The sequence below is a fragment of the Lepidochelys kempii genome, chromosome 7, assembly GCF_965140265.1.
Source record: "Lepidochelys kempii isolate rLepKem1 chromosome 7, rLepKem1.hap2, whole genome shotgun sequence".
NCBI lineage: Eukaryota > Metazoa > Chordata > Testudines > Cheloniidae > Lepidochelys > Lepidochelys kempii.
In genome coordinates this window covers 92415822-92560000 of record NC_133262.1, presented here as the reverse complement: position 1 = coordinate 92560000, position 144179 = coordinate 92415822, and the positions used below count along the sequence as shown (strand labels likewise).

Below are 144179 nucleotides of genomic sequence, written 5' to 3'. Positions count from 1 at the left end.
GATCTCCTCCAAAGTCCAATGTAGTCAAAGGAAATTGACCTCAATGGGCTCTGAATCAGGCCTACAGTACATTTTTCTAAGTATACCTATACCATACCATCAAGCAATAGGTGACAGTCTATCGAAGAGATTGCTTGGGATATTACAATGCAACTGTCTAATCTAGAAGTAAACTGTTAAAGAAATACAATTTAAAATAAATGTTAGCATGCACCAAACCAGGGCCTGATCCTGCAAACACTGAATGAAGATGAATAACTCTTGTGTCTGCAGAACCCCCACGCAAAAATGGACTGAAACCTTTTAGATGAACAGTAGCTAACAGAGTGAGATGCAGCCATCTGTGTGATGGGGAAGCAAACAAATGGTGCACGTAACACTTCCATCTCTTAAAAGCATTACTTTCAGAATTAGAAGCATGAGTCATTCAGGCACTTTTTAAAATGTTACCCAATTTAAGAGGATACAATGGTGCACTTTCTCCAGAAAACATCAACCTATTTGGCAAATTCCAGATACATTTGTTGAAATCCAGATCTGCTAGCAAACAATTAGTGCCTAAGAGAGAAGAATTAAATTCACAACAAATAATTCAGCCAGCTCTAGTGAGTTTGGCAAGTTTCTCTCTGGTTCACTGAATCTGTCAGCCTGGGAAGATTATTAAAGGTACGGTGGCCTGTACAGGCTAAAGCTCAAAGGAGATGAAGGCAGAAGGCATGCAGCCTGAACATTGCCATCATGCAATAAGACATTACTACTGGGCATCCAGGTGAGTTAATTGTTATAATCCTTCAGAATTAGCCAGCGATGGGGTGAGGAGGTAGAACAGAAGGATCTCCCCATGCTCCACAGTACCCTATAAACCACAGACTGGTTTATGAATGTTATAATTCTATCCTATCCTATCCTGAAGGATGACCCAACACTCTCACAAATCCTGGGAAACAGGCCAGTCCTTGCCTACAGACAGCCCCCCAACCTGAAGCAAATACTCACCAACAACCACATACCACACAACAGAACCACTAACCCAGGAACCTATCCTTGCAACAAAGCCCGTTGCCAACTGTGCCCACATATCTATTCAGGGGACACCACCACAGGGCCTAATAACATCAGCCACACTATCAGAGGCTCATTCACCTGCACATCCACCAATGTGATATACGCCATAATGTGCCAGCAATGCCCCTCTGCCATGTACATTGGTCAAACTGGACAGTCTCTACATAAAAGAATAAATGGACACAAATCAGATGTCAAGCATTATAACATTCATAATCCAGTCGGAGAACACTTCAATCTCTCTGGTCACGCGATTACAGACATGAAAGTTGCGATATTACAACAAAAAAACTTCAAATCCAGACTCCAGCGAGAGACTGTTGAATTGGAATTCATTTGCAAATTGGATACAATTAACTTAGGCTTGAATAGAGACTGGGAGTGGCTAAGTCATTATGCAAGGTAACCTATTTCCCCTTGTTTTTTCCTAACACCCCCCCCCAGACATTCTTGTTAAACCCTGGATTTGTGCTGGAAATGGCCAAACTTGATTATCATACACATTGTAAGGAGAGTGATCACTTTAGATAAGTTATTGCCAGCAGGACAGTGGGGTGGGGAGGGTATTTTTTCATGCTTTGTGTGTATAAAAGATCTTCTACACTTTCCACAGTATGCATCCGATGAAGTGAGCTGTAGCTCACGAAAGCTTATGCTCAAATAAATTGGTTAGTCTCTAAGGCCACAAGTACTCCTTTTTTTTTTTGCGAATACAGACTAATACGGCTGTTACTCTGAAACCTGTCACGATGGGGCTAGAAAGAGCAGTGTAGATGTTCCGATTTGAGCTGGAGCCTGGGCTCTGAGACCCTCCCCAACTAGCTGGGTATCAGAGCCAGGCTCCAGCCCAATCCCATATGTCTACACTGCTGGGTTTAGCCCCACAGCATGACCCCACAAGCCCAAGTCAGTTGACCTGGGCTCCCTGACTTGCTGCCCCAGGTCTTTTTGGAGGGGGGGCATGGGGGGGCCCCGCAGTGTAGACATAAGAGGTGACACTTTTTTTCCTCCACATGATCCTTACAGATATATTTAAATGTAAATAGTACTTCCTGTAGCACTTTCCATTCCAGGGCCCAGAAGTGTTTTATTAAACATTTAAAAACTTTCCTAAGGCGGTATTAGCAAGATCTGGTATTGGCACTAGAAGATGTTTTCATTTTGTAGCACTTTAAAAAAGAAAAGAACCTTGGAGTTGCATTGTAAAGACAGATCATTCCTCCTTACCTTGCAATTTCAGAAGCGAATCTCTGATCAAGCAACTGGTATATTTAGTGCTGTATTTTTCTGTCACAAAACAGACCTTTTAGACTATCGGCCACTTGTTACTAAGGCTGGCAAGTTGAGTAATTTTTTATTACTAGCTTAAAGGATACGTGGATAATCATGTGACTCTACTGTTTCATTACAAGACATTTCATTACAAGCTGCTGCTCCCTTTTCAGTCTCTGTTCAGTATATTTTCTGGCAATGCCACCTGACATTATGGAGTCGCAAGAATCAATCATTTCTGCAAAACAAAAACACCAAACAAACCAAAACCAAAACCTATTTTTGTATGGCTTGGACACAGGGACATTGCATTTCTAAGAAGGGAAAGGACGGGTGGGTGGGATGAAATAAAGCAGCTTCCAGTAATGTCCTTCCCGAGTAATTAATTTTAATTGGGATTAGTTTCTGCAGGACTCTTTAGAGAAATTAGAGCTAAAATAGTCCTATTGAGCAAATCTAGATTTCTGGAGTTGCACATGTTCGCCTTCTGAAGTGTTTGTTAAGCTGGAGAGACTAAGACACCAAGGCTATAACCCATTTTTTAAAGCTACTGTAGTTGCCAGGAATCATATACTTAGTAAAACTTAATCTGAGTGGGCATTGTTTGAAAAACTGTGCCCCCCTTTTAAAGGCAGGAAGAGTTTGAATTGTAGGTTCTTACTCTGGTTTCTATTGATGTTTGCGCTCTTACTATGCTCCTACTTTCTAATGGTGTGAATAGTACCACTGGCACTACTTCTGTCTTTGATAAAGGTGTCTTTGGTGGCACAGTAACAATTTTATTGTGTAGTCTTCTGTTTTTCAGCTGAAATGACCACTAGTGTGCTCATTTAACCACTGCAGAAATACGCAACAAGACGGTCCCCAGCCAGCACTGTTCACTTGAGTGCAAATAGCTGCAGCAGAGAAGAATATGAGGGAAAATAGAAGGAGAGAGAGGACCCATAGCTCAGGCCCTATCTTTTCCAAGAAAAAGAATAAATGTGTAAGATACATTATGTTTATTGATTTAGCTAATGAACAGTAAGGCCAGTTCTAAAGGGTAAGTACAGCCAACAACAGCAAAAGAAAAGATACAAGTTGTATTAATATATTTGTTAGCCAAGCTGCCTCGCTGTTTTCACCATGGCATCCAGACCTAACCCACATCACTTCTGAACAGGTAAAGCTAATAATGGAAAAGATGAAATGAAAAAAACAGAAGCAAGAGGGTTATCAGTGCCCCATAAATCTGGAAGAGATCAATATGCTGGAAAATATTGTTTTTCAATTGCTCTGTGGCTTTTCACAGAGTCATAGAAGATTAGGGTTGGAAGAGACCTCAGGAGATCATCTAGTCCAACCCCCTGCTCAAAGCAGGTCCAACCCCAACTAAATTTTGCATCCTTACCTTTGCATAGCCGTTACAATTAATTAGATCAGGGACCAGCTAGGGTTAAAATCTGTGTTCATTTTTTTGAAGTCAATAACATTCATTCTGTTGTCATTAAACTAACCACCTCAGCCAAAGACCTGAAATAATAAATCACCATCAACAGTAAAATCATCACAGGACTTGTATTTTGAACATTTCCTCAATCACCATCCTTGAAGTAATATGATACACAAGTCTTGTGGCATCAGGATATAATGATTCATACAGTTTAAGGCCAGAAAGGACCATTAGATCATCTAGTCTGACTTCCTGTATATCACAGGCCATTCAGTTTCATCCTCTGGTCAGCCTCCTCAGGAAACCATAATGCTGCAGCCATGCGACGTTCAGAAGAAAGGATATGCATAGGCTTGTGGAGAAAGGTGATGCCTCTTCACCTTACTCCCATTCTTAGTATTTACTGGGCCAATCTGGCCAGGGGTCAGTGGAGTTGCTTTGGATTTACAGCAGTCACTAAGTGCAGACTTTAGCCTCAGGACTAACAAGGAGGCTGTATTTTCACACAGTATCTTGAAAGAGAATAGAAGACTTTTTCCCTGCAAAGAGGCTGGCCCATTAGTCTTCTATACTTTGGAGACCTCAGACCTACGTGTCCAAATCCGACCGTATTTTATACTCTGCACAATATAATCTAACACTGTGTTATTGGCTGCACACACATAAGAAAATGCTCTTAGTTGCTTCTTTTGTGCTAATTAGAAACATCACTTCTCTGTTCTCTAGCTACCAGGTTCTATCACACCTAATGAAAGGACCTGATACTTTAAAAGAAACAAACCAAAACACTGCACAACTGTGTTAAGTGCCCACTTGGTTAGAACAAAGAAACAGGATTCATGTCAAAAGTAACAAAGAAATAAAACTGTCAGATATGTTGAGCAGCCTTGGTCATATTTTTGGAGGCGAGAGGTACGTGGTATTTCATGGATCGACCAGCGTGCTTGGTTTCTATTAGAGCATCCAGTTCACCGCACTCACCCTGAAGCAAGATTGCTGATTTTTTTTTTTAAACTAAACCCTAAATCTGAGTAACTTCAACAGTACTGATCCCACCATTTCCCTAAGACTATTCCACAGTCCACTTTCCCTATTGCCTGGCAGCATAACAGTCCTTGTTGAGAATTTTTCTTTTTTCATGATACTCAACCTACATTTTCACATTAAATTTCATAAATTACTTTCAATAACTTAGTTCCTCCTTTATCTAATCAAACCAATACTTCCCAGTTTGATGCCCTGCAAATAAATGCAGATGGTGACATTAGCCTTCAGTTGTCACATAGAAACCTAGGCCACTCATACAGCTCTCACTATAAAGTCAGGGCCTATTTATTTTTAGCCTTTCCTCAGTGATCAGCCCCTCTAACCATTTAATAAACATTACAGCCTTCTCTGGAGTCTCACTAATGTGTTAGCCTTTCTGGGAAGGCACAAGTAGGGAGCCTGAAAGCTCTGGTGCTATGTGTGTGCACACATTGGTGAGCACAGAGGAAATGGAACAGGAAGTGACAAGGAGCAGAAGGGCACACACCCATCTTAGGGGGTGGAGTTAAGGTTTCCAATTCTTCAAAACTGATCCTCCTTGTATTGTCAAACACTAGCTACATTGCCTCCCCATCTTCCAACAGCAGGAAGCGCCGGCTGTTTTTGTAATGAAGCCCCAGTTGATCCTGGTTTTCTACATCCATTTTGCTACCATTTTCTTGCTGCTTGCTTCAGGTGGCTTTTTCCCTTACCACTAGATCCTTTATTAACATTAGTCCACTGAGCTGCTGTATGAAACATGCTGAAAAAGTGGTAGGCGAATCCTGCAACAGGTTCTGAGCAAGTATCATCAATAATTATATAGATTTGATTACTTTAGTGGTATTTTTATATCCATGTACAATTCTTGTTTTTTTTTGAGTTTATTTAGAAATAAAGACCAGTTTTTGACCTGAAAATAATGTTATGCAAATCTTTTCCATATATAAACACAGCAAATGCAGTTCAGATCCCATGTTGTTATGTATTTCTAAAGAAGGTGCTCTGTACACTGTCTCTGAGGCAGCATCCAGACTATTTAATGTATTCTTGCTGTTGCTATGGAAATCTCTCCTTTTTGAGTCTGTGTGCAAATGCTGGTCTTATTACTGTGTATAGAGGTGAAAGGTGTGCATGAGTCAAACTATTTGTTGTGTATTATTCTCTCATGACCTCAGTGCCATGGGGGGTGGAGAGGGAATTAGTGCCTATAATGAGAATGCTTATAATAAGGAGCTAGAGGGAGATAGCTAGATATCAATGAGTCAGAAAAGCTCTGGCTAAGAACAAGCAGCAGAATGCATTTTCTGCTTCATCCATAGGAGATTAGTTCTATGACTAGTTAAAGTCATCAGGCTGAGAAATAAAATGTACATAGCAGCAGTTTTGCTCAGAGTGATTTCAAGTGTGTGACATTTGACAAAGTCATGAATACGATAGTATTGGGGGAAGGTCAGGTTTAGCATTAAAACTCTGGCAGCAGATCTACAATCAGCCTTGACTGTAGGCAGCTGAAAGTGATGGTGAGAGAGACCTGTGGCTGCCAGGTTAGCTAAGAAGGAGAACTGTGCCTCTCACATGCATCTGCAGTGGGCCTTACTAAGAGAGTAAAGGCTTGTCTACACTGAAGTTAATTTGGATTAAGGTAGGGTATGATTTAAAGCAGAATAGCTACTCCTGATTAACTCCCCATGTGGATGCTCTTATTTTCCAGAATAACTCTGTGTAGATACGCCCTAAAACACTACACATCTGTCTAGACAGGCATCTCAACTTCACTGTGCATTCAACAGAGGACAGAAGAGAACACAATACTTACATCCTGACAAGCTTCCTAGCATCAGCCATGTTTAGCAAATATTTTAAGCACAGCCTTCTCACAACCTTGATTTTATATTAGACAACAAGTTGGCTAATCAGGTGACACCAAGTAAAATGAAACGTGGTGTTTCATGTTTGCCAATTAGAGACAATGGCCAACTTATACTTAAAGCGGGACACACTCTTTAAGTACAATGCAGCCAGAAACACGGAGCCACCTGCAAACTGTAGACTCACGGAAGTCAATAGATAACTTTGCTGAAGAAGTGACTGAAAGAGAAGGCCCTTGTGAAACCCAGGTTGGGGGGAAAAGCTAGTTAAAGGAAGAATTCTGCATACCCGAGTGATATCTGAATACTTGTACAGCAATTTGACTGTGAAACATAAATGTCCCAAACTGCCACCCCTTAAACACCTAAGCATAAATATTAAATATAAACTTAAATAAAACAGGGCTTCCCTCAGCCACAGCTCAAAATAAAGATACAGCTTACTTCAGCCAAGTCCCACAGAGACTGCTACCACAGCCATCCTCAACTTCACCCCCCTCGCTCCTGCCGCTTTCCCCAAGTGGATCTATACACCCCTCTCATCAGCTGCCTACTGATAAAGAATCTCATCAGCACTCTTGACAGGAACACCTGTTAATCTAGCCATGCTTAACAACAGAGTGCAGGGATGACTGGCTATTTGGGGAGATATTCTAACCCCACTCTCCCACAGTCTGTGTGCAGACTCTTCACCCATACCAGCCCTATTCACATACAGTGGTGTGGTCCAAGTGTCAAATCAGAATCAGACTTTTAGTATATTTTCAGGTCTATCTATTGTGGAAGTATAACATTGTATAAGTATAGCGTTGTATAAGGGGACATGCTGGATACATTGTATATGAAAGGGCATGCCAAAACATGTTACAAAGTATCTGAGGGAGCACATGTAGAGACAGTTAGCTTTTGAAAGGAGAAGCAATTAAGATAGAGCCAGCACGTCTAAGAAGCAGGCATCAGAATGGAAGGTGTGAAGGGCAATTAGTTAAGTTAACTGGAAGCTGTTAAAGGAGATTGTTAAGGGTGGCAGCTAATTGAAGATATGTGACTGGTCTCAGGGATCTCGAAGGGTGGTGACTAATATCTTTTTTCTTCTTTTGTCTGTAACTTCTCTGTAACTTGTTCTCCAAAAACTGTATAAATTAAGAGACACAAGCCCCACTCGGGGGGCTCACTTCTAAATGTATTAGCAGAGCAGCTTTGCTAATAAAACAGAGTGGTCTGATAAATTGTGAGTCTGAGTCAAACTTTGACACTATACATGCATAATTTCACAATAATAGCAACCAAGTATTCAGAAAAATACAAATTAAAGACAATTTTAAATCCCTCTTTGGATATTGAAATAATTGTAAAAAAGGCACAGCTATGAAAAAATACAGCAAGTAAGGGAGTTAAATGACATTTGATTCAAATTATATGAAAAATGCTGGAAATTGCCTTTTTAAATTTACAGTTGACGTTTTCATTACGTATTCTAAGACCCTGTACTTTTAGAACAATGGCAATACTTAATATTTATATAGAATTTTTAATCTGTTGATCTCAGAACAACTAAAGGTGAGTAATTATAATTAGCAACACTTTTTAGATGGGAACAAAGAGGGACAGGGAGCTCACAATTGAAATCCTTAAACCTCACTGAAAACACACAGTTTTGGCACTGACTTCAATGGAGTCAGGATTTCACCCTAAGTGACTTCTCCAAGGCTGTACAAGAAATAAGAAATTAGAAAGCCAAGATTATCTTAGTTAACCCTGATTTGTAGTCCTGGGCTCAGAGAACTAGGCAATATTGTGTCATTATAATAAATTATTGCAACTAACAGTCTGCCCATTTTAAACATCATTGTGACATTTGTGTGTGATAATCAGACTGGGGACAGATTAAACATATGGGTACATTTGTTTGTTTTCCCCTTATGTTTTTGAAAACATTAATTCATAATAGTATTGCAAAATATCTTTGCTGTATTTCTCGCTTATGTGTCATTAGTTAACTATCTGTTTGATAAGAAATCAAATGACTTCAGATATTTACATTTTCAGATGTACAAAAACATATGAATTAAAGGATTTCTTCTATTACCATTCACTGTCTATTTTTGGTAGTAGAGAATGATTAATCCATATAAATAAAATGCAAAAAGGGTGAATTGCTATAACAGACTAACTCATATCGTCATAAAAAAGTTAGATTAATAATTTTATTATCCCATGTTTTTCTTCAAATGCATTAATAAAATATTTTAGATTGTTCAAATATGATTTGTGTACGTGTGTATAAACCTGACCACCTTCCACTCTAAGTGCAAGGTGCATGTCTTCAATCTTTCAGTCTCTAACAAACCAATGGAGTGTGTACTTTAAAAAAAAAATCCAAACCCAAAACCCTACCAAAACAAAAATATTACAGATTGCATACACAATTCAAAGCTAATGTACTCAGTGCTTTTTTTGCCTCTGTCTTCACGAACAAGGTCAGCTCCCAGACTACTGCACTGGGCAGCACAGCATGGGGAGGAGGTGACCAGCCCTCTGTGGAGAAAGAAGTGGTTTGGGACTATTTAGAAAAGCTGGACGTGCACAAATCCATGGGGCCGGATGTGTTGCATCTGAGAGTGCTAAAGGATTTGGCGGATGTGATTGCAGAGCCATTGGCCATTATCTTTGAAAACTCATGGCGATTGGGGGAAGTCCTGGATGACTGGAAAAAGACTAATGTAGTGCCCATCTTTAAAAAAGGGAAGGAGGAGGATCCTGGGAACTACAGGCCAGTCAGCCTCACTTCAGTCCCTGGGAAAAATCATGGAGCATGTCCTCAAGGAATCAATTCTGAAGCACTTAGAGGAGAGGAAAGTGACCAGGAACAGTCAGCATGGATTCACCAAGGGCAAGTCATGCCAGACTAGTCAGGCATGACTAGTCTAATTGCCTTCTATGACGAGATAACTGGTTCTGTGGATGAAGGGAAAGCAGTGAACGTGTTGTTCCTTGACTTTAGCAAAGCTTTTGACACGGTCTCCCACAGTATTCTTGCCAGCAAGTTAAAGAAGTATGGGCTGGATGAATGGACTATAAGGTGGATAGAAAGCTGGCTAGATTGTCAGGCTCAACGGGTAGTGATCAATGGCTCCATGTCTAGTTGGCAGCCAGTATCAAGTGGAGTGCCCCAAGGGTCGGTCCTGGGGCTGGTTTTGTTCAATATCTTCATTAATGATCTGGAGGATGGTGTGGATTGCACCCTCAGCAAGTTTGCAGATGACACTAAACTGGGAAGAGAGGTAGATACGCTGGAGGGTAGGGATAGGATACAGAGGGACCTAGACAAATTGGAGGATTGGGCCAAAAGAAATCTGATGAGGTTCAACAAGGACAAGTGCAGAGTCCTGCACTTAGGATGGAAGAATCCAATGCACCGCTACAGACTAGGGACCGAATGGCTAGGCAGCAGTTCTGCAGAAAAGAACCAAGGGGTTACATTGGACGAGAAGCTAGATATGAGTCAACAGTGTGCCCTTGTTGCCAAGAAGGCCAATGGCATTTTGGGATGTATAAGTAGGGGCATTGCCAGCAGATCGAGGGATGTGATCGTTCCCCTCTAGTCGACATTGGTGAGGCCTCACCTGGAGTACTGTGTCCAGTTTTGGGCCCCACACTACAAGAAGGATGTGGAAAAATTGGAAAGAGACCAGCGGAGGGCAACAAAAATGATTAGTTTCAGAGTAACAGCCGTGTTAGTCTGTATTCACAAAAAGAAAAGGAGTACTTGTGGCACCTTAGAGACTAACCAATTTATTTGAGCATGAGCTTTCGTGAGCTACAGCTCACTTCATCGGATGCATACCATGGTGTCATAAATATAAAGGGAAGGGTAAACCCCTTTGAAATCCCTCCTGGCCAGGGGAAAGCTCCTCTCACCTGTAAAAGGTTAAGAAGCTAAAGGTAACCTCGCTGGCACCTGACCAAAATGACCAATGAGGAGACAAGATACTTTCAAAAGCTGGGAGGAGGGAGAGAAACAAAGGGTCTGTGTGTCTGTCTATAGTCTGTCTTTGTCGGGGATAGACCAGCAATGGAGTCTTAGAACTTTTAGTAAGTAATCTAGCTAGGTATGTGTTAGATTATGATTTCTTTAAATGGCTGAGAAAAGAATTGTGCTAAATAGAATAACTATTTCTGTCTGTGTATCTTTTTTGTAACTTAAGGTTTTGCCTAGAGGGGTTCTCTATGTTTTTGAATCTAATTACCCTGTAAGATATCTACCATCCTGATTTTACAGGGGGGATTTCTTTATTTCTATTTACTTCTATTTTTATTAAAAGTCTTCTTGTAAGAAAACTGAATGCTTTTTCATTGTTCTCAGATCCAAGGGTTTGGGTCTGTGGTCACCTATGCAAATTGGTGAGGCTTTTTATCCAACATTTCCCAGGAAAGGGGGGGTGCAAGTGTTGGGAGGATCGTTCATTGTTCTTAAGGTCCAAGGGTCTGGGTCTGTAGTCACCTAGGCAAATTGGTGAGGCTTTTTACCAAACCTTGTCCAGGAAGTGGGGTGCAAGGTTTTGGGAAGTATTTTGGGGGGAAAGACGCGTCCAAACAGCTCTTCCCCAGTAACCAGTATTAGTTTGGTGGTCGTAGCGGCCAATCCAAGGACGACGGGTGGAATATTTTGTACCTTGGGGAAGTTTTGACCTAAGCTGGTAAAGATAAACTTAGGAGGTTTTTCATGCAGGTCCCCACATCTGTACCCTAGAGTTCAGAGTGGGGGAGGAACCTTGACACATGGAAACTGCAGAAGACATTATATACACAGAGACCATGAAACAATACCTCCTCCCACCCCACTCTCCTGCTGGTAGAATACTCAAATAAATTGGTTAGTCTCTAAGGTGCCAAAAATGATTAGGGGACTGGAACACATGAGTTATGAGGAGAGGCTGATGGAACTGGGGATGTTTAGTCTACGGAAGAGAAGAATGAGGGGGGATTTGATAGCTGCTTTCAACTACCTGAAAGGGGGTTCCAAAGAGGATGGATCTAGACTGTTCTCAGTGGCAGCAGATGACAGAACAAGGAGTAATGGTCTCAAGTTGCAGTGGGGGAGATTTAGGTTAGATATTAGGAAAAACTTTTTCACTAGGAGGGTGGTGAAACACTGGAATGCGTTACCTAGGGAGGTGGTGGAATCTCCTTCCTTAGAAGTTTTTAAGGTCAGGCTTGACAAAGCCCTGGCTGGGATGATTTAATTAGGGATCGGCCCTGCTTTGAGCAGGGGGTTGGACTAGATGACCTCCTGAGGTCCCTTCCAACCCTGATATTCTATGATTCAGTGATTCTATGATTCTGCCCTGGGAGAGAGGATGAGTGAGAGAGAATGAACTACATGTGAGAGATGTCAGTCATGTTGCTTAATGCAATACTGGAGGACACTTAGCCACTACAGAGATGAGGGTGGTATTATAGGCTATAAGAATAGAAACAAAACAAATGCACAGCACGTGTATGTGAATACATCTCTGTGTGTGAATACAATGTATTTCTGTATGCACACATATGAAGTTGTGTGTGTAGGTTTTTTAAAAATGAAGTATTTTTGTTAAAATTATTTGAAATTTAAAAATCTCCTGATATAATCTCTCTTATCTTGGGGTAACTGGGAGGGATGTGACATTTCAGAATGATCATTGAAATGGTCATGATCTGCCCAGAGTTTTCTTTCATTTGAAAAATTGCCTGACTGTCATTGCTCAGTCATCTTCAACATCATTTAGTCGGTGCACTGGAAGAGTACTTAAAAGGAACTGATTGCAGAGAGCTCTGTTTAAAAGACAGTTTTATCAGCCAAGAATAAGGTGAGCAGATGCAATAAAGGCTAGTTCTTTTATTTAGAAATGCTGGTTTGCTTTTATTGTTAGATTTAAAATAAGAATACATTAAACTCTACTCTGTAAAGGTTGTATTTCAGAGCTAATGGAGAAGCTTTCTGCCGTTCTAAATCTCAATGAGTTCAGATGGGCATTTTTATATTATGTTATTTAAAAAACAGCTGCATCCAAGTTTGATAAATAGCATCCTAGTATTCTAATGAATTATTTCACCATTTAATGGGAGTAAGAGACTATGCAAATCGCTCCATTTTTAACTACTGTGAGCAGACATGGAATGAAATATGAATTAAACACAGCTTTCATATAAAAAGTATCTTGTGGTTCATAAGTACCATTTGCAAGATGATACCACATAATTCTGCAGCCCAGTGGATAAATGTCTTTGAAGGAGTACAATTTAGAAAAAATAAATGCATCAAGTACTTTCTAACGTGAGAGTGGGGGGTTGGAGAATACAAGCGTAATAAGAACCTAAGGAGGGTTTTATTCCAGGGGTGACTCAGTACTTTGCAAACTGGACTACAATGTCATGGATTAGAGGTTATGTTCGCTTTGGCTCTCTGGTTAGAGTGGAAGTAAGTGAAATACAGGGGGAGTATAGCTAGAGGAAAAGATGTTGCTTATAAAGAATGTTTTATACAGTAAGTCCCAACAATGTGAAAATCAAAATTCCTTTTACATTTATTGTAGCAGTATTAAGGCTAAGAACACTGTGGGTGGCAGAATTGAAAACTGTCACTGAAAAGGGATTTCATTCTAATTTAGTATGCATCCAATCCATGTATGAAATTCATATCATGCATATACTACACCTTTATTAGAGGGCCTGGGAGAGATTATCTGTGCTCCACTTGCTCTCATGCATCTTTAAATAGGCAGATCAAACAAAAGTTTAGATGCTTAACAACATGCTGTTGAACTCATTAGCCTTTTAGATTCAGTTTGTATCTCCCAAACTGTCTCATTCAAATATCTGCAAATACTCTCCTAAATGTTTTTAGTATCGAGTTCAGATGGCCAATGTTGTTCAGTTTGGTATGAAAGAGTAATTTCTAAAACATTTGATACCCCGCAAGTATAAATAGTTGTCAGGTAATAAATTGGTTTCATTAATTCTCAAAATCGTTTCTGCAATAAAACAAGTTAAACCTCCTAGTTAATGTTCTTATAGATGCAACTTGGCCTCACATTCTGTTAGGATTGTTTCACTATGAAATGAGACATTAGGTAAACACATGAACCTATGTTGGGGGGCAGGGAGAGAGAGCTCAGTGGTTTGAGCATTGGCCTGCTAAACCCAGGGTTGTGAGTTCAATCCTTGAGGGGGCCATTTAGGGATCTGGGGCAAAAATTGGGGATTGGTCCTGCTTTGAGCAAGGGATTGGACTAGATGACCTCCTGAGGTCCCTTCCAAATCTGATATTCTATGAAGGACTTGTACATGTTTAAGAAGAGAAAAGGGCTGGCTCAAATCAATAAGTAATTTAAACATTCACTTACACAGCTGGTGGTATTCTGCTCTTATCATAAGAGGTTGCTCAGATATTAACTTCCACAGGAAAGATTAACAACTACTACCATCCCTCTGTAAGATTTGTCCAAGGGTTTATGTGGCTGAATGTCAGGAGAAAGGTAAATGTGTTTGCCTTATACCAAATTCTAGACTATAACTATAAGGAAGAGAATGATGCTTGTCAACATTTCAGAAACAGGACTCAGTAAATCAACCCAGTTACACAATTAAATAAGTACTGAGGATCATCCTATAAAAACATTAACTGCCCTCACCTCTCACTAACTTAAATACGGATGGGAGGTTGCTCAGCATCTGCCAGGAGTGGCTCAAGTACATTGCAGGACTAGGCCACTTCCTGATCTTATCAACTGCTATTGAAAGGTGCTTGCAAAGTGATTCTTCAAATGCATGCTGATATACAGATTTGCGTGCACAAATACACGCCAGAAAATGTAATCATCAAAAGATCTGACAAAAATTGTCACCGCTTTCACTGGTATTGAGCCAGCCTGGCGGCACTGGAGTAGTAGCACACAAGAACAAGCACACAAGCAGAACAAAGAAAAGGAGTACTTGTGGCACCTTAGAGACTAACCAATTTATTAGAGCATAAGCTTTCGTGAGGTACAGCTCACTTCCTCAGATGCATATCGTGGAAACTGCAGCAGGCTTTATATATACACAGAGAATATGAAACAATACCTACTCCCACCCCACTGTCCTGCTGGTAATAGCTTATCTAAAGTGATCATCAGGTTGGGCCATTTCCAGCACAAATCCAGGTTTTCTCACATCCCCCTCACCCCCATACACACACAAACTCACTCTCCTGCTGGTAATAGCTCATCCAAATGCCATGTACATTGGTCAAACTGGACAGTCTCTACGTAAAAGAATAAATGGACACAAATCAGATGTCAAGAATTATAACATTCATAAACCAGTCGGAGAACACTTCAATCTCTCTGGTCACGCAATCACAGACATGAAGGTCGCTATCTTAAAACAAAAAAACTTCAAATCCAGACTCCAGCGAGAAACTGCTGAATTGGAATTCATTTGCAAATTGGATACTATTAATTTAGGCTTAAATAGAGACTGGGAGTGGCTAAGTCATTATGCAAGGTAGCCTATTTCCCCTTGTTTTTTCCTACCCCCCCCCCCCCCCAGATGTTCTGGTTTAACTTGGATTTAAACTTGAAGAGTGGTCAGTTTGGATGAGCTATTACCAGCAGGAGATTGAGTTTGTGTGTGTATGGGGGTGGGGGGGATGTGAGAAAACCTGGATTTGTGCAGGAAATAGCCCAACTTGATTGTCATGCACATTGTGTAAAGAGTTGTCACTTTGGATGGGCTATCACCAGCAGGAGAGTGAATTTGTGTGGGGGGGGTGGAGGGTGAGAAAACCTGGATTTGTGCTGGAAATGGCCCACCTGATGATCACTTTAGATAAGCTATTACCAGCAGGACAGTGGGGTGGGAGTAGGTATTGTTTCATATTCTCTGTGTATATATAAAGCCTGCTGCAGTTTCCACGATATGCATCTGAGGAAGTGAGCTGTAGCTCACGAAAGCTTATGCTCTAATAAATTGGTTAGTCTCTAAGGTGCCACAAGTACTCCTTTTCTTTTTGCGAATACAGACTAACACGGCTGTTACTCTGAAACAAGCAGAACAAGTACACAAATTCTGATGTGGAATGGAAGCTTTTCTCCTACTGCATTGTTCATTAAACCATTTTATGAATACTATTCAGCTCTTCCCCTGCTAATCTCCTTTGTGGTTGGGTTTATTTTTGTGGCAATAACATGAGTCTTGTAAATAAAAAATAAATCACATGGCCATTTTCTTCATTTCAAACAAATACCTTTAGGGGCTGATCCTGGAAGATGCCAAGGACCCCTGCCCCAGCACATGCAGAATTGGACCCTTAGTTTTATTTTGTACTACCAAGTGAATGAAGCAAGTGAGATTTCATCTTGCTCTATAAGACTTTTAGCACTGTCATAAAATTGGTCCAACAAACTCAGAGCTGAAGAATGACAATTTTGCTGTTTTTAAATGTCCTATCATTCTCCCAATATTGTCCAGTAGTTACTTTGTATGCCCTCTTTAGAATGCTATACATCACATTGTTATGAAATGGAGATGCACCCTGTAGATAGTAGTTTTATGGGCAAAGATCAGTTTCAAGTAAGATTTTCAAATTCTATCCAAATTCCTTCAAAGTCTATCCATGGGAAAGATAATCTGTGCCTTTAAACATGAGAAATATTAAAATCAACTGCAATCAGTTCTACACTATTTAATTAACAGGGTTTTTTTTTTTAATTCCAGCTAAAGACATGACTTCAAACAAAATGTGCCCAAACAAATACTGGTTTATTTCTGAAGATGAACGGGATACTCTTGGGCTAAATTTCTATAAGATCTAGTTTTAATCCAAAGCAATACTTCTGTGAAGGACGTTTCCTGTGCTGGAAGATGGAGATTGACACGTGAAAACATTTTTTCAGATGAGGTTGTGGAATGATACTAAATGGAAAATGACGGTTGCCCCAACTAGACTGATTCAGAGAATGGTGTTCTGGCAAAGTCCAGCGGTTATTTCCTCTTTGTCACAACTACCCCATTATTCTTATTCATATATTTGCTAAACAAAATACCTCACAGAGCTTTGATTTTCCTAATGATACTCAACATCAATACCAAAAACTTTTTCATATTGAAATGTCTTAACAAGTCAGTTCCACAGCTATACACAGGCCCTATGGCCTTTCAACTATGCAGGGATAAAGTATGTATGCAGCTCATGACTGTTTTCAGCAGTTTTAGGTTTCAATGAAGTTTCTTTACAATATGTCAGAATCAGAGTTAGAAATGAAAACAAAAAATGATGACAGTAAGAACATAAGCAAAGCCATACTGGGTCCGACCAATGGTGCATCTAACCTAGTATCCTGTCTTCCGACAGAGGCCAATGCCCAGTGCTTTGGAGGAAATGAACAGAACAGGCAATTATCAAGTGATCCATCCCCTGTCGCCCATTCCCAGCTTCTGGCAATCAGAGGCTAAGGACACCCAGAGCACAGAGGTTACATCCCTGATGATCTTAGCTAGTAGCCATTGGTGGATCTATCTTCCATGAACTTATCTAATTCTTTTTTGAACGCTGTTATAGTTTTGGCTTTCACAGCAATGAGTTCCAAGGTTGACTGTTGTGTGAATAAGTACTTCCTTTTGTTTGTTTTAAACCTGCTGGCTATTAATTTCAGTGGGTGACCCCTGGTTCCTGTGTTATATGAAGGAGTAAATAACACTTCACTTTCTCCATACCAGTTACGATTTCATAAATCTCTGTCATATGCCCTCTTAGTAATCTCTTTTCCAAGCTTAGAAGTCCCAGTCCTTTTAATCTCTCCTCCTATGGAAGCTATTCCATACACTCAATCATTTTTGTTGCCCTTCTCTGTACCTTTTCCAATTCTAATATAACTTTATTGAGCTGGGGTGACGAGAACTGCATGCTGCATTCAAGGTGTGGGCATTCCATAGATTTATATCACAACATTATGATATTTCTGTCTTATCTATCCCTTTCCTAATGGTTCCTAGCCTTTTGTTAGCTTCTTTTGACAGCCACTGTACATTGATTGGATGTTTTCAGAGAACTATCCACAATGACTCCAAGATCTCTTTCTTGAGTGGTAACAGCTAATTTAGATCCCATCATCTTGTAGCATTTTGTATAGTGCACTTCAGCCAGAAACCAATGGCAGCTATTTGTAGTATCTTAGTATTGTATACCTATGAGTAACAAATAGCCATAAGGACATAATTCAGCACCTGCTGCTCAGTAATGGATGTTCTTAGAATACAGAGGTCTGCTTTAGAGTGTTATTCTGACAGTCCAGTATCTCAGCCAATGTGGAGAATTCACAATCGTCCCCCTATGTGAAAGCTGACATTGTACCCAACACACAGCTTTAGCAATTAGACACTTATTATGAATACCCAACAGCTGCAGCTGGGAATAGTTTCAAGTGCAGTGCTTGCATTCTCTGCATATACAGATTACATGGGAGAGTCGGCAGCTGCTTAGGTCAAGTTTATTAGTCATCAGCCAAGGTTCTGTATTCTTCAGACCCCATATATCTTTCCTGGACTTACTGGCTCCATGAACGTACAGCTGCAGAGGCTGCATAGTTTGTGTTGTACTTGCTCTGATGGAGTTAGATGTGGATAGGTAAATGCTATTACTGTTAGTAGGTTCATATGCTTACTTCTTATTGGAGGTTCCTATCATTATTTGACTCTTTTTTTCTCCAGTGAAATTTTATAGATAACAAATGTCTCATTACATTTTCATATCTTTAGGGTGACCAGATCGCAAGTGCAAAAAAGGGGGGGAAGAGCAGTAATAGGGTCCTATATAAGTCAAAGTCCTAATAACAGGACAGTCCCAATTATCAGGACACCTGGTAACCCTATATGTGTTAGATATCTCTTCCCTCCCGGTGCTCGTACCATCTCAGTGGTACAAGGATTGTGCCAATGCCTGAAATTCCATCACTAATTCAGTACTTAACAGGTAATGGTGTTTACATGCCAAGATTGCTGAGAACATCCAGGCTTAGAGCAAACAACACTTAAGGCTTGTCTACACTACCGTTTAAATCAATGCAAGTTACATTGCTTTGGGGTGTGAAAAAAAAAACCCCTCCGAGTGACGTAACTTACAGTGACTTAAAGCAGTGTCTACACTGTGCTACATTGGTGAGAGATGCTCTCCCGCCGATATAGCTTCCACCTCTCATTGAGGTGGAGTCATTACATCTTTGGGAGAGTGCTCTGCCATTGACATAGCGTGTCTTCACCAGATGCACTACATCAATGCAGCTGCATCAATGGAACAGCGCCGATGTAGCGCGGTAGCAAAGACAAGCCCTTCGAGAGTTTTCAGATAATACATTATCCATCACAGAGATATCTGCCTCCCACAGCTAAAAATAATGTTGCACTCTCTCTTCCTTCCCTGGCAGAAAAGAGATGTAGTTTTTTTGCTTAGTTGGTTTGGTACAAATATATTATTATGAAAGTGAGGATCCTGTTGCAGGAGAGCCTGGTCAAAGAGATAGAGTTTGTATTTAGTTCTGTGTGTGGTGAGTTTAGTGGTTATTTTTAGTGCATCTGGCAGAAAGTTCTCTATTCTTGGTCTATTTACTGTGAAAATTCTGTTTGCTGTGGCTAGGAGCCCTCAGTTGACAGTTTACGGTCAGTGGAACGTACCTGTTGTGAATGCCTGTGGTCAGAGACTGAGAGCGAGATGGACTTACAGTTAAGCAGGAGAAATTCCATGGTGGGCTTGGAAATCAGGAAAGCAGCTCTGAATTGGACTCAATGTTCAGTGAGCCTGTGTAGAAAAGAGTGAGTTAGGATGATACATTTCCACTAACCCCTCTTGTTAAATGGAGATTTCTCAGGGATTGAATTTCATTTAGATTAATAAAACTTTTAAATTTTTAGGCATTCCCAAGTCTGTACTTTAACTAAATTATCTAAAATTCAATTAATTCATGTCAAACATTGTACAAGTAATTAATTAAAATTACTTAATGAAGATGTCTCATCTCCCCAGTTACTGATGTCAATAATTTACATCAGTAACAACTCATCATCATCAACCTCAGTCAAAAATTAACTCCATATCATTTCAAGGTCTATTGTTGTGACTTAATTTGAGATGTACGTCACACATCCCTCTGTTAACCTTTTGGGGATGACAAGGAGGCTGAGGGCTGGAGGGAATTGGATTATTTCTAATATTCTTGTATTAGCTAGTGGGTATTTATGTGTACCAAGATGGGATCACAACACCTTTATGTTATATTTTTGCACTGTATATTTTAACTTAGGAGACGGGTGCCGATTATCGGGTAACCTAACTCATCTGCCCAAGAAGGAACCAACACTATGCCTGAGCCTGTTTCAGGCCCTTGCCTAAGGGTACAATTGGTTAAACTCATTAGAAACACTAGAATGAAGCAATTCCCCTGCTCCAAATGGGCTTTAGTCCCCTTTCCCTTACTTCTCTCAGCCAAGGGAGGGAGGACACACCCTTCCCTTAAATCCCCTGCTGGTTCATATGACAGACAGATAGCCCTTAATCCCTCAGCAGGTTAGGAAGTAAATTTTCACGAGGAGTATACCTCTGCAAACCTCCTCCTACAGAGACCATATTCCATAGAATAAAAACAGAGCAGTGTTTCCTGTTCAGAGCTGCTTTGTCTGTAATTGCTTAGGGTGAGTGCACCTTGGGAAGAGAGCAAGTGTATACAGAGAACCCCACTGGTATTGGAAACTATCAGCTGATAGAAGAATGAGCTGAGCAGGTTCCAAAAAGAAGACAGCCTTTATTCTTAAAAGCTGTCAGATGACTACACAATTGCCACGCCATTTATTTTGTGGTATTTTCACTCTGCAGCACTGCACAGTAGCTCATTGCTGATGCTCAGAAAATGCATTTTATTTACATTCCAGCTAAATGAATAAATTGCAATTTAATACAGCTCAGCTGGTGGGAGTCCTGTAGAAAATTCGACAGGAATTTAAAAAATGATATGCAGGGCATGCTACTGATAGATATCTATCTGCGGTGTATCAACGATGTGTTTGCTTCAAGCAAGATCAGAACAAAAGTCATTAGAAAATTACTGTAACTAGTCCTTCTCTATCCTCATCATCATCTAGTTGCACTTTGGTAGGCCCTCAAGGCCTCATCCCAGGGTCAGGTTAAGCACTCTACAAATAGACCAAAATATGGTCTGTCATAAATATAAAGGGAAGGGTAAACCCCTTTGAAATCCCTCCTGGCCAGGGGAAAGCTCCTCTCACCTGTAAAGGGTTAAGAAGCTAAAGGTAACCTCGCTGGCACCTGACCAAAATGACCAATGAGGAGACAAGATACTTTCAAAAGCTGGGAGGAGGGAGAGAAACAAAGGGTTTGTGTGTCTGTCTGTAGTCGTCTTGGCCAGGGACAGAACAGGAATGGAGCCTTAGAACTTTTAGTAAGTAATCTAGCTAGGTATGTGTTAGATTATGATTTCTTTAAATGGCTGAGAAAAGAATTGTGCTGAATAGAATAACTATTTCTGTCTGTGTATCTTTTTTGTAACTTAAGGTTTTGCCTAGAGGGGTTCTCTATGTTTTTGAATCTAATTACCCTGTAAGATATCTACCATCCTGATTTTACAGGGGGGATTTCTTTATTTCTATTTACTTCTATTTTTTATTAAAAGTCTTCTTGTAAAACACTGAATGCTTTTTCATTGTTCTCAGATCCAAGGGTTTGGGTCTGTGGTCACCTATGCAAATTGGTGAGGCTTTTTATCCAACATTTCCCAGGAAAGGGGGAGTGCAAGTGTTGGGAGGATTGTTCATTGTTCTTAAGATCCAAGGGTCTGGGTCTGTAGTCACCTAGGCGAATTGGTGAGGCTTTTTACCAAACCTTGTCCAGGAAGTAGGGTGCAAGGTTTTGGGAAGTATTTTGGGGGGAAGGACGCGTCCAAACAGCTCTTCCCCAGTAACCAGTATTAGTTTGGTGGTGGTAGCGGCCATTCCAAGGATAACGGGGGTAATATTTTGTACCTTGGGGAAGTTTTGACCTAAGCTGGTAAAGATAAACTTAGGAGGTTTTTCATGCAGGTCCCCACATCTGTACCCTAGAGTTCAGAGTGGGGGAGGAACGGTGACATGGTGGCGCAGCGGTGGGATTAACCTGAAATCATTTTGAGATCCAGTTGAGATTTTTTGAACTAGAAATACAGATTTTAAAAAGGAATTTTTAGGAAGTCCAGAAGGCAGCTTTGAAACTGAAAGCAGCTTGGTTTCTCTCTGCTTTGTGGCCAAGCAGAGACAAAAGGGGATTATCTTGTGAATTGCAGGTTTCATTTGCCTGGAGGCAGGGTACTTAACTCCTGCAGGGAAATTCACAGTCTTCCAACCCAGAGGTTTTTTTTTTTTTTTCTTTTCTTCCTAAAAGTAAATAGGGGGTGTGTGCTCTACCCATTTGCCTGGAGACAAAAGTGGCAGGGTTTTTTTTAGGATTTTGATTTTTTTTTTTTTGTTTTACAAGGAGCACAGGTTTGAAAAGAAATTTTTTTTTTTCTTCGTTGGGCTGGGTAAGCAGGTTTCCAAGTAGTTGGAGGTTTTTTGCTTTAATTTGGGCCCAGAGCAGAGACAAGGGAATTGTCTTTTTCTGTAGGCTGACAATCACTATCAGAGAATAGGTATTCTATTCCAGCACAGCAAAATTTTACAGCCAAGTTTTGTTTGTTTATTTCTAAACCTCAGGTGTAAAGTTAGTTAAAAACAGAGAGGTTAGAATGACCAAATCCTCAGCTCGACTACAGCTGGAATTAGCCAAATTTCAGGCTGAGGAAAAACAAAGGGAACATGAAAGACAGATAGAACTCATGCGGCTGGAGAAGGAGGTACAGGAGGCTGCACACAAGAGGGAAATGGAGGCAAGGAAGCATGTGGAGGAGGAGAAGGAAAAAGAGAGGAAGCATGTGGAGGAGGAGAAGGAAAAAGAGAGGAAGCATGTGGAGGAGATGGAGAGGATAAAGGCCCAGCAGAATATACCAACAAACCCTAGCAATCCTTCTCCAGGTACCACTTCCCATCCCAGAAAGTTCCCCACCTACAAGGCAGGTGATGATACTGAGGCCTTCTTAGAAAACTTCGAAAGGGCCTGCCTTGGGTACAGCATCTCTACTGACCAATACATGGTAGAGCTGAGGCCGCAGCTCAGTGGACCCTTAGCTGAGGTGGCAGCTGAAATGCCTAAAGAACACATGAACAAGTATGAACTGTTTAAATCCAAGGCGAGAGTCAGAATGGGGATAACACCCGAGCAGTCTCGTCGGAGGTTCCGAGCCCTAAGGTGGAAACCAGACATGTCATTTACCCGACATGCCTACCACATTGTGAAACATTGGGATGCCTGGATATCAGGAGCAAGTGTTGAATCTCCAGTAAATTTGCCCTTCCTAATGCAAATGGAACAATTCTTAGAGGGTGTTCCTGAGGAAATAGAAAGATACATCCTAGATGGGAAACCCAAAACTGTAATCGAGGCAGGAGAGATTGGAGCCAGATGGGTGGAGGTGGCAGAGAAGAAGAAAACTGGTCGCAGTTGGAGCGGAGACCAGAAGGGACCACCCCAGACCACACCCTATTACCGGGGGCCGCCCAAAGCCCCACCTACCTCCCAAAGAACCCTCCAGACCCCTTATCGTCCCACCACCCCGTTCTCCAGCAACCCTCCTCGTCCCAGTGACCCGTCAGCTGGACGATGTTTTAAGTGTAACGAGCTGGGGCATGTAAAGGCCAACTGCCCCAAGAACCCCAACAGATTACAGTTCATTGCACCGGAATCACACCAGAGGTCCACAGGCCCAGATACCTCCCAGATACCCTTGGAGCGGAGGGAAACTGTGAGTGTGGGCGGGAAGAAGGTCACCGCGTGGAGGGACACCGGAGCACAAGTGTCAGCTATCCATGCTTCCTTAGTGGACCCCAATTTAATCAACCCAGAGATCCAAGTGACGATTCAACCCTTCAAGTCCAACTCTTTCAATTTGCCTACAGCCAAGTTGCCTGTCCAGTACAAGGGCTGGTCAGGAATGTGGACTTTTGCAGTCTATGATGATTATCCCATCCCCATGCTGTTGGGGGAAGACTTGGCCAATCATGTGAAGCAGGCCAAGAGGGTGGGAATGGTCACCCGCAACCAGGCTAAACAAGCCGTGAGGCCTAGCTCTGTTCCGGAAACTTCTATCAGGACCCAGTCAGAGGTGATGGACCTGGACCCCAGGCCAATGTCTGCAACAGCAGTAGTGGATCCAGTCCCAGAGACCCAGACGGAACCAGTCCCAGAACCGGAACCAGCCGAACAACCAACACCAGACCCCGTGTCAGCACTGAATCCAGTACTTGCAACCTCAACACCAGAGGGCCCCACCGAACCTGAACTGGCAGCAGCCGATAACCCTACACAAGAGGCTCAGCCGGAGCCTGAATCCCAACATAGTGCACCAGCGGAGAGCGGTTCACAGTCAACAGAAACAGCTCCATCCCCTATATCGCTTCCAGAGGGACCAAGCCTAGGTCCACAATCCCATGAGGAACTGATGTCTCCAGCATCAAGGGAACAGTTCCAGACCGAACAGGAAGCAGATGAAAGCCTCCAGAGAGTTTGGACGGCGGCACGGAGCAACCCACCGCCTCTCAGCTCTTCTAATCGATCCAGGTTTGTTGTAGAAAGAGGACTTTTATACAAGGAAACTCTTTCTGGGGGACACCAGGAAGACTGGCATCCTCAGAGACAGTTGGTAGTTCCAACTAAATACCGGGCCAAGCTCTTGAGCTTAGCCCATGATCACCCTAGTGGCCATGCTGGGGTGAACAGGACCAAAGACCGTTTGGGGGGGTCATTCCACTGGGAGGGAATGGGCAAGGATGTTTCTACCTATGTCCAGTCTTGTGAGGTGTGCCAAAGAGTGGGAAAACCCCAAGACCAGGTCAAAGCTCCTCTCCAGCCACTCCCCATCATTGAAGTTCCATTTCAGCGAGTAGCTGTGGATATTCTGGGTCCTTTTCCGAAAAAGACACCCAGAGGAAAGCAGTACATACTGACTTTCATGGATTTTGCCACCCGATGGCCGGAAGCAGTAGCTCTAAGCAACACCAGGGCTAAAAGTGTGTGCCAGGCACTAGCAGACATTTTTGCCAGGGTAGGTTGGCCCTCCGACATCCTCACAGATGCAGGGACTAATTTCCTGGCAGGAACTATGAAAAACCTTTGGGAAGCTCATGGGGTAAATCACTTGGTTGCCACTCCTTACCATCATCAAACAAATGGCATGGTGGAGAAGTTTAATGGAACTTTGGGGGCCATGATACGTAAATTCGTAAATGAGCACTCCAATGATTGGGACCTAGTATTGCAGCAGTTGCTCTTTGCCTACAGAGCTGTACCACATCCCAGTTTAGGGTTTTCCCCATTTGAACTTGTATATGGCCGTGAGGTTAAGGGGCCATTGCAGTTGGTGAAGCAGCAATGGGAGGGATTTACACCTTCTCCAGGAACTAACATTCTGGACTTTGTAACCAACCTACAAAACACCCTCCGAACCTCTTTAGCCCTTGCTAGAGAAAACTTACAGGATGCTCAAAAAGAGCAAAAAGCCTGGTATGATAAACATGCCAGAGAGCGTTCCTTCAAAGTAGGAGACCAGGTCATGGTCTTAAAGGCGCTCCAGGCCCATAAAATGGAAGCATCGTGGGAAGGGCCATTCGTGGTCCAGGAGCGCCTGGGAGCTGTTAATTATCTCATAGCATTCCCCACCTCCAACCGAAAGCCTAAGGTGTACCATATTAATTCTCTAAAGCCCTTTTATTCCAGAGAATTAAAGGTTTGTCAGTTTACAGCCCAGGGAGGAGACGACGCTGAGTGGCCTGAAGGTGTTTACTACGAAGGGAAATGTGCTGGTGGTGTGGAAGAGGTGAACCTCTCCATGACCCTTGGGCGTATGCAGCGACAGCAGATCCAGGAGCTGTGCACTAGCTACGCGCCAACGTTCTCAGCCACCCCAGGACTGACTGAACGGGCATACCACTCCATTGACACAGGTAATGCTCACCCAATTAGGGTCCACCCTTACCGGGTGTCTCCTCAAGCTAAAACTGCTATAGAACGGGAGATCCAGGATATGTTACAGATGGGTGTAATCCGCCCCTCTGAAAGTGCATGGGCATCTCCAGTGGTTCTAGTTCCCAAACCAGATGGGGAAATACGTTTTTGCGTGGACTACCGTAAGCTAAATGCTGTAACTCGCCCAGACAACTATCCCATGCCACGCACAGATGAACTATTAGAGAAACTGGGAAGGGCCCAGTTCATCTCTACCTTGGACTTAACCAAGGGGTACTGGCAGGTACCGCTAGATGAATCTGCCAAGGAAAGGTCAGCCTTCATCACACATCTCGGGCTGTATGAATTTAATGTACTCCCTTTCGGGCTGCGAAATGCACCCGCCACTTTCCAAAGACTTGTAGATGGTCTCCTAGCGGGATTAGGAGAATATGCAGTCGCCTACCTTGACGATGTGGCCATATTTTCGGATTCCTGGGCAGACCACCTGGAACATCTACAAAAAGTCCTTGAGCGCATAAGGGAGGCAGGACTAACTGTTAAGGCTAAGAAGTGTCAAATAGGCCTAAACAGAGTGACTTACCTTGGACACCAGGTGGGTCAAGGAACTATCAGCCCCCTACAGGCCAAAGTGGATGCTATCCAAAAGTGGCCTGTCCCAAAGTCAAAGAAACAGGTTCAATCCTTCTTAGGCTTGGCCGGTTATTACAGACGATTTGTACCGCACTACAGCCAAATCGCTGCCCCACTGACAGACCTAACCAAAAAGAAACAGCCAAATGCTGTTCAGTGGACCGGAAGGTGTCAGAAGGCCTTTAACAAGCTTAAAGCGACACTCATGTCTGACCCTGTACTAAGGGCCCCAGACTTTGACAAACCGTTCCTAGTAACCACAGATGCATCCGAGCGTGGTGTGGGAGCAGTTTTAATGCAGAAAGGACCTGATCAAGAATTCCACCCTGTAGTGTTTCTCAGCAAAAAACTGTCTGAGAGGGAAAGCAACTGGTCAGTCACTGAAAAAGAATGTTATGCCATTGTCTACGCTCTGGAAAAGCTACGCCCATATGTTTGGGGACGGCGTTTCCACCTGCAAACCGACCATGCTGCACTAAAGTGGCTTCACACCGTCAAAGAAACTAACAGAAAACTTCTTCGGTGGAGTTTAGCTCTCCAAGATTTTGATTTCGACATCCAACACATCTCAGGAGCTTCTAACAAAGTGGCTGATGCACTCTCCCGTGAAAGTTTCCCAGAATCAACTGGTTAAAATCGTCCTTGAGATGTGGAAAATATTGTTAGTCTTTATGTACTTGGTAGTATATTTAGAGATGCATGTGTCTTATTAACTCTGTTTTCCTAGAGCTCCAGGAAGAAATCCCAGCCAGTGTTTCACCCTAGCTGAGATTTGGGGGGCGTGTCATAAATATAAAGGGAAGGGTAAACCCCTTTGAAATCCCTCCTGGCCAGGGGAAAGCTCCTCTCACCTGTAAAGGGTTAAGAAGCTAAAGGTAACCTCGCTGGCACCTGACCAAAATGACCAATGAGGAGACAAGATACTTTCAAAAGCTGGGAGGAGGGAGAGAAACAAAGGGTTTGTGTGTCTGTCTGTAGTCGTCTTGGCCAGGGACAGAACAGGAATGGAGCCTTAGAACTTTTAGTAAGTAATCTAGCTAGGTATGTGTTAGATTATGATTTCTTTAAATGGCTGAGAAAAGAATTGTGCTGAATAGAATAACTATTTCTGTCTGTGTATCTTTTTTGTAACTTAAGGTTTTGCCTAGAGGGGTTCTCTATGTTTTTGAATCTAATTACCCTGTAAGATATCTACCATCCTGATTTTACAGGGGGGATTTCTTTATTTCTATTTACTTCTATTTTTTATTAAAAGTCTTCTTGTAAAACACTGAATGCTTTTTCATTGTTCTCAGATCCAAGGGTTTGGGTCTGTGGTCACCTATGCAAATTGGTGAGGCTTTTTATCCAACATTTCCCAGGAAAGGGGGAGTGCAAGTGTTGGGAGGATTGTTCATTGTTCTTAAGATCCAAGGGTCTGGGTCTGTAGTCACCTAGGCGAATTGGTGAGGCTTTTTACCAAACCTTGTCCAGGAAGTAGGGTGCAAGGTTTTGGGAAGTATTTTGGGGGGAAGGACGCGTCCAAACAGCTCTTCCCCAGTAACCAGTATTAGTTTGGTGGTGGTAGCGGCCATTCCAAGGATAACGGGGGTAATATTTTGTACCTTGGGGAAGTTTTGACCTAAGCTGGTAAAGATAAGCTTAGGAGGTTTTTCATGCAGGTCCCCACATCTGTACCCTAGAGTTCAGAGTGGGGGAGGAACCTTGACATGGTCTCTGCCCTAAAGGGTTAACAATGTAATCAATGCAATATACAACAAGTGGGTGCAGCAGACATTTTGAAGCAACAAGAGATAGAAGACAAACAAAACAGTAATAAGAACATGCATTTACGTAGGCAAGATCTGCACAGTTTAGACTATTGCTTGAGAAATGGAGGGAAATGCTGAGCAGTTCGACAGGGAGGAGAAAGACCAAGAGAACAGAGTCAAGAAGGCCCAGAAGGGAGGGGGACTAATTATGTCAAAAGCAGCAGGATGAGAAAAGATGGGAGGCCTTCAGACATGGCCAGGAAGTCACTGGTCACCTTAGAGCCATTTCAGTGAAGGGAATGGAAGTTAGAGTGTAGGGGATACGTGAGAAAATTAAAGGAGAGAAAGTGGAGGCTGCCAGAATAGAGAGCTTGGTGCACGAAGCAAAACTGGAGGAAGAAGTGGGTGAACGTTGGCGAGGTAAATGGGGTAAAGGAAGTTGATCAAGACTGGAGATGGAAAAAGAGAAAAAAGGGGACAGTTTGATGGAATGAGGCAGGGGGCCTATAGAAAAAATAGAATATAAATAGAAATTATATCATACTTGATGATAAACTGTAAATTCAGTTGCTTGACCACATGTTGGTTCGTTATGAAATATACTCAAGTGACCAAATAACCAAGGCCAGTAAGGTTTACTGCTATAATCCAATAATAATATAGTACAGGAAAAAGGTTCTATAAGATACCAGTCTCCAGGAAGCCATCTCTTGCAGTGATAGTACACTCACCTTATGCAGAAGGTATGCTCTCAAAGTTACACCCCTAAGGCATCTTTTTATACCCCTACTGTTTAAAAGGTACTGTGCATGTCATCTGAAACGAGATTTAACCAATCAGCTTTCTACCTTGTTTTTCTGGTACCATGGTGTGTACCCTTTCTCTCTCTGTTCTGAGCACATGCATTTCAGGTAGAACAGGGTGTGAAGGCACATCCTAGGTCAGTTCTACCCTAGAACAATCATATTCTTGTCCTCTTCCTTTGGGACATTCCAGGACAGGCCTGTGAGAATAACTCTGTTGCTATGGTAAAGTACTCATCTGTCCTGATCTTGCCAGCTTCCCTATTTGCTCAAGCCAAAACTTACCTCCGTAAATGCAAGTGGTTATGGGATACTTAGTGTAAGTGGCAGGTTTCAGAGTAGCAGCCGTGTTAGTCTGTATCCGCAAAAAGAAAAGGAGTACTTGTGGCACCTTAGAGACTAACCAATTTATTTGAGCATAAGCTTTCGTGAGCTACAGCTCACTTCATCGGATGGATGCAGTGAAAAATACAGTGGGGAGATTTTATATATACAGAGAACATGAAATAATGGGTGTTACCATACACACTGTAAGGAGAGTGATCAGGTAAGGTGAGCTGTTACCAGCAGGAGAGAAAAAAACCCTTTTGTAGTGATAATCAAGGTGGGCCATTTCCAGCAGTTGACAAGAATGTGTGAAGAACAGTGGGGGGGAGGGGGGGCTATCTGCAAGCAAGGACTGGCCCATTTCCCAGGATCTGTGAGAGTGATGTATACATGTAAAATGTATACATTTTAGCCAGCATATATTAGTGTCCTATTTTTCTTTGATTTCTCAGTAGTTGTATGCACACAACAGGACTGAATTAAGTTTGCATGTGCAATCTCAAGTATGGCATTTCCTAACTGTTCAGCACTTAAGAACATTAAAGTAGCAAAGTTAACCATTTTTTTAGATGTAATACAGCATACAATTATACATATAAATACTGTATACAAAAACCTGCTGGTACCAAAGAAATGCCATTATTGCTGACAAAGTTGCCAGCACATGTCCTCCTGCTATTATGAATAGACAATCCAGAGAAACATGCCTCTCCCCGTTCTAAAGGCTCCATTAATATGCAAAACTGAAAAGTTCCTAAGTAAAGAATGAGCACACTGATTTGTGAATGTGTTCAGTAAAATGAAACCAGACCTACAATTTAAGGGGTTGTTCATATGTACTCTAATGTACGTTCACAAATATACGCAATCCCATGGATACTACTGGGGATACATATACATACCACGGGGAAAATACCTCCTCTACAAGTCATTTTGCTGAACGTGGCAAAGCAGGATAGTTCAGGGTGGAATGCCTACAGTAATTTAATAAAAGGGATTAAGGATGTCTGTGACAACTGCTCTCAATAAACTAGTGAGATCAAAGAAAAATAAGACACTTTGATAAGAGATTAACATGTGGGATTAGCATACATACAGCTACAATTAAAAATACATAATAGTTTAACCCCTTAATATCAGAAGTTGGATTTCTGATCCTGTCTCATTGTTGATAGGGGGATGATCCATAAATGACTGCTGGCACGAGGGGATAATGAAAGTATTGTCAACATCTTGATTCTATCATAGCCCACAAACAAACAAACAAACATTGATATTTTTATGCAAGCATTAATAGTTCTCTCATAGAATATTAATCTTTCAATTTTAGAAAATTTCAGAAAGACTACATTAGGATGTAGAGCTCATTTTGTTTCCAAACATTTATTTTGAATGAGAGGCTGCTTTCATTCTCCCAAACAATTTTTGGCAAATAGAGAAAATCGTACTCTTCCTCCCTCAAACTCTTGAATGAAGACAGCATCAATTCCAACTTCAGAGCTGGTTTGCGCTATAAATCCTACAGTGAAATCTGAGCTGGGCAGCTCTGGAGAGGAGTAAAGCATGGATAGAAGTTCTTGGACTACATTTCTCCTCTGCAGATGGTCTGCTTATATTAGAAGCAGTACCACATTTTCACTGTTCAGCAGTCTCAGAAGATTTCTAGTACTTTCTGACTTCAGCTGCATTTTGCTTCCCGTCCCTGCCAAATCCAGGAAATACAGAGCTGTATGTAGAATAAAATAATGAAGCCAAAGACTTTCCATTCTCTAGACTTTCAGGATCAATTTTTGGCAATGGTTTGGATAATTTCTTAGGTTATTCAAGCCAGTTCCCCTATCCTTACTATTAATGGTATTGAGAGAGTCGAAACACTTCTTCCTTCTTACCATGCTGCACAATATGAAAGCAAGAGAGGACACAAAGAAACTAAGAGTCTTTAAACAAAGAACACCAATGGTCTGAGTCAGCACGTCATATCCTACATTCCTGTCCCTTTAGCCTTATGTTTTGTGGACAAAATTGCTAAATATAGATAAAGTAAAATTCACAGTTGCTTTCATTTTTCTGCTCTGGCTTTGTGGCACAACCTCTTCTGCTCGTTGGCCACCTAGTGTTTTCTCCATCCTCTAAGTACCCTGATAGCCAGAATTCTTCCTCCTTCTCTAGTTCACTTGTGTTGTTCTTATTAGTTCAAGCAACAAAGCAGGAAGACCTCAGTTTACTATATTGGCTTATGGCTCACCGAGTTGTGGGCCAAACACTATCCCTCTAGTCCAGGGGTGGGCAAACGTTTTGGCCCTAGGGCCACATCTGGGTATGGAAATTGGAAATGAGCCATGAATGCTCATAAAATTGGGGGTTGGGGTGTCAGAGGGGGTGAGGGCTCTGGCTGGGGGAGCAGACTCTGGGATGGGGCCAGAAATGAGGAGTTCAGGGTGCAGGAGGGGGCTCCGGGTTGGGGCAGAGGGTTGGTGTACAAGAGAGGGTGAGGGTTCCGGCTGGGGGTATGGGCTGTGGGGTGGGGCTGGGGATTAGGGGTGCAGGAGGGTGCTCTGGGCTGGGACCAAAGTGTTCAGAGGGTGGGAGGGGGATCAGGGCTGGGGCACGGGGTTGGGGTGCGGGAGGGGGTCAGGGTTGCAGGCTCCAGGTGGTGCTTACCTCAAGCAGCTCCCGGAAGCAGCAGCATGTCTCCCCTCCAGCTCCTACATGGAGGCGCAGCCAGGTGGCTTGGTGCACTGCCCCGTCTGCAGGTGCCGCCCCTGCAGCTCCCATTGGCCATGGTTCTCAGCCAATGGGAGCTGCTGGGGCAGTGCTTGGGGTGGGCAATGTGTGGAGACCCCTGAATGATGCTATGCGCCAGAGGAGGGACATATCACTGCTTCTGGGAGCCATGTGGAGCCACAGGATGTGCGGAGCCGGGCAAGCCCCTGGCTGCAGTGCTGGAGCGGGGCAAGCCTTGGACCCCGCTCCCCAGCCAACAGGAGTTCCAAGACTGGATTAAAATGTCTGAAGGGCCAGATGTGGCCCCTGGGCCATAGTTTGCCCACCCCTGCTCTATCCCAACCATGCAAAGCTAGAATAAGTAGGATTTGTAACGTAGATGTCAGGGGACTCTCCCCACTCCATCCAGCAGTTTAACAATGAGTGTTTGTGCAGACACTTCTATAGATCATGACCAGCAGTAGTAGTGTAGCACCCATAAGGGAAGCTCAGGGTTAAATTCACTTGTTCTCTGTCCCTTTATGGATTGAAGGTCTGCTGAGGAGGTCGAAGGGATCAGCTCTGGTTCAGCAGCAAAGTTGTGCACACTCTGAAAGGACTGAGTAACAATGCGGCTTTTAAATATTAAGTTTAATACAATTCCAATTTTAAAAAACTGTCCCTGGTCTGGGAGAGTAACAGTACCTGGGGCTCATGTGAGCCTCCCTATGAAGGGAGTTTGGGTCTGTGATTCTGCCTAGAGGTGGATCTGCTTTCTGTCCTGCTCTGTCCTGCCATGTCTCAAACTCCCAACTGCACTGACAGAGAGATGCACTGTGGAGCAAAGTTCCAGTGTGTCAATGAGCCGCCTTGAGTGGTCTGTCCCCCAGGGCCCTCTGCTCAGCAGAACTGTGCTGCTTCCACTAAACACAGGCCATTTTGTGCTCAGAGAGGATGCTGGTGGTCACAGCCCAAGTAGAGGCTTGTGCTTCAGCGCTTTCCCTTTCTAAATTCAAATCCTGCGTCTGTCCTACCCTCAGAACTGAGACACAGGGAATGTTTTCACATTCCTCAGTGCTGGAATTCCACACTTCCTTCTAGTTAAGGAAGGGAGTGGTATGGGGTGGGGCCAGTGCTGTCCTGTAGTCTCCCCTACATTGTCATATTGCAGGGAGGCCTCCCATGTGATTTCTCTCATATAGAATGGAGAGAACATACTTCTTCTGTGGCTTTGTGCCGTGGTGGCAGGAGCAAGCCGGTTTGATTGAAAAGATGTGGAAGGCTATAGAAGAAGCCATTCAGGGCCCAGATGTACCTTTGCTAGATATGGGCAGTGCTGTAGCAGGATCTAATCTAAGAGAGGCAGCATAGAACCTCCTTGTGACTTTTCCAGCTTCTTGTAGTGTACCAGGTGCCTTCAGTAGGGGCCTGAACTGCTCTTCCCCAATCCAGCTTCCTCTGGCCTGAAGGTATGTCTGCAGAGACAAAATAATTGTGTCTGAACCTATCTTGTGTCTTTGCTACCCCTGAAGTAGCAGCTCAGAGTTGCTCCCAGATCAAGTCAGGCAGCTTGCAGGCCTGGAGAAATCAGGTCACTTGCCATTCATCTCCCTCCACCCATCGCTTAGACATTCCCCACACCATTGCCGAAATAAAATTAAATACAGAATGCACACGCCAACATACCAAAAGACAATCCTTTTCAAGCTTTAATGCATTACAAAAGAATGAAGCCACTTCCCCAGGGCTCCAGCAGGCTCCGGGGATGATTTAAAGGGCCCGGGGCGGAAGTGGCGGCCGGAGCCCCGTCCCCGGAGCCCTGCAGCCAGAGCCCTGGGGAAGCGGCGGCGGCAGGGCTCTGTGGATGATTTAAAGGGCCCAGGGCTCTGGCCGCCACTACCTCCCAGGGCCTTTTAAACCATTGCCAGAGCCCCCGGCTGCCGCTGTTACCCCGGGGACCGGGAAGGAGGCACTTGCCGGTACAGGGTGGGCCGGTGCTGGCTCTGACCTCCCCCAGCCCCGCCCCTTCCGCCTGAGCCAGCCCCAGCCCAGCCCCGTACCCGGTAAGTCCCTAGACTTACTTTCACCCCTGAGGTTAATCCAGCACCAGTTTTGCCTCCATTATGAAATTGCAAACAAAAAATGAAGGCTCTTTTAGAAACTTTTCTAAAATTAAACTAAAATTGCATTTTTAAAATATCTTCTCTGCCTCTAACAAGTTGAATAAAAAGATAGTTATTTTTCTCTGTGTTTGTAGTCACAGAAATATTTCTCCTATCCAAAGTGGATGTCATACATAATTGGATGTGAGGTAATTCCAAAGTTACATCAAGGCTTCCTTTGCTATTCCCCTCCCCCCAGTGTTGCTATGACAATCACAAGAGATACCTTTTAAAAATAGCTTGGATGAAAACCCAATACCATCTCACTGCCAATGAAATCTCATCTCAGAGAAAAAAAATAGCTATTCAGAAAGTTTACTAGGAAGTAGATTTGTGCATTTAAATGTTGACATCAATAAATTAAAAGAAACAAGAGTTTAGATATTTGTGTCTAAAAAAAACCAACCCCTAACAACTTGTGTATCTAAGAATATAAAAGAAATATAATATTCCTGGTTTCACTAAGAGAGAGGCTGGTACACTCTGATGTTTTGCTAAGAGTTAAATTCATTGCTCTTTCCAAACACAATATCCCTCTAATCCCCCTTACCTTAGTTTCCTGACGTATAGGCTGTATAACAGTTATATGAATCTAACTGAGGTAGAAATATTGATTATAGGTCTGCAGATGTCAGATGCCAGAACCTCAGCTGCTGGAAATTGGTATAGCTCCATTACACATTTAGGGCAGCTAATGAGAAAGTTCAGCTGAAGAGGTGCTCTGCAGACCATACAGCAAGAGTACAGGAAAACAGTATTGTTGGCTTGTGCTAAGGATTGACAAGTGTAACAGTAGGCAAAAATTTCTTCCTACTCTCCACGGACAACATAACTTTTGCTGTTTGCTTCACTATATCAGTTTGGTAACTTTGATTGCTCCATGTGAATTAGCCAGTTTCATTGTGTTGCAAGAATGGTACATAAGAAAACTCAAGAGCTGAAATGAATTTAAATCCTGAGTTTCAGACATAATACACAATATTTTTACCATCATGATTAAAAAAAAGCCACTCCCAAGCCAACCTTCCAGTCCCTAGAGAGCACTCTTTAAAATCCCATAGTAAGTGATGCAACCACTGACTCATTTCTATTTTAGGTTCTGACAACAAAGGATGGTGTTCTTCAGAGCAAACACCTGTCAGACTATGAGACATCAGCATCTCTTTTATAACAATTGGTCACAACAAATGGGATTTACAGACGTCTTCATCATTAGTTTAATAATTTGCTATTTGTAAATTTTTTAGTTTAAAATATCTGTCCATTCGTAATTTTGAATGGCACAAGCTTTTACTCTTAGTGTAAATACGAGTGTAAATACGATTCCCAATAGCAGTCTTTTACACAACTATATACATGCAGCACTAAATGTGTTTTAACAGCTATTAAGAAAATATATAGAACATGTCTTAGGGTGTTGGCTAAGAATTCTGCTAGCATATATTCACAGCATGTGTCCTCCTGCCATTATTAATGGACAATCCAGAGAAACATGTCTCCCCCCATTCTGAAGGCTCCATTGATATGCAAAACTGAAAAGTTCCTAAGTAAAGAATGAGCACACTGATTTGTGAATGTGTTCAGTAAAATAAAACCAGATCTACACTGTAAGGGGTTGTTCATATGTACACTAATGTACGTACACAAATATATGCAATCCCATGGATATTAATGGGGATACATACACATACCAAGGGGAAACTACATAGCAGCATGTCTCCTTCATGGGCATGAAATGCCAAAGAAATAATTGATTCCTCTCCTTTTTGGGGAAAGAAGTAGTTGATGAGAAAAAGAAGTCCCAAAAGCAAGTTAAGCATAATATATTGTAGTTAAGGTTTATTTTTTTCATGTGTATATGTATTACACATTCACACACACAAAGAAATAAACAAACCTATCTACTTGATAGGTCACTAATCCAGCATGAATGAACCACTTATGGTTTACTGTTCCTAGTTGTATGTGTGTATGTAATCATGCACGCAATTAGGAACATTAAATCATGATTTGTTCACTTATGCTGGATTAGTGCCCTGTTAAGTAAGTAATCAGTTTTCAGTAACTGATTTTTCATACCTATACTTATTTAGTAGTAGCAGATTGACAGTGACAGCCATGCACAATGGCATTCTGAAGTGCACATGGCAACCTCTTAGAAGTCAAGGGCAGAGCAAAGGTATTTAGAATGTAAGATAGTTAAGTGGAGAGATGACAGCATCAAAAACATGATGGTAAACTTCATAGGATGTGGAAATACCTTCTACATTCTATGCAAAAGTTTTCCATACAGTCTGTTTAGTCCTTTTGAACAAAAACAACCTCCCCCACCAAATAAATCCTTTACAATAGGCAACCAACTTCTTGAGTGGTAGTAGGGACTTAGGTATGTAATACAGACACTTCTATATCATGTACAGCTTATTACCCTTTACCCTTTTTAATCACAATCTTACATTTTGCAGACCTTTGCTTTGCCCTTAACCTTTAGCAGGTTGCCATGTATACTTTAGAATTCCATGACACATGTCTACCACTGACTGACTATCTGCTATTATTACCTTAACAGAGATATGACAAATACAGTTGTTGAAAGGTTAGTACTCAGTTACTATTCTAGCAGCAGAGAACAAGCTAATGGGTAGTTATGCTACTCCCTCTTCTTCCACTATCAGGTGATTGTGCTGAGAATTTGGGCTAGATTCTCAGCTGGTGTAAATTAGTGTAGGGCTGTTGAAATCAACAGCCCTACACTAATTTACATCAGGTAAGGATCTAGCCTTACTCTTTTAATTCAATTAAGATTTTACTCTCAGTCAACCTAAATTTCTACATGTCACCCTTTACTACTATCGGAGCACCTTCAACATTAGAATCATAGACTCATAGGACTGGAAGGGACCTCCAGAGGTCATCTAGTCCAGTCCTCTGCACTCAAGGCTGGACTAAGTATTATCTAGACCAGGGATGGGCAAACTACGGCCCAGGGACCACATCCACCCTTCAGACATTTTAATTTGGCCCTTGAGCTCTCACCAGGGAGACTGCTCCAGTGCTCCAGCCGGGGGCTTGCCCCTCTCCGTGTGTGCCATGGTTCCGTGCGGCTCCCAGAAGCACTGGCATATCCCCCATTCAGCTCCTATGCATAGGGGCAGCCAGGGGGCTCTGCACACTCAGCCCGCCGCCGGTCTGGGGTTCTGTCTGCCAGCCCGGGGTTCTGTCCACCCACCCAGCCCAGCCCGCTGCCGGTCTGGGGTTCTGGCCTCCGGCCCCTTGCCAGCCGGGGTCCCAGCCATCAGCCCTGCTCAGCCTGCTGCCAGCCTGGGATACGAGCCGCCGGCCCCGCTCACCTCGCTGCTGGTCTGGGGTTCCAACCGCCAGGCCCCCTGCAAGCCCAGGTCCTGGCCGCCGGCCCCACTTAGCCCGCTGCCAGTCTGGGGTTCCATTGTGGGGCCCCTGTAAATGTAAAATTTATTACTGGCATGGGAAACCTTAAATTAATGAGGACTTGGGCACGCCACTTCTCAAAGGTTGCCGACCACTGCTATAGTGCTTAGGTTTCGTTTTTCGTATCCCTGAGTGATGTAGCTATGTCAATCTAAATTTTAAAGTGTAGTCCAGACCTATGAAACAGTTGGAGAGCCCCTGTTATGGCCCCTTTACAAACAAGGCAAAGCCAAGCCAGAGTTAGTTGCTGTTCTAGATAATGTACAGCAGCAACACAAAAGTATTTTCTGGTTAAAATGCAATATAGAACACAACTATTTTGGAGTGATGTACTAGGAGGTATTAGTGTTTGGGAAGGGAGATGCAGAAAGGCTCTCTAGCAAGTCAAACACTATTTTAGTTCTGGGGCTCACCTTCCCATGTCTCACATTGTTTGAGTAGTAAAGGAACCACCTGATGTCCAGATTCATTTCAGGGAAAGGGAGGGCAGGTATGATGGGGGCTAGTAGACATGTTTAAAAATGTAACTCAAAGTTACTGATGGATAGATATGGGGAGGACAGGGACCTTGAAAGGTCAGTATTATGAATGCAATTTTACTCAACCGCCTAGCCACTCAGGCCCTGATCCAGCAAAGCACTTAAGCCCATGCTCAACTTTAAGCACCTGAGTAGTCCAACTTGTGACTTACATGCTTAAAGTTAAGCACAGGCTTTGCTGGACTGAGGACCTAGGCTTCTGAAAGTGCCAAACCAGGTTTCTCCTTGCATTTGAAAGTTGAAGGTTAACAGATCTTCCTTTCCTAAAGATGCAGGGTCAAATCCTCTGCTGATGTTAATTAGTATAGCCCCACTGTAGTCAGTGCATCTATGCTGGCTTTCAACAGCCGAGGAGCTTGTCCACTTTTTTGTAATAATCTGAAAAGTTGCTTCTGCCCATAACTTGCTCCCCATTTAATATGCATCAGCCAAGTCCACTTGCTAAGTGGATCATTTTTGCACCCATATTCCCTGAGATTCTAAAGGAGAATATTGCTTGAGAAAGCAGCAATTATTTTACTTTTTTGTAGAGTAACAGGTTGTAAGTTATTATTCTCTTTATAATCGGTGACAGCTTCCAGGGAAAATGCAAAGCTGGCTGTTTTTGATGTCTTACACTGACTATAACTTAACATGTCATAGGTCTTTTTAGCACCAGAGACATCTTTCCGTCTTAGTAATCCCTTCAGAGAATTCCTTCCAACATATATAGAAGGGTGGCCTCATGTTAAGAAAAATCTTTTCCTCTAAAATTGTTTACGGTCCAGGAATAGACCACAATGAAAAGAATGGCTTCCCAAAAACCTAAGGGGCTGTCAGTCCACTTATCAGAAAAATATTATTACAAGTGCTGCACATGGGTCACTTACCCTTTCCGGTATCTCCTAGTGGTCTGAAAGTCAGGGGGGTGGGGGAAAAAAGCAATATCAACAGACAGCTGTCCTAGTGGGCACTGGATAGACAGAATGATTAGCATTGCTGAGCTATTTAGTCATTGCCAATGGAATGATGAGCTCATGTTGCATAATGAGTCACATATTCAGTGTGGTTAGACTGTAAGCCTAACCCTCTGCCACAGAACACCCCCACCCTATCCTGACCCCGACACTAGGTCTGGCTAGTTAACACATGTGGAATGAGACTGTACCTACCTCTGAGCTGGCAGCATTAGGCATGTACTTAGATTCCCAGGTTGGAAGATTATCTCACTCAGTCTAAGTTCTCCCAAAGATATATAAGCTAAGCTATCGTGGTGAGTCTCAGCAGAGCTGACCTGAGCACTAGCGGATTTCAATCATAAAGGAATACAACCTACAACCATTGGCAAACATGATGATGCTGAAAGTAGAGGAGCTGGTAGGTATAAGCTACTTTTCATTCACAATTATTGTTATTTCAGGATTTTTCTTGTAACTAATCAGTGGGAGTCTTTATTATTACAGGTACTTAAAGGACAACTATCACTGTGATATTCTGGTACATAATTATACCTATTATATCACATTATGCTTGGAGGAGCTTGTTTTAATTATTCCTTGAGTGTTGAGTTCACCATGTAATGTAACAAAGTAGTTGACTGGGTTTTGTATTGGAAGATGACTCACCAGAAGAAATGGTGTAGCCTGGCATTTGTTGTATACTTTTTACTTTGTTTTTAAGCTTAGTTGCTGCATTTGTATGCAAATCACAAACATTTAAAAGGTGCACTCAGTAAAAGGAGAAAAAGGTCTAGATGTTAATTAGTTCTCAACCAGGGGTACATGTACCGCTTGGGGTAGGCTGAGGTCTTCCAGGGGTACATCAACTCATCTAGATATTTGCCTAGTTTTACAACAAGCTACATAAAAAGCACTAGCGAAATCAGTACAAACTAAAATTTCATACAGACAATGACCTGTTTATAGTACTCAATATACTATACACTGAAGTGTAAGGACAATATTTATATTCCAATTGATTTATTTGATAATTATTTGGTAAAAATGAGAAAATAAGCAATTTTTCAGTAAGTGTGCTGTGACACTTATATTTTTATGTCTGATTTTGTAAGCAAGTAGTTTTTAAGTGAGGTGTAACTTGCATGCAAGACAAATCAGACTCACGAATGGGGTACAGTAGTCTGGAAAGGTTGAGAGTCACTGGTGTAGATTATATAAGCAAGACTGTTTCCTTTGTACTTTTAATGTAATATTGAGAATCACTAACAAAAATTCCTATAAACTGTTTTTCATGGTTTAAGGAGTTTTTTGAAAGATAATTTGTAGTGTTCAGCCTAACATAAACTTGATTTGACCAATAAACTGAGCAAACAGGACAAATGTAGAGGAACACTGGAATGTTGTTAGGAAACTCCTTTTCCTCCCAGAAGAATACTTTAACATAGAATTGCTGTACAGCATAGTTAGTAAATACTGGAGTTAAATTCTTTGGCAAAGTCCCTCCAATTTCTGCACTGCTAAATTCTCCAACAAACCAAATTGTGTGACAGTTTTTGATTGCAAAACCATTCCAGATCATATGCTTTTAGCAAAATAAATCCCAAACAGAAAGGTTAACATACACACTTTGAAAGTACTTTATCAATCATAGGAAACAATTTCAAGGACTGTTCTCATTTGTATTGTGACATAGCAACAACACCTGGTGTGTATAGACTACCTAAAGCTACCATTATCCAGCAACATTGAAGTCAATGGGAACTTTACCATTAACTTCACTGGGTGAGGAGCAGGCTCTTAGCCTATGTATCACACCTGTTTTAACTCTATTGTATGTGTCTGAATTAGATGGCAAGCTCCTGGACACTAGCATATCTTCAGCTATGTCTGCAGCATGCAGACTGTGCTTATAAGTAATAAGGAATGATTTTGCATTGATAGGAAGTTGATCAGGTTGCTTTAATGTGTCTTTCCACCTTGAGCTTCTATGACTCTGATGAACGTTACACAGGATAGAAATTAATGGGAAAACAGAAAGAGATGTTGGCTTTGTCGTCGGACACTTGCTGCAGTAGTACTACTGTTCTCAGAGCAGCAACCAAGGCCCAGCCAGTCAGAAAGGGGATTCAGAACTTCATAATCCATGCTAACTGCTACAGGGCCTGATCCAACATCCACTGACATCAATGGGAGTTTCTTCATTGACTTCTATAGATGTTGGATCAAGCCATTAATGAAATTGCAGCAACCATTGTCATAAAGCCAATCCTGTTGCAGAGTGTGAGTAAGCACTGGGTTCCGACTGTCACACACACACAGTCTAGGGACAGATAGAACACTTACACATAGGTTTTTTTTAACCACTGCAATTGGCTCCTAGCTACTAAGTGTTCCCAGTAGGTGGGTGCTTAAGACATGGTGCTGCAATCACAAAACATTGTGTTCCCTTTTACAGGTGACAGGGAAGAAGAGTGACAGTAAAGAGACTGTAGATTTCCTCCCAGAGGACTTCAAAAATGGAGAGTACGAAACTGCTGTAAGATTAGAGAAACAAGAGGACCTTAAAACACTCCCTAAGCACTCCCTGACCCGAGGAAACCTGACCTATGAAAAGGAGAAAAAGCAACAGGCAGAGGTAAGCGCTTTGATTTTGTGTTCATTTTTATCATCATGTGGCTGCTGTACTGGTGTAGCCCTAAAATGCCACATGATTTTGTTCTAACTAAAATAATTTTATGATGAGCATAAGAAGTAAAAACCTTTGCAGCTCACTTCCCAGTGAGAAAGGAAAGGATCCCATGGTCTTCAGTGGACTTTGCATCAGGCCAGTAATGCTGTCAAGCTGTTTCTAAAGCTCTCTTCATTTGTAATTTCTAACTGAAGAACTAGGAATCTTTTCTGTCCAGAAGGTACCTGCTGCCAGCTGTAGAGTATGTTAAGGAGTAGCATATATGGGAAAAGCTCTCCCATTCATAAACATAACCATTGTCACCATCAGCTAGACAGCCCTTATTCCCCAAACTGGCTCACTTATACCATTCCCTTGCCAAGTGTTAATAGCAAAGTTCTGTACTTTAATCTCCTGTTACTAAGGGCCTTCCTTTCCAGGACACCCTGCGATGTGCTTACTAGCCAGAAAGCCAGTGGCTTTGGATGAGGCCCTCATTGCAGAGCACATCCAAAACAGGAGAAGGTGAAGCTACTTGATTAAAATTCCCCTTAAAATAGACATGAAGTGTCTGTGCACCAAGTCATTTTACATTTTTAGTTATTTAGGGCCAGATTCTAGCCCCTTTACTCTCCTCACGTTGCACTGTAACAGGGCATGCTCTGGTCCCACCCTCAGATGCCCCAGAAACCGCTCAGACTCTCCACCAAGTAGCAACTTCGCATGATTGATTTACATTCCCATACAACAAAATTACATACAGTGCATCCCTCCTTTACCCTTTCCTGCAGGGCCTGGGAAGTATAGAGATCACCCTTTCTTGAGAGCACTACATTCAGATAGTCCTGCTTACTCCTTCTGTAGCCCCTGTACTACCTTCCTGCAACCTTACTCTATCAACAGAGGGATATAATTGGATTATCCAGCCTCCAACCTGATCAGATAATTAGCTTATACCTCCCCAATCAGACTTCTTAAGGCAGCTGGCTGATGCCTAAATGATCAGAGGGCTGGCTCACCTGCTAGCTTGCAGCCCTGTTGAGTAATCCTACTGAAGTCCAGAGGACTACACAATATGGGTAAGAATGGTAGAATCTGGCTCTTTATCAGTTAGTTTTTTAGTCAGTAGGGGCCAATTTCATACTTGTAAGCAGGTATAACTATAGTGACTTCTGCTGCACCTTTTTACACCAGATCTGAATTAGGCCTTAAGCATTTACTGGTGCCTCTTTTTGAGGACAGCAGTGAGCTTTTTAGTAGATTACTGCGGTGTAACAATACTGAATGAAACTACAGGTCAGTATGAACCCTGCATTTATTTAAAGGTGTATTTTCCTTTTGCTATCCATAGTATCAGTACAATCATCACAATTCACAGGTTTCATACATTTACGGTCAGAAGGGACCATTATGATCATCTGTCTGACTTATATTTCACAAGCTGTAGTATGTCACCCAGTGATTACTGCATCTACCACAAGTTGTGGTTGAAAGGTAGAGCCCTGCAAATCTGTGTATATCCGCAAATCGTGGATGGATATGGATCCAAATTATATATCTAGAGCCCTGCAAATCAGAGGGTATCCACTTTATATTTGAGGACTGTACTCCTGGATTGGATGTGGATAGAAATTTTGTATTTGCGTAGGGCTCTATTGAAAGGGCATAACTTTTAGAAAGAGATTCAAATTAACTTAAAGGCTACAAGTGATGGGGTATTAACCACATCCTTTAGTTACTATTCCAGTGGTTAATTATCCCATGTAGTTAAACAGCGGCATCTTATTTCCATTTGAATTTATTTGATTGACAGTGTAAACTGCATTGCCGTGCTGAAAGGAAAGGAGTTTTGCATTCCCTCTGGACTCAGTCTTATCATTTGCTTGTTTCATTCAGCTCAAGAAGAAAAAGCTAGAGGAGAGACCAAAACTTGAAAACTTGCAAGATCTTGAAAAAATTATTCAGCTGAAGAAAAGGAAAAAATGCACAAAATTGAAGGTGCCTGTTTTAAAGGAACCTGAACCAGAAGTTACTGTAAGTTCCATTGTTAGAAAGTGCATTCTTTTATGAAAGACTTATGGAATTTCTGGAGCAGTGTACAGCTGTAACACACGCTTATATTCTGTAAATTTGTCTCCATCAGTCAGAACCAGTGGACGTACCTACATTTTTAAAAGCTGCACTGGAGAATAAATTGCCAGTAATTGAAAGATACCTGTCAGACAAAGGGGATCCAGATGCTTGTGATAAGGTACAACTTTTATTCTTATTACTTCAGAAAGATAGCAGCAAAAGAGATCACGGGGTGTAGTTAGGCAAAATTCCAATTTCCGTTACATTTTGTAGCTTCTCTTATCCTTTTGCAGCATAAAGGAAAGAGAGTTAACTACAGGAAACTACAACTTACTACGTTTTCTTGCTTTAAAGGCACCCCTGGGAACGAACAAGTGTATTTTACCTAGGAAAGTCTGTATATTTATTGGAAACGTGCTGGCAATCAGGAAACCCTGATTTCCTTTGGCAAAAGGCCTTTCAATGCTGCAGGATTCCACGACAATGAGCTATAATACAGAAGGCTTTCTGCACAGTTACCAAAACAGGATTCTTTCATTCTTAAAAAGCACAGCTTTGTTTGGATATCTGACTCTAACACATTCCAAGCTAGGAAGGAACTGTCTGATTCCTTACACTATACCCTGCTTTAAAGTGCATTTGTAACATAGTATGATATGGATGTGGGAATTCAAGAGGTTCAGAAGGTTTTTAATTTGAATGCCACATTGCAGACATTACTCATGCCCTCTAAAATGTGCTGGGTAGGCAGCTGTCATCTAGGAGGTTGCTATTAAAATTTAGTAGATTTAAGGTCTCAAAAGCATACGCACTCAGAAATGAATCAGCATAAAATGTGTGTTTGCTATCATCCCAGGGTACGAGAAGGAAAAGGATTTCACAAATCCCTGTGCCATGTACAGTATTTGACTTATCCCTGTTTTAATTGACAGTACCAACGCACTGCATTGCACAGGGCATGCTCAGAAGGACATCTGACAGTGGTGGAAAAGTTAGTGGAAGCTGGAGCCCAACTTGAGTTCCAAGACATGGTATATACATCTGTTTAAGTTTCTTTGCAAAACCCACTGACCCATACAAGAGACGTCAGAATTACAGGGTCCGTCACAAAGCAATTAGAGCAGCTTTTCAGAGTGTACCCCAAAAACAGGACTATTGAGAAGGAAATATAAGGGAAGGGTGTCTGCCCCTCCTCCTGCACCCTCCCCAAATCGGCTGCTGAAAGATGTGAGGATGAGAAACAGACTGCCCAGCATATCTTCTGTTGCTTATTCACAACAGAGCCTGACAAAAGCCCAAAAGAGTAGCAAACCTGGGATCAGGACACTACTCAAGGCCTGTCACCTCTACAAAGTGGTAGAGATGAAACAGCCTCATCAACTGATCGCAGGTGCACTGCAATACAACCCCAATGCCTGGGCTGGGATTTTAGCCCGGAGCAGAAGAGAGGACACTGCTCTTCTGGAATGCTGTCCCTAAGTGAGGTTGAGTAGCAACAGCATTTGCTGCTGCTTCTCCCCTCCCGACTATTTGCAGGGAACAGAGAAGCCTCACTTAACCTTCCAGTGACTGGAGGTGGGAGTTGTAGAAGGGATGAAGGAACAAGAAGGATTCCCAAGAGGCAGGAGGAAACCTGGGGAGTAGATGGTGAGAGGGACCCCTCCCCATCTGCAGAAGAGCTTGGAAAAGATAATGGTTCTTTACACTGAGCTTTGTTTTTCTTATGTTTTGGAGTCCAAAAGGCAACAAAACAGAGTAAAAAAAAAAAAAATGCTAGACATCAAAAACTGAACACCAGACTTGGCTGCCCAGAGTTAGGTTTCTAAACCCATAGCAGGCACCCAAATATAAGTAGCCTGATTTTTAAAAGTGCTGATCACTCACTGCTCCCGTTGAGTTCACTGAGATTTGTGGGTGCTGGACACTTTTGAAAGGGCAGATCATTCAAAATTAGGGAGGGCCTCCATATAGGCAGCCAGGTTTGAAAATTTTGGACCTCTTGTTTTAAATTACTGTGTAGAAAAATAAATCTGCACTTAGTACAGGTTTAATTTAAGGCATGTTATAATCATCAGGTAACCCATAGCCGGGCCCAGACACCCTCTACTATTGCAGTGTTGCCAGATCCTACTGCCTTTAAGTACAACATGCAATGATTGTGAAGGATGACAAATCAGCAGGGCTAGAGACAGTCGGGCCAAATAAGAAAAAGCTGCTAATAGCTACAGCTCAGTGGTCGCTGACTTGCAGTAATTTGATTTAGGTCAGACTGAATTAAAAATTTTTAAATGAATAAATATTGGTTTTATCACAATTGTTTAATTTGTTGGGTTTTGGTTCAATTATTTTATGGTTGTAGCTTGAATCTACTGCTCTTCACTGGGCATGTCGTGGGGGAAGCCTGGAAGTTCTGAAATTCCTGCTCAACAAAGGAATAAACAGAAACGCCAGAGACAAGGTATGTTCTTATATGGCTTTTTAAGCTGGATGTGAAAAATGGATCGATCCTCAGTTCATTATTTTGGCAGCTGTTCATCATGTACTGGCTCTAAATCAGATTTGATTATTTTTTGTTGATGATTTTCCTGCTCCCTCTGATTGTTTTCTCCCTCCCGTTGACTAGTTGCTCAGTACACCTTTGCACGTAGCTGTGAGGACGGGTCAGTATGAATGTGCTGAGCACCTCATTGCCTGTGAAGCAGAGCTCAATGCCAAAGACAGAGTAAGTAAAATATATAAATTTACTTAACATAGAGGCTAACTCTCAATTACAATCTAGCACTGAGCTGACAATATGCCTTTATAATTCCACCTGATTGTAAAATGACTGTGTCCTTTGTTCAGTCTTGAAAGATGGGTGAGCACAGCAGAATCTAAGCCAGCAATCAATCTTGTTTTGTTTGTTTTAGGAAGGAGATACACCACTTCATGATGCAGTGAGGCTGAATCGTTATAAAATGATTAGACTCCTGATTACGTATGGAGCAAATCTACATATAAGGAACTGTGTAAGTAAGATTAGTACAGAATCTTCCCATCAGAATAGTTTAATAGATCTGCAGGCTAGAAAGAACCATTAGGATGATCTAGTCTGACCTCTTATTTAAGATTAAAGTAGAACGTATTGAAAAATGGTCTGTTTTATGAAAAATTTTCAGTACATTTTTTTAAAAAATCAATTTTTTTATCCAACTCTGATTTAAAATTGTACCCCACCTTAAATCTACCCAAGTGACCTATCTTAAAAAAAAATGCAGAATTATTATTATTTTGTAGCGATTCTTTCTTACAACCTGTTGCACTTTCACTGTATGTTCGTAATATTTTAAACATCACAAACTGAAGTTAACTCTTAACCCCTTAAAAAGAAAGTCAGCTGATGGCTGGTCTTGGCTGTGTCTGGATGAATAGTTCATTAGTAACCTGACCAGCTGGACCTATAAATCAATCAGGGAGAACTCTGGCTAAGCAGAACTTTTAAAGATTAATTTCGGAAGCCCAAAAACTGACCTTTTGCATTTGGTAATTCTGACAGTAGCAGCTATGGAGTAACAGGAAAATGTCTGTAACCAGTTGTTAAAATACTCATCCCTGCTCACAAAATCAGGAAATGTTTTTCCCAAAGCCATGGCAGGCTGGAAAGTGACCTCTATTGCCATCAATCACCAATTTTTGCACTTGGATTTTTCCCAAATTGTTATCTGCCTTGCTGCCCAGGGACTGCACTTTGCTAAGACTGCCAGGCAACTTCCTCAGTCCACTCTATTTAGTCCCTCTGTAACACAGTCACTAATGACCATATTCATCAGCATATGTATGAAGAATGATGAATGGACAATAAGTGCTGAAAGCCAAAAATCTGCTCGCTTAGGCCTTGTCTACAACAAGTTGTACCTGTTTAGCTTAAAGTGTGATTTTTTTTTTTAAAAGCTGTTTAGTTAAACTGTTGCAACCCCCACTTATTTCAGTTTGAGTGATTTATGGTTTAGCTAACCAAATTCCTGATTAATTTAAGCTAAAACAAAATAAACTTTGTGTAACTGAAAAGTTAGATATTTTAACAGATTAAATTTAAAGTGTGCTTTATTATTGATCAGGACGTTTACTAACAGCGTCTGCTCCTGCAACCACTGAAATTAGTGGATATTTGTTAGCCGCTAACTTTGAAAGGAGCAGGAATACTTCTATAGAGCAGGGCAGTGAATACCATGGTGATGAGTTTGTCAGAACTTAGGTGTCATCAAATATAGAAAGACCATACATTAGACATATGTGTCTGACACACAGAACTAGAAGAGAACAGGGACATTAATTTACGTAAGTTTACCAATTGAAATTAAACCTGGTTCCCCTCACTCTTTTTTGAATAGGAAAAGAAAACCCCTATGGATCTTGTTCTTCAGTGGCAGAATGGCACCAAAGAGATATTCAACAGCCTTAAAAAGAACTCCCACAAGAACTCCCATATAAACACATTCTGAAGAGAGAAAAATTACTTGCCTGGAGAAAAGTAGTCTTCTCTTCAACAGTTTAAAGGCACCAACCAACCTCAAGAAAAATTGCACTGAACATGCTATTTTTACTGAAGAAAAAAGTGTAGCCTAGCAGATTATTTGTAGCTGCCTTTGTTGGAATACTCTAGAACAAAGATTCAGAAATATTTAAAAACCATTTGTGTTAAAATTCCATTGATTAAAAGTTGCTCTATTTATTTTATTTTGTTAGTTCAAATGATTATCATTGTTGATCTTTGTCAACAAGTCATGTTACCGTTGTTTTTATACAGAAAGCTAGAGTTACTACTGTGGTAACCTGAATCAGTCGGCAATATTAACACCCCTCCCACCCTTATCTTAGTCAGCAGTCCAAGTGTACTCCTGTCAAGCCTTTCTATAGACCTAATTAGCTAACATGTCATTGTTGCCCTGTCTCTGTTAACTCTCAGTATTAGAGTAAGCTGGTAAAAATGAGTGGCAATATGTGGAAGACAGTAGAAAGCAATGGAAGGTTTACTAAGATGCCAAGTGGAATTAAAGGAACAGGTCAGTAATTGGACTTGTGTTGTTTAGCCATTAATAAAGAAGGCCAAGTCAAACATTAAGTAATTGTTCGGTTGCTGGGTCAAACAATGTTCTGAAGGTAAGAGGACAATCGTGAAGGAGCATGCACCTCTGACAAGCTGGTAAATGCTGATTTAAGGAAAGACAGATGTATATTTGTAAATGTGTACTGCTTTTTATGTACATTTTGTATTTATCTTTATTTAAAATTTAATAAACTGGGTGGCTCTTTTTATTTCCGAGTGTATTTTGCCAGGTGAAATTGTGTGGAGGGAGCACCATGATGCTGCCAGACAGTCCACTGCTTTCCCTTTGTTAGCTAAATGATTAGGTGTAGTTTCTTTCAAAAATTACTCAGCTACCTGGAGCTACCAGCTCTGAAGTACTGTGTTTTCATTATTAAATGCCTTTTTAGCTTCATTTGTATGTGGTTTTTTTTTTTTTTTTTAAGGTTAGACAGATAGTGGTCAATACCAAAGTTAAAAATTCAGTTTTGATTTGAGTTTGAATAGGCATCAGCTCCTCAGCTAAGCAGTAGCTAAAGCAGAGCCAGACAGGATGGGAAGCTTGAACAGCACCAGCCAAGGAAGTGGGGGAGCTGTACTTGCCCATGTTGGGAGAGGAAGAGCAGCTCTCTCTTTGCTTTTAGTAGAGAAAGCAAAACTATATTCTCCCCCGCACTCCCTTAATCTAATCCCTGTGGATGCACCAGGTGGGAGTTCTAGATCTTTTAATGTTACAGTGGACTTTTACACTGCATTTAATTAAAACCACACCAGTGCCGCAGCCACCCAAATGAGAGAACTACTACTGCCCCATTGTGTATTCCTCCCTCCCCCAGTTCAGTCACACTTGAGTCCGCAAACATTAGAAAGAAACTGAATCAAGTCCTTGTGATACATTGCTGCAAATGATGGGGTAGGACAGTCATTTAAAAACAGTTAATTATATTTAGACTTTGGCAGTATGTGTGAATACTGTATTACAAAAGTGTGGCTTTGCATAGGAGTGCGATTATAACCAAATATGACAACAAAAGAACACAGCTGTGATCTACCCACAAAGCATCAATACCTAGAGAATTCTATTAGCAGCCACCTATCTTGATGATGAATGAAACAGATCATCCTCTTCTCGGACAAGTGTTTTCCAAAGTGCCCCCTAATTAATCCAGCCCACTATATGCAAGTACTTACAAAAATCTTTGTAAATGCTGGGACTCACTAATAGGCTCCTCTTTGTTGAGTCATAGTAGATCCCTGTCACTGCCCACCACCCACATACTGCAGCTATGCTGCTTTTCTGTGCACTAGACCAGCTCAGTGTCCATGAGAGCCGAGAATGGAACTTGCTGGAAAAAGGACATGAAATAGGCTCTTTTTATTTTGTCCACATTTATACTTGAGAAATATTTATACAGTCCAGGCCTCAGAGGCTAGTGTGACAGAAAATTAAATTTAAATTAAATGTTGTCTCCCCTACTATTTTAACAGTGCTTGGGAGGGAGGAGATAAAGAACAAATAGTATAGGCTGTTAGCAAGGTTATCTCCAGCATGGAACTGATGTTAAACAAATAGTAAACCAGATTACCATGCTGCTTGTTCCATGTTCACAAACCTCTCTCTATGCATCATTCAACAAGCAATTACTCTCTTGCTCAAAGCAAGTACCTCTCTGGCCATGGCAAGAGAAGGCAGTGCCACTCTCATAGTTAGTAGTCAGCTGGATTTAGTTTCCTCTTTTGTTTCAGCCAGTATATCAGGATCTTGTTTATGATTCATTAAAGGACAAACTAATGTAATGATACCCAGTGACTGACAACAACAGGACACAGGTCAAGCACAAAGTCAAAGAAAGTCAACGGCATCAAGGGCAAAAATTGCATTGTAAACTCAAAAGCTTCTTGTGACTAACACACTCCATTTCTAAAAGTGTTCGTGTATTTTAAAGCAAAAATCCATCCATGGTGCTTAGTCCAATTGTTGAGTTTTACCTTCTGTAAATCTACTGCAAAAGGACCCCTGCAGCATGTTACAAGCTATAATTAGCATTTCTCAGCTTGCTTCCAGCGGTGGCCAAAGGGCTGAAATAGTCATAGTTTGACACACAGCCGGTCCATTGCAGTCTCTTACCCCTCTTTCATATAGTTCACCATCAAAAGAAAAGCCTTAATCAAGACTTGGAAGAGCCCTAAAAACATTTTCCAGGAGGGAGTTGATTATAATCTGCAGGCAGCTGGATTACACACATTGAGGTAGGAACTGGTAACAGAATAGATGCTCTTGCTGGAGAACATAGACCCTAATGCAAGTTTTATTTCTCTAAGGTTACTGCGACAGAGGTTAAGCAGCTGGCATGTTGTGACCTCTGCTTATCGCATTGATCACACTCATCTCACTGTTACCTTAGGCTCTTCTTGTGTGTCTGCTATAATTAGCCGTTGTCTCGTATTATATTTCGATTTTAAGATCTTCTGGGCAGGGACTGTCTTTTAGTTATATCTTTGTATCATGTCTAATATAATGGGCTCAAGCCAGTAGGAGCTATTGTAATACAAGTAACTGACAAGGGATTTCTTTGTAATTCAAAGATGCCAGAATCTCCCTTTCAGCAGACTATCATAATGAAACAAAATTAGACAATGCTATTCTGCACCACGCAACTATTTTTCTTATGCCAGTGGGGGGATTGTGGGTACTGGCTTGCAATGGCAAGGTAAAATATCTGGAAGCTTTCTAAACTTTGATGAAGAGAAGAAGTGGTGATCACGTTTTAGAAGGGCTAATTGTAAAATCATGTCAACGTATAGAAAGATGTATGTAGCTGTAAAATTCACGCTGTAACAGCCAGCACATCCCTTGGCCCACGCTGCTTCCCACAGCCCCCATTGGCCTGCAGCGGCAAACCAGTCCTACATTATCCTTTTGCCATCAGCAGTAAGATCATTCTGCTGGGGTGAAATGTTACAGATTTCAATAACCTTATTCTTGCACAAACATTTTTTTTTTTAATAAAATATTCTTAGCGGAACAAATTAAAATAATGCATCAAAGAATTGTGGGTGGGTAGCATGGGAGGAAAGGACTTTGTGGAAGCTGAGAAGTTGGGTTTGATCCTCATACTTCAGTCTTGGCTTTCTTGCGGACTGGGAGAACACCTTCCTCCTCTGATGTTCGGGGGGTTTTCTTCGTGTACACCACCCCAAACGCAGTCTTTCTGGTTTCTGGAATTTAAAAATGAAAAAAACCAAAGTTTAAAACAGATCAAGTAAAAGTGATATGAATATGTTAACTGCTCATTTCAGTCTGTTTCCATACTTGTGCCTAACAAGTACTTCTCCATCTCCCCCCCACAGATAATGCCAGCACAATGCAATGGATCTGAATTGTATGTTACTAATGCAGTACTTCTCAAATTTGCATTCTGTTGCCTATTTCATATGGGAGGTAACTCCAGATTGCCTCATTCTGCCAATCCCAAATTCCCTCTTTTCATGTGGCATTGCGTCCCCTTTGCTCTCCATAGTAGCAGCCTGTACATTTCATACAGTGATGAAGCATTAAAATGAGAGCACTCAAACACATTAAAAAAGGCAGCAGACACAAAGATGCTCAAACCCAAGAACAACAAGTGCATATTCAAAAGATTAATTATTTCAGTCTCCTAAATTATACCACAGAACTGGGTAACAAGATGCTAACAAGGTCATTTCATCCAGCTTTGCAGAGACTGCTGGATTCCTCCTTCCCAAAGGAAAACCCCAAATTCTCAGATTTTGGAGAACAGATTCCTGTATGTTTCACACAAGGGCCATTGCAAATTGCATTCCACTCACATTCACTGAGTCCCCCAGACACCCAGCTCCTCTTCTTCAGGCATAATTATCTTGACTTTTGGCATCACAAGACCCCACAGGCCATAGGGAATGGAAAAGGAAGCGGGATCACTAATTCAATCCCCACGCCTGCTCATCTGCTCATCCTGATACATGCAAGTGAGTTTACTACCTACCATTCCTCTATTTCTTGGGGATCCTCCTGTGATGTCTCAGAGGAGTTCAGTGGACTTGTTCTGGAACTACTATTGTGGAGAGCACAGTTTCCACACTTCACTCACTTGACATAGAAAGCATGCACACTGAACTTTCCGGCACCATCAGTAGGGAAAGAGCTGAAGGTCTTGTGTACCAGGAGGGTGGGGATGGTTTAAAGTTGGTTATTGGTGCAGCTGTTCCAGTGCAAACCCCAAGTGCAGATGTGCTGCATAGGAATAAGCAATGACTTGCACTGGTCAGTTACAAGGTACATAGTTATCTGCGTAGATAAGACCCAAAACGGGTCACCAATATTAGGCAGGATAATATCTATACATTGTATTTTCTATAGTCTCAATTCCTGAGATTCTGAACGTAGAGAACACAGGAATACTTGCCATAAGATAGACAAGGGGCAAATATGGCTTTCAGATCCTTGTAAGCCCATGATTTAGGAGGCTACAGATAGTAACTGAGGGTAGGAAGTAGCTCCTGAAGGTGACCTGAAAAGGGAGAGAGAAAAGTGGGCTTGTGCCCTGAAGAAGGCTGGAAAGGGTTTGTGCTTTTTTAAAGCAGAAATTAAAAGATAGAAATTCAGGTCTTTGTTTTGCCTGGAGACTACAGCAATGGGAGAACTAATTATATTATGACTTCACAAGAGTCAGGAGACAAAGCTGAATTATAACAGAACAAGGACTTGTTCAGACTGTTTAAAACTCTGTTTTCCTTTGGCTACAATCAATGGACTAATGAACATTTTAGAGAAAAGATGCTTCTGTTAAACATTTGACACCCTGCTTCCCTTCAGCTAAGGCGTGCAATCTCACAGTAGTCACTTGCATGACTCTCCCCTTCCTCTTCCCCCGTCCCAAACAGTCCCCAAGTGATGCCTCAGCAAAACCAGGGAACATCAAATTTGATATACCCAATATTTCTGAAGTTAAAAAAACAAACAAGGAAAAATAAAGATTATCCTGAAAGACTAAAAAGGCCTTTAGGACTTCTTGATATAACAGAAGCAGCTAAAACTGCCAAACCCACTTAAAAATATCTTATAAATTGGACAATTAGTTAAAATACAAAATCAAGTGGATTTGTTTCAGCTTAATACCACAGAGAGAAAAACAGTTTTGCACCGACTTGTAATACTTTTAAGTAGTGGCAGTGTGGCTTTGCATTAATCAATTAGCACCTAGTTACAGCAGTAGGGCATAAATAATCCTTATGCTAATTCTGCTAATTTTACTAGATGCCCAAAAATCCACAATCAAGGAAGAAGGCCATATTGGTTAAAAAACGGTTTTGAAGGAAAGCAAAGGCAGCTACAAAAAAAACCTAATACATAAATGGAAGAACACTGAAGTTGACCGTAACGAATATATAGAAGTTAGAAATTGTAGAAAATTGATAAGGGAGCAAAGGGACACAAGGAAAAAGCCATGGCCAGCAGCGTTAAGGACAATAAGGAAGTTAGATATATTAGGAACAAAAAGAATTCTGTCAATGGTATTGATCCATTAGTAGATGGAAGTGGTAGAATTATCAATAATAATGCAGAAGTGTTAAATAAATATTTCTGTTCTGTATTTGGCGAAATAAACAGATGATACAATGTCATCATATGATAACATACTTTCCATTCCTCTAGTATCTCAGGAGGATGTTAAACAGCATCTACTAAAGTTAACCATTTTTAAATCAGCAGGTCCAGATAACTTGCATCCAAAATTTTAGAAAAGCTGGCTGAGGAGCTCACTGTCCTCTTAATGTTGGTTTTCAATAGTCATGGAACACTGAAGAAGTTCCAGAAGACTGGAAGAAAGCTAATGTTGCCCCAACATGTAAAAAGGGTGAACAGGGTAACCTGGGTAATTATAGGTCTGTCAGACTGACATTGATAATTGATAATGGAGCAGCTGATACAGTACTCAATTCATAAACAACTAAAAGAGGATAATGTAATTAATGCAAATCATCACAGTTTTATGCAAAATAGGTCCTGTCAAACTAACACGATACCTTTTTTTAGGATGATATTTTAAAAGATTACAAGTTTGGTTGATAAAGGTAACAGTGTTGATGTAATATACTTAGACTTCTGTAAGTCATTTGATTTGGTACTGCACAACATTTTGATTTAAAAAGCTAGAAAAATATCAAATTAACATGGCGCACATTAAATGGATTAAAAACTGGCTAACTGACAGGCTTCAAAATATAGCTGTAAATGGGGAATCATAGCTAAAGGGGTGTGTTCCTAGTGTGTTCGCACAGGGATATGTTTTTGGCTCTATACTATTCAACATTTTATTCAATGAATAAAACATTAAATCACCACTGATGAAGTTTGCTGATGACACACAAATTGGGGGAGTGGTAAATAATTAAGAGGTCAGGTCACTAATACAGAGCTATCCGGATCGCCTGTTAAACAGGGTGCAAGTAAACAATGTGTGTTTTAATACAGCTAAAACATAACTGTATACATCTAGGAACAAAATGTAGGCCATTCTTACAGAACGGGGAACACTGTTGCGGGAAGCAATAATGCTGAAAAAGATCTGGGGGTCATGTTTGGTAATGAACTGAACATGAGCTCCCTGTGTGACCTTGTTGCCAAAGGGGCTAATTCAATTCTAAACAGGGGAACCTTGGGTAGGAGTAAAGAGATTATTTTACCTCTGTATTTGGCACTGGAATACTCTCTCTAGTATTCTGATGCCCACAATTTAAGAAGGATGTTGAAAAATTGGAGACATTCAGAGGAGAGCCACGAGAATGACTAAAGGATTAGAAAACATGCCTTATGGTGATAGACTCCAGGAGCTCAATCTATTTAGCTTCACAAAGTGAAGGTTCAGAGGTGACTTGATTACAGTCTGCAAGTACCTACAAGCAGACCAAAAAATGGGATCTTCGGTCTAGCAAAGAAAGTTATAACATGATCCAATAGCCTGAAGATAAAGCTAGACCAATTTTAGACTGGAAATATGGCATAAAATTTTCACACAGAGTAAATAACCATTGAAACAATTTACTAAAGGTCATGGTGGATTCTCTGTCACTGACAATTTTCAAATCAAGATTGGATATTTTTCTACAAGATATCCTCTAGGAGTTATTTTGTATTATAAAAGAGGTCAGACTAAATGATCACAATGGCATGTTCTGGCCTTGGAATCTATGAGTCTAGGGTAGTTTAATTGGTTTAGAACAAGGCTACCACCCAAGTGCTGCACAAAGCATTTATTTAGCTGTGAGGGTTTTGAAATGTGGTTTCATTTACAAGCCCTTAAGGTCGAAGGCAGAATAATAGTCACAACACAGCCACAGTGTTTTAAACTCACCAAGCTATAAAAAGCAACTAGATAAAAGTTTAGGCTTTATTTTCCACTCCTGAAATCTTATTTGTATTCCATGTGAAAAGGCCTTGCAGAAAGGCCAACCGCAGTGTGTCTGAATGGATACACATGTTGTCTTTTGGAAGATGTAACATTTTTCTCCAGAGTATTTGAAAAAGCTCAGCACTTCTGAACAAAATTTCTTGTTCTTTAAAATTCCTTTGCATCCCAAGATTTTAAAAGTGGACATTTAAAAATCGTAATGCATTGTCAAACTTCAAATCAGGATCAGTTCAGGCCTTCACAATAAGTAAAATTTTTTTTTTAAATCTGATTTGGGGGCATCTTACTTTTGAAGTATTAAAAAGCAACGGCATAACACAGGCTTGAGTGTTACCCTCTTCAGCATTTTCATTCTATCTACCTGCACCTAAAGCATTTCAATCTATTCAAAAACACTTTACTTTACAGAAGGATGAAAACTGATACGGGAAGTTATAATGGCACCTACCACCACCACTTGTCAAGTATTCTAGTATCCCCAAGCCATACATGCAATTTTCACCAACATTAACTGGAAAGATACTCGTCTAGTTGTTGGGAAGAAAAAAAAACTCCATGTACAATACATGTATTGCTAGCAGACAGGAAACCTACCTTAAGATAACCTTGCAAAAGAACTGCTCACTCATCCTGGGCAAGCACTTTTTTTGGACAGGTAAAGAAAATATCAGCTTTTTTCAACATCACGGTAAAGGGTGAGCAAGTACACTGTGTGTCAGGGCAATGCAGTTTCAATTTACTACTGTCACTGCAGATTGGCAAGAGGATAGAGGCTCACAGTGAATAGGCTCAGACTTCTACATGAAGTCAAACATGCCATTGACAACAGTTTCAGGTCCCACCTGTTTTGTAGTTAGAGTTCCAGGTCCAGACCCAGTGTGTCTTCTCTACATAGAGCAACTCAATTCTGGTATTAAATTATTTCTATGGTCAAAACTGACCAGTCATTCACACCACTTATTATGGTACACATGGTAGACCTCTCTTACAGTGAAAGAGATTCAAGCCAGAGTAAACAAATTAAAACAAGGAGTTGCTAAGAGGTGATAAGAGTTTTTATTGGGGGAGGAGGGAGGGAGTGGGGAGAGGAATTAGTGGCACGCTGTAAAGTGGCTAACTGGGAAACTAGGATGTTTAAATTGATATATGGCATGTTGTCTTATTCATCTCTATGTGCCAGTGAATGCAGCACATAATACAACTGGAAGATTGTTGATTTCCACCGTAGTAGGTAAGAGCCAAATTGCCTTCTGCCTATTGTTCAATGATGACATATATGAGCATATAAGAATTATAGTAGTTGTATAGATTTCTATGCTGAAAGCACAGTGATACAAGTTCTAATCTTCTAATACCTCAGAACATTGCACCTCTGCTAGTATCATTTCTTACCAACGAGAGAACACTGAGTTTGATTTCACATCATTCATGAAGTGCTCTCACAGCATACTGCAGCAATGAATAAAGTCAATGTAAAATGAAAAGTCACAAAGGGAAGACAGGGGCATCTACAGACATGCATAAAGAGTGTGAATGCAACAGAATCTGCTGTCATTTAAGGCCAAATCTTGATCCTATTGAAGTCATTGGCAAAGTTCCCACTGATCTCAGCCAGTCCAGGATTTGGCCCTTATGAATCAAAATGCTATTTTGCTACATAATGTAATAGACTGATGTGCGGTTTGATTCTATGATCTGTGCTTTCCCAGAGGAGCCCCATAAGTACTATTATAAGTATTCCAAGGCAATCACCACCACTGGCAAGACCCATTCATTTCCTCTTACTCCTTGGGGAAGGCCACTGCACTGAGGGAGAGAAAAGTACATGGAATGGAGAAGAGGCACCTGTGGATCATCACCTAGAGAAAGAAGAATTCCAAGAAGACTCTTCCTTTAAGAGAGGGCCCAGCACCATTTGGAAAATAAGGTGTCAGAGCTGCATTACTAAAAAAAATTATGTAAATTAATGTGAAACAGAAGATAGTTGTGCTATTTACTCACCTCCATGAAGGAGGACTGCTCTGCAGTTGGTAGAAATAGCTGCCTTGGCGTCACTTTCAGACAGGCCAAACAACAAACCTCTGTCACCTTTGTTAAGGAGCTTAGTGTACAAAAAGGAGTGAACAGATTAAGAGGTTCTTTCCCCTGGGGTAGATTTGGTCACTTGACAAGTAACTGGGAACTATCAAAGCTGCAAGTCAGAATGACATCTTGCATAAAGTTACTCAAAGAGTGGTACTATTATATGGATGGCACTTAAAGTATAGAGGATCTGATTCAATGCCTACTGAAGCCAATGGAAGTACTTACATTGTCAACATTCTATTGATTCTACTGTTGGATCAGGCCCTAAGCAAGGCTGAATCAGGCCCTAAGCTGAAGAACCCATTCCCTTTTGAGGACAGAATCTTCAGTCCAGTTGAGTATTCTTCTCCAGACTTGTCCCTGTCCAAACTAGCCTTTCAATGAAGTTAGGAAACCATGTTTATATGCTGTTCCATCGAACCTGGTTTGAAACGTGGTTTGGTAGGGCACTGTGAAGGGGACTAGGAGTTGGCCAGAAAATGGAATTTCCATCCTACAGAGGATTCTGAAGTCTTGCAGGAGGGGGAGAATCCTCCTAATTTGGGAAGAAAAGGAAACTTGGATCTACTTTCTAATCAGACAAAACAAGTTTGGCACTCTCCCATACCCATTCAGAATCCTGATTCAGGAAGGAAATCGTCAACTGGCCTCATGGTATGAAATATAGCAGGTGTACACATACCCATATTCTCCAAGAGTGACAAACTAGAATGCGGAGACTTTACTTTTTTTTGTTTTGTTTTGTTATTGCCAGTTGCAGTATTGTCATTCTCTAGTATTAAAGCGTGAAGCCAAAATCTGTTTCTCAGATCTGACACTGTATTATAAAAGCATTATAGTTTACCTAATCACAAAAGAACCCAAACACTCCTACTGAGGACAAAGCAAATTAGAGTTATTTAACAGTCTTTTTATAGTTGCAATGCTTATGTTGAAAGAGTTCTAGTACAGATAGATTGCACCCTATCTTTTCACAGAAAGGTATTTTTATTTTATTTTATTTTTAAACTTTGTTTTATTCAACACTGCAGCTGGAGACATACTTTAGAAATACAGAAGAGATTTTAGTCTATGAATTTGGTTCTGAAATTAATAATTCAAACAACCTTCCTGCTGCCATGAGTTCTGTTACAATCACTATGTAAGTCACAATTATGTAAGTCACAAATTTTAAAAAGGTCTGGAGGGTGGGGGAGATAAAGGCATAGAAATATTTTTATTGCAATACCAAAATATTTGAAAGTCAACTGCAAGTTTCCTACATTATTCTTAAAGATCAGATTTTACTTGGGAAAGGATACAGATTAGCCACATCATAAGGACCTCGAAGTTCTAATGGCTAAAACAGAAGACACAAGTGAGAATATCTACACACCCCCTCTATTTATTTTAGAGAGTCACAGTTTGCAAAATAAGATTATTTACAGAAACTATCAGCCATTAACTGTTAATTTAAATTTCATATAATTAATTTAATAATTTCCCGAGTTGTTGAAGATGCTAACATGAGAGCAAGACAATTGCTATCACCAAGGGAAAACAGGAAGTGCCCACTTCCACTAGCAGAATTAAGAAAATGCAATAAAATGATACACAAGAAACCAAAATAAAAATTCAAAAGAGTAATTATATTGATGCTTATATTTCTAGCAGAAATTTATTTACATTAAACTTATTTACATTAAAAAAATACTGACTTACCCTTTCAGCTGCACTGGATATAATTATGTTCTAGAGAATAAAGGAGAACAAGCATTAATCTTAGATAAATGTTATTAATAAATTGAAGATTAACATAAACCCAACACTAATACTCCTATGAATATCATTTAAAGTTAAGAGTTAATTCTGTTATCTAGCTAAAGTATCTGCTGCTTTCTGGAACAGGCAAATCCATGAAGATTATAGATCATGGCTCCTTAGAAATAATAAACTAAAACCATCTACCAGCTTTGCAAGTTGCAGAGCTTACTGGGCCAAGAGTCTATACCAAAAAAAAAAAAAGAAAAGAAAAGAAAAGAAAAGAAAATTCCAGCTACCAATACCCTTAATTATGGAACATCTAATCTTTTCTAAAGCCGATGCTTTTAAAATGGTCGATTTTTTTCAGAGCAACCGGTCAGTTACTGCAGATGTAATACTGGGGCAATGCAGGGCATTCACAAAAAACAGTCCTGGTGACTTAAGGTTTGCACAAAAACAGATGTTTATGCATATTGTTAAAGGTATGTAGTGAATTTCTAAATGACAAAAAGCACATCTTATAGATCTAGGCACCTGTACATATGTTAAACTATCGTATCATACCGTATCATATCTTACAAAATACTTTAAATACAGAATCTTACATGTATGTAAAAACAATTAAGTGAAAACATCACTAAACTCCTATTACATAGAACGAGCCCATGCTGCTGGCTGCCACAGGGCAGATTTCTGGCTGAAATAGCTCTATCCTACATTCTTCATTCCTCAGTTTCAGAAGCAGGGCAGAAAGTCTTATATCTGAAGTCTTATATCCCCATGTCCCTCCTATTGATATGTTGCATTCCACCAGGGTAGCCTGTCAATCCTGGTGGAGCCTCACATCTCATGCATAGCAGTGTATCAGACTCCTACCCACCAGTCCTCAGTAGAGAGGAGGAGGAATCGCAGCTTGCTTTCTTCCCTTTCTCCATGAAGATGTGATAGGTAGCACCACCTCCTGAATCTTTCTTCTCAGCCTCCTGTGCCCGCATGCCTCAGCACTGGGCAGGGACTCTCCTCTGGCCTCCCTCCAGCTAAGGGGAGTTATGATGTTGCCACCTCCTGGACTCTGCTGTCTGTTCTCCTGCATAGAGCCTGGAAGACAGGCATTGGCTGCTGCAGCTCAAAGCAGCAGGCTTAATTTTTCCAGCTGACGCAGTCAGCATCGCTGAAACTCAAAAGCACCCTTGAGATCCATACTAAGCAGGTTTAAAGCTGACCTGCAAAGCAAAAAAAAATCTCCTGGGATCTCTCCTGATGTGCGAGGGGAAGTTCCTCTGTGGGTTACTTCTGCTTCTGGCTTCCAGTGCTCTCTGAGCCATAAGGGTCTGCACGTCCTTTCCTGCTCAGCACCTGAAGAAGTCTTGTGCATAATGGAGACAGTGAGGTCGTTCTATGGAAATACAGATACCTCTGAGGTAATCGGAGCTCCTACTTGTACACGCAGTTGCTCTCCTCAAATCCATGCTCCACTCCTTGTGTTGGGAAAGTGGAGGGGCAAGTGAAGCCATGTAGAAGAGCAGCAAATGGGCCATATCCCCCTAACAGGAGTCGTGTGGTATTTAAGTGTCAATGATGTCAGAGTGGGAAGAGTGCTGAGGCCTCACAGCTCAGGCTTTGAGAAGGAATCCCACAGCCCTATTTTCATCTTTAAAATGGTATGAGAGATCTTTAAGGCTAATGCTTTAGAGGTAGGTTTCCATGAGCACCTTATCTAAAGTCATTACAGGCAAGAGTCCTTTGGGGTTCACCATTAAAGGAACTGTGGCAGCTATGCAAAGAACTGGGATGTGTGAGCCCCCGAAACACTCACCCTCTGCCATGGCCTAGGGGTCCCATAGAAGCCTAGTGAAGGAAAGAGGGGAGTTAGCCAGCCAGGGAGATGGGAGAGGAGTGTGGTATTCTTCCTCCCCCCACCACTTTCTTATGAATGCATAGATGCTGATATTGAGGGCAATCAGTATTATCAGTGGTAAGTCAGTGGATTATATTAATGGGTTTTCACTGGCTGACGTCAAGCTAGTGCTTTTAGCCAGTATACTTGTTAATAGGGGTCAAAATGTACTGAAGATTTGATCTGCCCATTGCTGAATTAGTACTATTAGTATTGGGGTGTGTTTTTCGACCCCCGTCAAAACATTTTTAAAAATCCAGCCCTTGGAAGAGTTAGGGGTTTTGTTTTGTGTGTTCAACTCCAAAACACAGAGACAGACTATTTAGCTCATCCCATAGCTGATGTAACTCTGGCTTTTTTCACATCTGTGGGTAAAGGGTTGTAACTAAGAGTACGTCCACACAGCAATTACACACCTGCAACTGGCCTGGGTCAACTGACTTGGGATCGGGCTACGAGGCTGTGAAATTGCTGTGTAGACGTTCAGGCTCAAGCTGGAGCCTGAGGTCTGGGACCCCATGGGTAGGGAGGGTCTGAGAGCCTGGGCTCTAGCCTGAGCCTGAACATCTACACAGCAATTTCACAGCCTTGCAGCCCAAGCCCCATGAGCCTGAGTCAGCTGACCTGAGCCAGACACAGCTGTGCCATGGGTTTTTTTTATTCCAGTGTAGATGGAATGAGTGTAATTATGATGCTCTTTTTTCTTTTCTTTTCTTTGGCAGGCAAAGGCTCAGTCACGTGTTCAGAAATTCCAGCATCAAACTTCCTTGAAACTGCTCAGCCGATGCAACTCCAGAAGAATTTGAACAACTGACTGAGTTAATTTTATTTCGGTTTGAGAACTCACCTTTCCTTTGCAGATCTGCATCAGACTAAGAGCATTTGAAATTGTGTATCTTCTCATTGTGGAGTCTTTGATGGCAGGGGTGTAAAGAAGTTCAAAGTAAATGCCGCGATCTATTGCCTTCACATGAAAGAAAGAAAATAATCAAAAACCAAAAGCAGAGTCACATAACAATCTTACAACTAGTGCCTATTATTGATGACTTCTTCTCTCAGTTCTACCGCTTTATATACAAAACTAACATGCGGCAATTGTTCTGATAGAAACACACTGTAGTCTGAAGGGTTAAAATAAAGACATTGTGTCTGTACGCCATGTAAATGCATTTGAACTTAAGACTGTCAGGTAACTGAGGCTTATTTTAAAAAAAAAGAAAAAAAAAAGAAAAAGCCTCTTCCTCTCTACTTGCCAGACTGTAATAGGCTTTCCAAGACTGCTCAGATAAGAGACATCAGAGTTGATCAGCTGCAAGTGTGGAAGTCTCAAAGCGTGAAAGAAAGAGAACAGTGGGAAGTTTCTTCTCTTCAGAAGGCCAATCATGGCTCGAAAGTCTGAAGACCTGGCTAATCATTAGAGCATTTCATGGACAGACAGGCACTGTAAAAATTGTCAGAACACTCCTTCTGCAGCTTCATAGCTGGCTTTGAAGAGTATCACTTTCCAAAGTTGAGGGTTCTCCCTAGCACCCATCACCACAGTACTCAAGTACTCACTAACAGAGAAGTTATTCCGGGAGAAGAGCGAAGTTAATTAAATCTTCCCCACCCCATTTGACAATTTTTGAAGGACAGTAGGTTGTAGTACAGTTTGTTATTTATTATTTCTATTGTGGTAGTACCTAGGAGCCCCAGCCATGGACCAGGACTTCATTATGCTAGGTGCTACACTATAATGATAAATAATAATTAATAATAAATAGTGTGTAATGAGCATGTCATAAAAACAAATTTTATAGTTCCAAGATCACCGCTTTTATAATTTATACTCAGGTAAAGGAGAAAATCCCTGGAAATATTCATTTTTAGAAGGGGGTTTGCGAGACTTGACATTTTAGTGAAAGGGGTTCACAGGTTGTTAAAGTTTGGGAACCACTGCTCTCGCCCTTCGAATGTGATGCACCGTGGAAAAACGCTACTGCTCACCCTGTTTCCATACTGGGGTGGTGCCATTGATGCAACTCAGGTGCCCACAAGTACATAAACTTCATAACTAGCTCCTTTGGTGGCTGTCTCAGGACAATGACTGCAGTTTGAGGAAGCTTTATACTGGACTACCCTCTAATCTGAGAATTGGGCTCTCTACCTCTAGGCTGAGTCACATTGGTGGGAAAATGCCCATGGGCACCTGTTCTCAGGATAATTACGACATCAGCGTTCAGGGCTTTCAAACTATTGAAAGGAAACATTGTGATTCTGAATTTTTAAAATGGGATGTACAGCAAAGGTATTTTTGTTTGGTTGGTTTTTTTAATTTATTTTTTGTCTGTTTTGAAGTTTGACATAAAATGTAGGTTTCAGAGGAAAAACACTCCCACCAGCCTGGCTGCTGCTGTCTGCAGAGTGGTGAAGTGCATCCCTAGGGCTTGGTGCAGTGTGCTCCATTTGCAACAGAGTGCAACACAGACTGTTGGCATAGAGAGAACTAAGGAAGCTGCCCCAGGGAACTCTGGGATACATTCAGAGGCCTTCTGGGATCTGAGTCAAGCTGGAGTTGCGTGCATACAGGAAAGCAATAGGGCTCTGACCCTAGGTCCCAGCTTAACCTGGGCTTGGACCCAGGGCTGGCTCTTAGGATTTTTGCCACCCCAAGCAAAAAAATGTTTGGCCGCCCCCGCTTTTTTTTTGTGCCTCTCCCGCCCCAACTCCATCCCTTCCCAACCCCTTCCCCAAATCCCTGGCCCTGCCTCCTCCCCCTGGCGTGCCACTTTTCCCCCCCCATGTTGCTTCCTGCGGCTCTCTCCCCCCACCCCCCCCCAGCTCACCTCTGCTCTGCCTGATCCTCTGAACACGCCGCTGCTCCGCTTCTCCCCCCCCCCCCCAGGCGTGGGAGAGGCAGCACTTTCACGGGAGCAGGCGGAGTGGAGGTGAGCGGGGGGTGGGGGAGGAGCACAGGAAGTAACAGGGGGGAGAGGAGATAGAGGAACCGCTCCCCGCTCCAGCTCGCCTCTGCTCCACCACCGCTGCCTCCCGCAAGCGCGCAGCTGCTTGGCTTCTCCTCCCTCCCTCCCAGGCTTGCTACGCCAAACAGCTGTTTCGCACGTGGCAAGCCTGGGAGGGAGCGGGGAGAAGCGGAGCGGCGGCGGCGTGCTCAGGGGAGCAGGCGGAGGCAGAGTGGAGGGGAGCTGGGGCGGCGCGGGCCCATTTCTAGGGGCGGCGTGGGCAGCGCCGGAATGCCGCCCCAAGCACCTGCTTGTTTTGCTGGTGCCTAGAGCCGGCCCTGCTTGGACCCTCCAGTCCTGCAGGGTCCTGGGGTGCTAGGTTTGAGTCCTAGGTTAACACAATTGATGTGTGGACGTAAGGGGAGGTTAGGCTTGGGCCCAGGTTTATATTGGTGTGTAGACATACCCTCAGGGTCCCTGAGCTGTCCAGCTCCCCACATGGAGAACTGCTGGGGCTCTGGGAGCCTCAGAAACATTTTGAGAGGTCAAAACAAAAATGTTGTTTCAGATTTTTTTCCCCCAAACAAGATGCTGAAATTTCTGTTCGGTGAGAAATTTAGAAATTTCATTTTTTGTTCCATATCAGAACAATTTTTTTTGTTATTCCCATGGAACAGGAATTCAAGTTTCCAGACAGCTCTAGCTGTAAATTTTTCAACAACAAGGACTAAAATCTACCCATGGATGCCCACCCATGCCACTGACAAGGAGCTGACACTGGTCCATACTCAAGGAAAGAATCTGACCTAAGAATCCAGACTAAGTTGTGTGGGCAGGATTTTATTTATAAAAGATAGTTTATAAATGGCTGACGCTTTGTTTTTACTCTAACTTCTACCCAGTATCAAATATTCAGCAATTCCATCGGCTGGCACTGATTTCATTTAGTGAAGCACTGCGTTACACAGATGAGACCTCAGTATAGTCATAGTGTAGAAAGGTAAGGAGGGAACACATTTTCAAAGAAAAACCACCCTGTAGTACAAAAGCAGGAAAAGAACCACTCCAGTGAAAAACCTCAGTTGTGTTAATATTAAATACTGAGTTTAGTAGCAGCAAATAATTTAGTTGCAAATTTACCATGTTAACAGGGGGTCTTCGGAAGTAGAATGGCAGCTTTTCTGTTACATTTATGCATATCAGATCCACATCTAGATTTGTGCAAGCGACCTACATCACAAAAACACAAACCGATAAGGCACCTTTAAGTGGGTTACCAGCATTAGACATGCAGACATTTGCTATATCACAGATATGTCAAAGGCATTTCCAGTGTAGTCTATGTTTTAAATCCAAGAGCTGTTCCATGGGGATACCAGCAAGACACTGCAACAGTGCCATGTGGGTGTGTTGGGTTTATTTATTTTTAAAGCACTTAGCCATGTTTAGGACAGCACTTTTTCCATTGAAATAAACAGACAGCTTAGCAGTGGGCATCATCGCTTTGCTCTCAGTTGGCTGTCAGGCACCCCCTTAAAGTGGGTTTAGCAAAGTAGCTCTACCAGACACATTGCTAATACAGCAGAGCCTCCTTTCATCAAACAAACTGCAGAGTAATTCCCCCTCCCTCCCCAAAGTTACTTCTCAAATCCCAGAGGGATGATTCTTGTTTGCTTTTAGGAAAAAGGATTTGGCCGAGGACAGCAGCACTTCAGACACTGCTAAGTGGCTATGGTTTTGGGTGCCCAACTTGGGACCCATTAAAGGAGCCTGATTTTCAGAAAGTGCTCAGTACCACCTTCTTAAGATCTCAAATGGGGTGCCCAAAATCATGACTCACTTTTAAAATCTTGGCTACAGGCTACTAGGGCACATCCCCACAATTTACATTCTCTTTAAAAAGGCAAGAAAAGAGCTAAATGTGGCCAATGAACTGTCTAGAGACAATTAACTCCTCATGAGGGGACCACGTGATTTATATAGTTTCTCCCACAAGACATTAATTGCATACACTGTCTTGTTCACACTATATGTGCATACAACAGTAAAGATGATTATAGGGGACCAGATTTTCTGGTCCATCAAGACCATTTAAAGGCTGGAAGCCATAAATTAGCTGGAGATGGTCAGTGCAGAATTGTGTGTGTGTGTGTGTGTGGGGGGGAAATTCCCCACTGGCAGAAATAGTTTTAGCAGAACCTGAACCAGCCAAAGAGCCCCGCCCCACCCCTTCTCCCCACCACTGTAAGGCAAGTAAGCGTGTTGGGCTTTTCCAGGACAACACAGAGCTCAGCAGTTCCTAATGAGGGAACTGCATGTGGTTCCCTGCAGCATCACTTCTCCACTCTGTCTGAGCACAGCTTGGCTGGAATGGAGAATCTAGCCCACACGTTATCACCAGGTGTGCTGCAAAGCAGAACCCAACTTCCCCCCCATTTTCCGTTTCTCAATGAAGTATAAAGATAGTCTCACAGTTCAAAAGTCACTTTTGTTTTTTTGTTCTAAAATTAGCAGTGTAGGGTCCTCCCTTTGCGCTCTTCACTGAACATCCTGGTAAATTCTTTGGAGGTGCTGAGCCATGTCTCATAAGACCAATAGCAGAGGTGTAGCTCTCCCACATCCCTACCTACTAGTGTTGTGTATCATCATTATTCCAATCCTGCAAGGGGCTTATCAAGGTCCTCCAGGGAAGAGAGATTAGAAACACTAATTTCTAAAATGCTTCAGCAGGCTGTCTTTATACATTATAAAGGAGAAGAGTAAACACTTCTGGTTTTGCTTCCTGGTCCCTTGAAGAAGAGATCTCTGTTAATCAGCTTGTCTCGGGGCACACTCGCCCTGCACTGGATGGGGAAGCATTAACCCTACATTGTGGGGTGAGGAAGCCATGCCTCAACTCTACTGGGCATGCTCCAAATGAACTAGTATAAAAGGGAGAAGCTCAGCTCAGTTGAGCGGACCGCTGGAGAAGGACGCACGCCGTAGGCTCCAGCCAAAGCCCAAGGCTGTGGGAGCTGGAGATGCTGCAACCCAGGCAGACGCCAGGGTACCCAGGGAGGCCTTACAGAGTCTGGAGTCACCGGGGACAGAGCAGATCGGGGAACCTGGAGACAGCGGAGAGGCCCTGGTCGCAGCAGCGGGAACTACGGCAGGAGGCAGCCCAGGGGAATTATATAGTGGCTTGGTTAGTGAACCGGAACCTTGAATCAGCATGTTTTGGTTGGACCCCCCTGCTGACTCAGTGGCACACACTCTTGCCACTACCAGGGCCCTGAGATGGGGCCCGGTGGAGAGGAAGGGCCCTGGGCCCCCAACCCGGGCAGCTACTACCCCACTTTTTTGTGCGTGGCGGCCCCCTTCCCCAACTGAGGCCACTTGGCCTTACTGCCCTGCTAACAGGGGCAAATCTATTGACTTTGGCTGCTCAGCCTTACTGCCCTTCCAACTGGGGATGAATCCATTGACTTTGGCCAGTAGGCCTTACTGCCCTGCTAACAAGGGCGATGCCATTGGTTTTGGCCAGCAAACCTTACTGCCCAGCTGACTGGGGCAAACCTGTTGACTGTGATCACTAGGCCCCACTGCCCAGCAAACAGAGACAAAGCTATTGACCTCAGCCACTGGGCCTTACTGCCCTGCTGACAGGGGTGAATCTGTGAACTTTGCCATTAGGCCTTACTGCCCTGCTAATAGGGGTGAGTATATTGGCTTTGGCCACAGAGACATAAACATGGGCTACTTACACCCTGCCCCTACACCCTAAGGGAGAGGGGGGTACATTCACGTGCACACTGGACGGGGTTACCCCAACCCTGTCACACACCCCCACATTGCTGTAATGCAAGCCTCCAAAGCATGGCTGTTTTACACCATGTACAAATGATTCCTAGATATACTCAGGAGGGCTTCAAGGAATATTGACATTCCAAAATTTAGGCCCCATTTACCCTCCCTTTCAAATCAAGTTTGATAAATAATGTTCAAAATCAGCTGCAGTTCTAGCTTAACAGATATCCAACCAGCTGGCTATACTATCAGACACCCATTTAGCTGGAATGCTGTTTAAACTGAGTTTAAGTATGATTCCTTGATCTGAGTATGGACAGAGCCTTAACCTATTTTTATACCCCTTCCTTATCTATAGTGTAATGCTATCAACTGGAAAGACAGGCAACTCATGGAACATCTACAGGAAATTACAATCATCATCTTGGATCCTCTTAAATTTTTTTTTATATTAAAAAGTCATCCCGGTCATTCCTGTTATCAAGACAGTGACAAAAAGCCAAGGGGTTAGTGAATTTAGTGTGCAAATGTTGACAGTGAGCATGAACAACGCCCTCATTGGGCTTTGAATCATCCCCTTCGTGGGACAACAGCAAGGGCACAGAACTGGGGATGGAAAGACACAAACAAGTGAATGAAAACAAAGGATCAGTCCACACTGCAATAAAACACTCGTGGCTCGCCTGTGTCAGCTGACATGGGATTGCAGAGCTCAGGCTATGAGGCTATAAAACTGCAATGCAGACATTCAAGCTCTGGCTGGTGCCTGGCCTTTGGGACCCAGCCTGAATATCTATACTGCAGTTTTATAGCCCCGCAGCCCAAGTCAGCTGACACAGGTCAGCCACCATGTTTTACTGTAGACATACCCAAAAATACAAAACAGAAGTTCCAGCAGACATGTTGTGGGATGACAGAGAACCAGACTCTCTGCACCTGAGTGGATTAGGAAAACATCTATTCCATGTCACGCATTTGCCGCAACTGGAGGGGGAACTGTTTAAATTCAAGAATACCAGCCTGGACTTCCAGTGTTTAGGTGCTGTCACAAGGAACAAAAAAAGAAAAGCAGAACTAGAGAGAAGAAAGAAGCATGTTTAAAGGGAGAATTCCTAAACTGCCAAGAAAGTTGGAACATTTGCTGAGATCCACTCTACTCCAGTAACTGCTCAGTCTTTGGCTCAACCAGACAACTCACACAGGGTCTGGCTGCCCAAACTTTATAAAGAAAAAAATACATGGAGTCCTACCCACTACAGCTCCAATCATGCACCCTCAAATGGAGGGAACAGCCTCATCTGGTGGACACATTGGTGTTGGCAGTAAAATAAATAATCTATCCCTTGAAATTCCCAAAGACAGAAGGGTTTACTTTGGCAAAGTGATATTTTACTGCTGAAGCCAATAAGATTTAAATGTTGAAGCCTGAAGGAGATGCTTCAAACGAAGATCAGGTAGATGCTAGTGAAGTACTACCTACCTATTAACTTATTTAACAATCAACAGGACATTCAGTCTCTAAAGAATAATGTATTGCACAAATTTCTTGTATAGACTGAACATTCCAGTTCCAGTTGTTTTACATTGTTACCAGTGCCTCCTGGAAAGATCTTGAGCCACCTTAGGATCAAATAAATAGAATCACGGGACTGGAAGGGACCTCGATAGGTCATCCAGTCCAATCTCCTACATTGATGCAGGACTAAGGATTATCTAGACCAGTGGTTTTCAAATTGGGGTACACATACCTGTAGGAGTACGCGAACTCTCATCGGGGGTAAGTGAGAAAAATCCTCTAACAATGGACAACGCATTTTATTTAGTAAGGCTTGGCAATCTAATCAATGTTTAATCGCCATTCAATTAAAACTGAAGCTGCATTGGTGTACATTTCCTTTCTGCTGTGCGACTCACAATCAGAAGTTTTCAAACTGTGGGGCGAGCCCCCCTAGAGGGACAAGGAGGAATGTTCACGGGGGCAGGGCTTGGGGAGGGAGCTTCACCTCACCTCACGGGGCCACCCAGTCTGTCTGGGTTGGGAGTATGTGGGGGTTTGCAACCAAAAATTATAACTCGGGGGGCAGGGGGGGAAAGAGGGGTTTCAGCTCAAAAACTTTGAAAACTGCTAATCCCTCCCCCGCAAGCATTCCTTTGCACCCCCTGGGGGGGAGGGCGCAATACAGTTTGAAAACCTTTAGAAGCTGTTGCTAAATGGAAGGCAGAACCCCTCTCCCCACAACACACACACACGTCACTTCTGCCAATTTCAGATGGGAGCATGTGATAGACTACATTATTTGGAAAGGGGTATGCAGCCTAAATAGTTTGAAAACCACTGATCTGGACCAGCCCACACAGGTATTTGCCTAACCTGTTCTTAAAAACCTCCAATGATGGATGGAGATTCTACAACCTCCGTAGGTAATTGATTTCAGTGTTTAACTACCCTTAAAGTTCGGAAGTTTTTCCTAACCTATATCTCCCTTGTTGCAGATTTCTTCTGGAGGTCATTTGCATCTTTCAAAACCTAAAAACAGAAAGAGGAAGACACTCCAAGGCACCTTAGAAAACTATTCAGAGAGGAACATTAATTTAAAAGAAAAATCAGTCAAATGGGAGTTTTCTTAAACTACAGTTGTTACAAGTAAGATTTAAGATTACCATGGCTGAAAGATATTACAATGAAAGATTTTTTTTTCTGTTTACTTTGTATAGTCAAATTCTGTCAGCTTCCTGTACATATGGGTCTTTCACAAGGCAGAGGAAAACAATTTTTTTTTTTTTTAAAGCAGGGAAGTTTGATGGTTAAACTACAAAAATAGGCAGGAGCATTCAAGGGCAGCTGTAGTAACAGAAAACAGTTTTCAGTCATTTTTTAAATAGACTCCATTCCAAGTTGGCAGACTTCCTTTGAAAGTGAATACTGGCATTGCCATCAAGAGAGTCAGTATGCTAGTTGGTAGCACACCATCTCTCACACGAAAGATCAGTTCACTGTCAACCAGATTAGCAAAAGCAGACGGTTACTTGCTACTCATGCTTGCAATTCCACAGTTAGCAGAGAAGCCTAATGAGTTTTCATCAGTGAATCCACCTGACAATGTTATGTGCGCAAAACATTGACAAATGCGAGGTTGTGTCAGACCATCAGCGAGACTGGGGCACTCAAACCAGCTATGCAAATATCGCACATTTTAACACCTTGTGTATGAGACACAGGGAGGTAGTGAATGTCTACTGCCTGACTAGTTAATCCGGAAACCACCCTCCATTTGATAGTGCTTTAGAACCGATATTCTTCTGGCCGTGGTGTTTGTTCAAGATATATTTACATACAGCAAATACAACAGTACAACTTAGTATGCAGTGTAATGCTCAGTAACCACCGGAGTCTGATTGCACATTAAGTGTATTGCCACAGCAACTGTAAAATGCTTAAAAACATGATGGCCAGAAAATGCAGTTGATTAAGAAGCCGAAACTTCTCCTGTCTGACAGAATGACTCTGAAAAGATATGGTACTGTGAGGGAAAAAATTAATTTCTACTACTAATTATTTGTATTACTGTAGTGCCTAGGAGCCCTCATCACGGACCAGGACCTGACCCTGTTAGGTGCTGTACAAACAAACACAATCCCTGCCTCAGGGAGCTTACAATCTAAGTAGAAAGACAAGAGACAACAGATGGATACATGCAGACAGATGGGGCAGAACAAGGAAACAATGAGCACTGTTGGTCAGCATGATAGGCTGTGGTTTCAGGTCACCAGTGGCCTAAACATTGCCAAGTTTTTTGTAGGCTTCACAGCACAGGTGAGTTTTAAGGGGGGATTTTGAGGAGGGTAATCGGGTGGTTTTGCAGATGTGCTCAGGGAGCTCTTCTCAAGCCTGAGGAGAATGAGGGGAAAACAACCCCACGAAAGTGCTTGTCTGAAAGTTAAACAAAAGGGAGATGGAGGCTGGCATTATGAGCCAATCGGAGGCAGCAGAAAACCTCTTGATACTCAGTGAGAGATGATAGGCAGGGTGAATGTCACCTTACTGGATAAAAGCAGAACAAATTTCTTCTGTCAAGTACAAAAACTGAACCACATTAGGTCATATTCAAACACACAAAACTGCCTTCATAAGTTGACAGGAATAACAATACAAATTTTTAAGGGTATAAAATAGCTGTATTTTGAGTGATAACCAATAGGAGAAGCAAGCCTTATTTAACTGCCACTAAAAGGTTCCTGAATATACACTACAGAGAGACTAAACCACTAAAGGTGAATCTTTCTCAGCAGTATGGTTTGGAGCCCTTTCACGGTGATAGTTTGTAGTGTCCAAAACATCTACTTAAAATATAATAAGATTTCTGTGTAGCAACACATTCAGAGACTGAATCTTCATCATTGTCCTGGGAACAGGGTTAACCTGAAAGTTTATTTTCAACTATCTATTTTGAAAGTATTTTCAACACTAACCTTTGTGATCAAGAAAACTACAAGTTTCCCTTAAATATTTTTCTCCTCTTAAACGTTTTTGCCTGGGTTTACTTCACATCCTGCAGCTTCAGTGCTGCCCTTGACAGCCAGAGGGAAAACTGCACACAAATACTTTATAAGAAAATCCATGGTTTTGCAAGAGCAAAGCTTTCTCCTCCTACATTTGGTAAAAGCCAGTCTCAATGCCAAGGGTGATTTTTTTTTTAAAATGGAAACATTTGATTTAGGAAAATACATTCTACATGTGCAGAGACTATAGAAGAAAAGCTGTGTCTTGCCCTACCCTCCTCCACCCGTATTTTTTTTAAAAAAAAAAACCGAAATGATTGGCTGCTATTTCCATATGGCTTTTCAGTAACAGATCTCAGACTTTTTTTTTGCGGGAGATAGGTCAGTGAGTCACCCTCAAAACCCCCACTGCTCAAACATTTAAATCCTACATTCCTTCGGTCGTCACAAAGCATCATTTCAACAGAGTTCCAAAACAATTCTTACTAAGCCAAAGAGCTAATGAGCTGAGGAAGGTGTTCAAATTTGGGAAGGCAAATTGTTTGAGACAAACTTTCTAAACACTAACAGCTTAACATGGGTAATGGATGCTTTTCTCACACTGCAACTTGGTGTGCTTTTTCTGCCTTGCACTCTATCAAGTTTGAGATGAAATGCAAGCAGAACACTCGTCTAATCCAACCCAAAGCACTGAACATTATTCCAGCATTGACAGTTACGATCACAAATGGATTCTCAGATGCTTCGAGAGAGGATATATATATATATATATTTAATACTTACATGAAACAGTTTCTCTGTCTTTGGAAACACTGCTATGATGTCATACAATCTTATATTTGTAGATGTTGATCTCTGACACAAAAAGAAAAAAAAATCACACTAATTTATGGAAGATGCTAAAGGTATGTACCATGAAAATTGCTAGAACAACTACTAATAGAAGAAGAAGAAACGCTTCTCCAGTTGTGAGTTGTAAAACCAAACCACTCCTATTAAGGCTCTATTAGCAGTCCTATCTGCTGACAGTGTTTCAACATGGCCATTATTTTGGCGCTCATTCTACACAATAAGTAAAGCACTAGCAACCGTTCGCCTTGTCAGCCATACATGTCCTACTTTATCACGTACATTTTCTAAGTCCTCCCCTTGCCCAAGTTATTAGAATACCCAGCAAAACTCTCTGGGGCCTCGTGCGGGGGGGAGGAGGGGGAGACAGTTATGCTGGAGTTCAAGTTTAAACAGAATTGAACGAATGCAATATCGGCTCTATTGTCATATTTTAAAATCTGAACTCAAGTTCTAGAGATGGGGGGATGATTTCATGTTTTAACACTTCTTTCCCCACCTTATCACAGGGCTTGGTAACAGCACTTTACTTGAAGCCTTCAGGCCCAGGAATCAAGGGACTGGGCATGGGAACAGAACTCCAATTTCTCATAGCAGCATTAGTAAACCACCAGTGCAGAGCACATCCCAGTTTTATAAAGTGAAATCTTCAGAGAGTGATGCGATCCCAAGGAGACATTATAGGTCAGCAAATTAGTGTAGTATTTTTTGTGAAATCCATAAAATTTCAAAAATAACATTTTACTATGAAGAGAAAATACAACTTACAAAATAAATAAATTTTAAAATACTTACCAATACATTGCAGTGAGAAGGATCAGAAACTACAAGTGTTAATCTGGTTACAATTTTAATTGGTTTGGATTTTCCCTGTAAGCAAAATAAACCATCAAAGAGACTGTAGAAGAAAGTACAAAGCAAAAATCTAGCTGATAGATTTTCATGCCTAGAGCTATAAATAGAGAATGATGCTTTGTTTGTATTTTTGACTATACCAATTTTCTGATTACTTCTAACTATACTCTTCATAGTTTTTCCTTTCCAATTTTAATGCTTTGCTTCTGTGCTTTTTTGTACATTTCTGCTCTTCAGAAATAGTGGCTTTTCTTGTATTTCTTTGAAGTCTGTTTTTGCTTTCAACAAACGAACAAAAAGATCAACACAGGAGAGGAACAAGCACATTTTATTGGGTTACCACTACTGTTCTCTAATCAAACAATAAGGGCGCTACAAATGCAGTTTTAGAATTAAAGTCCATTTTTATATATAATTGTAACGGTTTGACTGTATTCCCAAATCCTATGACAGTAAATCTGGTAAACTGCCAAGCCCTTAAAAATCAAGCCCTTAAATTTCACAATACTGTAGTCACTCAACTATAAGCAGTTTCAAAGTTCATGCTAAGTGCAATTTTTGCCTCATGTCGTATAAAATGGATAGCAAAGAACAGAATAAAGCTTTTTTAAACATGAATAAATAATCCTGCTCTTGCTGTGGGTTTATTTTAGTAGTCGGACAATGACTTTCTAAATTCACAACATAAACAAGAATTATACGCATAAAAACACCAACATGAAAATATATTTTTAGAGTGACTATAATTAGGGTTAAGATTAGGGCTGTCAAGAGATTAAAAAAATTAATCGCTATTAATTGTGCTGTTAAACAATAACAGAATACCATTTATTTAAATATTTTGGATATTTTTCTACATTTTCAAATATATTGATTTCAATTACAACACAGCATATGAAGGGTACAGTGCTCCCTTTCTATTTATTTTTGATTACAAATATTTGCACTGTCAAAAACAAAAGAAATAGTATTTTTCAATTCACCTAAGTACTGTAGTGCCATCTCTTTATCTTGAAAGTTGACCTTATAAATGCAGAATTATGTATAAAAAAACCTGCATTCAAAAATAAATCCATGTAATACTTTAGAGTCTACAAATCCACTCAGTCCTACTTCTTGTTCTGCCAATTGCTAAGACAAACAAATTTGTTTACATTTGCAGAAAATAATGCTGCCCACTTCTTGTTCACAATGTCACCTGAAAGTGAGAACAGCCGTTTGCATGGCACTGTTGTAGCTGGCGTGGCAAGATATTCACACGCCAGATGCGCTAAAGATTCATGTGCCTCTTCATGCTTCGGCCGTCATTCCAGAGGACATGCTTCTGTGCTGATGATGCTCGTTAAAAAAATGTGTTAATTAAATTTGTGACTGAGCTCCTTGAGGAAGAATTGTATGTCTCCTGCTCTATTTTACCCGCATTCTGCCATACATTTCATGTTCTAGCAGTCTCAGATGATGACTCAGCACACGTTATTTGTTTTAAGAACACTTTCACTGCAAATTTGACAAAATGCAAAGAAGGTACCAATGTGAAATTTCTAAAGATAGCTACAGCACTCGACCCAAGATTTAAGAATCTGAAGTGCCTTCCAAAATCTGAGCGGGACGAGGTGTGGAGCATGCTTTCAGAAGTCTTAAAAGAGCAACACTCTGATGCGGAAAGTACAGAACCCAAACTACCAAAAAAGAAAATCAATTTTCTGCTGGTGGCATCTGACTCAGATAATGAAAACGAACATGCGTCGGTCCACACTGCTTTGGATCATTGTTGAGCAGAACCAGTCATCAGCATGGACACATATCCTCTGGAATGGTGACTGAAACATCAAGGGATATATGAATTTTTAGCGTATCTAGCATGTAACTATTTTGACACGCCAGCTACAACAGTGCCATGCAAACGCGTGTTCTCACTTTCAGGTGACACTGTAATTATGAAGTGGGCAGCATTATCTCCCATAAACGTAAACACTTGTTTCTCTTAGCGATTGGCTGAACATAAAGTAGGACTGAGTGGACTTGTAGGCTCTAAAATTTTATTTGGTTTTGTTTTTGAGTGCAGTTATGTAACAAAAAACCCTACATTTGCAAGTTGCACTTTCATGATAAAGAGATTCCACTACAGTACTTGTATGAGGTGAATTGAAAAATAATATTTCTTTTGTTTATCATTTTTACAGTGCAATTATTTGTAATAAAAAATAATATAAACTGAGCTCTGTGTTGTATTTAAATCAATATATTTGAAAATGTAGAAAAACATCCAAAAATATTTAATAAATTTCGTTTGGTATTTTATTGTTTAACCGTGCGAGTTAATCGTGATTAATTTTTTTGAGTTAATTGCGATTAATCGACAGCCCTAGTTAAGATTTTGTCACGGTTATTTTTAGTAGAAGTCACGGGCAGGTCATGGGCAATAAACAAAAATTCATGGGAGCCCTGACCTGTCCATGACTTTTACTAAAGATAACAGGGTGAGAGAGGGCTGAGGGAAGGAATGACACCTGGATCCCCCTAGGGGGGACTGACAGCCACAGTCACAGCCCCACCAGAGGGGCACAGTCCTGGCTCCAGACACTGCCAAAGCTGTGAGGCGGGCGCACACATCAGCAGGGTCGGCCCCAGACGAAGCCATGAGGGATGGGGGGGAGCAGTCCTGGTGCAAGGGGAAGAGAGGGACGCGCACAGCCCTAGCCCTAGCCCCAGCCGAAGCTGCAGAGGGAAAGGAGGGTTGAGCACAGCCCTGACTCCGCCCTGACTGCCTGAAGTCATGGAGGTCCGGTAAAGTCACAGAATCTGTGACTTCCCTGACCTCTGTGACTAAATCGTATCCTTAACTATCATGTGCAGGTGGAATTTAAACTCTGACATACCTGTACAATAGGCAAAGATGGAAACAGTTCTGAAAGAGATATTGGTTTGACAATCTCCTGAAACAAAAAACAAACAAAAACACCATGCTTACAATGTATTAAACATGAGGGACAAAAAATTTAGGCCCAAACAGCACAGCTTCTAGATAGAGGGGGTTATAAAATGGTAGTTTAGTCATGTACTGAAGGACCCTGTAATTCCCTAACCTTGCTTCCTTCTTAGATCACTCACCTAGATGTATGCATAGTTATGAAGTTATTACTAAGTACAAATAAAGAAAACAAGAATAAATATTGAAACAGAGCCCTACCTGTTTCTTTTCTTTGAAATCAATGACATGGTTAATTGCAACAGTTGAATATCCCACTAGAAAAGGTAAACATATGGTAAATTTTTTTTGTCCTATTTACTATTTAATAGAAATTAATCAGAACAGAGAGATTTAAGATTAGCAATTAAACTCCACACATCATTTACAAATCTGAAAGGTTTCTTTGTGTAATAATTTGAGATTTCTGAAAACAGAAAATCAGTAGGAAACATGATGCCTTAACATTAAAAACATTTTTTTCCCTTTAAATACATGAAGAATTATGGTCCCTGTCCTGCAAACAATTATGCAAAATACTGAATTGTAAGAACACAAGTAATCCCATAAAGTGTTTGGACTACTTGCTCCTTAATGTTAGAGCAAGCCACAATTGCTTATAGGACCAGTGCCTGAAGGTATGTCTCTACACAGAAAACCGTCCCCCCTCCACTAAAACACCCTGCTGCAGAGTGTCTCGGGATACGTCTACACTACAGTTAGACACCTACAGCTCGCCCGTGCCAGATGACTTGGGCCATGTGTACACTTACATAGCTGTGCCGCTATAAAATTGCCACGTAGGCGTGTTATACTGACAAGAGAGAGCTCTCCCATCAACATCATAAAACCAGGTCAATGAGTGGTCGTACCTATGTCAGCTGGAGAGCGTCTCCTGCCAACATAGTGCTGTGGACACGAGTGCTTATGCTGGCAAAATTGATGTCACTCAGGTGGGTATTTTTTTTCACACCTCTAGGCGACAGCAGTTTTGCTGACATAAGTGCTAGTGTGGACATGACCTTGGACTTGTGGGGCTCAGGCTAAGAGGCTGTTTAATTGCAGTGTAGACATTTGGGCTCAGGCTTCCTGAGCTCTGGGACCCTCCCACCTCACAGGGCCCTAAGATCCAGCCTGAGCCTGAATGTCTACACCACCACAATTGAAGAGCCCCTTAGCGTTAGTCTGAGTCAGCTGGCACAGGCCAGCCACAAATTTTTAATTGTGTGGCGTAGACATACAATCAGAGCCCAAGGCAACTGACTCAGGCTCCTGCTGCAGAGCTAAAAAATAGCAGTGTAAACATTCAGGCTCTGGGTGCGGGCTCTGAAACCCAGTGAGACCCTCTCCTTCGCTGTGGCTCCAGCCTGAGCTCGGAAAGCTACATAGCAACAAGTCCCAACTCCCAGGGTGGATAGTATAACAGTGAAGTTTTACTGGCAATAGTGCACATCTGCCAGGATAGAAAGGGAACACGTATGTTGGCTTATTCATTGGACCTATCATAATAGTTAGCCATGTTATCTTTCCAGCCTCAACATACAGGAGAAGTTAAAAATGTATTGCATGAGGTGATGCAAACAGAGGGACTTAAAACTGGCCACTAAAACTTATTTTGTTAAGAATACCCCACGATGCACAGTTTGTTTGCTAAACAAAGCATTACCAACGGTGCTAGGACAAACACAAAAAGACACACAAACTGTAGCATGAGGTTGGCTTCCAAATTAGGAGATTTAAACCCCCCAAAAATCACATTTAATTTTGGCCTAGGGATCTATTTGAAAGGAAAACTGGAAAATCACGTTCTCTGAGTCTGGAGCAGGTGCCTGCAGTGCAGAGAGCAGAGGAACTGCATAGTTTCAAACGAGCACCCCAGGCTCGGGAACCAAGCTGAGTTGGCAGGACGATTCCGCACCCATTTCCCGAGGCAGTCTATGCCAGGGGTTCTCAAACGAGGGGTCGGGACCCCTCAGGGGGTTGTGACGTTATTACGGGGGGGAGTCACTAGCTGTCAGCCTCTACCCTAAACCCCGCTTTGCATCCGGCATTTATAATGGGGTTAAATATATAAAAACGTGTTTTTTAATTTACCGGGGGGGGGGTGTCGCACTCAGGGGCTTGCTATGTGAACAGGGTCACCAGTACACAAGTTTGAGAACGACTGGTCCATGCGCTGAAGCGCCCCGCACTGCAATGAGGCTGGCGCTACCAGCACAAAGGCCACGGCTCACCACCAACAAGGGGGAAGAGGGGGAACAACAGGGCTCCCCGCACCCCGGCTCCACCCCGCAGGGCGGGGCCAACAGCTCCGTGCCTAGGGAAGGGGGCATCCCTCGCACGCACGCTGCCGCGGGGGAGCGCCCAGCGGCTCGGCTCTCGCAGCGGGAGTCGGAACCGCCCCCGTGGGTTGAGAGGTGCTCGGCGCTCCCACCCCGAGCCCCGCACCGCCCAGGCCCTGCCAGGCTGGGAGAGCTGCGCGGGGCCCCGCCCAGCGCCCTGGGAAAGGCAAGGCGGCCGCTACTCACGGTGCGCGGCGGCCTCCAGCAAACTCTGCAGCGACTTCCTCTCCGGCGCGCCCGGGACGTTCAGATCCGCAAAAGCAGCAGCCATGCTGCAACCACGTGGCGCCGGCAGCACTGCGCGCTGCAGCACTGCGCGTGCGCCTCAGGCCCCGGCTCCGCCCACGGCATGCTGGGAGTTGTAGTTTGGTGGCGGCACGCTGCTAGCTTCCCGCGCGGTGGTGCTACTGTGGGGGTGCGTCCGCCCCCCTCCCCCGCCCCAGCAGCGCGTGACGAGTCACACCGACACTGAGCGCAAGGGCCCGCGCACATCGCGCGCACTGTCCACGGCGGCCGCCACCAGCGCCCCCAGACTCTCCCGGCTGCACCCAGGGCAGGTTCCCCCCAGTGCAAAGGCCCGGTCCGCTCCCCCAGAGCGCCGCACTGTCAGCGAGCCCTGCTCGGCGCGCATCTCCTGCGTACGGTGCTTACCACCCTGGGGGCAGCCAGCCTCGGCCAGCGGCTTCGGCCTCCCGGCACGGCCCCCGCCAGCAGAGCAACAGGGAGAACCTGCGGCAAAATGCCTCAAGTGGAGGCAGCGCCCGCCGCTGTGCTGCAGGCACCAGGCACCAGCCTGCGGAGGCCAGGGGCAGCTTTCTGTGGGCAAGGGACACAGCACCTACGTTGATGCTGCTTCCCGCCCCTACCTGTGGATTCCTTCCCTTGTCCATCCCTGGCTTCGGGATGCTGAACCCCCGGTGCCTCATCTGCAGAGGCACATTTCAAAGAAGCTCAGACGGGTGAATGTCAGAGTTTCTGAACCCCTCAAGCCCCCTCCATGGATGTCTCCCCAGGGCGGGATAACCTGGCTCTTAGCTACACTGTAGTTCGGTATATACGTATTTTGTGGAGGTGGAATCCTTTACCGAAACAAAGTTGAAACAGAAGACGTGGTGGGGGGCTCCTTGTTTGCTAGAGAGAACAGCATTGCAGCCACTAGATGGAGCAGTTATATTAAACAATTATTACCCATGAAATTATTTGAGGCTCCAATGGAGCATTGACAATGACAAGAAAAGGGGAAAATGGGTTTTTAAGACTCCTCATTTTCTGATCGATTACATTTAAAATATAATCGATGTTGTTTATAAATAACTATATATTTGGCTTACATACACTACTAATGCATTTTAATCACTGTTAGTGAACCCCCCAAACTAGCATTCAAACTCTGAGGGAAAATATCAGAAAAGTTCTAGTGGTTGAACATTTAAAGAAAATAAACGGTGCCTAGATGGTCATGTAGGTACCTAGATTAATAGGCAACTAGTTAACTACACATTTTCAACACAACAGAGTCAGGGTTCTACTTAGTTTAAGTTTTGGGTGAAATAATTATTTTATTCATACCAGTTAATGCATCTCCACTTATAACTGCCTAGATACATTGCTCTTTCCAATACCAGTGCTTCAGTTCTTTTATTACTTAATCTTATTGGCTCCTTCCTGGGTTATCCTAAATGTATCTGTTGCAATTATTATCCATTCAGTACAAGCTACGGCTGTTGTAACTATGCGCTCTACAATCGATTATACAAACAATGGGAGAGATTCCGTGCTTGCTCCTGGTTTAATCACAGGTAGCTACCTTAGAGTGAGCCAGTATTTCTTCTTCTCAGAGTCTTTAGGGACTGCTATGGTGAAAATATGCATTTTACAGCAGGAATGGAAAACATCAATACTGGGACTCTTTTTTACTTCCTTTATGAGAAAATGCCAGAGCCTAGGGGTGGCTTTATTTTCTTCTACCACAGACTTATATCTGGACTTGAGATGGATGGAAGAAAGCCCTTTTGGTTTATGGGTGTCAAGAGTCAGTTATCAGTCCAGCATGACCCAAAAGCTGCAGTTTCTTAACTGCTAGGGGAAAATGATGGTCTCAGTCAACGAGAAGGTGATAGTGATCTCCAGCCCTTGAAGAATTCCTTCTCTCAACTAGCACCTCTTAGGTCTTTCCGTGGTTCAGGTTGAGCCAACTATTCTTTTTCCAGGTGCTAATCTCCTTGATACACTGGAATAAATAGCACTGTTTGCACTGGATGAAAAATAAACTGTGTTATATGTCATTTGAAATATTTCTTGCACTACAGCCTGTGTCAGTTTTACAATGTCCTGTAATGGAAATACACAGGTGTTAAATAGAAGCAGCAATAACAGAAGGAATTCATGCATCACAACTGTTGGAGAGGGGAAGCTGCTGCCCATTATGACTCTAAAAGGAATAAGAATAGTCAGGTTAGTGCACTTTCAACACACAGCTCATGGCAGCTAGTGTCAGACTCTTTTGCCATAGCTTTGAGTTTAACCTGTCTGGCAGAGTATTTCTTATTAAGTACTCCTATCTCAGTAATTCACAAATCATAGAATATCAGGGTTGGAAGGGACCTCAGGAGGTCATCTAGTCCAACCCCCTGCTCAAAGCAAAACCAATCCCCAACTAAATCATCCCAGCCAGGCCTTTGTCAAGCCTGACCTTAAAAACCTCAAGGAAGGAGATTCCACCACCTCCCTATGTATCACATTCCAGTGCTTCACCACCCTCCTAGTGAAAAAGTTTTTCCTAATATCCAACCTAAACCTCCCCCACTGCAACTTGAGACCATTACTCCTTGTTCTGTCATCAGCTACCACTGAGAACAGTCTAGATCCATCCTCTTTGGAACCCCCTTTCAGGTAGTTGAAAGCAGCTATCAAGTCCCCCCTCATTTTTCTCTTCTGCAGACTAAACAATCCCAGTTCCCTCAGCCTCTCCTCCTCATAAGTCATGTGTTCCAGTCCCATAATAATTTTTGTTGCCCTCCACTGGACGTTTTCCAATTTTTCCACATCCTTCTTGTAGTGTGGGCCCAAAACTGGACACAGTACTCCAGATGAGGCCTCACCAATCTCAAATAGAGGGGAACGATCACGTCCCTCGATCTGCTGGCAATGCCCCTACTTATAAATCCCCAAATGCCATTGGCCTTCTTGGCAACAATGGCACACTGTTCACTCATATCCAGCTTCTCATCCACTGTAACCCCTAGGTCCTTTTCTGCAGAACTGCAGCATAGCCATTCAGTCCCTAGTCTGTAGCGGTGCATGGGATTCTTCCATCCTAAGGGCAGGACTCTGCACTTGTCTTTATTGAACCTCATCAGATTAATTTCATGCTCCTGTTCACCAGAGCAGTGCCCTTGCTTGTTTTTGTTGGTGCAGGGTGAATTTTTCGTGGTGGTAGAACTTGTCTCCCAGGGACATAGCATCTTCACTATAAGTTTTGCCATGTCTTATTTTCAGGTGAGATGCCTCCATAACAGTTTCCAGGTAATTGCATCTGTGTTCTCCCATCCCCACCCTGTAGTTTACTTCAGGGGTTCCCAGTCAAGTCTCAGGTCTCCGACTCTTATCTGTCTCTGGGCAGGAACCCTTGTCCCACTCCCTTCTGACCAGACGGTTTTAAGGCTGCACTGCTCTGTGCCTTACACTGTGATATTCCTTGCAAACCAGTCTGCCTAAAGGCTACCACCTGTGCTTTGCTTTCTCTCCAAGGGTGATGTCCAGTGTATTGCAGCAGTCACAAGTTACCATGCAGCTCTTTCTAAGCAAGCCAGGGTGGATAAAAATCAGATTTTTTTTTATTTAAAATCGGATTTTTTTGATAAAATGCTTTTTGAGGAAAAAAACCCTTTTAAGATAGATACATTATAGCTTAAAGATATCTCACTATGGAATAGGGATTATAAATTCTAATTCTATAGTATGAGACAATATATTCATGTAATGTTTAAGAAAAATTTTGTAAATTAGTTCCAATAGTTCATGGATTAGGGACCCAATTTTATGGGGTTCCAGGGGATTCTGTATAGATTATTTAGGTTAATTCTTCTATCTACCCAATGGGACTCAGTGCTCAGTCTAGAAGACACCATCAGAGATGATTAGTTTTGCAGTTCTCAAACTGTGGATTTGTGTCACCAGAGATAACATGCTTGTTAACAGCAAAAATGTTTTAAAATAAATAAATATATAGAGGTGAGAAATAACAGACGTCAACCCTATTGTCCCCCTGCAAATTTGTGTACACATAGTCAATCCTTACCTCTCTCTAAAAGTGCAAAGTTTCAAAAAGTTCAATGAATAGAAGATTGTTGGGGCGGAATAGATCTGGACAAGGAGAAGATGTCTGCAGATAAATGTGAGAAGGGAGAGACAGGCAGTAGAAACAAAAGTGAAACTGTTTGAGCAGCATATTCCAGAAGTCTTGAGGTCTTTCTGAGTGTAGCCTTCATTGATTTGAGATCTACCATACCATTCTCTCACTAGAAGGGAAAACCTGTAATGGAAGCAGGCCGTAAAAGAAACCCAGTTTGCGAATATTTTAATGAAGTTCCTCTACCTGTGGCAGGCATGCAAAATGCAAACAGTGCAAAGAAATGCAAGGCCTGGCTGCCCAAATGAAACAACATCATGAAAAGTTTTCCTTCTCAGGAGGAAGCTGCATTGAAGATGATGAAAGGAACATGTCTGAACATGCAGGATCTTCAGGTTGGGAAACTTTTTTATTTCATACTTCTTTCTTAAGGACTGCCTGTCTTCCTTCTGGACTATTTTTGAATTCTCATGTTTGAGCAAAAATTATAGTTGTTACTTTATGGTACTATCATTTTAGATGCAGTTGTGATAAAAAATAAATAGCTGAAATAGGTAGATCTTCCTTTTACAATTTCACCTTTAAAGCAGTACTATTAGTGAATGCAATGAGTAATACTAAATGAGCAGTATGGTAATAATAATTAAATAACTGCCTTGATTTATTTTGTTTAGGAGAATCCATCCTCCACATACAGGATTCTGAAGACTATCCACCTTCAAGATCACCATCATTTTCTATAGTTTCAGAGTTATCTGCCAATGATAGTGTATCAGTCACATCATGTATGTCACATAGCCACAGTATAGCACCTGTAGCAAAAAGAAAGAAAGAAAAAAACCCTCCAACATCCAGAAACAACCATAGATAAATTTGTGAAAAGAACCAGCAAATTACAAAAAGAGGTAACTGATGAAAAAATTGCCCAGTTTGTTTATGCAACAAACTCTCTTTTCTGTATGATTGAGAGCCCACATTTCATTAACATGGTTCAGTCATTACGACCAGGATACAGTCCACCCAACAGAGCAGATGTCACAGGCAAATTGCTGGATAAAGTGTATGAGAGAGAAATTGACCAGTGTGCAAAAGGTCTAGAGGTTGAAATTGTTAACCTGAGGCTTGATGGAGCAAAGTCCAGAATGATTCTATGTTCCTGTGTGACAACAGAAGAAGGGAATGTCTTCCTTACATAAACAATTGATACATCAGGAAATGCACACACAGCAGAATACTTACAAGAAGTAGCAGTAAAATCTGTAACAAACTGTGTGTCTAGGTTCCTCCCCACTCTGAACTCTAGGGTACAGATGTGGGTACCTGCATGAAAACCTCCTAAGCTTACTTTTACCAGCTTAGGTTAAAACTTCCCCAAGGTACAAATTATTTTACCCTTTGCCCTTGGAATATCCACTGCCACCACCAAACTCTAACTGGGTTTACTGGGAAACGCAGTTTGGACACGTCTTTCCCCCAAAAATCCTCCCAACCCTTGCATCCCACTTCCTAGGGAAGGTTTGGTAAAAATCCTCACCAATTTGCATAGGTGACCACAGACCCAAACCCTTGGATCTGAGAACAATGAAAAAGCATTCAGTTTTCTTACAAGAAGACTTTTAATAGAAATAGAAGTAAATAGAAGTAAAGAAATCACCTCTGTAAAATCAGGATGGTAGATACCTTACAGGGTAATTAGATTCAAAACATAGAGAATCCCTCTAGGCAAAACCTTAAGTTACAAAAAAGACACACAGACAGAAATAGTCATTCTATTCAGCACAATTCTTTTCTCAGCCATTTAAAGAAATCATAATCTAACGCATACCTGGCTAGATTACTTACTAAAAGTTCTAAGACTCCATTCCTGTTCTATCCCTGGCAAAAGCAGCATACAGACAGACAGAGACCCCTTTGTTTCTCTCCCTTCTCCCAGCTTTTGAAAGTATCTTGTCTCCTCATTGGTCATTTTGGTCAGGTGCCAGCAAGGTTACCTTTAGCTTCTTAACCCTTTACAGGTGAGAGGATTTTTCCTCTGGCCAGGAGGGATTTTAAAGGGGTTTACCCTTCCCTTTATATTTATGACACTGTGAAAAAAAATTCAAATGCCTAGCATGCAGTTTGGTCACAGACAATGCTAAAAATGTATTCAAGATGAGAAGAGAGTCCCAAGCTAATAACATACAGTTGCAGCGCTCATTTGATGTAACTCCTTCAGTGTTCCAGAAATAAAGGCTAATGTTGTTGAAATTGCAAAATACTTCTGTAACAACCACTTTGCAGCAGCTGCTCTGAAAAAAGTGGGAGGAACCAAGCTAACTCTCCCACAAGATGCGCGATGGAACTCAGTAGTGAACTGTTCTGAGCCCTATAGCAAGAACTGGCCTAATCTGATGACAGTTTGTGAACAAAATCATGAAAAAATAGATGGCACCGTCACAGCCAAAGTTCTCAACATTGGGCTTAAGAGAAATGTTGAACACATGCCAAGTATCCTGAAACCTATTTCTGTAGCCTTGAACAAAATGCAGGGAAATAGCTGTTTTATTACTGAAGCTGTTGAAATTTGGAAGGAACTGAGTGAGATCTTAAAAAGAGAAATATGCAACGACAGAGTTAAATTACAAGCATTAAAAAAAACGAATGGGACAAGCACAATCTCCAGCTCATTTTCTTGTAAATATTTTCAATACTTGGTACCAGGATCAAACCTTAACTGCTGGAGAAGAGGAGTTGGCTATGACATAAACATCCAGCAATCATCCCTCCATAATGCCAACTATAATAAACTTCAGAGCTAAGGGTGAACCATTCAAGAAATATATGTTTGCTGATTATGTTTTAAAGAAAGTCACACCAGTGAACTGGTGGATGTCACTTAACCACTTGGATTCAGAGACTGTTGAAGTGATAATCTCACTTTTAACAGCAGTAGCTTCTTCTGCCGGTGTAGAAAGAATATTTTCTTCCTTTGGACTAATTCATTCCAAATTGAGAAATTGTTTGGGACCTGAAAAAACAGGAAACCTTGTTTTTCTTTCCAGATTATGAACAAACAGGAAAATGAAGGTGAAAATGACTGAGTTAGCTGCAGAAGCCAATATTTTAAGTTTCTTCTTTAAGGCTGACATAGTTGATTAAATTTTTATTTTTTTTAAATATTTCATTTAACTATTTTAGTTAAACAATTTTAACAAAAACAAATCTGATTTAAAAAAACTTGAATGTTTAACTACATTCAAAAGTTTATATGCTTATTTTGTTAAAATATTACGTTTGCTGTTGAAGAAAAAAATCCAGAATATATAACGTTGTTGTTTTAGTTAAATAAAACAATTTAAATGTCTGTCTGGTGATGTTCTCCTCCTAATACAGCATGGCAAGAAAATCCTCCAAATATTAATGATTAACCTGTTGAATTGGAGATATTTATGAAGTCACTGGGAGGTGAACTATCTGCTTCAATTACCTTTGGTAAATGAAATAAGAAATCATTCATTTTCTGATATAGCTGTAAAACGAATCTGAAAAGTTTTCAAAATAAATCACTTTAAAAATGTATAGTGTGTACTTTCTAAAAATGAAACCTACATCTATTTCTGAGTTGTGAAGGATATGTGTTAAGGTTATAACAACCAACAAGAATGCACTTTTATGTAGAAATCCATGGTTAAATCCAGTCTTCCTGTCTAGTGATTTAAATCAATTTGATTTAAATCAAATCCACCCTGAAGCAAGCCCATTTAGTCTTAAGGTAAAAGTATAACAGAGAAAACATCTGAAAACAATAAACAGATTTAAACATACATTAAAGATACCAGGAGTCACCCATCATTCTTAGGGGGCCCTAGTAGGCCAAAGATGTTCCAACCCTTCCACAATGGGTGGGGCCCCTCTAGGACAGAAGGTCCTGTCTATTTGCTGGAGTAGAAAAGATCTTGTGACAATTCAAGCTCATCCTTTTATACCAAAAGACCTTTCTTTGTCTCTTAGTCTCTAGAAAACCCAGCTTGAACCAGCTGTTTAGTTTGTGACTTGCTTTAATAACCCCCCTCCCTGACACAAACATTATTTTTGGTTCCTGGAGGACCTATGGTTACCCTCTTCCATGGAGAAAAACACAATCATACTCATATATAAACCATTCATAAATTAAAGACAATGACCCCCAAAGATATTGCATATGCGGTATCTGTCACAGCTGTGCTGCCTGCTGCAGTTAGTATATGTTGGCATCAAAAAAGTGAAAAATTAATTTCACATTTGTTTAAGTTGTGCAGATGCTAACGTTTATTTTGACAAGAAGAAAAGAAACACCAAAGAAATGAATGTTTACCACTCTGTTTTACTACCACAAAATGATGATTTATTTTCACAAAGCCAAGAAAAGGCAGTAAAGAAAACTGCAGCTGCACCATCTCTGCTACAAGTCAAACAGAAACATGATTTGCTAAATACTACATGCTGGGAATAGAAATCAAGGTTCAAATAATAGTTTCAGAATGTAATTCAGAGAGTGGTAAAATATGTTCAACATGTTGACAACATATCCTCCGCAGGCTGGAGGGATATTTACCTATATCTTATTTATTATTTCCAGCACATTAATGCTCAGAGCAGCAATAACTTACCAGACCTTTATGCAGTGATGAGCTGCCAAAATCTTACCAACGGGTTCCCTCCTCACCCTACGAGGGGGTCGTTGCCAACCCCCGCCCCCCGGGACTCCTGTCCCAGCCAACCCCCCCGTGTTCCTTGACCCCCACCCAGGACCCCTGCCCCATCCACCCCTGTCCCCGACTGCCCCCAGAACCGGGCAGGAGGGTCTCGTGGGCCACCGTAGTGGGTGCCCACCCCACCCCTAAGAGCCAGAGGCACCTGCCGGGGGGCGAGGTGGGGAGTCCCGGAGGTGCTTACCTGGGGCAACTCCCAGGAATCATCCAGCAGGTCCCTCTGGCTCCTAGGGGCGGGGGAGCGTAGCAAGGGGGGGAACAGGGGGAGCGGCTGCTCCCCCACTGATCACATCAAAAGTGGCGCATTAGGCACCGATTCCCTGGGTGCTCTGGGGCTGGAGCACCCACATGGAAAATTTGGTGGGTGCAGAGCACCCACCGGTGGCTCCCCACCCCGTGCTCGGCCCCAGATCACCTCACCTCTGCTCCGCCTCCTCCGCTGAACATGCTGCCCAGCTCTGCTTCTCTGCCCCCTCCCCCGGCTTCCCACGAATCAGCTGTTTGTCGGGAAGCCTGGGAGGGCTGAGAAGCAGGCGGTGGCTTCACACTCGGGCCAAGGGTGGCGGAGGTGAGCTGGCGTGAGGAGTAGTTCCCCTGTGGCGCCCCCCCCCCGGCCCAGGTTATCTGCTGCGGCGTGGGCGGCCCTCCTCATGCCTCCCTGACCCCAGCTCATCTCCGCATCCCTGGGCCTGAGCGGGAAGCCGTGGCCTGCTTCTCAGCCTGCCCCAGCTTCCCGTGCGAACAGCTGATTTGCGGGATGCCTGGGGGGGGGGGGCAGAGAAGCAGAGCGGGATGGCGCGTTCAGAGGAGGAGGCGGAGCGGAGGTGAGGTTGGGCCAGGAGTGGGGCTGGGAGCTGCCGGTGGGTGCTCTGCACCCACCAAATTTTCCCCTTGGGTACTCCAGGGCTGGAGCACCCATGGAGTTGGCACCTAAGGTGCCACTTTTGGCCGGTTAAATTTAGAAGCCCTTTTAGAACCGGTTGTCCCTCGTGGAACAACCGGTTCTAAAAGGGCTTCTAAATTTAACAACCGGTTCAAGCAAACCGGCTCCAGCTCACCACTGCCTTTATGGGCACCAACGGAAAGGAGATGCTGATTTTCAAAGGAGAAAGAGTTGAAAGGAAAGAATAAAGAGAGAAAAGAATAGGTAAACACATGACATGAAGATGGACAATATGGATCAGACATGGAAGGAAAGGAAAAAAGGGATAAAGAAATAGAAGGGAAAAAGCAAAAGAATTTTCTGTTAATCATACTTCTTTATTTTGTACATTTCTGACACCATCCTGTATTTAAATTTCGGGAGGAAAAGGGAGGGATGGTGGTTATTTTGTGCATTTTTGTCAATTTGGTTGCTCCTTTGCTTCAAGTGGTTAGCCAGTATTCAAGGCCTTATTGGGTTGTTTCCATTAGAAGGAGAAATTTACGATATGCATCAGGTATTTATTTGGTGCAAAACTGTTTATTTACAAAGAACAGCTGTCAGTTTCCTTTCTCACAAATTCCAAACCTGCCTTTTCAGCCAGTCTTGTTCCCCAAGGAACTCTGCTCACTCTCAAGGCCACTCACACCCTATGTCTCTAGCTTCCTGCCTCTCAGACATAGTCACTTGCAGCTGCAATCAGTCATTCCCTCAGCCTCTGCATTGCAATCTTTCCCAGGAAACTTCTTGGCCAATGTGGCTTCACTATGCTCAGGTTTTTCCATGTAGCCCAGTGCCTTGGGTGGTAGCTTCCTATTGTTTCTAGTTATCTCACTCCATAAAGGGGTTTAATTGCTTCTTCCACTTAGCCTGAAAAAAAAGGTGGTTAGCCCACCCATCAGCTTTAATTAGGTATATGATTGTCTACTGACTAAAGAGCCTCTTGATGGCAGCCATTAACATCTTCCATCATAACCATATGAATCCTGCTGGCTCCTCTGTATTCTTTAGTTGTCAAGTAAATGCAGAAAAGACAACAGCTTTGATTCTCATTGGATAGAGTGAGAGTAGGGGGCCACAGGGAGCCTGATTCATAGACACCCAGCCCTAGCACAAGACAGGGCAGCAACATACGTTGTTGGTGTAAGATCCTCAGGGACCTTACACCAGCAGCGGATCAGCTGTGGCAGAACTCTGTCCCACCACGCCCCTTTCCATCTGTCTCCTGCACCTGACATACCCCTTCCTTCTCCTTACACTGAGGGTCAGGGCAGCTTGTGCAGATGCAATGGAATCTCCTCTAGTGACTTTCCACTGGCAGAGAGTTCCTCTTTCCTCCACATTTTATTGTCTTTAACTTTTTTAATTCCTTCAGATCTCTGTTTCATAATCTCATAGTTGCATCAGGCCTGGCACTACTGTGGGGGAAACGGGACATTGCCCGCCCTCCCCCTCACATGATCTACAAGAGTCCCCACAGTTGTTGTTAAAAAGGCCAAAATGTGTACAAAGTTATCCAATGTTAAGCAGCAGAACAGCAGCAGATTGGAGAGGCTTCATCCTTTATATATAAGCCCCTTCGTTTTCAGTTTAAACCATTTTTTAACTGAAAAAATCCTGGTTTTTACAAAAAGTATTATTCATTTTTTTTCTGATTTTCACCCTACTTTTGTATCATTTAAATATATAAAAATAACTTACTTTATTAGGAAAATACAATACATTGCATGAGAAATGTATTATGCTAATACTTTAGTCTGCGTGTATAGGCAAAGCTGCCTGTTGATGTAAGGCTTAGCCTATTAGTCTAGAAGATACACACAAACAGGCAGGCAAGCTCTGGAGCACATGCGCATCTGAACATACTGATGAATCTCACACCCATCACCTACACATTTCAAGCAGTTAGCAGATAACGGTTTAGAGATCTGACACACTAAAATGGGAAGAAAACAAAAATCTCTCCCAGAAAACATTTCAGAACACAAGGAAGTATTCAAAAAGCTCTAAAAAGACCCCCAAAATGGGAGAAAAGGATGAAGTTGCGTATATGCGCTACAAATGGTGTTGCCCAATTATTAAATTGAACTATTAGCCTACCAATATTTACACGTCTCCAACAGCAAGCTGTTTATTCAAAGGAAAAGTTTTATTTGTGGGTTAAGAGATACCCTGTTTTCTTAAACTCAGAGGTAGGACTGTATCTGCAGTTCTATTTTAGTTCTGCAGCAAACCACACTGAACTCCATTACGCATTAATCTACTGAATACTTTCCCCTTGTCCTTCACCGCCGCACGCCCCGCTCCAGAGGGGCAGGCTACTGAAGCCCGGCTGCAGGCGGGCGAGGGGCGGAGCAGCCAGGGCGACTCAAACTTCCCTCGCCGCCGCAGGTAGCTGGGCTGGGCGAGGGCTGCCGCGGCGGCTGCAGCTGCGGGCGAAGCGCAGGCAGCCTCCCGCCAGCCGCACGGGTCAGGAGAGAGCGGCGGCCGCTGGGGGGCGCGGCCTCCCCGACGGGCAGCGCTCAGCGCACGCGGACGCCATGGCGCGATTCCCGCCCCCGCGGAGCCCGGTCAGCGGCGCGGGGCACGGGGAAGTTGAGGCACCCGCTCCACCTGTGGTGGCGATGATCAGCTAACCGGGCTGAGGCGCTTCTCCCGCGGACGGCCGAGCCCCGGCCCGGGTCGGGGGGGCGAGCCCCGGGCAGCTGGGGGCTGAGCGGGCTCGGGGACCCTCCCCAGGACCCAGCGTGTTGGGAGCCGGCGGCTTCATGGGCAGCACCCGTCGGGATGGTTATGGACAGCAACAGCAGTCACGTGTCCGGCCACCTCCGCGCCTTCGCCCTGGAGGCTCCCCGCGAGCTGAGCGGCAGTGGGATGGTGGCTGGCTCCCTGAACCCCCGCTGGCTGAAGATCATCCAGGATGTCACCGCCAGCCCCAGCCCCGCTTTCAGCCTGGCGCCCGAAAATGACACCGGCTGCGGGGAGCAGATCCTCAGCTACGGCAACATGGAGAAAGTTGTGATCGGGGCCATCCTCTCCCTCATCACTCTGCTGACCATCGCGGGCAATTGCCTGGTGGTGATCTCCGTGTGCTTTGTGAAGAAACTCCGGCAGCCCTCCAACTATCTCATTGTCTCCCTGGCTTTGGCTGATCTCTCGGTAGCGGTGGCCGTCATGCCCTTTGTCAGCGTAACGGACCTCATTGGAGGAGAGTGGATCTTTGGCCACGTTTTCTGTAATGTCTTCATTGCTATGGATGTGATGTGTTGCACTGCTTCCATTATGACTTTGTGTGTGATAAGTATTGACAGGTGAGTGCAAAACCCGAGATACCAACATCTCCTGTGTACTTGTGCTGCGTGTGTAGCTGTGTGTCTCTCTTTGACTGGAGCCGAGACAAGCAAACTGAGTGACTGCCCCCCTTTGAACAGTACAGTGGCTAGGAGAAAAAATAGAGTAGAAACAACCTACTACTGCAAAATGGTTCAAAGTTATTTAGGTTGATAAGTTAGCAGAGAAGAATCTTGAATGCTGACTGCAGCTGGCAAATATGGTGTATGGCAATTCCACTAGGGGTCTCTTTTGCTTGCTTATTTTTCCTTGGGAAATAACAACAGATATTCTCAGAGGAAAAATGGATGGCATTTTTAAAAAGAAAAAATCAGTTCAATCATAGACTAAGCTATTTTACACCCGCAGCCTATTGTTGCTAACCTACACACAGGCAAATACATGTGAAAAATGTGGACACTAAAACAGAGTGGGGGGAGCGTGTGTACTGACTGCAGGACAGCTTACTAGTAATTTGTTTCCAATGTTTAAATCGAGTTTATGGGTTTGATTCACCCCCTAAAGCTGAGGGAGAAGAAGCTTCAGGGAGCCTGCTGTGACTCCCTGATTCCACACTGGGTATAAGTTACAGCAGGCTAGAGGCTGTTGTAATTTATGCCTATGGAGGATTGACACAATAGGGCCAGTGCTCTGCCTCACCCCCACCAAACTCCCTCCCTCAGTATGCTGCCTGTATGAGGCAGCAGCTGGTTCCATCAACTTTATACCAGCTGGGATTTCCTCTCCACCCAGTGGTTTTGCCAATGGCCATTTACAGCCCTTGTGCTACCTGAGTGGTGCAAAGGGGTTAGAGAAAAGGAGAGGATCTGGCCAAAGATATTTCATAATTTTATTTAAACTATTGGGAATTTTGCTTCTATGGTCAACAAAAACATAGCAATTTGAAACCTTGAATTAAACAGCAAGTGGATTTTATTAATCAATATATATCAGTAATAATTGCTAGCATTGATAGGACCATAGGAACTGCCTTTTTGGAACAGAGAAGTGGACCATTTATTACTGTGTCCTGTCCAGGCCCACCGACAGGGGGTGGGCAAAGGGGACAATTACCCAGGGGCCCGGGCGATTTAAAGGGCCTGGGGGCCCTTTTAAAATCGCCTGAGCAGGCCACAGGGCTCCTAGGCATGCGCAACTGCTCTGGGGCCAGGCCCAGCGCTTTGGTGACAGAGTCATCATTTTGGTGACAGATCCTCAGAGGTGACAAATTCATCGCTTCTACCCTGGGCCCTGGCGCCCCTAAGGACAGTCCTGGCCCTGGGGCTCAGAATTCCTATCGGCAGGCCTACTCCTGTCTGACAGTGTACCAGCTGTTTCAGAGGAAAGTGCAAGAATCTTGCAAAAGACATGTTTGGATAACCTTCCCTCAGGAAAGTTTTCCTCCTGATCTCTAACAATCAGAGGTTATCTTATGACCTGAAGCATGAAGGTTTATATCCCCTTCAAAACTCTTGTTTATTAATATTTGCTGTTACAATTGTGTATATTCTTGCTAACTCTGTATTAACCAATCCTTAGTAGAATTCTGATAAGCTCTTGAATTCAATTATATTTTGTAGAAATGAGTTCCACATACTAATTTAATGTTGAACAAAAAAGTATTTCCTTTCATCACTTTTAAATTTGCCACCTTTAAATTAAATTCTTGTGTTATGAGAAAGGTGAACAGCAGTGACTGACTCACCCCCCCACCTTTTTTTTTTTAACTATTCATTAGTTTGTATACCCTTTTATCCATTTCTGTGGCAAAAAGTCCCAATTTTTAAGTTTTTTCATGACTCTAATAATTCTTGTTGCCCATCTCTGAACCTGACATGCCAAGTAAGGCTGTACCATTGATTTACATAATTGCATTGTAATATTTTCAGTATTATTATTCTGTTTCTTACACATTTTTGTTTGCTATTTTTGGCCAGCGCTGGGCACTGGGCAGAGGTCTTCATTGAGATGCTCCGGTCTTTTGCCTGAGTTGTTATAGTAACCCTAGTAATAAGTGTTAAACTAATTAAACCAATGATAGAAGTTATACACATGTAACAAGGAGATAATATATCCTTTTAAGACAGAATCTGGAACTGGAATTACAAAATGATTGATTTTTAATGGACAAAAACAATGAAAATATTCTCTCATTTTTTACTTTGCTTATTCCTTGTTTTGTATATTACTGAACAAATACTTGTATTAAAGCAGGTTCTTTTGATTCTTAAAGAGTTCATACTCTCCTGCTGCTTATTTCCAACTTAAAATAATAATTCTCTGTGAAGCCTGATGCCTTAACTTCTGTTTACTTCAAATCTATTATACAACTATGAGTTGTGATGCTGCAGATTAAGGCTGATGTCAGGTAAGGAACAGCTGCAGATAAATCCTTAGTGAAATCTTACTAAATGTTTAGTAACAACTAAGAAAAGAGGAATAAAGAGATGAGCTAGAAGCGTAATTATTTTAATGGGGTTATACTGGCATAGCAGTGGATTACCAGTGGTGAATCAGGTGCAGGGTTTTTCAAGGTAACCATGATATATATTAGCGACTTTTTAGAGATGTGAAGATGCATAAAATATTTTCAGCAACTAGAAAGGACCAAAATTTAATCTGAGCAACAAACTATCACCCAGATAGCACTGATCTCATGCTATCTCATTTACAGTAGAATTACCCTTTTGTGTAAGTAGAAAGCATTTCATTTATGGGTGAGAGTTGCATATCACTGAGTAAAACTCTATGTGTAAGGTGGTAACTTGCAAATCACATGGTATGCATTATTTAAGAGAGTCCAAAAAATTTCACAAAGAACAATGGATTTGATGGAAGTGCCTGTATATTTGATCTTACTTTAGAGGAAAAAAGCCTCTGGGAGGGGAGAGAGTCCATCCTACCCCAAAAACCTACTCTGTGGAACAGTGTAGGGAGCACATACAGTAATCCAATTAGCCTCCCCCTTGTGGGAAAAGCAAGAAGCAGGATTTGGAGACAAAACTAACCTGTTGGGCATACCATTTTTGCTTTTCATTGTTAGAACTCTAAGCAGAAATAGCTCTTCCTGCAGCAAGTCATCTTTCCCAGAGATGAGAATCACTATTAGTCCAAGGAAAATCTTGAAAGAACTTAAGTATGTAATGAAACTAAAAATCACAGTTTCAAACAAGCCATCCTTTTCAGTTTTCAGAGTAGCAGCCGTGTTAGTCTGTATTCGCAAAAGAAAAGGAGTACTTGTGGCACCTTAGAGACTAACAAATTTATTTGAGCATAAGCTTTCGTGAGCTACAGCTCACTTCATCGGATGCATTCAGTGAGACCCAGGAGACAGGGGTTGCAGTATGTGTGTGAAATTCACTCCCACACACAGGGCCAGCACAATCTTCTGTACCACTTAAATCTCACTGAAAGCCCTTGTGTGCTCAGGCCTCATTTTCAATCGTGTTAAGCAAAAGCCCTGCGAGATGCAGTCTAACACTTTTAAAGTCCTGTTGTAGCCTAGTGCAAAGCCTACACCATGGCCAGCTAACATGGCTTCAGAGTGGTTAGTCTGCATCGTAATGCCTCTTTTCAATCTGTTAAGCTAACTCAGTTGAAAAACACACCCTTTTTGCCTATCAAGATATATCCTCTGTGTGTGGTGTTCTGCAGCACCCTGCAAAATCCCGAAGTATTCATTCCACAGGACCACAATGCGTTTCAAGTGATGGCATTTTATAATACATAAAATATGTGCAGTACTGTATGTACCTGAGAGAGCGGAACAGCTCAATGTATTTGCATAATACTTTACTGACATTCAGAGACAGTTTGTTGAAGGAGAATTTTGATGCATACCAAATAGAAGGCTAAAACTGAAAAGGTGATGGAATAATAGACCTATATGCACTTCAGTGATAGGCAATTTTCTTGTCGTACTAAAGATATGCAAGGACTGTATCCAATGTAAGATATAGTATGCAATTTGTTTTTTCACCCTCTGGGCCCACTTTTCAAATATAAGTTTCTGAACAGGATGTCCATGCTCGCCCTGGTTACTCAAATTGACACATGAGCACATAAAATGGGTATTTATTTCCCTAAGTGCTGCTTTTAGAATTCAGATACATGCAGTTACTGAGGATCTAAAGTGAAACCCAGACGTTGTCTGAAGTATCTGAATAAAACAGCTGGTAAATATTTGTGCTCTTTGTTGTATTAATGAATGCTACATTAAGACTGTGCAAAGCACTTATTAAAATGTTAGTATAGTGATCACTGACACTTTACAGGCTCCACAGGGACTCAGCCAAATTAGAAAAGGCACATTCCGGTGAGTATCTATACAGGACTGAACTTAATGGAGAATCTAAGGTAATATCCGTGACAATATCAAACATTGGAATTTTAGGCTTTTTGCAGCCCATATCATCTCTTCTACCTTCACAGGATGAAAACCCCACAGATCCTCATCAGGGAGTGCAAAAGTGGGCAGTGCCACCTCTGTGGCATCCCCCCTATATCTTGTGGGAGCCTTTCTTTGGGAATAGGTATCTGCCTATAGGATGGGGTGTCTGAGTCAGAGGTGGTGTAGGGTGGAACTGGGGAAGTCAAGCATCATTCTTCCACCACCAGCCCCATGAAGATTCCAGTTTTGTGAATGATGCCTTTCATACTTCTGGGGTAACTGCACCACCTCACAGAATGGCACCAGTATATGCAATTCACCCCAGCAGGTGGTACTTCTCTGGATTTGTTTACTGGTTCCCAGGTTTGCAATAAATTCTCCCACCTCACTGATTTGAGTTCCTGAATGGGGCTTAGTAACAATCCCTAGACAGCCATCATACAATCCCTCATAAATATGCAGATAACCTTATTCTCAAAGATATGCCTGTGTTTGTCATATATGTTACAATGACACTTCAGAAATGAGGTTGAGATCCTACTCCTACTGAAGCCCCCAGAAATTTAGTCAATGACTCCTTTGGGAGCAGCACTGGGCCCTAAAGCATAATCTGTGTCTTGTGATTGCATGGGGGAAGATGAGAAAAAAGTTAGGGATTAGGGATGCTTAGGTAGCTACGTTTAAGTACATTAGTTACTATTATGAAAACAGACTACTCAGAATAGGAAAAGCTGCAAATTTTCCTGCATTAGAGTCAAAAGATTATTGGGAAGGCTTGAATGCTGCAAAGTAGGTGGGATTATTGGATCAATTGCTAATGGATATTTTCAACTACATACATTTTACAACTCTGCTTTTCATTGAAAACAGCTTGTTGCATTTTCCAACGGAAATTAACTGCTGATGCTTGCTCCTACATGGATATATATTGTGGCTTAAATTTTAACAAGTGATTAGTGATATCAGGTGCCCAATTTTTGGGAGCCCACTTCAAAAAGGGCCTGGTGTTCAGCACCTGGGCACTGTGCATTTGTGCATTTCTGACAATCAGGCTCCTTTTAAAGTGGCTGAAGCTGAGCACACAAAATTACCTTGTCATTTTTTAAATGTAAGCTTATGCATTTAAAAAAACCAACCAACCAACCAAAAAAACCCATGGTTTATTCCCCAGTTCTTTTACCAGTCTGAGAGAAGGGAAGATTCCAACTGTTGCTCAGTGACCAGAAATTACTTTCATGTTAAAAAGAGGAATATTTTTCCAAATAAAAAAAAAAAAAAGAAAATTGCACAAAGATTTTGGAGCTGGCTGTCGAGGCCATAGGAACTGTCCATTTCATTGCATCTCCTCAGGGAAGGGAAAATGGGGACTTTTCTTCCCAGAGGAGAAAGAGTTACACCAAGATTCTTATTCACTCTCCTCTTCCATAAACGTCTCGGGCTGCTAAGCAGTCAGCAGAATAAATAGTAATTCTGATCATTCTACTTGCCAGTCCACAGTTGGCACATCCAAGAGAATGGCTGCCTATTTGGCAAGTTCTCAGTGTCCCAGTCCAGGCCTGTGTGATCACATGGTAATGCTTAATCCTTTATAGCAATGTTGCAGATCTGAATAGAGAGGAGGCTTCTGGATGTGCATTTAGGCCCAGCACAAGTACAAATTGTGCTCATTGGAAGGAGGCAGAGAGGGGGTGGAGCCAGAGTTGGACCAGAGACAGAGGGGGAAGGGAAAGTCTGACATAGTTCTAATGGAGCTCGAACATAGGTCAGCAAGAAGTGGCAATAGGGCATATTGGCTATACCATCTTAATTCAATCCCTGAGACTTGGAGCTAGATCACAAACCTCATGTGAATATTTGCTCTCCAGGACAACAGAGATAATACAGAACATCTAATTTTCCTTCTGCGTGCTGCAGGGAAAGCTAGATTTAGTAAAAAGAGAATTTCAGTCACCAGAGATGGGCAGAAGGGATTAGGCACCTATGTTTTACTTGTCTCTATAATTCTGAGGACTCTTGTGAAAGCAGTCTGTAGGCTGATACATACTGCTAAATAAGTCAGCGTTTGAGTTTTGAAATGGTAGAAAATGAAAACTATTCAACCATTTGAAACGATTTTGCCAAAATTAAAAGTCTCCTTTTGTACATAAAACTAGTATCATCATAAAGCCCTGAGTGAAAAATTAAACAGTTAGAGCAGTAAAGTTACAAGATCACTTGCAGCTGATTATCACTAACAATTAAATTGTCAAATTTCACCTTAACACACACAACTCCTGTTGACTTCAGTGGGAGCTGCAGGCACATATCTGAGGGAAGAATTTGGCTCTGTCTGGTTTCTTAAAGTTAATATACTTTAAAATATGCTTTGGTTGTTTTTTCAGAAAATTTCATACAGTGCATCAATTGTCTGATACTCTTTGTATCTGTACATGCAAAGATAATTAATCATTTCCACCACTAAAAAGTTCCCTTTGTGAGGAATCCATAGAGATAAAATTATAAGCAGTTGCAGAAATATTAAAATAGAAAGAGAAATCAGAAAGTGAGTGATATCTCAGCTGTCAAGGTTCCCTCCCCACTCTGAACTCTAGGGTATAGATGTGGGGACCTGCATGAAAGAGCCCCTAAGCTTATTTCTACCAGCTTTGGGTAAAACTTGCCCAAAGCACAAACTTTTTGCCCTTGGAGGGTATGCTGCCACTACTGAGTGATTTAACAAAGAATCGGGGAAGGACCACTTGGAGTTCCTATGTCCCCAAAATATTCCCCCAAGCCTTTACACCCCCTTTCCTGGGGAGACATGTGAATAATATCCTAGCCAATTGGTACAAAGTGATCACAGACCCAAACCCTTGTGTCTTAGGACCATAGAGAAATCAGTCAGGCTCTTAAAAGAAACAGAACTTTGTTAGAAAGAAAAAAGGTAAAAGAAGCACCTCTGTAAAATTAGAAGGGAAGCTAATCTCACAGGGCAATCAGATTTAAAACACAGAGGATTCCCTCTGGGCAAAAACTTTAAAGTTACAAAAAGAAAACCGTAGTAAACCTTCCTCTCAGCACAGAGAAAATCACAAGCCAAAACAAAAGTAAACGAACGCATTTCCTTGCTAGTACTTACTAATTCTAATGGAGTTGGATTGCCTGCTTTCTTGATCTCTCTCTCTCTCTCTCTCTCTCCGGCAAGCACACAGAACAGACATACAAAAGCCTTCCCTCCCACCCTAGATTTGAAAGTATCTTGTCCCCTTATTGGTCCTTTTGGTCAGGTGCCAGCCAGGTTACCTAAGCTTCTTAACCCTTTACAGGTAAAAGGATATTGTGCCTCTGGCCAGGAGGGACTTTATAGTACTGTATACAGGAAGGTTGTTACCCTTCCCTTTATATTTATGACATCAGCAATAACCCACGCTCCTTGGCTGGTGTACAAGCAAGACTGAAAGTGCTAATAGCTGTCAGTTCTGTATATTAGCACTACTACATCTTAAGAGCATTTTAAGGAAAGATAAATCAGTGGATGTAATCACAAGAAACTGCTGCATGTAGACAATCAAACTGCCCTGGAGCAGAGGGATAAGATTCATGAAACTATTACAGTTATGCACTAATATATTGCAATTTAACTGAATAAAACAGTTTTACAACTGAAGAGATGAGTACTCAATAATAATTACTAGCATTTGACTTAGAAAAAATTGCAAATAACTACCTTTGGGTTGAATAATGAACTATAAGCCACAAGCAAGGGGTGATGCATCATTCTGTTGTCTCTGGAGCAGACTGAGAGGCAGATTGTTCTTGAGTCACATTCTGCCTTCCTACGGGTCTCCCCTGCTCCTAGGGGGAAGTGCCCAGCCCTAGGCCTAAACCTAGCGCAGCCTACTTCCCTTAGTGTAATTCTGCAAGCTAGCACATTGTGCAAGGCAAAGCCAAGGCTCTGCTCTGTCCCAAACCACTCCCACCCATCTTCAGGGAGCAGGGGAATGTACCAGGTCTGCAGAGCCGACTCTCCTCTTTGTGTACCTGTGGAACAAAGAGTTATCACAAGGGAGTCAGGAGGTGACTTACACCCAGTGCTTAATTTGTGCCAGGACTTGCCAGAGCTGAACCCCAGTGCCTCAGGGCTTGGCAATTCACAGCCCCGGCATCTCTGGGCTTGCAGTGTCTGTTATGAAAGTAAAATATTGCTTGAGCTTCCGCCTCTCTTTTATTACAAATTAAGCACTGCTTTCCCCCACTTACTCCATTGTGTAAGCCAGGCCACCATTTGGTCCACTGTGTTGAAAAGACCGTGGCTAGAGCTATGGCATGGAAGAAATCTGTCGCTGAGCTTTCTTCATTACAACAATTGGGTTATGCATGAAAATCATCCACATATCAATGGAAGAAATTCCCCCCTAAATGATCTTTGTCCTCATTTTTCAACTGATTTTAAAAGCTATTGAAAGTACACTGTACTGTATATTCCTTTAAGACAGCTGAAATTCATATAATTAATTGTCTAATGCCATGTGCTTGAAAAGGAAGTTTGCACAATGAACAGAAGTGCATGCTGTTATATTTCAATTTATAATGAAACTTGCAACATGCTGTCACCATATTAAAAATGTAAACCTTCAGATCATGGTGTGACTGTTGCTAAATATTGTGTATCTGGCAGCAACATGTGCCAGCAGGATTCCCCAAAAACAACAGTCCTCCTTTGTGTGGGTTTCTAAGTAATTTTTAATGGCTTGTTTGTTTGTAGTGGAACTAGACAATTAAATGCTTTGAGAAATGGAGAACAGTGCAGAGAAAATAGATGATCCATGATCAGATCCACGATCAGATGTTCATCTGTGCAGGGAATTAAATGAAAATACATATGCCTGAACCAGGAACAGCTGGTGGTGTTATTTTGATGCTCAGCACTTTTTTAGTGACCTGTTAAGGTGTTGTTTTGATATTACAAACAATATGGCTCCTGCGGTTGTAAAGATGCACTTTTTGTGTACATTAGGTTTCATTTTAAAAATTGTCTTTGCAGTTGGAGAAATGGAGAAACCCATTTTTTAGCCTTGTTGCTAAAGCCACTTGTGCTAAAGTGCAATATTTCAAAATGACATTGTCCTTTATTATTTGCTACATTAGTTTGGTCACTAGCACAAAACAAGTTTCATTTCTTCAGAGATTATGAAATTTTCGAAGCAAATTAAGAAGACATCAGAATATTCTTCTACAAACAAGAAAACATAAGAACTAGGGCCAACATTTCCAAGCCTGGGTACTTAACGCTAGGCTCCCAAGCTCATAGTTAGACACCTAAATAAAAGTGGCTTAGTTGTCAAAAGATGTTGAGCACCTGCAGTTCCCATTGAATGCAATTAGATTTGTGGGTGCTCAGCTGTTACGAATGTCAGGCCACATGAGGGCCTAAATATGAATTTAGGAGCATAACGTATGATACCCAGTTTTGAACTTCTCTCCTAGAACTATGAGAACTATTGAGAACTGAAAGTACAGTTGCCTTGTACTCCTGCATAGCCAGTGCCATCAAGGGCCAACAGCTCCTGAAGGTTGCCAGCCCAGAATAGGAAGAGAGAGGACCCATACCCACTGCTTATCAGTGATATGGAACCACCTGTGGTGGGGGGAAGACGGGCAGCCTTCTGCCAATCCTCTGTCTACCCCTATTGCACCCATGAAGGTTGCTGCAGCAGTAACCCTCACAAGGCAGGTAAAAGAAGAGATAGGAGAACTGGGATTCTGGGCCCTTAAAATCCCAGTTATCTTTGAGGACATTCTAGGGCAGAGTCTCTATCTTCAGTTGTTCACACAACTATCTTGGAAGTATTATGGCCTCAAAAGGCCTTTCCTCTTGCAAATGACAGCTCAGTTTTAGAACTGTCAGCTTGCTGTGTCACTTGTGCAGCCCATCCCGCCTTCTCTTCCTGGGTGATCACTCAGTCAGTGGAAACCTGTCCCTACCTTTTCTCATACGGACATCATTCCTCAGGGCCCTCAGCTGGGGTAGGGAAGATTCCCAGATGCAGCCTAAGGAAAGAAATCAGTGGCTGTATAGCACCCCTGCTTACACTCAGTGTGTTTGTGGCCAAAGAGCATGGATGGCCTAGAGCCCAGCTACCTCTGTTCTATGGAGCTGGCCTAAATACAGTTCAGTAGTAGTCTAAATTATCATTTTGGACAACTGGAGTCACAACATGGGGCCAAAACCTATCCTCCCAAGTGCAAGCCCCTAGAAGATTTAAAGCCAAAAGCAGCTCTCTGCTCCCATACGAGAGGGGAGAGAAATGGCCTGGGGAAAGGAGTTCACCCCGAGCTGTCAGGTAGTGGACTCTAACTGTGTAGGAGACCAAGTTCAACAAGAGAAGCAGAGACTTTGTCAGAGACCAGAGACTGCTAAAGAGAGCTGAGACCCTGACCAGGGTCTTGCTTTTCCTTTGGGTTTCCTCCCCAGATTTGCAGCTTGTGTGGCGCTCACTTGGTAGAACGTGACCTGCCAGTGGCAGGCCTAGCGGTGCGTACTTCCCTTGCCTGCAGCAGATGGGCTAAGAAGAGATGTCTCAAGGTGCTTACTTGACCACGCTGAATCTAAATGGATTTGTGAGTGAGATGTAAATGGGTGGGGGGATTGTTTTGTGAATAAGCATTCTGGGCTCTAACAATCTGGGCAATTAATAACTGGAACTGTGGGGTTGGCTGTACCCCCAAACACAGTGCTTGGGGTTTGCTTATGTCATTAGATGTTTATCTTGTTTTTTCCAACTAAAAGGAATTGCCTAAGGATTCCTGTGTGCTTGCAAGCAGGAAAGAAACACCTGTAAAGGTGACCAGGCAGGATCAAATGTGAAGTTCCTAAAAGCTGGGAGCAGAAAAGGTTTCATATGACAACTTGATCCGCTCATTTCATTTATTTTCAACAGAACTCCTAGGGTATGTCAGTATGTACAGTGCTGCAGCGGCGCAGCTGTACTGATGCAGCTGCACGGCTGGAGCTCATGTGGTGAAGCCGCTCTGTGCCGACGGGAGAGAGCTCTCCTGTTGGCATGAAAAATCACCTCCAGGAGCAGCATAAACTATATCAGTGGGAGAAGCTCTCCTGTCACCATAGCATTGTGCACACGAATGCTTATTCCAGTGTAACTTTTGTCGCTCACGGGGGTAGAATATTCACACATATCAGTTTTGCCGACTGGCTGTAGTGTAGATATAGCCCTAGACTACATTGAATGTGGCCCTTCCTACTATTAACCGTACCCAAGAAAAGGGCTACACACTGAAGTCATTTAGGTTATATAGGTGTAAGTGAAGGGAGAACTAAGTGTAAGCATATTGCAAGTAAACATCTGTGAAAAAGTAATAAATGCTAGGGAAATAAAGTGAGATTTGCTTCAGAGATGCCACGGAGGTGGTAGGTACATGCTTATGTTGGGACTGAAAATTATCTGATTGAGTCTGACCTTACCTTTGGAGCATTCTGCACCACATCTGCAGCATGAAAGAGGATCTCCTTGCCTCCTCCCCTACCGTCATCAAAATATCAGTGGGAGAATAAATAAAATAAGATCCTGTAAATGGAAAAAAAAAGTTGCTTAACTGAGCTACAGAGAAGGAGGAAATGGTTTATAATCTTCTCATCAGTTCCCGGTGAAGGATTTTACAATAGAAAGTTCTGTAGGTAAATACTGGTTGGAAGGTCTTAAATTGCTGCTGCACAGGCAGCCTGCCATCTTAAAACTGTCACTTTTCCTCCCTCAGTGCCTCTCTTCCTCCCCCATATTGCTCTTTGTTATTTCTTCCTCAGATTAATATTCCCCCACTCCATTGGTTTATTATAACATGTCGGGATTTGTTATTGCTGTTGTATTTCAGTGATTGGTCTTGGTTGGGTTGGGAGCTGACTCACAGTTGTAACAGTCAAAAAGGCGTAGAGGTAATCGGAGAAACTTCAGCTGAGCCACATTTCACTTGGACATGTTTCGACTTTTTCAGAATGAAATATTTCAACTTCTTGTTTTGAAAAGACAGTGTAATTTTTAAAATTTTAATATAACAAGTCAAAATTGAAATGAAACATTTAAATCAACCTGAAGCAAAAGTTTGTTTGAACTTCCTATGGGAAATTTTCAGGTTTTGCTCATATTTGGAACAAAGCCAAATTTTGAAAATCCGTCATGAAACACAGCTTCTGTCCTCTGCACTCTGACAAACCCAATCAGAATATGGCTTTGGTCAAAGTATGCCTCCACACTTCAAGGTGGAGGTGTAATTTCCAGCTCCAGGAGACCTATAGAGCTAGTGCACTTTCTTGGGTGGGGACCCCGGCTGTGTCTATGAGCGAGGGGTGTGATTCCCAGCTTGCACAGACATACTCGCACTACCTTGCTTTGAGCTAGCACACGAACAATAGTAATGTGGCTGCAGGAGCATGGACACAGTGAGCAGCAGCACAGGATAGCTGCCCCAAGTACATACCTGTCCGGACCCTATGAATACATACTTGGGGCGGCCAGCCTGTATTGCCACTTGCCGCTGCCTCTGCTACCACAACTATACAGCGGGGCTTCAGCCTCAGTGCTTCTACCTGCTCCTGTAATTCAGTTAATCACAACACCTTTAAAACAAAGGTATGGAAACAGTTATACCCTATCACTGCCGCCATTTCCCCCTCCTTCCCACAGCCAGGGAGAGGCCATCATTCACTTTTGAAGGAAGAGAGATTTTCTAATTTTGAAAGTGAGGCTGTGACTCATGTCCCAGCTCCCCTCTCCGCAGCCCAGAAACTACTACTTCCTTTGTGTGGCAAGGGAGATGATTAGCAACGTTTGAAGAACCAAGTCCAGATTAGTGAGCTAGTGGGTAGCTTCAGGAGTGATTTGGAGATGCCACTGGCAAATGATTGAAGTGGACATGGATTTATAATGTGGTCCACAGTTTGCAACTAATGTCCACATTGACAAGGTCCATTGTCTCATCTTCCAAAGGTGTAAGAGATGACAGCATCTGTCATGCAGTGTTCTAAAACGATTCAGTGTATGCCAGTGTTTCCTGGGTAGGTTGAAGCCTGGAAGTTCATTGATCAGGTGTTTGTCTGGGACATTTGCATTATCCCAGAGTACTTTCCAGCATGCCCCAGGATTGAATGAGGACAATTTAAGAGCCTTAGTCTGATCCCAAAGAGACTTGCGAGATTTCAGATGTGTCTTTAGAACCTTCTGGAAGTCTTCATGAATTGGTAAGTTCAGGTTGGCCATGGTTTAATTGTACGCATGAGCTGTGTGTCTCTCTGGATCGTGTGGGGGGCGAGGGGGAGTCTATGTACTGCAGTGGACAACCTTTGAACAGGAACCACTAGTGGAAATGAGGCTCTCAAAGACTTTGCCTCTCTTATAGGGGAGGAGCCTCAACCATGCTCCTCCAGCCTTCACTGCCATCTTCTGTTCAAGTGGACATTTTACAGCTGTAACTCTCACACACTACTCATTAGTAAATACTATTGCCTGCCTCTCCCCCAAAGCAAGAAAGGGAACACACACACAGCTGCCTGATTCCATTGATATCCCTGTTTTCTTGTACTCAACCCTACCTAGTATTATTGTTACTATTATAATTTATTTCTGTTGTTATGCCACAATGCTGCTAGCACATCCACGACTACAGGAACAGACTATTTCAGCTCTTTCCATCCCTGGGACTCAGCTAGGTCATATAGCCAAATGAGGTCCAACAGATATGTCTTGCTCATGGAATCTGGCGAACCAGACACCCTTTCCTCTATTCAGAGCATCCCATGACACAACCCACTACTTCACCTATCACAGTTCAAATAGGGAGGAACTGTCCAAGGAGACAGCAGAGTAGACATAAGAAACTGACTACCAGTCATCTACTACCTGTCCATTACACAGGACTATTACCAAGGTAAGGGCCCAAAAAAGGTGGCACAAAGCTACCAGAACTAAAACAGATGCTGATCAAGAAAGACCTGTTGCCATCAAACAATACATGATGCTCTCAGTGATGAAGAATCTGATGTAGTTTGTATCACAGAAACCTACTTGATGACATCAGAAGTCCTGTGCTAGGCCCACCTTGTCCACCCAGGATACTCTGCTCATCCCAGATCCAGTTTTGTCCCCTAGATGACCATTTTAGACTGCCATGTGGCATAAAGTTGCTGCAGTGAAAAGGAGAATCAAGCCCCTTGTTTCTGTTTCAGATCCATGACAAAACTTTGCCTCTTTCTTCATGACTACGTAGTTTTCTGAATAGTCTCTTGGGAGGGACTTTGTCAAAGGCTTTTTGCAAGCCCAAGTAAGTTATGTCAGCTGGTTTCCCTGTATCTGCTGTTTTGATGACATGGTCAAATCTTTTTAATAGCTTAGTGAGGCATTTTTCCCCTCCTCCAGGCAACAGGGACACAGCAGCAGCAAGAACCAGCTCCAGTCAGCTCTTCATACCACCGGCCCCACCAGAATTGACAGGGGACCCTGAGCACCCTGGAAGGGGGCCAGGTCTTTGCTCCTCAAGCCATCCTGTCCCTCCTTCTCCCAGCAGGGACAGAGCGGCAGAAGCAGGAACCAGTTCCAACCAGCTGCATCAGCCTTTAGGAAATTCCAGCTAGTACAGACAGCTGCAGCACATCTCAAGAACACATCAGACTTGTCCTCTGCTCCCTACACAGGCTTCCATTGAATATCGAGTCAGGGTCTCTGTCCTTATCTTTAAGTTACTCAATAACCTTGGCATCGCTATCTAAAAGGTCACCTAAAGCTATGGGATGAAGACCATGGCTGATAACTGTTCTTCTCAGGCATGATGGAACTCTACCATCAGGGTAAAGGTCATCTGTGCAGGAGACAGAATTTTTTGGGGGGGGTTCAGTGCAATGAACTCCCCCAGGATGCTGAAGTGTTGTATCTGGAGGCTAAGAATTGAGCAGGGAGGGGTGACAGGCAAATTGGGCTGACAGGTAAAGGGACAATCAAGGCAAAAGTGAGCTGCAGTGGAAAAGCACATCTGCCAAGATTGGAGTAAAAATGAATGAGATTTCAGAAATTATGTGTGAGATAATAAAAATCAAATGGAAACACATTGCAAGTACCTTTATTCCCAGATGATTATAAATTGCCTTAGAATGAAAGCAGAATGCATGTCTCTAAAGGAAGTGGAATGGTAGGTCTGCAGACAGAAATGAAGAGGGAAACATACAGAGATAAAAAAGAAGAAATAGAAATAGAAATACAGCAACAGCAAGAGACTGAAATGAAAATGGAATGGAAGAGATAAAGGAAGAATGAAAAAGAGTTAAAGTGAAGTATATACAGAACATACAAAGCAAAAAATATAAAGCAGTAACCGCTTTCAGAAAAGAATAGAAGGAGGACTAGAAAAAAGAAGACAAACAAATAAAGAATAACACAGAAAAACTGGGAAATGGAAGCAAAATATGTGAAGAGAAATTTTATTTAGTATTAACATAAAATATTTATATGTATTGATTTATTTTTTTAAAAAAATGTTTCTATCAGTAAAGGTTTACATTTCTTTGGATTCAGTCAGAACTAACCAGAACCTCTAGATTGGATGCTGGGAACAAAGAGTCGGAATTTTGTTAGTCTCTCTTAGTTTTGGTGCTTGCATATTAGTAACAATCCCCACTTCTGGCACTGGGAGTGAGCTACTTTTCTGGGAATAAACTCCCCTTTGTTTTCAAAAGGAAAGATGCTTAGGCTCCATTTGCAATCTAGAATAATAAATGAAAATGTTCACCTTGGTACAGGGAATCACAGTTCACAAATATTTAATTTTCCCCAGGCTTCATAATGAAAAATTATCACTTAATATTTTAGTATGAGACTAGTAAAGACTTATACATAAAGTGCACAATATATAACGTCTAAACTGTTATACATGGTGAATAATGTGCTATAACACTTTTTATAGTAAAACTAAGCACTTTCATGACACCTGACATTTAGCAGGAAGAAAAATTAAAGGATTAGGTGAAGTAATGTAATTAGGGTATGGAAGTAGGCCAGCATTGTAGAGTTCGGGATTTTCACAGACTATCACCTAATTCACTACATAACAAAGATTGTTTAACTACAGGGAACATGAAATTAGAAAGTTTTATCTTTACCAATGAGTACAGTACTCTGATTTTGGCTAAAGAACCAACTTTACTAGCCTGGCATTGCAAAAATTTACCAATATTTAGTCTGAGTTTTTAAAGTCATGCAGTACCTGCAATTTAACCAGCAAAATGGCCCCCCTTCTAGGAAGGAGAGTAGAATTTCATTCTTTACTTCCTTTGGATCCACATTATTCTCTTCCTCTTCCACCATGAGCTGACAGGGTAGTTATGTGGTTTTCTAGGCTACAGCCAGACTGGCCTCAAGATTCAGCCAGTGAGTGTTGCAAAGAAACTTATGAACCAATACTGTAATACTAGAAATCAAGCCAATTCCTTTTCACACCCCATCAGCCTATCTATCTCTCTCCCTTAAACTCATTCTGATTTATGTACATTTGTCAGCACTGAATGTGGTAAAATGCCTGTGTAGTACATGGTACTGCTATTATTGTTAATGAGCCGATGTGGCTAATTGAATGCAAATCAAAGATGCAGTGTGATCCCGTGGTTTGTGCATGGGTACAGAGATTCAAAGATCTAGGTTCATTACCAAGTTCTGCCACTGACTTCATGTGTTAGCTTCAGCAAGTAACACATCTGTGCCTCAGTTTCCTTTTCTGAAAAATAATGGGTAAAATAATGCTCACCCACCTTTTGTAAAGCTTTTGGGATCTTTGCATGAAAGGCACAATGTAAGTACACAATACTATAATTTTTTAAATAAGAAGTTTGAAGGCACCAGCATTTAATAAATAAAGGGTAGTCTTGTAGGATACAGCAGATGTGGGTTCAGTTCCTGGTTCAGCTACAGATTTCCTGTGTGACATGAGTAAGTCATGTTTGCTCTCTTTCTGCCTCAATTCTTCACCTATAAAATGGGGGTAATACTTCCCTGCTCCCCTCCTTTATCTCTCACATCTACCTAAACATAAGCTCTTTGGGGCATGGAGTTCTCTGTTACTATGTGCATGACCAGCATCTAGTATAACAGGCCTCGGTTTCAATTGTGGCCCTTAGTTGCTACTGTAATAGAAATACTAAATAGATTTCGTGGTCATTTTTACATGATTAGTTATGTGTTGTTTAAGTAGTGGAGCATTACAATTAAATAAAATATATTAATGAAGAGGCAAAAATAGTTGTTCTAGATATCAAATATCGTTCACGTAGTAGGGAGAAAGATTGTAAATGCTCGACAGACTCTAAGAATCTGTTATGTTTTGTTATGTCCTAGTCCTGTTCTTGTCTTAATACTGCATGGAATTCAATATAAAATTAATGATGAATTATTAAGAGATTATGGCAGCTCCACAGATGGGGTGGATGATCCGCAGCAAAAGGTTAAAGACAGCCAAGCCCTTAAATTAGCCTCATTCTTCTAAAATAATTTTATTCTGGTTGGTGAACAGTTAGACCAGATTCCACAGCTCCGGGTTGAAAGGCCCAAATATGGTGAGAGAGATATCTAACTCCTGACACATTACAAAAGGGAGCATATCAGGTTTGGTTATTCTTAGAAAAGATTAAAAATAAATAAAGGCGAACATTTATATTAATTTTTTAAAATATAACAAAAGCTTAGGTCTTGGAATTAAACACAATGGCAAGCCAAGCCAAGCCAAACCCTATTCAAGATTTAAGCAGTAACTAAACAAAAGAAAAGGAGTACTTGTGGCACCTTAGAGACTAACCAATTTATTTGAGCATAAGCTTTCGTGAGCTACAGCTCACTTCATTTGGATACAACTAGTGAATGCATCCGATGAAGTGAGCTGTAGCTCACGAAAGCTTATGCTCAAATAAATTGGTTAGTCTCTAAGGTGCCACAAGTACTCCTTTTCCTTTTGCGAATACAGACTAACATGGCTGCTACTCTGAAACCTAAACAAAATAAGTGGATTCCAAGTAGTATTGGTCTTCTGCAGTTTTTCAATTTTTTTCCCATACCCATCCATTCATCCTCATGAAAGCAAAGCGAGGCAATGAAAAACATAAGTTGATTCTGACAGAATGCTGGGAGAACAGGTCAGATTAGTGGCAGTGAGTGACAAGCCAGTGCAATATTTCATACAGGATGATAGATAAATATGAATTAAATGGAATCCCGTGCTTATGAAATACGTTGAGACCAATCCTAAGGCACATCGTGTGTGTTGGGGGAATGCTTTCCTGTATATTTGAAAGAGATATGTGTGGCTGGCTGACAATAACACCATGAACAGGATCCCTGAAAATGTCTTGAGAACTCTCAGATATTAGTAATCTGTTATGTATTCAGTTATTCTGTGGCAAAGAAAAATTAGTTAAACAACAAACATTGAGCAACAAATCTGCCTCCTACTTTTCTTCAGGCTATACTATCTTTTTTTTAAGCTGGCAGTAGGTACTGTAGCAAATGTTCATGCATAGCTAAATGGTCATATGAGCTGTTAATGGAGTTGGGCCTGCTTACAACTAGTCTGAATTTGCCTCAGCATATCTTCTGTATGTCCCAGAAGAGACAGTGGGAATAGGTTTCTTGTAGTGGGAGATATCTGATTATTCTACTTCAGTTGTATCTTTCCCTTTGTGGTTATCACTGGCATAGAGGCCATGGTGTCATCTTTATTAACAAAACTTCATTATCTGACCTTGAGGTTCCAAATATAGCAATGACCCCTCCCCTTTTTCTCCAGCATCTCAAAGATAAGTACTAAATCAAATGGGAACAAGCGCAGGAAAGGAGGAAGCAGGTACTGTTTCTGAAACTTGGGTTTAATAGACACTGCGGTAAATTAGTGTTGGCTTACCATGAATGCTCCAAAGACTGACTTTGCCTACCCTTGGCAACTGTGGTTGGAGGATGAGTCAGTGGCTTCTGTTACACACATGGAACTGTCATATGCTTCAAGCACAAATGCAGGGACATTCAGAGAGATGTGATGAGAAAGTTCTGCCACATCTGTGACAGATGGGTGTCTACAGGCACTCACTCCTGTACTGCTGTAGATGAAATAGCCTCTGCACCATTTTATGGTTTAAAGGATTCAAAGGTCTCCATACAACGGTCTCTATCTAGTTTATTATTTGTATTACAGTATAGCACCTCGAGAGCCCAGTTGAGATCTAGGCCCTCTTGCACTAGTTGCTGAACAAGCACATAGTGAGAGAGACAGTCCTTGGCCCAAAGAACTTGCAATGTAAATAGACAAAAACCAACAAAGGGTGGGAGGGGAAAAAGAGACACAGAAAAGTAACCTGATTTGCCCAAGTTTACATACCAGGTCAGGTCCAGAACTCTGCTTTTGGGAGTGCCTGTCCAGTGCCCTATCCTCTAGAGCATGCTGCTTTCTCAGTGCATGTTATAGCCCAAAGCACTTGTTATAGCTTTCTGTATAGTCTAACACACTGTAGTAAGTGAGGTGGTTGTGTGATCTGTAGTTAATATGAAAGTACAGTGAATATATTAGCGTTGTTGGATATAGACCAAACATTTTCTGTAGTCATTATAGCGCATCAATAGTGTATCAAAAAAGCCAAAATGTAAAAAAGAATGTCCCCCAGGAGCTGTAACCCACAGTGAAAATAAATATCCTTCACAATACGGTAGATATTATGAAAGAATATTAGGTCACACTGAGCTGGAGTTTTACTAATAGTATTGAGTAAGGTCTCTTTTCTTTGTAAGTACCGTATCTATTATTGTTATGCAGTAGAGACCTGATGTTTATTAGTGGGTAAATGTGAAAAGCAGTGACCGAATGTTCAAGTTCATTAGTATATTTGCTGAAAGCAATAACATTTGAAACAGTTTTACTGTCAGCCCCAAGTCTGTCATTTATTTGTAGAAGTAAAACATCCATAAATGGAAGAAACAGTGAATGTTTATAGTATTGTTTAGAATCAGAGTCAGAACATACATTCTTCTGCTGCTGCTGGTATTGTGGCTTGACACTATGCAGTATTTAAATCTTTAGGCCAAGAGTCTAGGGAAAATAACTATCTAGAGCAGCCAGCTTCTACAATTCTGACTATCACTCTTCTCCTCATGGAGGAGCAGGCCTGCCGACAGGGCGGGGCCAAAGAGAGCAATTGCCCAGGGCCCCAGGTGATTTAAAAGGGTCTGGGAGCCCCCGGCCAATGCCGTTGGCAATGCAACGGGGCTAAGGCACGCTTTCTGCCCACCCTCACTCCACTTGAATCCAGATTCCAGAAGTGGCCGATGTTTCTGCGGCCCCTGGGAGGGACGCAGGGGGTCTCCGCGCACTGCCCCCATCCTGAGTGCCAACTCTGCAGCTCCCATTGGCCGGGAACTGCGGCCAATAGGAGCTGCAGAGGTGGTGGCTGTGGGCAGCAGCACGCGGAGACCCCCAGGACCCCTGCCTAGGAGCCGGTGCCAGAGGGGTCTGCTGGTCACTCTCGGATGCCACCCGTGGTAAATGCTGACCCCCTGACCTCCTCCTGTACCCGTGGCCCAGCCTAGAGCCTGCACCCCAGGCCCAAACTCCCTCCCAGAGCCCAATCCCTCACCCCCTCCCAACCCCCTGCCCTAGCCCAGAGCCCGAACCCAGCACCCAAACTTCTGCCTAGAACCTGACCCCAAACTCCCTCCCAGAACCTGTACTCTGCACCCTAACCCCCAGCCCCAGCCTGGTGAAAGTGAGTGAGGGTCAGGGAGAGCGAGCAACGGAGGGAGGGGGGATGGAGTGAGCAGGGAGCGGGGCCTTGGAGAAGGGGCAGGACATGGGCATGGTCTCAGGAAAGGGGCATGGCAGGGGGCAGGGCAAGGGTCTTTGGGTTTGCGCGATTAGACAGTTGGCATCCCTACTGGGCGGGTATGTAGAAACCCGGGGAGTTTATGCGTGTATGGGGAGCTCATTAACTATTCTGCCCTGGGGCTCGGAATTGCTGTCAGCAGGCCTGTGGAGAAAGTATCTGCCTTTTTTAAAGTCTGGTGCCACATTGTAGGGTCTAGTTCACTACAGATTCTAGTCCCCATCACACTTTTGGGGGCTGTATACATCATAATAAATTACTGTGATTATTTGTTTTCATAGCCACCCTGCAGGGCTGCTATCAATTTCAGCCTGTCTCACTTTCTTATGTACCTCAACAGCCCTTATCGGTTTTGGAAAAGAAAGAGAATACCATTTATTTGATATGTTCCATTGCTAGTCGTGAGAATATATTCCACAGTATGTAAATAGGCCAAATTCAATGTGGGTTTATGCCTGCTGGGACCCGGTGATTAGTGGACTTGCATAGGGTGTTAATTTCAAATGTAAATTGGCCCACTGGGACCAGTAACTAAGATAATGGTATGAGATCAATACCTATGATTTTGTGTTCTTATATATATATATTATTATATATATATTACAACATTGCTTAGTTAGAGGCTGCAGTTTAGGTTGAAACTCCATTGTGCTTGTCACTGTATGTATGCATAGCAAGAGACAGATTGTAAGCCCCTTCCCTGAAGAGCTAAGTAGACAAGTATGATTAGCCTCATATTTCCAGTTGGAACTTCAAGCTCAGAGATTTGCCCAAGATCACATAGGATGTCTTTGGTAGAGCCAAAAAGTGAACCCCAATCTCCTGAGTCCCAGCCCAGTACCTTAAAGATCATCCTTCCTCTTCCTTGTAGTAAGGAGTCTGAGAAACCAGTAACCAGACAGGAAGTTGGACAATGCAACCTCTTTCATCCCTTGTCAGCAAGGCATCAAGAGATTACAGACTTCTTGGATGCTGCTTTTGTTCAAACAGTATCTGAAAACAATTGCTTTCTACCAGGAGCACCATTTCAGATTGGGGAGGCACAACTCCTGGTTGGTGAGGGGAGAGGAGCAAGCAACAGGGGGAGGGGTCGCTCTCAGCCCATGGTACGAAACTCGGGGGGAGGTAGGAGGCTGGTGCCCCCTGCCCTCTCTAAATGGTGCCACTGCTTCCTACTCAGTATCTTTTGGAAGGTAATAATTATTCAGGTACTGACTGTATTAAAGAACCTACTTTCTGCTACTCAGTAATTCAGAAATAGTAGACGCAATAGTTCAGAAAGGCATGAGTTTTTGTTACACTATTCTGTAATCTCCAGCATATTATACAGTGACAATGATTCACGTTATTTTAAAGTTGTATCTAAATTTTCAAAGTTAATGGAATTTATGCACCCAGATAAAAGATGTGAAGATTACTTGATTTATGCCTGTTTAGTTTTTCCAGCCCATTACATTTAACAGAAGTAGATAGGGTAGAAAGGAAACCAGTTTATTTTTATGTAAATTAGTTCATTTTAATTTCTAATAGAATACCTTGTGGAACTCAACCTTACACTGACACCACATTTTACTAATGCATTTTAATTCATATGGATATATTTTTACTTACATTAATTTTTGTGGTTACATTTGGATGCATTAAATTGCAGCACTGGGCATTCCTGAAACCAATCTGTCTAAGCACAAATTTGTCTTTCACTGAAACTTAGTTTAATCCCTCAAGCTATATACCCTTGGCCCCCATCATCATAGCCTTATTATCATGGAAAACAAATTATGAAATAGTTGGACATATATAGTATTATGCATCCCAGGAACACGTGTCTGCTGCTATTGCTCATGCCCTTCAGTTACAAAGCTCCGTATCCTGTGTTGATTTTTGTAAAGCGATGTCTGACTGATAATATCCTCTAATGTCCTGAATGAACTTTACTGAATTAAGTTAAACCTTGTTGAAGTAGTTTTAATACCTTTGGCATCCATTTATTTAAAATGCAGTTGTGTGTGTTATTGTGGAATTGCATGTGTATACCTTCTTTAAGAGATTAATACATTCTCTGGAAGGTATTAGGAACTCCAAAGGGCTTTTTTTTTTTTTAAACAATACCCATGAAGTCGATTTCCTCGGAAAGTGCGTGGGGCCAAGGGGAATGCAAATGACCCTTTTCAAATCCACACTTTTGAAGCAAGGCCCACCCTGGGGAAGAAAAACCCATTGTCTACTAGTGGCCTGCTCCTGGAAACTCCAGATCAAAGACCCCTGAACCGTATAAAGGGTGGACAAAACATATTCTGACCATGCTTGTTCTGAACTGAAACTGTTATGAGCTTGTCATCACAAAGGAAACCCCTTGGGTGGGGCATTGAAGGACTGCTCCTTCCAGAGGCCATGCTAGAGTTGGGCTAATCTCTGGCAAGCTTATTAACATGCATACAGCTTCTTAATATGCTTTCTCTGTAATGGTTTTTAGTTTAAGAATAAAATAGGCCTGCCTAGAAAGAACTGAAGGGAACTTAAAACTGTAGACAATCATTCTGTTAACCACCTCTGAAGAGAAAGCAAGCAGGTATGTTTGGGCAGCCTGTCTCTTCTGGGAATAAGACAGTGAAGGCGGGGAACTGTCCAGCCTGGAAATACCCTCATCAGAACTCCACCCAAGAAAGGCAACAGCTGGAATCCTTAGTGTGGGTGCCACTGCTGGATCACTGAAGGGAAATACAGGTGCAGTTGCCCTGAACTGTGAAACTCTGCATTACAAAAAGAAAAGGAGTACTTGTGGCACCTTAGAGACTAACCAACTTATTTGAGCATAAGCTTTCATGAGCTACACGAAAGCTTATGCTCAAATACATTGGTTAGTCTGTAAGGTGCCACAAGTACTCCTTTTCTTTTTGCGAATACAGACTAACATGGTTGTTACTCTGAAACCTGTGCATTACAAGTGACTTTTTATTAATGCTCAGTCATGCTAGTAATTTAACTCTTTGCAGGTTAAGTAATACCATTGGCTTCATTGTGAGCGTGAGCTGTTGTACCTCACCCATTTACAGTGCCAACACAAACCTCAAAATGTGTCAGCTAATAAATAGCCATTTTGAAGTTAACTTGCACCGGTCAGCACTTTCTGTCCCATGACAGTCGAACTCCAGCCCTTTCCAGTATGAACTCTGATTTTCTATATCTTGGAATGCCTTGGGGAACTTTCTGTTCATCACAGTGGCACAATCTACAGCCAGTGATTTCACAGAATAGAATTCTCCAGGACATCTACAGCTTGTCTCCAGGACTCCAAGACTTAGCAGGAGATAATATTCTAATGCAAAAGGTGTGAGAGAACGAAAACAACAAAAATACTATAGCTTTTACTAGTATCTATGTTACAATATCCGATCACTTATCATGGAGGTGCAATTCCAAACAACCATAATAACCATTCTCAGCCCATTCCTGGCCCAGTCTTCAGAAGTACAGCATGATTTGATTAGAAGCTCACTGTAATTGGCCAGTCCAGGCTGTGAAGGATATAGCACAGTTACCAAAATCTACCTTTCACACTCCTGCCATGCCAGTGATGCTTATCGTCAGTGATGTTGCGGAGTGATTGTTGCCACCGGATTCTTACTTAAAGAAGTAGCATTAGCCATAATTTGCTACCTTGCAATAAGGGCACCAGTGTGGCACTTTACAGTAGTCTCACCATCTAAATAGAACTCGAGTCATAAAAATTTCTTAGAATAAAATATTTGTATTCTAAGTTCAACAACTAACATTTAAGAAAGATTTACAGCATGGAAACCTGGCAATAGACTTCATTTTATTCATAAACGCTGTGACAAACCCTATTGTTGCTATAGCACTTATATAATTTGTTTTCTTAGTCTTTTGTAATCCTAAATTTAATAATTTTTATCAGTTATAGCTAGATGCCTTTGTTCCCAAGCATTGTTCAACTGAAAGTTGTAATGTATTTTTATTTTGTTTAATTAATAAACACTTGAGGTGAGTGTTGAAGAAATGGCATTTCTTTCTAATTATGTAATCATAAAATGTATTATAATGTACTTCTGAAATGATCAAATCATGGAATACAATTGCAAAGTCTATGTTGTTTCTCTTGGAAGCACAAAGGTAAGAGTAACACAATGTATCCTATCCAGTTTAGTGGCATGGATCTATACACTTTATTTATAGAATACCTCTTGTAGGATCACTTATATTGCTCTAAGCACAGTTATAAGTCAAAATGTGAAAGAGTAATCACTTCTTTGCGTGAATTGTAGATCATAGAATGTACCAAGGGTTAAATTCCAGAAGTTAGCTCAGTAAAAACCTAACTTTCAGAATCTTTTATAAAAAACTTTTATAAGCAAAAAATGATTTCCGTCTTTACATAATTAGAAAGATTCTACATCTGGGGTGAAATCCTGGCCCACTGAAGTGAATGGGAGTTTTGCCATTGACTTCAGTAGCACCAGGATTTTACCCTAGGAGAATAACTAACTAACTATCTCTACAGGAAAGCAGGTTCTGCCTATCCTAAAGGTGATGCAGTTAATTCATGTCAACTTAAAGTTTGAAAAAGTGCAGGAGACAGGAATAGAGAATGTAAAATAAAATCTAAAACATTATTCAATCTCTTTATGGCAGACTACATGAAATAGTTTTACCCATAAATCAATGAACCATGTAGTAACTCTTCCTTATTGTTCTAGGTACCTTGGAATAACAAGACCACTTACATATCCTGTGAGGCAGAATGGAAAATGTATGGCTAAAATGATCCTGTGTGTATGGCTCCTCTCTGCCTCTATCACCATACCACCACTTTTTGGTTGGGCCCAAAATGTGAACGATGAAAAAGTTTGTTTAATCAGTCAAGACTTCGGTTACACAATTTACTCCACTGCAGTTGCGTTTTATATCCCGATGTCAGTGATGCTTTTCATGTACTATCAGATTTACAAGGCTGCTAAGAGGAGTGCTGCTAAACACAAGTTTGCTGGTTTCCCACGGCCAGAAGAAAATGAAGGCATGGTTTCTGTGAATGGAGTTATAAAGCTACACAAGGAATCAGAAGAATGTACAAATTTTTCACGACTCCTTAAACATGATAGAAAAAACATTTCCATCTTCAAGAGAGAACAAAAAGCTGCCACTACCCTGGGAATTATTGTTGGGGCCTTTACTGTGTGCTGGTTGCCATTTTTCATCCTTTCAACTGCCAGACCCTTTATCTGTGGTACAGCATGCAGCTGCATCCCGTTTTGGGTTGAAAGAACATTTCTATGGTTGGGTTATGCAAACTCTCTCATTAACCCCTTTATATATGCCTTCTTCAATCGGGACCTGAGGACAACCTATCGCAATCTACTACAGTGCAGATATAGGAATATCAACCGGAAACTATCAGCTGCAGGGATGCACGAGGCTCTGAAGCTTGCAGAAAAGTCAGAATTTGTGCTGTAAGGTCACTTATCCCTTCTTACAATAATTCAGTTTTATACACATTTGCTTTCTCTTCAGAGTTAAAAGAAAATCAGAGAAACGGCCCCGATGAAATCATTAACTAAGTGCCACAGTTTTTTGCTGTAGTAAGGACTGGGCCCTAGAGTATTTGTGATTTTAGCATAAACCAACCCTTTCCACTTTATACTATTATAAAAGGAAACAATATAAGACAAAATTGGACTGGGGAAATTGTATCATTTGGGATTATTATTATTTATATGTAATAATTATATTTACTTGATTACCTGTGAATGAACCTTAGTGAACTTTACTATCACTTTTGTACACCTTCCAATGAAACAGCATTTATGGCTGTGAAAAAATACACATTGATTATATGGGCCAGATCATCTGCTGGTATAATTTGGTGAAGCTTCAATGGTGCTAAATTGATTTATGCCAGCTGAGGATCTCGCCCCACATCTCTAATTTAACATATGAAACTGGTATATAACCTATTTTAAGACCAGGAAAAGGCAATCTGGCCCTTACCTGACTCTGCTTAATCTAACTCTCCTGATTTTATCAGCTGAGCCCATCTTGTCTAATTTAGACTTAAACTTTCCCAGACTCAAATCTAGGGTTCTGTTGGCCTTATTGATATTCTTTGCTCAACAATAGTAGTAAATTGTCTGAGTTTATCGCAGTTTTCTACTTTCTAGAGCTCATCTGCTGATTTGTGAACCACTCTTATGTATCAAATATAAAACTTGATACCTAAGAAATCATATTTTGGTCACTACTCATATGACTACCTAAATTTTTTCAAAATTATTAAGTTTTGTAAAAAAATCTCTCTTTTTCAGTAATGCATTCAACCTTGCCTAAAAACTTAGACATTTGTTCCATTTGTTGCCCTGCGCAGCAGCCTCTCTAAGGGCTTGATCCTGCTCTCATCAAAATCAATGGCAAAATTCCAATTGACTTGCATGGAGCAGGATCAAGCCTTTTATCAATAATATACTTTCTGTGGAATAATGACCAGTACTGCACACAATATTCCAGGTAATACTCAACAAGTTACAGTACAGTAATGGTCTCAGGGTGTCAGATGTTTCATTTTGCTTTCTGTCCCTTGCTAAAACACATTAGTATGTAGTTTGCTCTATTTATTAGAGCTGTGTACTTAGGCTATAGATGTTGAGTTTTACCCATGATAACTCCCAGATCCTTTCCTTATCATTGTGTTGGATGACTGTTCCATTTGGCTCCTATTTCTTATCTTGATCTCTTCTTTCAGGTTAACTATTTTAAAGTTGTCTACACTGGTCACCTTTGCCATCCGCTGATCCAGTCACCTAACACTGGAGGATTCCCTTCTTCTCACTGATCTCTTTGTGTTCACATATGAATGAACATTAGAAACCACTTTACCAATTGGTGTTCCTACATTTTGCAAATCTTAAGCTAAAGAAAGGAAAACTTGGGGCTTTTGTAAAAGAAAACTCAGGAATAGCTAATATTGTATCATTGCCAATTAAACCCTTTCTATTATTTCACAGTTTTATAACTCCCAATTTTTTTTTAGAAAAGGATAATTGGATATTTGCTGAGGAGAAAGCATACTCATTACAAAGTAGTCTCCATCACTACAAGTTAGAAATAAGGTAATTATCTTATAATGCCAAAGATAATTCTGGCCTAAATTCTGCTCTAACATTCACCACATTAAACTAACTTTAAATGAATTCAGTGGTGTTACTTGAGACATACACCAATGCAGAATTTGTCCCAGTCTTCTTGAATAGAGTTTGTAAAGTCACTGGAAGTGCACAAGCTTGTAGGCAATAGCTGATGTTTATCAGATACGTAGAGGGAACATTGTATTCCCTCACTACCTTGTTCATGTGCATGGCTATGCACCCTGCTGGCAGGTTTCATGCACAGTTACATTTGAGCCATTCAAGAGACCTTTATGTGCCAGGAGGCATCTGCTTCCTGCTGGAAGAAGGGGCTTAAGGGCTCCCACTTCACCTGCTGTCTTCTGTCTGAGGTAAGGGGGTCCCAAGGCTCCCCATCCTCCCATGGAAAGAGTGAAAGTAATGTATGATAGCGGGGGGAGGGCGTGTGTGTGTGTGAGAGAGAGAGAGAGATGTCTCTACAGTGGTGATAAGCATTAGTACAAAACCCTAAAACAGATTATATCTCTCACTCACACACACACTGAAAGTTAAGGGAGGTTATACAGGATGGATAGAGGAAAAGGGAAATGAAAGGGGGCAAGGACCTTACAAGGAACGTAAGTTATAAGAGAAATATATGAGGAAAGACAGCTAGTAAATGGACAGGAAGGAAAATGAAAAAATATGTGAATGACAAATAAGATGGATAGAAAGGGAGACAGCATAGCCTGGGGGAGAAAATGGGAGCTGAAGAGATTGGATTCCTGGATTTTAAATTTAAGATCTAGTAGTTTTTGTTCTGCACACATACACACAAAGTTAGAGGCAACATGGGGACCCCCATGAATCTGAGGGCAGACACATGAACTGATCTAATTTGCATCCCAGGTGAAATGAATGGAGCTGCACAGGTGCTGAGAGCAGAATTTGGCCGAGGTTGTCGACAGGTTATATACGAATGGTACTGGGGCTAGTGGTGCCATAAATAAATTTTCATATCTAACATGAAATGAATAATTTTGACATCAGAGGTCACCCATCTGCCCAGACATATGTTTTAAGATTAACACATTTTAAGGCCAATTTTTTTTTTAACTGGGGAGTGTCTAAAGGTAAGTACCTAAATCAATATTCTGAAGTCAATGGGAGCCTTTAATATCCAGCTTTATGTTTCCACATCTGAGAATTATGGCTTAAGTTTTTCAGCAATCTGATCCTCAGGTGTGGGGATTCTCTCTACACACCCATGCTGGATCCAGGAGGTGTTTAGAAAGCTCCTTGTTAATCACAAAGGCTGAAAGACTTCTGAAATACCAAGTAAAAAGGACAGAAGGAGCCCTTTCACCCACATAAGCACTCCATCAGTATCTCTACAGAGAGGTGTGGCCACTTTATCAAGCAGGCCCATGCATCCCATCTCAAAAGGGTTGAGGTCTCTATTACACCAGATGTATCTGGTGTAACAGAGCAGAATGTGGTCCTTGGCTTTGGAATTTGGCTAAGATCATGGCTAAAACAAAGTTATGCTTCTCCTGAGAATGCTCTCTCACTATCTTGACTGCTTTTAACTAACTAGCTTTGTGAAAAAGCCAAAAGGTGTCTAATCCCAGAGGAAAGGATATCCTTAATTATCTACTTAGATATCTACTTGAGGCAACATATTAGCATAGTTTCGTTTAGTTAACACTCGAGTTATGTAAATAATGGAAATCGTTATCCACAAATATTTACTTAAATTTGAAAGTGAAAGTGCTTTGTTTGTGCTCACACCACTCTTTTGTGTTTACTTTCTATTACATTCCAGCGAGTGAGTTTTGCTTGCAAGAACGTGTGCAGGAACTACATTTTAAGCTCAAAAGCTGGAGTATGTAGATACTTTATATAGAATTCTGTTTGAGGTTCAGGTTTTCCAGGTCCCATTACCAGAGCCCAGGCACACGGGCAATTAATGTGTTATTGTATCCAGCAACAAATTCTGAATTGCTTGCTCCCAGAACTGTTCAGTCTCCTTCATTCTCCATGGCTCCTGCCTCATGGACAGGGGCTTGTATGTCCTGATTTGGAAAGCAGGGGAGTCAATCTAGGTTGTATCTCTATGATTAGGGCTGCTCTGGGCAGGATCTCTATGGTTAGACTTTCTCAGGACTCACAGGGTATGTTTACACTGCAATATAAGCCCAGGGTTCAAACTCAGGCTCAAGCCTAACCCTCCTTCCATCTACACACAAATTGTGCTGGCTCAGGCCCAGGATCTCCTGGGGTGGAGGGTCCAAGCCTCAGTCAAGCCAGGTCCCAGGGTTCAAACCCTATTGCTTTGCTCTGTGGATACAGCCCCACTGGACTCGTGCTCTGGGAGTCTCCACAAGTGTCCCACACTCCCACAGGCTGACTTTCTTTGTCTTCTGGACAGGCAAGTTTTCCCACACTGCACCGCAAACAAGGCTACAGCAGCCACATTTTGGGATGGTGCTCGGAAGTCAAGTCTGGCATATGGCTGGTTGGAGTCGGGCCTACATAATGCAGTGTAGACACTGGAGACCCAGGGTGGAACCCAGGATTCAACAATTCCTAACCTAGAGTTACAAATGTGCATAGACACTCAATCCCTGGGTTTACAAACCCAGACTCTGCTAACTCAAGTTCTACTAACCTGGGCTTACACTGTAGTGTAGCTCTACCCCCAGAGACCCAACCAGACATTGAGCCTAGGGCACAGTCCCTCATGGCCAAAGACTTGGGACAACTACTAAAGTGCTCTAGCAATAACTAGGGATCATTAAGTAGTCAGGACCACGCCCACCTCAGTCAGGGTCAACTGGGAAGCGCCAAGATCCCACTCGTTTGGATTTCCTTCCACCTCCAGCAGTGCACCAGAACCTGGGTTTGGTGAGTGTCAGAGCACAATATACGACCTATTTGTTTAGCCATGCTTTTGATTAACTGATGGATTCAATTAATAGCAGAAAGTGGAGATCTGTTGTTGAGCCTTTGAAATAAAAGAATTATAATTTTTTTTTCAAATTATTTTTAACAGTTTAAAGCGAGGTATCAATCAATCATTTTATACTCATTTGATCAAAATAAAAGTAATTTCTCATTTTCTCTTCCTATCCAGATATTATTTTATTATCCAATACCACACAGAGCCATAGATGTGCCAAATAATCTGAAATAAATGTACTTCAGACAGTTATTGAGTTAAGGGTGTTTATGAGTAAATCTGTACTGCAAAGTTTTATCTTTTGCTCCCTTTTCATGTTCTAGCTTTGTGGTATAACAAGCATTCAGTATATATAAAAGAATGTTGTACTATTTTTACTATTCAACATAGCATCTCTAGAGCACTGTTGAGGTAAATTTAGGGATAGTTCAACTAAGACTCTAAAATGCAGGACATAGAATACCAAGGAACCTTGAAAATGATGCCATTTATTTTGTGCATAGCTACCATCTTAACTTTCTATTTGATTTTTCTTGTCTTTCAGGAAAAACTGCTCAAGAGATAAACTTCTCTCAGGGAAAGCACAGGAAAAAATTATCAGCAGATCCTGATCATAGCTCACCGTAGATCTTAGGTTCTTTTCATCCTTTAAAAAGAAAATCTCTTTGTCTCTTGGTCTTTGTACAATAAGTACATGCTAATAGTATCTTTATGGCTGTTATCTTTATTTTTTCTCTAAATAGCCATTGCCCCTCATGAGTATTGAAAATTGGTTTATAATTTTTTTTCAAATGTTCATTTTCTATACATCTTAATAATGGTAGACCAGTAGCTCTCAACCTTCAGCCCTTCTCCCAAATAACCAGGACCCTTTCGCACTGTATGGGAAGTACAGAGTGTTTGCAATTCCAGGGCATATGTTCACAACCCCCAGACTGATGGCCTTCACTGTAGATGAAAGGCAGTCTGATTATTTGCTTTCTCGTGGATGCTGATTGCCTATATATATATATATATATATATATATGCAATGTAGGAAACATTTTAAGACTTCATGAACCTATGCCTTTTTTCATTAGTATTATAATTGTCTATCATTTATGATCGATTTATATATAGTTCTAATTGAATAAATAATGCCAGAATCCAAAATACATATTAAAATACCTAAGTTTCCAGAAGAGAGAGAGTCCACTGAGAGGAAACCTATTGTACTGTTATAAACTATTGACATACAGACTGGATAAATATTTTGCTCTTAGTTATAGATCTACTCAATCAATAAAAGATCAGCAAGTCTCTCTTTTTAATACAGCAGATGTGTGGGCTTTCCTTATGTGTGGTCTTGTTAGTTCCAGAAAATTGTGTTTACAGTATGCTTAACTTTTTCTTTCTACATAAAAGAGAAAGCCACTGTAACAAACTTGTTCTCTTATTTCTAAGCATACAAGTGTTAAAGTCTGTCATGAATTAACAGAATGCAAATGACTAGACTCAGTAACTTAAAACGCACAAAAATCTAGCCCTGTCTGTAAATGGGGATAATGGTACTCATCCCCTTTGTAAAGAGCTTTGGGATCTGCAGATGAAAAGTGGCTCTATAAGAGCTAGGTATCAGTGGTAGTATAACGGAGCCAAGCAGCATTTTTAAAGAGGACTCACATACAATAATAGGAATCATTCAGTCACAAGAAAAATACATACAAAATTAGAACAAACAGATGCTTGATACACATACAGTGGAAAAAAGTTATTTTGTGATATCTCAGCCTTATAAAACATGGTGACTAAATAGAGATCATAGAAAGGTAGGAATGGAAGGGACCTCGACAGATCATCTAGTCCTGCACTGAGGCAGGACTAAGGGTATGTCTACACTAGGATATTAGGTCGAATTTATAGAAGTTGGTTTTTTAGAAATCGTTTTTATATATTCGTGTGTGTGTGTGTACCCACAGAAAATGCTCTAAGTGCATTAAATGCATTAACTCGGCGGAGTGCTTCCACAGTACCGAGGCAAGTGTCGACTTCCAGAGCGTTGCACTGTGGGTAGCTATCCCACAGTTCCCGCAGTCTCTGCTGCCCATTGGAATTCTGGGTTGAGATCCCAATGCCTGATGGGGCTAAAACATTGTCGCGGGTGGTTCTGGGTACATATTATCGGGCCCCCGTTCCCTCCCTCCCTCCGAGAAAGCAGCAGCAGACAATCGTTTCGCGCCTTTTTTCTTGAGGAAATGAGATTCAAAAGTTCACGGTTCTTTTCCTGTCTACCTGGCCAGTGCATCTGAGTTGAGAGTGCTGTCCAGAGCAGTCACAATGGAGCACTCTGGGATAGCTCCCGGAGGCCAATACCGTCTAATTGTGTCCACAGTACCCCAAATTCGACCCGGCAAGGCCGATTTAAGCACTAATCCACTTGTCAGGGGTGGAGTAAGGAAATCGATTTTAAGAGCCCTTTAAGTCGAAAAAAGGCCTTCATCGTGTGTATGGGTTCAGGTTTACATCGATTTAACGCTGCTAAATTTGACCTAAAGTCCTAGTGTAGACCAGGGCTAAGAATTGTCTAGACCACTCCTGACAAGTGTTTGCCTAAAAATCTCTAATGATGGAGATTCCACAACCTCCCTAACTAATTTATTCCACTGCTTAACTTCCCTTGTTGTTAGGAAGTTTTTTCTAATGTCTAATCTAAATCTCCTTTGTTGCAATTTAAGCCCATTATAACTTGTCCTGTCCTTGGTGGTTAAGAACAATTTATCACCCTCCTCTTTATGTCCCCCAATCAGTCTTCTCTTCTCCAAACTAAAAACACCCATTTTTTCAGTCTTTCCTCTTATGTCAGGTGTTCTAGACCTTTAATCATTTTTGTTGCTGTCCTCTGGACTTTCTCCAATTTGTCCACATCTTTCCTGAAGTGCAGTGCCCAGAACTGGACACAATACTCCAGTGGAGACCTTTTCAATGCTAAGTAGAGTGGAAGAATTACTTATTGTGTCTTGCTTGCTATACTTCTAATACACTCCAGAATGAGGTTTGGTTTTTTTGCAACAGTATTACATTGTTGACTCATATTTAGTTTGTGATCCACTAGCACTCCCAGATCCTTTTCTGCAGCAATACTTCCTAGGCAGTCATTTCCCATTTGTGCAATTGATGATTCCTTCCTAAGTGCAGTAATTTGTATTTGTCCTTATTGAATTTCATCCTATTTATTTCATAGAATTTCTCCAGACTATTTCTCCAGTTTGTCAAAATCATTTTGAATTTTAATTCTGACCTTCAATTGCTCCCAGCTTTGTATTGTCTGCACACTTTATTAGTGTAATCTCTAGGCCATTATCTAATCATTTACAAAGACATTAAATAGACCCAGGACAGATCTTTGCAGGACCCCAGTCAATATGCCCTTCCAACTTGACTGTGAACCATTGATAACTACTCCAAGTAGTTTTCCAACCAGTTGTGCACCCACCTTAGGTATGTCTAGGCCAGTTGTTCTCAATGACTGGTCTGTGGATCAGAACCATTCCCTGAGATCTTCATGACAGTTTAGAAAGGCAACAAGCTAGTTCCTGGTATCAAAAAGGTTGAGAAACACTGGTCTAGGCTATATTCCCCTAATTTGTTTATGAGAAGGTCACATGAGACAATATAAAAAGCCTTACTAAAGTTGATATATCATACCTGCTTCCCCCTTATCCACAAGGCTTGTTACCCCGTAAAGAAGGATATTAGTTTGGTTTGACATGATTTGTTCTTGACAAATCCACGTTGACTGTTACTTATAACCTTATTATCTTCTAGGTGCTTAAAAATTGATTGATTGAATATTTGCTCCATTATCTTTCTGGGTACCAATGTTAATTATACTGGTCTATAATTCCCTGGGTTATCCTGTTCACCTTTTTATAGATAGGTCCTTTTCCAGTCCTCTGGGATCGCCCATGTCCTCCATGACTTCTCAAAGATAATCGCTAATAGCTCAGAGAGTTCTTCAGTCAGTTCTTTAAGTATTCTAGGATATATTTTGTCAGGCCCTGCCAACTTGAAGACATCTAACTTGTCTAAGTAATTCTTAACTTGTTCTTTTCCTATTTTAGCCTCAGATCCTACCCCATTTACACTTATGTTCCCTTTGTTAGTCATCTGATAACTGTTAACCTTTTTGGCGAAAACTGAAACAAAAAAGGCATTTAAAACTTCAGACATTGCTGCATTTTCTGTTATTGTTTTCCCCACGTCATTGAGTAATGGGCCTAGCTTGTCATTGGTCTTCCTCTTGCATCGAATGTATTTGTAAAATGTTTTCTTTTTGCCTTTATGCCTCTAGTTAGTCTCATTTTGTGCCTTGGCCTTTCTAATTTTGTCCCTATATGCTTATGTTTTTTTTTTTTAAATCTATTCATCCTTCGTAATTTGACCTAGTTTCCCCTTTTTGTGGGACTTTTTTTTGTTTCACATCATTGACAATCTCCTGGGTAAGCCATGGTGGTCACTAACCATACTTGTTTTCTTTCCTATGCACTGGGGTAGTGTGCTCTTGCGTCCTTAATGTCTGTTTAAAAAACTGCCAACTCTTCTGAACTCTTTTTCCCCTTAGACTTGCTTCCCAAGGATCTTCCCTACCAGTTCTCTGAGTTTGCTAAAGTTTACCTTCTTGAAGTCCATTGTCTTTTTTCTGCTGCTTTCCCTCCTACCATTCCTTAGAATTATGAATGCTTATTTCATGATCACTTTCACGCAAGCTGCCTTCCACTTTCAAATTCTCAAACAGGTCCTCCTTATCTGTCAGACTCAAATGTTGAAAAGCCTCTTCTCTTGGTTCTCTCTCCAACTTCTGCAATAAAAAGTTATCTTGAATGCATTCCAAGAACTTGTTGGATAATCTTTTCTCTGCTGTATTATACTCCCAACAGATGTCTGCATATTTGAAGTGTCCTATCACCACCAAGTCCTGTGCTTTGGATGATTTTGTTTTAGTTGTTTAAAAAAAGCCTTATCCACCTCTTCTTCCTGGCTAGGTGATCTATAGTAGACCCCTACCATGACATCAATCTTGTTTTTATGCCTTTTATCTTTTCCCAGACACTTTCAACAGGTCTGCCTCCCACTTTTGTCTCAGTGCACGTTTATATGTCTTTGATATAGAAGCCAACACTTCCTCCCTTTTTTCCTGTCTGTTGTTCCTGAACAAGCTGTACCCTTCTATACCAATGTTCCAATCATGTGAATTATCCCACCAAGTCTCTTAAGTATTACAGTGATTGGACACTGTATAGAAATTTAGAGCTGGATACATACAAGGGAACAGTTATCCTCTCCTAGAACGCATGTAAATAATACAGTGATAATAACTACACACCTACCTATGATAAATAGATTGATTTGCCTCCACTAGAGACAAGATTTTGTTAGTGAAGACTGATTAGTTAAAGCATGCTTAATGGAAGCCTGGCAGAGTCACTATGGTTTAGTAGTCTAATAAGGTATCTGGGAATTTTCTGTAGAATCTTACCTTAGCATGAATTTACCCCGAGGAGCGATTTGTCTTGTATGGTTGGGATTGATTCTCTAGGGCCTACACAAGCTCTTTGCTGCCCCTCTTAAGGGATGCACCTGGGAGGCCCCTACAGTGTATATATTACAGTACAGTAATATATACACTGATAGGATAGGACTTTAAACATGTCATGGAAATCAAATAGCATGAGAGAGAACTTAAGGATCACTGATTGTATACATAGAATTGACAGATCCCATTATTCAATAACCATTGGAGTCCTTTTCAGCAACACAGATTGCAGGACTGTTTCATACACAGCCATTGATTTAGATTTATCTTTTTAAAAACTGCTATAAACAGGCATTTAATACAGCAAACGCTATGAAAGTACCAATAAGGGTTTCTAACTTTCAAACATAAATCAAATTTAGAATTAAGAGAGTCATCTACAATATCTTTGATATTCCAAATTTTCTCTTTTTCCACACAGAGTATCTATAACTTACTTCAAATTCTCTCTCTCACCTTCATCCACAAATAAAGATCAACAGAACCAGCAATGTCTGAAGTCACTCCTATTGACTTCAGTGAGTGTGCATCTCTGAGGGCAAAAATTTGGTTCTATAAGTTGTATTCATTTCAGATTTATGCAATATATAAGCAGATATCAAATAGAACACTTCCTTAGGCATGTGCATTCAGCTAAAGCAGACCCTGACTACTATTTTTATTTAACTATATATATAAATAAATGAAACAACCTATTTTTGATTATTTTATTCCTCCATATCTAGTTTTGACCTTGGATATGATTATCTGGTTAGTTTTTACAATTAATTGCTGATGTCTTCTCATTTTAATTAACAATGGAAATAAACTTGTTTGAAATCTATTTCTGCATTGTACCCCACTGTAAAATTGCTTTTCTTGTTATCCTTTATTGGTCTCTAGGAAGGGCCTCCTTTTGTTCAATTTATTTCCTGTTTGTTAGGGTGGGTTCATGTGCTGAAATGCCTGAGTTCATGAAATGATTGACTGTTAACAGGCCTGTTCCTGGAGCCTGGGCTGATGTGAATAATCCTATTGATGTCAGTAGGGGTAGTCACATGGAAAAGAGCTCTGCTCAGGCCTCTGGCATGTGGAGGGAGTTGAGTTTAGGCTGTCATGCAAACCAAACTCAGAAATTTGGAGCTACTTTCTGTTTAATTTTCAGCCTTACCATTGCCCTCGTGGGTTTTTGGTTTTTTTTTTGCATTAGTGCCAAATCCTGGATCTCAACACAATGTCCAAGTGGCTGAGGAAAGACTTTCTGTACGGCAGAATGACTGGCGGATCTGTGTAGTCACGGATCCACTACCATTCTCCACAAAGAACTTGATTTTGAATTCAGGGAAATTACTCACCTGATTAAGTGCTTTGCTGGATCAGGGCTAGAGAGCTCATCAAGTTACAGGGTCAAGCCCCAAAATCCCTGCTGGGTGGGGTGCAGGAAGCCCCCATGGAACAGAACTCTGACATGGGCAGGGACTGATGACTCCCTGCTTCCTTTTCCATAGCAGAACAGCACTAGTTCCACTGGGTTGAGTTTCTCCACAACATCAGAGGAAGGAGCAGGATTTGGCCCCAGTGATTATTAATGGGACAATGTTGCAGCTAAGATAAAATGTGACATTATTTTGTCAACAAATATTGGGTGTGAAGTTATTTTTGCAGAAGTTATGTGGATAAAGGTCACTTTGCAAAATCAAGGGATGGATTCTCCATCCTGCTATGGCCCCTTTACTCAGTTTTTGTGCCTGGGAAATTCTCCTCTCATAAGAACTGAACAGGACAACCACAGGTTATCTTATGAGGCCCCCTGCACAAGCCCTAAGCTAGGCAGTGGGGCTTAGTGTAAGACCAGAGAGTAGAGGGGCAGGCCAGGGGGAGGGCTTTAGCAGATGCTGCTTCAGCAGTTTTTGGGCTGCTGTACTTTAGGGTTGTCCAAATTGTGCTTAGGACCTTTTTAGCCCTCATAGAAGCCCAGAATTGGGTAAACACAAAGGTGACCCTTAGCCACCCACTTCCTTGGGCCTCAAGTTTTGTGCTGAACTTCTGGGAAAGAGCTCTAATTCTTTATAAGCCTAATCCAGTTCTCATCAAGGTCAACAGGAGGCTTTCCGTTGATTTCAATGAGAGTTGGATCAGGCCCTGTAGGGGATGCTGTTACATTTTCCTATCTAATTCATTGTGGGTTGTGTATTTTTTCTTAAAACAGGAGAAACTCTGATTACTCAAGAAAAAAGAGTCATGACTTATGACCAAATACACAGCGAAGTAGTCAGATATGCCAAGGCACGACTTGGGAAGGAAAAGTAATGAAGATTTAGCCTGAGAAGAAATAAAGGGGAATATGAAATGCACTTAATCTTCTTTGAATGGGAATGTTTAAAAAATTAAATAAAAATCCATGAGCTTGATGCATTGTATTAAATGAATTTCTCATGGAAGTGGTGACACCTCTCATTTCTTTGTGGGATAATTGCTATTGTGTACAAATGAAAAGAATTTTCTGTTTGAGAAAGCCAAATCATTTTAGCAATAAGCAGTTTGACACTTGAGGGGAAAGAAATCAACTGAAATCCAGAAAGACAAGATATTGTACAGATCTGCACCTTTATCAATGTAAACAGAAGAGACCATTCATATATGTTTCTCATGCTTGTGGCTTACAACAATCTCCCCACTATATTTTCCACTGTATGCATCCGATGAAGTGAGCTGTAGCTCACGAAAGATAATGCTCTAATAGATTTGTTAGTCTCTAAGGTGCCACAAGTACTCCTTTTCTTTTAACAATGCTATTATTATTCAGGGATCACCCATGATACAGAATGTATTTTGTTTTACTACAAAAAGATATTTTTCAAGCAAATGGTGGCAATGTAGATGCTTTCAAGCCTTGTGTTGAAAATGTTCTGTATGTCCGAGCTAAAATCCAGAAAGACAACAATAAAAGGCTGATTTTTGTTAAAAGTGGCCCTTTGGTATTCAATGGCAAAAGTCCTGTCTAATTATACATCTTTGACACAGGTGGTGGTTGGTGTTTAAGATAAAAATGGAGCATAATTTGTCGGTTGTCTCTGACCTTTCAGTAAAAATGCGTCTCATGGATTTTATTATGACAAAATCCAAGAGACAAGAGCAAGATGTATATATTTTACACAACAAAAGGTTAATTTATGTTCTTTCTAAGTGGTGATTTTTGATGTATCAGAATATATAGAGAAACTAGGATCTCTCTTTGTTCAAGTAACTGCATAAAAGGTGGGGGGTTTTCAACGGTCTCTTGTGTGCTGTTTCTGAAGAATATATATATAAAAGCACCCTTTCTAGATTCATATCTCATCTGTTCAGTTGAATTTCATGGGGGTGTATGCTGTTGTACTGATGATAATCAAGTACAAGAGTAGCCATTGTCACAGTATTAAAAGTCATTAGGACTCCCGTTCAGTACCTCATCAATAGGATTAGTCACTGTGAACTCCACATTTTAAATGAAATAAGTGCCTTTGGTAATTCACTTGGATTTTCCAAGAGGTACATAGTGAGAACAAATAGAGCTGTACAAAATTCAAGCATGTCAGTGATAAAAGTTTTGATAATCCTTAAATATTTAATGTGAGAAAGTTTATTGTAAGTACTCAGTGGACCAAGTTCTGATCAGTTACAATGGTATACGATTTCAGTGGAATTACTCTGAACAAAGTCAGATCAGAACAGGGTGCAACATATAAAACGAAGGATGGAAGATTTAAGGGAGAAGAGGTACTCATGAGTGACAGTAAAAGCAAAAGCCTGAAGATTATTTTTTCTTCAGTAAATGCATAACAGAAAGCAAAAGGACATCTTTTAATATTCTAAAGCTAGTTTTTGACTCTGACGTGCTTAGCTACTTCACAGACACTGAAGCACCTGTATTCAGAACAAAGTGGAATGTCATGCTTTCCTTTTAGATAACCAAAACCTTAACTTCAGATTTAATAGACTAATTGTACATTATTAGATCCATTATTTAAATGAATTTTTGTAATATGTACTAGTATTAAAATTTTCTGTGAAATTCACTGTAAATATTGTGACTTTAAATTTAATCAAAAATATATTCTATTTGTAAATGTTGTAAGAGAAATGTTATGAGGGTTAAGAAGCAAGGAATGCTTCAACAAACTGGTGGATGGGGATCTACAATGAGGAAATAGGTGCTAAATGCTTTTGGACCAACATTGCCTTTGAAAACACAAGCAGTAGCAAATCTATAACATCACTGTGTTGCTTAGGCCAATGATTTTGTTTTCATTTTGTCTAACAGATTTTAAGAGGCTGAAATGACAGGCACCTGCCTAGCAGCCATTAGTGCCTTTAAAAATCCACCCTGAATTTCCATCTCTTTGTTAAATTAGAACAATAATCCCTGGGAATAAATACCAGTAGCACGACCTCCATTATTTTTTCTAAGAAGAAGAAACGCAGTGGATCTAATTTACCTAGATTTCAGTAAGGCATTTGATACCGTGCAACATGGGGAATTATTAGTTACATTGGATAAGATGGGGATCAATAGGAAAATTGAAAGGTGGATAAGGAATTGGTTAAAGAGGAGACTACAACGGGTCCTACTGAAAGGTGAACTGTCAGGCTGGAGGGAGGTTACCAGTGGAGTTCCTCAAGGATCGGTTTTGGGACTAATCTTTTTATTACTGACCTCGGCACAAAAAGTGGGAGTGTGCTAATAAAGTTTGCGGATGATACAAAGCTGGGAGGTATTGCCAATTTAGAGAAGGACAGGGATATCCTACAGGAGGATCTGCATGACCTTGTAAACTGGAGTAATAGTAATAGGATGAAATTTAATAGTGAGAAGTGTAAGGTCATGCATTTAGGGATTAATAACAAGAATTTTAGTTATAAGCTGGGGACGCATCAATTAGAAGTAATGGAGGAGGAAAAGGACCTTGTAGTATTGGTTGATCATAGGATGACTATGAGCTGCCAATGTGATATGGCTGTGAAAAAAGCTAATGCGGTCTTGGGATGCATCAGGAGAGGTATTTCCAGTAGGGATAAGGAGGTTTTAGTACCGTTATACAAGGCACTGGTGAGACCTCACCTGGAATACTGTGTGCAGTTCTGGTCTCCCATGTTTAAGAAGGATGAATTCAAACTGGAACAGGTACAGAGAAGGGCTACTAGGATGATCCGAGGAATGGAAAACTTGTCTTATGAAAGGAGACTCAAGGAGCTTGGCTTGTTTAGCCTAACTAAAAGAAGGTTGAGGGGAGATATGATTGCTCTCTATAAATATATCAGAGGGATAAATACCAGAGAGGGAGAGGAATTATTTAAGCTCAGTACCAATGTGGACACAAGAACAAATGGATATAAACTGGCCACCAGGAAGTTTAGACTTGAAATTAGACGAAGGTTTCTAACCATCAGAGGAGTGAAGTTTTGGAATAGCCTTCCAAGGGAAGCAGTGGGGGCAAAAGATCTATCTGGCTTTAAGATTAAACTCGATAAGTTTATGGAGGAGATGGTATGATGGGATAACATGGTTTTGGTAATTAAATATTCATGGTAAATAGGCCCAATGGCCTGTGATGGGATATTAGATGAGGTGGGATCTGAGTTACCCAGGAAAGAATTTTCTGTAGTATCTGGCTGGTGAATCTTGCCCATATGCTCAGGGTTTAGCTGATCGCCATATTTGGGGTTGGGAAGGAATTTTCCTCCAGGGCAAATTGGAAGAGGCCCTGGAGGTTTTTCGATCTTCCTCTGTAGCATGGGGCACGGGTCACTTGCTGGAGGATTCGCTACTCCTTGAAGTCTTTAAACCACGATTTGAGGACTTCAATAGCTCAGACATAGGTGAGAGGTTTTTCGCAGGAGTGGTGGGTGAAATTCTGTGGCCTGTGTTGTGCAGTAGGTCAGACTAGATGAGCATAATGGTCCCTTCTGACCTAAATATCTATGAATCAAATAGAGTATGTACCGTGAGCCAAGTTTGGTATTTCCCTATCCCCAGCATGGGAGAGCTGGTGGAAAGTGTTGCTTCATAATAGGTTACAGTTTCACACCTTTTTATCATCACCATCCAACAACAGTCAATGAACTAAACAATACATCTGGCTTACAAAGAATACTGGAAATCATAATATACTGATATTTTGTCATGCAATGCAGAACACATTATTCTGCCTGTGGCCTTCCTGCAATCCCATCTCCTGCGATACTGAGCAGTAGATGGCAAAGCTTACTTTGCTAATGAGCGATAAAGGCTTCCCTTAAATACCTACACATCCAGAATACATTAAGCAAATCATGTGTACAACATGCCACAGGGTAAGAAAAGGAGTGTGCAAAAAATGCCAATGGGTAATTTGAACAGCTGCATAAAATGATACTTGGCACTTCTCTGATGCCTTCCGTCTGCAGATCTCCAAGTGCTTTACAAGCATTAAATTAAGCCTCATGTAAGGTGGGCTGGCATTATCCTCATTTGCCACATGAGTAAGGGTTTAAGTGATCTGTCCAAGGCTGTAACAGGGCCAGAAATAGAACTCAGGGTTCCTGGCTCCAACATCTGTGCCTTAACAAAAAAGGAGTCTTTGCTACTTTTCCTTTCTCATATTAGTGTTTCACCTTTTAACATCAGCTCTAGATAACTTGTAAAATACCTGAAGTTTAGTGTAGAGTATAATTATTGTGTTAGTTTTTCTGGTCATGGATGATTTGGGGAGTAATGGTCTGAATTTTAATTCTGTGGGTTACACGGATGTGTGGGTGAACTTAAGATGCCTTAATGGGGCCTGCTTTTCAAAAATGCTGCGCACTTGCACTATGAAAATTAGGTTCCTTTTAGATGTCTGAAGTTGGGCACACACACAAAAATGGGAGGGACTCATGGTCAGTTGTCACTTTTTGATATGCCAAAAATACAAATGGACCAACAAATAAGGTTGGGGATTTCAAAAGGCACCTACGGGAGTTAGGTAACCAAATGCCCTTAAATATTAATTTGCTTATAGTGCCTAGTTTCCTTAGACTCCTGGGAGAAATCCCAGTTTAAGTACATACAAAAAGTAGAAGATGCAATGTTAGGCTCATGCCTCTTTCAATTTCTTTCCCATCCTAAAAAACCAAAAACCTTTACACTTATAGCTCTTCTCCATTCTGCTTGAATAAGTGACTGAACCCATATTTCCTCAAACTACAATTTGTACAATACTTTCTTTTCTGGTTGCTAAATTAGATGAGGATCATGTCCATTTTGCAGCAAAGAATTCCAGTTTTTTAAACATTTGTTGTTTTTTTTAATAAGTCTATGGAGACCCACCAACACCACGCTTCCTGAACTGCCCACACCTGTCTTTGAGTTTACAGGATATTTTTCACCATGCTATTTTACATTTAACTTACTTTTCCCCCTCAGAAAAGAGAGTATGATTTTCTTTCATCTTTCTACCTAGATAATTATATTGCACTCTTCACGGTTGCATCTAAGCACTTTTCAAAATTACATAAATCCAGACAAGTGGCATACAAACTGACCTAGAATTCACTCTCTTTTCCTTCTGTCAAAGAAAAGGAAAAACAAAAGGTTTTTAATATTTATTAATATAATTATCATGTTTTTAATATTAGGATGGAAAATCTATGGTAAAGAGGAGCATCTTGCATTTTGTCTTGAAAACCGTTAGGTTTGTGGTCATTCTTGTGGAAGGCACTGGTGGAAGGGAGTTTAACAGAAGTTGGCTAGCTACTAAGACTTATCTGTCACTAAGTGCCTTCTAGGTACGATTGTGGGTTCCATTGTTCCTGAAGATCATTGCTGTCCAGGATGGTCTGGTGATCACAGAGGGAGAGGTAACCTTTGAGATGCCCCAGAACCAGCCCATTAAGCGCACTGAAGATCAAAGCCAGGACTTTAATCTTGATCCAGCATTCAATGGGTAGCCAGTTAAGTGATTGGAATGAGTACACCAGTACTGTTATTGACCTGAATGTGTCAGGCGGCAGGATGCTGCATCCTCCACTAGTTAAGTTTCTATAATGAATGCAGAGTGTTGCAGTAATCTAATCTAGTTTGAAGGTTATAAATGCCTAGATTACAGTGGCCAAGACTGCAACTGACAGGATGTGACATGATCTGCTGGCTAGTCAAATGTGGAAGGCATCATTTTTCCCCTGTTCTATTTGGGTAGCAGCTGTGAATAAGCTATCTGAATCGGATTTTTAAGATCCATTTTAAGGCCCTTTTACTCTTATCAGAGGAGTATATGGGAGTGTGATGGGGCTTAACCCCATCACCTGCAAGGCTAGTGAATACACCCAATTAGTCATGTCTGCACCTGGAGACGTGAGTAGCTGTGGAGGGAGACACGAGCAGAGCCAGGCCATACTAAATAGACTGAAGCAGCTTTGTTGAGGGAGACGCTGTAGAGGAGACAGGCTGCTGTGGCTGAGAGAAGTCCAGGGTTATGGGGGCAGCATACACTCCTGTGAGGGAATTGCTGAGATAGGGTTTGTGCCAGTTCAAGGAGAGGATTTCAGTAGCCCCGGGGGCAGGGAGTTATCCAGATTCATTTGGACTTGTTCGGGATACCCTGGAAGTGGTTTGAACGTTGTGACTTGGCCGAAGGGCTGAGCCACAGAAGATCTGGAGCCAGAGGCAGGTAGCTAACAGGAGGCACTGAAGTCAAAGATAGCAGCAACATCCCACACTGAGGCAAAAGCATGTTCCAAGGATGGGTGAGACCACCACAGGGGGGCTAAGTGTAACTCAGTATCAGGCCCAAAGTGTTCTCAGGAGGACAAGCAGGCTGCTTTGGTAATAGTGCTTACTTGCTGGATCATGTTGCTGCTGACACCAGCTATAAATATAAGAATATCCATCACAGAAGCACCCTGATACTAATACATCACTAAAGTTCTGCTGAAGTCAATGTGGTTTGCCAAATGAAAAGTAACTAATAGTAATGACACATTCTGATCTCCAGAAATAGAGAGGAAGTTCTATATAATTTTTGTTTTCATTCATCCAATAAAACCACTAGAAGGAAGGAAATAAACAGGAAATACTATTAGAATTGATAAATACATCTTGCTGGTTACTAGTTCTAGAAATCTAATTTATTCTATACACCACTGAGCCAAATAAGTGGTGTTCCACTGAGTTGATTCTACATCTTGACATATCACAGATTAACAGGACAAAATGTTATTCAAGTGATTGACCCCAGTTGTATTGACACACAAACTAAGAGAGAATTCAGAATTTAGAATGTAATGACAGGAGAAAAACAGGATGCGTGTGTCAAAATGAAGATCAGAATCAAGTAGATATAAAGTAATAAGACAGTTGTGAAAATATTTAAGATGAAACAGAATAGCATTGATTGGAAAGCAAATTCGGGATGAAACTAAGCTCATAAGCAAAAAGGACATGGCAGTTTTGGAAACCAAATCCTGCTTATCACTACTCTGGCCACATTTTATTTAGAGAATTATTAAAACTGAATTCTCAAGGTGAGGAGAATGATCTTTCTTGCATGAGAGAAAATGGAAAGGACAAGAGGAAAACCTAAAAATATGAAATTGTCTTGGCAAAAATAAGGCATTCTGGCAGGCTTCTTAGTTGCAGGAGGCCTCTCTCATGGCCTTGTTTTTGTACATGACCTGGGTTATCTCAATCATTTCAAATAATGATTCATTCCCAGTGTCAGCCCAGCAATACCATCTAATTGAACAAAGATTATGGCCTACGATAAAGTCAAAGTTAATTATATTGGCACACACCTCTGAAGTGGTCCAAAAGTTTCAAATGGATCAGACGTGAAAGGTAAAGAAAACCTATCCCTGTCCAAAGAGACTTTAGCTCAGCTAGAATGTAAATTGGCTGATAAACTGATGATCAAGGACATATATGATGAAATCCTAGCCCTACTGAAAACAGTGAGAGATTTTTTTAACTGCAGTGGGACTAGGACAGGGATCGGCAACCTTTGGCCCATGGCCCGCCAGGGCAAGCCCCCTGGTGGGCCAGGCTGGTTTGTTTATTTGCCGCGACTGCAGGTTTGGCTGATCGCAGCTCCCACTGGCCATGGTTCGCCATTCCAGGCCAATGGGGGCTGCGGGAAGCAGCAGGCAGCACATCCCTCGGCCCGGGCTGCTTCCTGCAGCCCCCATTGGCCTGGAGAACCAGCCCGGCCCACCAGGGGGCTTGCCCTGGCAGGCCGCGTACCAAAGGTTGCTGATCCCTGGACTAGGATTTCTCCTGTGAATTTTGCTAATCCTGAGTTCTAGTCTTCCTCTCTATGTTAATTATAAACACATTCACAGGAGAATGTACTTTTATTTGTTAAAACCAAAGATGAAATTAAAAATATTTAAAAGCAAAAGTATATTGAACTAGAAAAACAGCAATGTCTGAAACACAATATCTTTTCTAAAAAAGGTTATTTATAAGTATGTAGGTGCTTGTGGGAGAAGACGACAGATAGGCAATTTAGGCTGGCATCCCTGATAGAGTTGGCAAGGGTTGATGGCTTGATAAGCTCATCGATCCGATAAAGTAGGGCAGGGATAAATGATAAAGGGCCTTAAAAGTAAAGACAAAAAGAGTTTGTATTTGAATGGGGAAGCCAGGTGGGGAGGGGAGATTCAAAGAAAGAGGGATTATATGATTGGAGTGACAAACCAGGAAAATGATTCCAGCAGCAGCATTTTGAGTGAACTTGATGGAGGTAATGTGGTTGCCTGGCATCGAGGCCAGAGAGGAGATTACAATAGTCAAGGCATGTGATAAGGGTCTCAACAACAGTCTTGGTAGTTTGGATAGAAGGGGAGAAAAGAATTTTTAAATTTTCTGTTGATAGGAGCAGTAAGACTTCAACACTGCATGACATAACTAACTGAAACTGCATAATACTAAACTAGCTGCCATGCACCAGTATAATTTAGTGCTGTCAAATCCATGATTAGTTATCAAAATCAGACATTTTTCAGTATTGTAGCATTGGAAAGAAGTGATCCTTGCAATGCTTTAATACTAGAGAGGAAGTCATCAGATGAGGACTAAGATGTAATGTTCAGCCATGGAAAATCATGTTTTTAAACAAATCTCAGAATACTGGGAAACATAAGAATGGCCGCCTGGGTTAGACTAATGGTCCATGTAGTCCAGTACCCTGCATCTGGCAGCAACCACTGTCAGAAGCGTCAGAGAGAACGAACTGAACAGGACCATTATCGAGTGATCCATCCCTTATCATCCAGTCCCAGCTTCTGGCAGTTGGAAGTTCCAGAAGACTGGCACAACCTTAGCGTTCCCCCCAATATTTAAAAGGGTTAAACAGGATGGCCTGGTTGACTCTAGGTTGGTTAGTCTGACATTGAGATCCAAAGTAAAATCATAGGATGAAATCAGTAAAGAATTAAAGGGTGGTTCCAAAGGTAATGCCATTCAACGTAATGACATGGAAGATAGAGATATATATCAAGTTTGTTTGACAAGACCTTGGAGATTGCAAGTTTGATTGATGAAGACAATTGTGTTGACATAATATAGACTTCTATAAGTCAAATGACTTAGTCCTGCATGAGATTCTGATAAAATAATCAGCACTATGCAAAAAATCAATGTAGCCCATATTAAATTAATTAAAAAATGAACTGATCTCGAAGTCCTCATCCTCTTAAGGGTTAGTGGGTTCTTAGTGGGTTCTTTCAGGGATCTGTTCTCAGCCCAATGCTATTAAATATTTTAATCAATTATCTAGGAGAAAATATAAAATTGCTTGTAAAACTTGCAGATACAGAAATTGATGGAGAAGTAAATAATGGTGACAGGTCAGTTATATAGACCTATCTGGATCACTTGGTAAGGTGGGCTCATTTGAATAATTTATATTTTAATACAGTCAAATGCAAGGTCATATATCTAGGAACAAAGGTCACTGTAGCAGGGTATTTCTGGATCTGGCACAAGAACCTCATATTCCCTTTCTTGGGCACTGCACCCAGGTTCTCATATTTGTCAAATAATATCCCTTCTTGGGATGTGGTTTATTAAAACAGCATCTCAGTTCAAACGTCAATTTAAATCAGAATAAGAGAGAGAGAGTGAGAGAGTGTGTGTGTGAGTGAGAGAATGTATATATGTAGTGAATTATATATACACTTTATATAATTATAAACGTTCAGTCCCAAAAAAACCAGCTGCAGCTGCTCTGTGTTTCCTCTGGCCAATTTTTCTTAAGGATTCTGCTCCTGCCCTTCCCTGAAGGTAGCTCCAGCCTGGCCTTTGCATCTGCATAGGGTGGAGAACTGCCACCCCAGTTGTCTTTGAGTCTATAGCTCAAGCTGGTCTCCCTTCACTGATGAAGAAGGTTCCCTCTTATAAGTCTCACACCAGGTTAATAACTGGTGATATTGGTCCTCTTGCTCAAGTGAAATGTTGGCTCAAGCCCATCACCTGGGGACAGATAACTAGACACAGACAAGGCTGAGCTCAACTCCCTAAAAGAGCCAGCCCACCCTGTGACAATCACATTTACAAGAGGGGGGACTGTATCCTGAAATGCAGTGATATTGAAAAAGACTTCGCTGATGATCCATCACAGACCCCTGAGCATGACCTCATGTGTAATGCTGTAGCTAAAAGGGTGAATGTGATCCTTAGATGTATACCCAGGGGAATATTACGTAGGAGGAGAGGGGTGGTTTTGCCTCTGCATATGGCATTGGTGAGACCATTATTGGAATACTATGTCCAGTTCTGGGGTACACACTTTTAAAAGGATTTTGAAAATTTGGAAAGGATTCAGACAAGAGCTATAAAAATGATTTAAGGTCTGGAAAATCTGCATTACAGTGAGACACTTAAAAACTCAATCTATTTAGTTTATCCAAGAGAAGGTTAAGAGATTACTTGATCATGGTCTGAAAGGATTTTTTTCAGTACACACATCTTTAATCTTGCAGAAGGCAGCATAGCAATGGTTGGAAGCTGAACAAATTTGGGCTACAACTAAGTCACAATTTTTTAAAAACAGTAAGCATAATTAACCACGGGAACAACTTACCTCCGGCAATGATGGATTCTTTATCACTCAGAGTTTATAAGTTGAAAAGAACATTATGGGCTTTATGCAGAAATTAGTTGGGGAAGGTCTATGGCAGGAGATCAGACTAGATGATAATGATCCCTTCTGCCCTAGAAAAATCTATCAACATCAAATGACGTTCTGAATAAATCTCCTGTGGAGTTTGATCCTGTTAAACTTTGTCAGTTTTCTGAAAGAACAGAATCTAAGCTTTTATGTTTGAGTGTGTGTATGTATATAAATAAATGATGTGCATACTTGATACTATAGAGGCTTGTTCCTGGCAGGGCCGGCTCTAGCTTTTTTGCTGCCCCAAGCGGCAAAGGGAAAAAAAAATAAAAAAATGAAGCCTGGCTGAGCTGCCGCCAAAGAGGAAGAGAGGGACTGCAGGGCCCGCTGCCGAATTGCCACCAAAGACCCAGACGTGCTGCCCCGATGATGCACAGAGTGCCGTCCCTTTCTATTGGCCGCCCCAGGCACCTGCTTCCTTCGATGGTGCCTGGAGCTGGCCCTGATTCCTGGGAATGTGGGACTGCTTCATTATTCAGAGA

The 144179-nt window shown here is 41.7% G+C and overlaps 3 protein-coding genes across 9 annotated transcripts; 2 read left to right on the top strand and 1 right to left on the bottom strand.

The window, feature by feature from the left end:
• The first annotated feature begins 39425 nt into the window (after positions 1-39425).
• On the top strand, positions 39426-48452 carry ANKRD1 (ankyrin repeat domain 1). The gene is made up of 9 exons (XM_073354933.1): positions 39426-39507; positions 41545-41724; positions 43654-43791; positions 43901-44008; positions 44763-44861; positions 46190-46288; positions 46454-46552; positions 46740-46838; positions 48201-48452. Exons 1-9 carry the CDS (start codon positions 39481-39483, stop codon positions 48309-48311), a joined length of 960 nt encoding a protein of 319 aa, XP_073211034.1. The 5' UTR covers positions 39426-39480; the 3' UTR covers positions 48312-48452.
• Positions 48453-50255: 1803 nt separating this feature from the next.
• On the bottom strand, positions 50256-80592 carry RPP30 (ribonuclease P/MRP subunit p30). 4 transcript variants are annotated; one of them, XM_073353818.1, is made up of 11 exons: positions 80482-80592; positions 78176-78231; positions 77865-77921; positions 74926-75000; positions 74065-74136; positions 66136-66225; positions 62901-63017; positions 60115-60144; positions 59715-59752; positions 58330-58409; positions 51873-52114 (listed from the first exon to the last, which is right to left on the bottom strand). In XM_073353818.1, exons 1-11 carry the CDS (start codon positions 80564-80566, stop codon positions 52008-52010), a joined length of 807 nt encoding a protein of 268 aa, XP_073209919.1. In that variant the 5' UTR covers positions 80567-80592; the 3' UTR covers positions 51873-52007. The 4 variants fall into 4 exon arrangements, with proteins under 4 accessions (XP_073209920.1, XP_073209919.1, XP_073209921.1 ...); XM_073353820.1 differs by lacking the exon at positions 51873-52114 and adding an exon at positions 52121-53427; XM_073353821.1 differs by lacking the exon at positions 51873-52114 and adding an exon at positions 52121-53150.
• Positions 80593-92621: 12029 nt separating this feature from the next.
• HTR7 (5-hydroxytryptamine receptor 7) lies at positions 92622-134497 on the top strand. Of its 4 annotated transcripts, none has more exons than XM_073353815.1 (3): positions 92622-93609; positions 119622-120371; positions 132741-134497. In XM_073353815.1, the coding sequence occupies exons 1-3, from the start codon at positions 93086-93088 to the stop codon at positions 132781-132783; spliced, it is 1317 nt and encodes a 438-aa protein (XP_073209916.1). In that variant the 5' UTR covers positions 92622-93085; the 3' UTR covers positions 132784-134497. The 4 variants fall into 4 exon arrangements, with proteins under 4 accessions (XP_073209916.1, XP_073209914.1, XP_073209915.1 ...); XM_073353813.1 differs by lacking the exon at positions 132741-134497 and adding an exon at positions 125525-125655; XM_073353814.1 differs by lacking the exon at positions 132741-134497 and adding an exon at positions 121658-121894.
• The last annotated feature ends 9682 nt before the right edge of the window (positions 134498-144179 follow it).

Bases quoted from the DNA above. Each gene is read 5' to 3' on its own strand.
- ANKRD1 (XM_073354933.1), top strand. From the start codon at position 39,481: ATGATGATGCTGAAAGTAGAGGAGCTG. The intron at 39,508-41,544 runs GTAGGTATAAGC...TCCCTTTTACAG, and splicing joins TGCTGAAAGTAGAGGAGCTG to GTGACAGGGAAGAAGAGTGA. The intron at 43,792-43,900 runs GTAAGTTCCATT...TGTCTCCATCAG, and splicing joins AACCTGAACCAGAAGTTACT to TCAGAACCAGTGGACGTACC.
- RPP30 (XM_073353818.1), bottom strand. From the start codon at position 80,566: ATGGCTGCTGCTTTTGCGGATCTGAACGTCCCGGGCGCGCCGGAGAGG. The intron at 63,018-66,135 runs GTAAATTTGCAA...TTTCATGTGAAG, and splicing joins GAAGACCCCCTGTTAACATG to GCAATAGATCGCGGCATTTA. The intron at 52,115-58,329 runs GTGAGTAAATAG...TTTAAATTCCAG, and splicing joins AGCAGTCCTCCTTCATGGAG to AAACCAGAAAGACTGCGTTT.
- HTR7 (XM_073353813.1), top strand. From the start codon at position 93,086: ATGGTTATGGACAGCAACAGCAGTCACGTGTCCGGCCACCTCCGCGCC. The intron at 93,610-119,621 runs GTGAGTGCAAAA...TTATTGTTCTAG, and splicing joins TGTGTGATAAGTATTGACAG to GTACCTTGGAATAACAAGAC. The intron at 120,372-125,524 runs GTAAGGTCACTT...CTTGTCTTTCAG, and splicing joins GAAAAGTCAGAATTTGTGCT to GAAAAACTGCTCAAGAGATA.